Source organism: Lygodium microphyllum, chromosome 14 (genome assembly GCF_053477565.2).
Source record: "Lygodium microphyllum isolate KBCC chromosome 14, Lygodium_microphyllum_v1.1.10, whole genome shotgun sequence".
NCBI classification, from domain to species: Eukaryota; Viridiplantae; Streptophyta; class Polypodiopsida; order Schizaeales; family Lygodiaceae; genus Lygodium; species Lygodium microphyllum.
This window is the reverse complement of record NC_141148.1, coordinates 104,511,422-104,655,600: the sequence shown is the minus strand read 5'-3', so window position 1 is coordinate 104,655,600 and position 144,179 is coordinate 104,511,422. Positions and strand designations below refer to the sequence as shown.

The window sequence follows — 144,179 nt, the reverse complement described above, 5'->3', positions numbered from 1 at the left end:
TCAAGGCATAACCATTAATGTATAGGTTTCCTCTTTTCACTTGGTTCAAACAGCTTTGACTTGACCTACAACTTTCTAACCTTTGTCTTCACTTTAAACAACCTTAGCAAATTTTTTCATGCAATAGTGGAAGTTTTCAATTCTTGCAAATAGCCCATCATGCCATCCTTGACACTATGGACAACTAATAGATGACTTTACTCTGTGTGTGCTCCCAATCTTTCTTAGCCTTTACATGTTCTACAGTAGCATTTCGTTGAGGAACTCCAAGTGCTACTACCATGTCTCCTTCAATGTAATTCCAAACACCTTTTTCCTTCAAGAAATTTGTCACTTTAAACTTCCATGCAACAAAATTGTTCTTATCAAACTTCTTGCTAACAATTTGGTTGAAGCTATTAGACATTTTAAAAACCTTACAAAAGACTGTAATCTATAAGCAAGCAAATACCATATGGATAGCAAATAAACACATCGATTGCACAATATTATATGCAATCTATATACATATGACTTTTGTGCCTACAATGTAGCCCTAATATAGCAAACACCTATAATCCTAAAGATTTAGGATTTGTAACTAGTGCACTTGTAAATGGCCGACCTAGCCGAAATTGCAATATACCTAAAAATTGTTATTAAGACCACTTGTAGATCCAAGAAGAAGACTAAAATTATCTTAGATGCCAAAAAATCACAAGGGACAACCCTAAAGGGCTAGTATGTAATACATATATTATTTTTCCTGCTCACCAAGTTTTACTACAATAAAAAACTGTAGCCTTGCAAGACTCAAGAGCCGCCTATGGCTATAAGCCAATGAAAATCAAGCAAGATGGAAGAGCTTCTTACATGTTACTTGGTTTCTTACTTTTGTGATCTAATGCCTCCACCTTAGTGTCGATTGAGCCGGATCTAGGACATGGCAGTTAGTTATGGTGGATGGAAGGAGAAGAGTAAACTCATGATGGAGAAGACAAATATACTATTTGTTACATAAGTGAATTAGGTTCCAAGATTGAGACTTGGACTCATAAACACAATCTTGTGTATGTGGACAATGACACTGACACTTTACTGATAAGAAAAGAGTACTATCATTGCATAAGAAAAAGTAGCAAGTACAATGCTTTATAGGAAAGTAGGAAACTACAGTAGGCACCACTGTGCATATGGGATAGGTAAGCTTGCATGTCCTTGGCCCTGAAGCTCCATACAAAGAGGCTGTTAGTGAGTGCGATTGCTGAATCTCAACACCCCTCCTCAATCTCAACTAGAAAGGCACAAAGTGTGTAGAGGCTGTAATGAGAACCACCTGCAAAGTGTGGGCACACCACAAACATGGTAGACACCAGAGGCTGTCGCAGAAAAGGCTAAGTGTGGGCACCAAAACATGATGGACATCCAGAGGCTGTAACAGGGGCCTCACAAAGTGTACAGGGACTATAGTGCCAAGTTACATGAGGAGTTTACAAAGCTTATGGCAAGAAGCATTAGGACAAGGAAATACAAGGCTTTTAAAACAGTCTATCAGAGTAATGAGAGTAGAAGGACTGATGAGTCTTGTGAACAAATAGAAACATGGAGATAAATTTACCATTGCCCAAGAGCCACTCTAGTTGTGCAAAAGATAGAGCAAATAAGCAAATATCCAATTGTAACTGCAACTCCTACACTAAAAGATGATATGATGGAGGAGTTAGTGAAAAGGATGAGAGATTTGTAGTTAAAGTTTGCAAGGTCATAATGTAAAAGCCATTCTTTATGAGCTTCTAGATCTAAACCTTCAACGTGTGAAGGATTTGTGTATAGATTATTTGGTGAGATAGTTCAAAGTATACACAACAAGATTGTGAACACTTATAAGGATGCTTACAGAAAATAAGTGATTTTTTTCAAAGATGGAGAAATTCACTTACAAAAAATAAGTTTGCCTCTTGGCACCAAATTTGGAAAAGTTGGCATGAAAAAGCTTGTAGAGGATATGTCTTTTCAACATGCTTTTGTAGCAATTGAAGTTGTGACTTATGGCGGCTTACAATCTAAAATTTCATAAAAATTGATGTAGAAAGTGAAGGTATGGCTGGTGGTAAGAAGAATGAGCTTTGGCCTCATGCTATATAGATGGCTCAAAAAGGAAATATTACCAAGTCCGTATTGAGCAATGCAAGTAGCTACATTAGAAGAATGAATAGTTGGAAGAATCATGTAGATTCTTTTTCTATCTACACATATACTTTCAAATGCTAAAATATTGAGTTTGTTGTTGAGAAAAAATGAATAACTTGATTATGATAATGAAGGGGCATTAACAAAGATAGCCAAAGGAGCTATAAAGCCTGATTCCAAATAGTGTATGCCTTTAACAAGTGACTCACTTGATGTAACCATGGAGGGACAACACAACAAAGGGAAGAAGAAAGATTAAAGCAAAGTTAAAGCCAAGCACCCAATTTATATGCTATAATTTGACATTGAGAAAATTGTATCAATTCAAAGGAAGTCTTTGAAGAGAGGATTCTAAATGCCAAAGTAGAATTTACCTTGGGTGAAATTCTCAGAATTGTAAAGAAAGAATTCCATGATCAAGAGAAAGCACCAAATTCTGGGTCAATGTCACATTGTAACATGAAGAAGAAGAACTATTTTCATACTGCACACATTGTATTTAGAATTTTGAGATGCCTAAAATTGGGATGCAAAACCAAGCAGAAAGAATATGCTAAAAATTAGTTGTATGCAGCCAAATGTTCCAAGAGGTAAATTTGGTTCACGGAAGAAAAAAAACCAAAGCTTATTCCAAGATCTCATTATACAAGGAATCATTTAGCTAGAGCTACAACTAAAACTTTGGTTATGTAACATCCCCCCCCCCCCCCCCCCCCCCCCGTGTGCCCCCATGCCTTTCCCCCCCATAGGAACTCTCCCCCCCCCCCCCCCCCCTTTAATTGAATTTTTTTTAAAAGTTAGTTCAAATTTTTTTAACCCCCCTCTCTCTCCCCGCCAACAACACGTCGGGGAGAGAGAGAGAGGGAGTGATGTGGTAGTTATAGGGGGCATGCAGCCCCCAGATGGGAGGGGTGGCGGCCATGCCCACCTCCTCCCCCTCCTATAAAGGGAGCAAACTCCTCCCTCCCTCTGCTATGGAGAGCGCCCCCCTGGACGTCAGACGGCCCCTCCCTTCGTGCTTGTCACCTCCTCCTTGCGGTACCAGTCCTCAGCAAACGGCCCTGGGCTTCCACCAGTATGCCTCCCCTCTGTCGTGAGCAAGCGCCACCCCTACCTCTCCGTGACATCATCAACCCCCCTTTTTTCATCAACTGCAACAAAACCCCCCTGACCAATGTGAAGGAGAGGAGAGAGAGAAGGAGAAGAAGAAGGATAGGAAGAGGGAGAAGAGAAAGAGAAGAAGAAGGAGAAGAGGGAGAGAGAGAAGGAGAAGAATAAGAAGAGGGAGAGGAAGAGAGAGGAGAAGAAGAAGAAGGAGAAGAGGGAGAGAGAGGAGAAGAAGAAGAAGGAGAAGAAGAGGGAGAGAGAGGAGGTGAAGAAGAAGAGGGAGAGGGAGAGAGAGGAGAAGAAGAAGAAGGAGAAGAGGGAGAGAGAGAAGGAGAAGAAGAGGGAGAGAGAGAAGAAGAAGAAGAAGAAGGAGAAGAGGGAGAAAGAGAAGGTTCTAGAACTTTTCCAACCTTCCCCCCCTAAGCCCAATTCACGCACGGGCTCCCTTTTTGTGCCTTTGGGAGTATATCTTCATCATCAAGATATGCTCAGGTGGCATTGGAGTGCTAGATTTCTGCAATCCCTGCACAAGAAGATGCATCCCATTAAAGTTCTCTACCAAAGTTCATGTATGAGATACACGGCTCCCAATAGGCGCTCCCTATTCATACATTGTCTATTGGCCAAGGTTCTTACGGACTTTCTCTCCACGACTCAGAGAGTCTCATAATTGAGGATGGCCCCAAAGCGGAGATCTTTCCAAGTGAATGGGAATCCCACAACCATGGATGGAGATTCGGGTCAAGATGCCACCACCCATGCAAACACACTGCCAAGGGTAAACACTAAAGTTTCTTCCCACAATCAGGTACTACTTCGATGTCTTGCTTATCTCATGAGGATAGGGGATCATAATAAAATTCACATTGCATGCTTTGATAGGTAAAGAAGCTAGGCATGAATCTAGTTACAATAGTTGTAATAATCATAAGATATTTCATGTTTATGGTCAATGAAATGATAGGTAAAATTGATTAAGGAAAACGCATTATAAGATGTCGGAATGCCTGACACAAACACTTGCATGAAGAACATTCTACTGATTAATAATAGAAGATATTTTTGGTGGTATACGCTGAATGGATTACCTTAGTTTGCATTATTTTCATGAAAAGGATTGGAGCCTCGCATCAAAAGAGATAAAAATGCTCCCTTATCAAAAAAATGCAATAGCATCCTAAGATTGCAAACCAGTTTTTCATGTGCAAGGATGATAGGGTACATTAAAGTAACAATTAGATCATGCACATGTTGATATATGTTAACTTGCACACACAATGGGATTACACGATAAACATTGTTAGAACAGTGATTCTAAAAGAAATTCCGTTTAGAGATCCTTTTCCAAACTCTAGCCGATAGATGAAGATTGGATAACCTATGGCTAATCAGGTTGGAATCTCATTAATGTACTCTTGGTGATGTACTAGCAATATGGGTTAGCACTTGGTGACCTGTGATATTAGATAGCTACTCTAGGAATTGGGTTGATCTTCTACCCTAAATAGGTGGTCATGATTAATAAGGGTCAGTGTGAAATCACTTAGATCATTTAAAGGATCTAGACGGAATTTGTTAAATTGACCTTGCGAAGCCCTAATCCAAGGGAGAGAGCGAGCATTAGGGTAATTGATTTATGCTAAGCATGTTGCTTGGAACTATAGAAATGGTTTCTAAGGAAGGTTGATCTTGCTAAAGATGGATTGTTGACCCAAGTTATGCTTGGTTGTTTGAAAAGGTTGTAAAAGTATTTTGATACATCAAAGTTAAATTCTGGTTGTGCATGCAATGGGATTGCGATGCCTTGAAGCAAGAGGTTGTGCATTCAACTGTTTGTTAATGTGGTTTCGGATGTTAACCCAAGTGGGGTGTGGTTGATGACTTCATGGCCGGGTCTGTGATGATTGATTGCCATGGGAACAAAAGGGATGTTTTCCCTAATAAATGTTATTAAGCTTGTTGCTTCAGCTGTGGTTGATTTCCTAAAGGGATAACTAAGGAAGGATGGCACTAGCTACCCCCTGCGAACCGCCAAACCCTAACCAAGGGGGTTATGAATCCGCGCCGGGAATGTGGACCGAACCCACTGTGAGAGGTCTCTCCATGGAAATTACTTGGTGTAGGAGGACACTTGGGTGCCAGTGGGGGCTCTGGCCATAAATCCCAATGCCTCCGGACCCTACACAAGTGTTCTACGTGACTCGAGATGGGATCTCGAGGCATTGATACTAGTTACAAGGTGGAATCTTGGTAGGATAAACCTTTGGGTTTATTGCCATGAGACGAAAGGATTTTTCTACAGAGGCAAAAAGGAACACTTAATTCTCTTATATGGGCGGGAGACAAACATTAATCTGAAGATAAGTTAAGGAAGTGTTTGATCTTGTTTTATCTTGTCTTCATGTTTGTGCCCTAAATTACGTAAAGGAACCTGTGATTAATGGGTTAATTAAGGAAGCTGCTTTTGTGTGTCAAACATAATGTGGTAGATAATTAGATAACTAAAACAACCCCCAAGGGAAGCATGGTGGATGTGACCAATGGGTCTATCCTACGGAAGGGTGGTCTCAGTTAGCCGAGAGCTTTCCTCAAAGGAAATGTTAACGAGAAATGTTAGGAAAGGTCGGACGATGACCTTAGACAATGTTGGTTAGAATCCTAATTCATTCCGTTTTAGGGGACTGGAATGGGACTATGCCCTATGGGCAGAGAGGTCGAGCGATGCATCCCTCTCGTTTCCCATTCTCTTTGAACCAAGTGTGATATGAGTCTGCTTTGACCCAGTTGTGTCTGCGCAAAGTGGAGCAGTTGTAGACCGACGATAGAAGGCTGTTAGGAAGACCCGATTACAAGGAACCCGGACTTCAGGTCGATCCTAGTGGGAATGGCCGGATAAGTTCCGTTGCGAGGCAGACTCGAGAGACCCTAGTTGGCAAACCCCGTGTCATTCCTTGGGAGTACTGGGCGGCGTCTTCTAGATATATCTCTCGATAGACTGCTAAGACGTGTCCCGCAATTTGAGGAGCAGACACGTTATAGTTGGTATCAGAGCAAAACTTGATAATAATACATGATTGATTAATGTTCGGTTCATAGACATATCCTAAATAGAAATAACCTAAGTGGTATGGCTTGATTGTCAAGCACCTTCTGCACCCACGAATGCTGACATGCAAGAGAATAAATTTCTTCTCAAGCAAATTAAGCCATCTAAGTTTGATGGCAAGGGAAGGACTGTTCAAGCCGATGCCGAGATCTTGATTGAGTCCATGGAGAACTATTTTGAGGCAGTAGGAACTGCACCTGCTAACCAAGCCATGCTCGCCAAACTTAATCTTACAGGTGAAGCGAGACTTTGGTGGAAATAGTGGTGCAGAGACCAAGCGATCTCGAAGGGGATAGTCACTTGGGATAAACTTAAGGAAGTTGTGCGAGGGAGGTATCTGCCACCTGCCTAGCGCACACAAAAGATGAATGAATTCTATGGCTTGAAAGCAGCTAGGATTATCCCTTCAAGCACATTATTTGAAGTTCATTTCTCTCCTAAAGTATGCACCCCCACTGGATATGACACAACAGGTGTCAAAATTCTGTGTTGGGTTGAATCCACCCCTAAACACTCGATTGGAATTGATGCGCCCAATGGACTTGCAAGATGCATTACTCCGAGCAAATTCAATTGTCCAAGAACTTAAATCAGGCAACTATGATAAAGATGACTCACGAGATCAAGACAAGAGGTGCCACAAGTGCGAAGAGTATAAAATATTACACGGCGCAGCGAACAGAATCTGAGAAAGAGATAGAGAGTACACAATAGATAAGAGGAGAATCAGTAAATTCTTTAACTCCAAACAACTAATACAAAGATGGCTCTGTCCACCCATGCGCTTCCACTGTGTGAAGCTTAGATGGCGATCTAGACAGAAGATAGGTGAAGAGCTTAAGGCTAGCTGGAATAACAACTCTAACTGGGTGAAAGATGAGTGATAGATGGCTGTGAAGGGGTTTAGCTTTTATAGCCTGCGAAGGCTACTAGGTCGGCCTGATCGACCTACCATATGAGCCTCCACTAGTCGACCAGGGAATATTCCAAGGAATATTCCCTTTACCGGCCCCTCTTAACTCCCTTACACCGCAACTTGATGCAATGCGCCTCGAGTTGCTACCAACTTAAGCACTCCGTCTAACCCAAATATTAGACCCACAACGGTCACGTTTTGCCATCCGGTCACATAGACCTCATCTGATATACAAGTCAGGACTCAACCAATGTCCGGGCTCACATTTGTCTTCTCCTCATAATGAGAGCCTTACAACTTTGAGCACCATGGATCATTGGTGGCACCTAATGAGGGTGGGGCATTGATCATATCTAACACCCCCCCTCAATGTCCATCCATAAGTGAACTATCTCCTCGGCCCAATGCCGAGTCTCTGAAGATGAACTTGAAGCAGATCCTTCGTAAGTGCTTTGGTGAAGATATCTGCTCCATTCTCCTCTGTTGGACAATAGACTAGTTCCACTATCCCATCCTCCATTAAATCATGCACATAGTGCTACTGGATCTCTATATGTTTGGTGCGTGCATGAAACACTGGATTTTTGGCAATGGCGATGCCACTCTGATTGTCACATCTTAGCACAGTTGGTTCTTCATCCTGCACTCCCATATGCCATAGAATCCTTCTCAACCATACGGCTTCACATGCAGCAAAACAAGCTGCCTTGTACTCTACTTCAGTAGAAGACAATGCCACTGATGGCTGCTTCTTACTAATCCAAGAGAAATTTCCTGAACCCAAAGAGAAACAATAACCAGAAACTGACTTCCTAGAATCATTGTCTCCTGCCCAATCTAAGTCACAATTCCCCACAATAGAAGTTCCGAAACTGTATGTGATACCATAGTCAAGAGTTTTCTTCAAGTATCTGAGTACCCACATCCCAGCCTTCCAATGACTCTCATGAGGTTTGTTTGAGAACCTTCTCAAAACACCAACAGCAAAACTGATATCTAGTCTGGTGTTACACAAGTAGATCAGGCTGCCGACCAACCTCCTATACCTCCCAATGTCTGCTAGTGATGATGTATCCTCAATGGATAACTTTGCATTCACCTCCATAGGTGTAGCTATCTCCTTGCACTCGGTCATGCCAAATGCCTTCAAGATCTCCCATGCGTACTTCTTCTGAGAGATGAAGATCTTTCCTGGCTCTTGCCAGACTTCAATCCCCAAACAATAGTGCAGCAAGCCCAAGTCTGTCATTTCAAACTCAGAACTCAAAGCCTTTCGAGTTTGGTTGATCATATCTTCATAGTCACCTGTAATAAGAAGGTCATCCACATATAGGACAATCACTACAGACTTTTTACCATCCCTGTAAACATACAAGTTAGCATCTGAGGCATATCTTTTGAAGTTTAGGTTTAAAAAGAACTTATCTATCCGTTGGTACCATGCTCTGGGGGCTTGTTTCAGCCCATATAATGTCTTTTTCAGCTTACACACTTTGTTCTCAGAATGGGGGGCCTCAAACCCTGGTGGCCTGAGCCACGTACACCTCCTCCTTGAGGTCACCATTTAAGAACGCTGACTTACCATCCATTTGGTACACTGGCCACTTCTTGTGGACAGCCACTACAAGTACCGTGCGAATAGTGGTCATTCTGGCAGTTGGGGCAAATGACTCTTGAAAATCAAACCCTTCAACTTGTGAAAATCCTTGGGCAACCAGTCTAGCTTTGTACTTTTCTAAGGTACCATCAGCCTTGTACTTTACCTTCCAGATCCGCTTGGTGCCAATAACCTTCCGCTTTGCTGGTCGATCCACTAGCTCCCAAGTGTCATTCTTCAGTATGTTGTCATACTCCGCCTGCATAGCAGCCTTCCATGATGGATCTGCAAGTGCTTCTTCTAAGTCAGTTGGCTCCTTTACTTCTCTCATAATCTCAACCATCAAGGCCATATTGACTACGTGAGCAGAAGCCCTCCTTTGCTCCTCTATTCTCTGAGAGCTCCTTGGTCCATCTGCCTTCTCCTCAACAGATGCAGGCATAGGATTATTGTGGTCATAGAGCTGCTTCACCCAGCGTGGCAATGGCTTTTCTGGTGGGGTGATGTCAGGTTGGTGAACTTTTTCCTCATCATCTGAAGATGATGCTTCCTCCTCCTTAAGGATAGGGATAGCTCTCGGGACAGGTTCATAGTGGACTACTTCTTCGCTTGATGATAAAGTGGAAGAACTTGCATTCTCCTCCTCCACTGTATGCGGCTCCTCCTTGAACACCACATCACAGATCGCAATGATCTTCTTTGCCTCTTGGTCATATAATTTGTAAGCCTTCTGCTCATCACTATAACCCAAGAAGATACATTTTCTGCTTTTTGGTTTTAACTTGTTTCTCTTCTCATCTGGAACATGTGCATAACATTCACAACCAAAAATTTTGAAATGTGAGACAGATGGTTTCTTATCAATGTAAGCCTCATGAGGTGTTTTTCCCTTGAGAGCCTTTGTGTAGCTCCGATTTAGAATGTAGACTGCAGTATTAACAGCTTCAGCCCAAAAACAGTTAGGCAATCCCTTGCCCTTTAGCATGCATCTTGCCATCTCCACAATGGTGCGATTCATGCATTCCACAACACCGTTCTGCTGAGGTGTGTGAGGCATCGTCAATTGACGCTTGATCACTTTGCTCTTGCAAAAGCCTTCAAACTCCTTTGAGTTGAACTCACCACCACCATCCGTTCTAAATTTCTTCACACTTTTCCATGTTTCATTCTCAACAAGTTTAAGCAATTCTTTAAACTTACCAAAAGCTTGAGCCTTATCACGAAGGAAGTACACCCACATCTTTCTACTGTAGTCGTCATCAATCAACATAAAATAAGAACATCCCCCCAAGGCCTGTGTAGGCATCTTACCACACAAGTCAGCATACACCAACTCTAGAGGAGCCTGTGCTCTATTCTTGCTTTCTTATGAAAATTTCTTTCTCTGTTGCTTGCCCATCATACAAGCTTCACATGGTTCCTTCAATTCAGTTATTGTAGGTAGGTGAGTAACCATACCCTGCTTTTGCATCTCCTTCAACACTGCAAATCCGATGTGTCCAAACCTTTCATACCAAAGCTTGCTTGTGCCCACTCCAGCGGTGGCTGTAAGAGCACTTAGCTCATACAGGTTGTTCCTTCTTTCTCCTTTGCCAACAATTGTGCCAGCACTATCAAGAATTTCTGCACCTGTCTTCTTGAACCTCACTTCATGACCAAGATCAGTTATGGCAACAACTGATAAGAGATTTCTCCTGATTTCGGGAACATACAACACATTTGAAAGCTTTTTGACTTCACCATTTGCAGCAACAAAAGAAATAGTACATGTGCCCGTAGCAGGGCATTTAGCATCATTTCCAACCGTCACAATGATGGATTCTTATAGAGGCTACATAGAACTGTATAGACCTTTCTTGTTGCTCATGTGACGGGAGGCCCCACTATCCAACACCCATGAGTAAGTGGTAGATTCTTCTTGCACCGAGGAGCACACTTCCTCAATGGTCGCCATGAATAATTCCAGCTCTACTTCAGCTGTATTGGCTGTCTCTTTCCCTTTACTTTTAAGGGTACCATTCTTTTCATCTGCCTTCTTGACACAACAATCTGCAATTGCATGTCCTTTCTTCTTGCAGTAGAAGCACTCTCCTTGAAACTTCTTTCTGCCCTTCTTCTTTTTGTCACCATCATTTTTTGTGGAGGAACCACCTTTGCCTTTTGCATTGGCAGAGAATGCAGCATCTCCATTGTTGCTTCCTTCTCGGGCTTTCAGCCTCAACTCCTCCTCCATTAATAATGCACAAAACTCCTCAAAAGTCAAAGCTTGAGGTCTCACCTGAGTATTAAGGGCAGTTACTAGTTCATCAAACTTGTGTGGACAAATCCGAAGACATCTCCGAGCTAGCTCTTCGCTAGTCTTTTTTATCCCAGCGCCAGCCATCTGGTCACGCAGATTCTTAATCCGAGTGATGAATGCTTCAACCGTCTCTCATTCAGCAAACTTCTCCGCTGCTAGTTGATTCTCCAAGTTTTGAATCCTTATTTGGTTTCATGTTTCATACTGACTCCTTAGTACATTCCAAGCTTCTGATGCTTTGGTTGTATGCTGAATCAAAGTCAGAACACTGTCAAAACAGCTTGTAACTAAGGCACACAATGCATCTGCATTCCTTCGTTTCCAAGCTCATAGAAGATCTGCATTCGAAGGAATCATCACACTAGGATTTGATGGGTCGGCGGTAGGCTGTGATTCTGTGTCAATCCCCAGCACAGTCTCCAAAAGCTCATAAGAATCAAGGATAGTTGTAAATTTGAACTTCCACAAGGTGTAGTTTGTACCATCTAACTTGCCTTTGCTGAAGGTTGGTGGACGAATCCTCAGTGTTTGAATAGCCGATACAGCAACATCACCTCCTGGACCGCTTCCTGATGCGCCAGAACCGCTTCCGGAAGTCGACATAGTTTCTCTTTACTGTTGAAGCCTTTGCCTCTTGCACACTCTCCGATCTCTAGGGCCCCTCTTAACTCCCTTACACCACAACTCGATGCAATGCGCCTCGAGTTACTACCAACTTAACCACTCCGTCTAACCCAAAGATTAGACCCACAACGGTCACCTTTTGGCCATCTGGTCACATAGACCTAATCTGATATACAAGTCAGGACTCACCGAGCTCACATTTGGCTTCTTCTCATAATGGGGGCCTTACAACTTTGAGCACCATGGATCATTGGTGGCACCTAATGAGGGTGGGGCATTGATCATATCTAACAGAGAGATAGGACACATCTGTAAGAGATGCCCCAACTGCCGATGTTCCCACTGCAATGAACTAGGACACATCCAAACAGATTGTCGTGAGTTGGACCCTGGGAATCAGGAACGTGTGGTCAAACAAAGCCGTCTAAACTCTACTTTTGGCTCATATTATGAACCATATGGTGATGAAGGCTTGGAGGCCGTTGTAACCTTTGAGGATGACTAGTTATCCTATTGAATCCTATGAGTTGTGACAAGCTATTATTTTAAGTTGAGAATTTGAGTAATCAAAGTAGCAAAGTGAAAGCATGATGGGCCCTAACCCACAGGCTCTAAGCTCCAGTAGTGCTGGTCTTCCCCAGTTTCTTCTCAATATGAGGACATCTCAATTCCTCTAAGGGGGAGAGGATATAACATCCCCCCCCCCTGTGTGCCCCCGTGCCTTTCCCCCCCATAGGAACTCTCCCCCCCCCCCCCTTTAATTGATTTTTTTTTTCAAATAGTTCAAATTTTTTAAACCCCCCCTCTCTCCTCGCCAACAACACATCGGGGAGAGAGAGAGAGAGAGGGAGTGATGTGGTAGTTATGGGGGGCATAAAGCCCCCAGGTGGGAGGGCTGGCAGCCATTCTCACCTCCTCCCCCTCCTATAAAGGGAGCCTCAGTGCCCTCCCTGGATGTTAAACGGTCCCCTCCGTGCTCGTCACCTCCTCCTTGCGGTACCAGTCAGCAGCGGCTATGGGCTTCTACCAGTACGCCTCCCCTCTGTCGTGAGCAAGCGCCACCCCCTGCATCTCCGTGACGTCAGTATCACCCCCCTTTTTTCATCGACTGCAACGAAACCCCCACTCTAACTAGTGTGAAGGAGAGGAGAGAGAGAAGGAGAAGAAGAAGGAGAGAAAGAGGGAGAAGAGGAAGAGAAGAAAAAGGAGAAGAGGGAGAGAGAGAAGGAGAAGGAGAAGAAGAGGGAGAGGGAGAGAGAGGAGAAGAAGAAGAAGGAGAAGAGGGAGAGAGAGGAGAAGGAGCAGAAGAAAAGAAGGAGAGAGGAGGTGAAGAAGAAGAGGAAGAGGGAGAGAGAGGAGAAGAAGAAAAAGGAGAAGAGGGAGAGAGAGAAGGTTCTAGAACTTTTCCAACCTTCCCTTCCCTAAGCCCAATTCATGCACGGGCTCCCTTTTTGTGCCTTTGAGATTATATCTTCATCATCAAGATATGCTCAGGTGGCATTGGAGTGCTAGAGTTCTGCATTCCCTGCACAAGAAGACACATCCCATTAAATCTCTCTACCGAAGTTCATGTATGAGATACACAGCTCCCAATAGGCGCTCCCTATTCGTACATTATCTCTTGGCCAAGGTTCTTACGGACTTTCTCTCCACGACTCAGAGATTCTCATAATTGAGGATAGCCCCAAAGCGGAGATCTTCCCAAGTGAATGGGAATCCCACAACCATGGACAGAGATTCGTGTCAAGATGCCACCACCCATGCAAACACACTGCCAAGGGTAAACACTAAAGTTTCTCCTCACAATTAGGTACTGCTTCGATGTCTTGCTTATCTCATGAGGATAGGGGATCATAATAAAATTCATATTGCATGCTTTGATAGGTAAAGAAGCTAGGCATGAATCTAGTTACAATAGTTGTAATAATCATAAGATATTTCATGTTTATGGTCAATGAAATGATAGGTAAAATTGATTAAGGAAAACACATTATAAGATGCCAGAATGCCTGACACAAACACTTGCATGAAGAACATTCTACTGATTAATAATAGAAGATAGTTTTAGTATTATACACTGAATGGATTACCTTAGTTTGCATTATTTTCATGAAAAGGATTGGAGCCTCGCATCAAAAGAGATAAAAATACTCCCTTATCAAAAAAATGCAATAGCATCCTAAGATTGCAAACCAGTTTTTCATGTGCAAGGATGATAGGGTACATTAAAGTAACATTTAGATCATGCACATATCGATATATGTTAACTTGCACACACAATGGGATTACACGATAAACATTGTTAGAACAATGGTTCTAAAAGAAATTCTGTTTAGAGATCCTCGTCCGAACTCTAGCTGATAGATGAAGATTGGATAACCTATGGCTAATCAGGTTGGAATCTCGTTAATGTACTCTTGGTGATGTACTCGCAATATGGGTCAGCACTTGGTGACCTGTGATATTAGATAGCTACTCTAGGAGTTGGGTCGATCTTCTACCCTAAATAGGTGGTCATAATTAATAAGGGTCAGGGTGAAATCAGTTAGATCATTTAAAGGATCTAGACGGAATTTGTTAAATTGACCTTGCGAAGCCCTAATCCAAGGGAGAGAGCGAACATTAGGGTAATTGATTTATGCTAAGCATGTTTCTTGGAACTATTGAAATGGTTTCTAAGGAAGGTTGATCTTATTAAAGATGGATTGTTGACCCAAGTTATTCTTGGTTGTTTGAAAAGGTTGTAAAAGTGTTTTGATACATCCAAGTTAAATTCTGGTTGTGCATGCAATGGGATTGCGATGCCTTCAAGCAAGAGGTTGTGCATTCAAGTGTTTGTTAATGTGGTTTTGGATGTTAACCCAAGTGGCGTGTGGTTGATGACTTCATGGTCGGGTTTGTGATGATTGATTGCCATGGGAACAAAAGGGATGTTTTTCCTAGTAAATGTTATTAAGATGGTTGCTTCAGCTGTGGTTGATTTCCTAAAGGGATAATTAAGGAAGGATGGCGCTAGCTACCCCCCGCAAACCGCCAAACCCTAACCAAGGGGGTTATGAATCCGTGCCGAGAATGTGGACCGAACCCACCATGAGAGGTCTCTCCGTGGAAATTACTTGGCTTAGGAGGACACTTGGGTGCTAGTGGGGGCTCTGGCCGAAAATCCCAATGTCTTCGGACCCTACACAAGTGTTCTACATGACTCGAGATGGGATCTCGAGGCCTTGATACTAGTTACAAGTCGAAATCTTGGTAGGATAAACCTTTGGGTTTATTGCTGGGAGATGGAATGATTTTTCTGCGGAGGCAGAAAGGAACACTTAATTCTCCTATATGGGCGGGAGACAAACATTAATCTGAAGATAAGTTAAGGAAGTGTTTGATCTTGTTTTATCTTGTCTTCGTGTCTGTGCCCTAAATTACGTAAATGAACCTGTGATTAATGTGTTAAGCTTCTTTTGTGTGTCAAACATAATGTGGTAGGTAATTAGATAACTAAAACAACCCCCAGGGGAAGCGTGGTGGATGTGACCAATGGGTCTATCCTACGGAAGGGTGGTCTTGATTAGCCGAGAGCTTTCCTCAAAGGAAATGTTAACGAGGAATGTTAGAAAAGGTCGGACGATGACCTTAGACAATGTTGGTGAGAACCCTAATTCATACCTTTTTAGGGGACCGGAATGGGACTATGCCCTACGGGCAGAGAGGTCGTGCGATGCATCCCTCTCGTTTCCCATTCTCTTTGAACCAAGTGCGGTAGGAGTCTGCTTTGGCCCAGTTGTGTCTGCGCAAAGTGGAGCAGTTGTAGACCGATGCTAGAAGGCTGTTAGGAAGACCCATTTACAAGGAACCTGGACTTCAGGTCGATCCTAGTGGGAACGGCCGGATAAGTTCCGTTGCGGGCCAGACTCGAGAGACCCTAGTTGGCAAACCCCATGTTATTCTTTGGGAGTACCGGGCGGCGTCTTCTAGATATATCTCTCGATGGATTACTAAGACATTTCGCGCAATTTGAGGAGCGCATTACAGGTTAAATTTGGAGATCTTGAGGAGACATGCATTGCATTGATCAATCATGGTTCTAAGATAAATATTCTAACAAGAAGTCTTTATCACTATGGGAGATGACCAATTAATGTGGATCATGAATGGAGGATGCGGACTGTCAATAATGCACCAGGGGATTTATATGATACATGTCTAAATGTTAAAATCCCTATTAGAGATGTATAATATGAGCAATACTTCTTTGTCCATGATGTATCTATATATCACCTTGGGTAGCCATATATCACTACACTTCTCATCGAAACAAAGGTACTTGATGATGGATCTACTGATGTTAGGATAAGAAGTTGTGATGGTAAATGGTATGTTGAGTTTCTTATAGTATGTATGAGAGACATCAAGATAGTCTTTGAGATTATTGTTTGCCCCTAAATTCTAAATAATTTAAAGAATATCATGACAAAATTGGTTTTCAATGGGTGCCATTATAAAGCAGGGCTATGATGGTGCTACACTGAAAACATTCTCACCTTTTTTTGTAAGCCAAAATGCTTTTTTTGCAAATTTTGTAACATTTTCAGCAACAAATGCTTCAATTTGCTTTTAGAAACTTAAAAATATGCATAGACATGTACGGCAATATGTTCATAAGGCTCAAGAAAAGCTAAGGTAGAATGGATTCATTGAGTCTGATGAATGCATTTTTAGAAATTTTATGAGTTGTCTTATATCAATAATGTGGCAGATCTCACTAGTATGATGAGCACTCACATGTGAAGGATACCCAAGGGCTTCATGGAGGATATCTTATCAGATCACATACTTAATTAGGATTTGAATAAGTTTTGGTTGGATCAAGTTTATGAGTCTCATGCCAAGGCACATGAAACTCTTCCCAAAACTCCTAAAGAGATGCTTACTAGCGTTGAGACCAAGCTATGCATGATCAACTATGGTGATGCTCTAAGTAAGGCCATCACTATAGCCTTAAGACTCTCATAGCCATTGCAATTATCCCCAGCAATAGCAAATCCCCAGCAATAGCAAATGTGGGACTAATGAAGGATAAAATACTGCAAGAGGAACATGAGCCAGAGGTACTAAGTAGTCACACAAGAAGATGAGCTAGAAAGGGAGTAAGAAAAAAAGATACTAAAAAGAGTTCCACACATCCATCTAGAAGTCTTTGAAGGGTGCACAACACATGAAGGAAGCTCTCCAAAAGGAGAAGAAGGGCATAGCCACAACCATGCACAAATCACTTGAAGAAGATATGAGAAGAAAGGAAGCCTCAAATTCATAGAGAATTGATGAAGAAATTGGTAGGAGCACAAGAGACTCTGACATGGGAGAAAGGGGGAAGCCATGGAAGAACAATTACTAATCGGTTCAAGATATTTCCACACAACATCAAGCCAAGATCAATGAGTTGTAAAGGGTAAATACAATGAAGATATTATACTAACTTCTAGTTCATAAAAGCAATAGTTTGTTGTTGTTGAGACTTCAACTAGCTCAAAATAACTCACAATAAGAACAATAGTAAGTGTCTGGGTGGTCTTGATGCATTAGAGCTCGTGTGAGGAGTTTAAAGATGACAAGGAGTGAGAAATTCAAGAGAGGATAGAAATGCAAAAGAATTATGAAAAAGAGAGAACATCTTGTCATGAATTTTTAAGGCACTTTTCCCAACAACTACATGACTTACAGACCTACATTATAGAGAAATGCAAAATAATTATGAAAAAGAGAGAACATCTCGTCATGAATTTTTTAGGCACTTTTCCCAACAACTACATGACTTACAGACCTACATTATAGAGAAAAACAAGGGGATAGAGGGGAAAAGAGATAGGTTGCAAGAAGTTGAAAATATGAGGAAAAGGGAAGAGATTAATCATGACCAAATTTTAGATCTCATGGTGTGCCTAGAGCAAGAAAATGCAAGGATGTTAGTTCTCACTAGAGAGTTGGTAGAAGCTCATCAAACTCAAGCACAAATGAAGGTATCCTTCACGGGACTACAAGGAGACAATTGCGATGAGATTGACTACTACAATCAATCATGTTGAGGAGAGAGCTAGCAGATCTTATGATGAAATGTTGTCAGAACTACTTATAGATTTGACAAATTGCCTTCACAAAGAACACCAATTCATACTTCATGCAACTATCTATAAACATGTACTATCATTACAACAGGGGCTCTATTAGCATGCCATTTGCACTACATTCTCTAGAAGCATAGATAGTGTAGAGTAACTCAAATCTCAATTGAGACCTACTTCAAGCACCTTGGCCAATCTGGACCATAGAAGGGAGCTCACACTATTGACCTCAGACCCAACCATATCTGAAATAATTGATCATTTACATGACATGGGCTATGGCAACTAGGAACTCACAGATGTAGGAATGGTGTTCCCAAAATCCTTGGATGCAAGTGATATGTAGCATGAGTCATTTTCTAACACATCCATTGCCATAGAGCCACTTGAAGTCATGGCACCTCTTTTTGATTATATGGACCCTCAAGATGTTGATAAACTAGAGGAGGGAGTTGAGGGAGAGTCTCAAGAACCACCACCAATAATTGACCTTGCACTTGAGGCCCAAGAGAACTTTGATAGAATCCTTTAGGTTCTTTGGGCTTCCACTCAAAATGTGCCACATTATCAATTGACTTGCATGGATTAGAAGCACAAAGAGAAGATTGTTTAGAAACATGGTATCTGAGCCGTGGTAAGCTCAATTTAACTCAATTGATTGTTTCTCCAAATCCCCATAACTTTATCTCAACTCAGTTTCAATAGAAGTCTTCATCTCCTCACTCCATCTTCACTCTACACCTCTTAACCTCCATAGCCAGGAGTACCTACCTATCTTGGAGTGCCTAGATCTCTCCATACAAAGCATATCTCAACAAGCTTCCTTATAGAGATCTTTGCCTTTGACTTCTTGCACAACTCCTTATCACATCACATCATAACATTGTCTTCTCTCCTACTCAACATTTTGCTTTTTTAGCTCAATGTTAGATCTGTGCTATCCACCTATCATAGAGCATGTATCATTTACATGCTCTACAATTCATCCTATGAGCATATGGCAATGGAATCCTACTACCTAAGCTACCTTCTCACTAGAGGGTTCATCAAATAATTGCCTCTTTAAGTTGTTGCTAGAATCAAAGATTGAGATGGGTACAAAAACCCTAAAGTGGGCAGCCATAACCACTATCTTCAAGCTCATAAATTTCTTTATTTTCTGGCTTCGTTGACCTCAACCAAGTCACTACCACTTTTATCTAATGCTCCACTTAGTTCCCAAAAAGTCAAATCAACAAGGAGGGGAAGTTCAATATCAAGCTCAACAAGTATAGTAACTTTTGATACTCATTTAGTGCTTTTTGGTACCAGTACTTCTCATGTCCCCTTTTCTCACTGTGCCTATGGGATTCAAGTAGCTTCTCCTAACATGTTGCATATCCCTTGTCCTATTTCTCCATACAAAGAGGCTATCTAAGGAATGTGATTTCATAAATCTCAACACCTCTCCTCAATCACAACCATAAAAACATTGAGTATACACAGAGGCTATCATGAGTAGAAGTTTGCTAAGTGCAGACATGGAAAAACCAACGATATAAATCTAGAGTCTATCACAAGGCCTCACTAAGTGTTTACAGGTTGTAGTGCATAGGTTACATGAGGATTACAAGGCTTATGATTGGAGCATTAATGCAAGTATATACAAGGCTTAAAAAAGTATGTCTGAGTAGTGGAAATAGGAGGACTGATGAGGCTTGTCCTTTGGCACTTAAGTGTCTTCTTATTCTTCTTCTTCATGGTCTTATTATTCTTTCAGAGTATCAAGGTAGGCCTTTTACGATCTTTTCCTGGCATGAACAAATTTTCCAATGTGCCTAGTTCTTTTACAAAAGTCACAAACAATGTCTTTCTTCCCTTTGTAATTGTTAACATAGGGCGGATGGAGCAAGAACAAGAAAGAAACTCCAAATGTGGGCACTCCAACAGACACAATGTGTGAACCACCTTCCCTTTATTCAAAATTTTACTAAAATAATAAAGAATGAAGTGACAGTGATGTACAAATAAGATATTGTCAAAACCTAAAAAGGGCATGACACTAGCTCTAAGGCTCTAGCAGGTCAACTATCATCATTAAACCACTTCACAAGCTTGTGGCTAGGAGCATTTGGAGATTATACACTACTCTAAGAAATAATATGTTTGTATCGATTGCAATCCAATGGTTTTTCCTTTCCCAAATCCATAGAGGGAGTACCCAAATATATAGATGGCTAGCACCTTGATTCATGCATATAAAGAGCTCCCCCTAGTAGAATGTTGTGGCTCCTATTCGACTCTCTTACACCTCGGGGATTGGACCCAGGATGTACCATCTTACACATAGAACATGAACGTGACAAAGTACTCTCAATATATAATATAATGATCTAGGGGACTATATATATTCCTCACTTGATTGACTTTCCCCAAAGAAACCACACTACAATATTACCTAGGAAAATCTTACACTCTCAATGTTGGTCATCACCCAAACATACAAGAATTTATCTTATGACACCATATTTTAATTCCATATGTAAAGTGTATGCCGTTTTGTGCTCAAATGACTTAACTAAAAAGCTAGCCAATGTAAAGTATACAAACAATCCTTTTATGATTTCTTTCTAATCACGTGGTGCAACATTGCTGAGGTACAACATCGGACTAATCCATGCTACTGAACCTCTTAAACCTTATATAAACCATATCCTATATATTAAGAGACACAAAGAAATCAACAACTTATCAAATATATTTACATTTTAGGCCCACGCGCCCTACCGTTTATATTTAGATCGATTGCGTAAATGTAGGAAGATTTGTGATAATTTTTCATAGAAGCAAGCTCTAAATCACACACTTTAACACATAAAAAAATGTAAACTAAGGCAAGCCTCATATTTTACCTTTATTATACAGTCACAAACATTCTCTTAATTTTTCATGCATAAAACCCTTTTTTTAATTATCTCCCTTCTATTGACTATTTTTCATGAATTTTTCTATTTATTTCAACATAAATTACTATTTTTTTTATTTTAATGTCTTAAGAGAAGTGTAATCCATCAGGATATCCGATTTCATACCATATAAACATCATTTAAACTCCCAAAACCCAAAACTGGCTCCATTTTTCATTAAATCCCATGTTTTGGGTTTTGCAATTTTATTGACTTTAATATACAAAATGAAAAATGAATAATTTTTTGGCATTACAAATATCAATAAATACTTTTAATCATTTTCTCATCACGTCTACTAATGATTCATCATTAAAATTAAATAACAATCACTTACTCAAAAATTTACATAGACACGCATTGTATTTCAAAAATAGGAAGCCACTGATTCTCATTTATAGCCATTGACTCTTCCTTGGCACTTTCTTGATCTATTCCTTGCATTCTGTCTGTGAATCAGTATCCATTCTTCCTCATCCTCTCAACCCATATAAATCAAGTTTATGGTGAGAGAGAAAGACTGGAATTTGATCTTGTTGAATACTACATCATTTTTTGCACATATTGGAGTGTTGAAGAGTGAAATTTTGAAGTATTTAAGGCCCCAGAGCATGGACAAAATGGTTTCAAATTGAAAAATGCCATTTTTGGGGGGATGGAGGAGGCATCGAAAAAAAGGTGCCCCTCCTTCCTCCCCCCCCCCCCCCCCCCCCCCCCTTCATCATTAAAATTAAATAACAATCACTTACTCAAAAATTTACATAGACACGCATTGTATTTCAAAAATAGGAAGCCACTGATTCTCATTTATAGCCATTGACTCTTCCTTGGCACTTTCTTGATCTATTCCTTGCATTCTGTCTGTGAATCAGTATCCATTCTTCCTCATCCTCTCAACCCATATAAATCACGTTTATGGTGAGAGAGAAAGACTGGAATTTGATCTTGTTGAATACTACATCATTTTTTGCACATATTGGAGTGTTGAAGAGTGAAATTTTGAAGTATTTAAGGCCCCAGAGCATGGACAAAATGGTTTCAAATTGAAAAATGCCATTTTTGGGGGGATGGAGGAGGCATCGAAAAAAAGGTGCCCCTCCTTCCTCCCCCCCCCCCCCCTCCCCCATGTCATTTGATTTCTCATTAGTTAGCCCCTTGTTACTCAAGTTTAATACAAAGCTACAACTTATCTAGTTCATTTTGGCCTTTTTATACTTGACCCAAAGTGGTTCTAGCTGAATTGAGCGATCTTGGAATTACAATCCAACTGGACGTGCGTCTTTTTGGCATCAAAGTCTATCACCTTGGCCTTTGTCATGTGCTTTCCGGCTCTTTAGAATCTAATAGCTGCTTCATAATTCTAAAGATTGTGGCCATTAAATGGGGGATCAAACAAACTCCAATTGATGAATGGACACTTGTGTTGGATTCTTAGCGATGAAATCCCTCTAGAAAAATTCCATCTCCTTGATCTGCAACCATTTTCTTTTGCACCAAAAAAGTCTCTTTTTTTACCTCTTAGGATCTTTCTACATTTAAATCTCAACTTTAAAATCCACTTCATTGTTTGGCAACCACAAGATAGGATGACTTAGCCCGTTGTCGTGCCACTATGCACACACCATGTAAAAAAAATCTAGAGTGTGGCTTTCTTTTAGATTTAGAGAGCCAATACCATTTTAGACATTAGTGTTAGTATCCATGGTTCAAAAATATTAGATTTTAGTCAATTTTTTATATTCTAGATATTATCTCTTGTAAAAAATCCATAAAACTATAGACAACTTCTAGATTAGGATGACATGTAAAAGAAAGCATGTAGCTTTTAGCTAATTTAAGAGGATTTTATGTAAAAAGAGAGATTAGCGAAATCGCATGATGCACGATCGCTATTTTCAGGCAGTGAACAACACTCCGAAAGTGGAAGATGAAGAAGGAGTGATCTGGCACAATTCTAGCCAGGTGTCCTGGTATTTAACCCCCCTTTTGGAGAAATTGGAAGCATCAGACTGGCGATCTGAGCAGCATAGAGGAAGGTATTATTTTGTACACGTTTTTGTCTATAAGAGTTATATTTTCTCATAATGCTAAAAGAAACTGACAAGCTTCATCTCTATTAGTATTCTTCTACATTTTCTAATTCTTTTTTGGAGTATTCTTCTGTATCTTCAATCTCTTCGAACCCATTCTCTTCCGTCTACTCCTCTCCTTGAATCTACATACACCCTGCTGTCTCTTATCTTCAAGAACTTGGCTTGAAACCTTCAACCCTTCTCTTATCTCTACCATCTTCGAAGTCTAAGCTCTTAAAACCCCATACATTCTTCTCTTGCTAAACCCCTGTGGTGACCTTCAACCCTACGCATTGCGACATTGGTGAACCCGACGTGAAGGTCGGTGTAAGAGAACTCCAAGATGGGGGATTCTTCAGGAGATACTCTATAACAATTGGTGCGCATACTACAATAGACTCATCAACAACAAATCCAAATGTTACAACAACAACAACAACGAAGGCAAGACGAAGAGAAGATTGATTCCATAGCTATCAAGGTCCTAGAGGAAGTTGGGTGTGAATTAAAACAATTTAATGGTGAAAATATCTATGTTTTTATTCGCTTATATGTTGAAAAAATGCTCTTCTTTGGTGTACCACAACATGCATGGAGCTGTTATTTTGCCAGACTAGACAAGCATGGTCTTCAAGAAAGAATCCATGGTCTTTTTCAACAAGATGTGAATTGGGCTGCATTCAAAAAAGCCCTACGCGAAGAATTCTTCTTAGAAAACTCTGGCCTTAGTGACGAAGAAAATTTTCATTGAATGGGTTGAAAAACCCAACAAAGGTTTAGCTGCAACAGCTCCATACCATGAGTTTGAAAGTAAATTTGGACAACTTGATGCTGAAGACCAACAAAGTATGGAAGGTCAGAAGATTGAATTATTACTTAAGGCTACAGATCCCATTCCATAAGAGAAGCTTGCAGATCGCCTAGAAGATGCTACCTCCGAATCAGGAGTCAAGACTGCATGGACAGATGTTACTAATGTAGTTAACTTTATTGCTCGAAGAGAGCGGATACAACTAACATTGGGATCTACTTCAACTTCAACAACTCCATTGATGGAGCTTGTTCCACCTTCAAAATCCCCTATTCCTTTGACTAATCAACCAACTCTTTCTTCTTCTGTTCCTTCTAAAAATGATGTAATGGATGAACTCATTAAAAGCATGTGTGACCTTCATCTGAATCTTACAGAAATTAGTTTCAAAGTAAAGAAGCTATATGTCAAAGTCGAAGAGTGAGGAGGAGCATCAACTCAAAGACCCATGAGAGAAGGCTTTAAGAGGCGTTGTATTTAGTGTGACAGCCAACAATATGACAAAAGGGAGTGTTCTGCCTTCCGTGAGGCAGAAGCACAAAAGCTCGTCTTTTGGAAAGACGGAAAAATTCATGCGGCTGAAACTGGTCTTCCACTGGAGCCAAATTTTGGCAATGGTGGAATGAAGAAAATATTAGAAAATTTAGTTGTAAAGAATGCCTATGCAACAATTGATGCAACTACCTATGGGTTGAAAATTGAGCCAATTAAATCAAGTTTAAAAGCATGTAAAGCTAGTGTGCAATCTAAAGTATGGATGTAGACACTAGATCAAATGGAATGTGGTAAAGCAATCAAAGAAGATTTGGCTAACGCCAGTCAGTATATTTAAGGAATAACTAGTTGGAAAGAACCGGTAGATTCTTTTTCTGCCTTTGCACATTTGGCTGACGTCAATCATAAAGAAGACTTGATTGAAGAAAAGAGAAGAAAAGAAAATGAACCAGGGCCTTCCTCTTCTAGTCCTCCGAAACGGGTAACTAGAAGAATGCCTGAACAACCAAAGCTTACTGAAAATATAACCCCAGATCAAGAGATGGAAGATGTGCCACAAACAAAGAAGACCGAAGGAAAGAAGAAAGGCAACCAGCCAGGCTACAAATTGCAGTCTGACATAGAATATGCATGAGTCCTAGAAGAACAAATTCTAGGAAGCAAAATTAAATTCACCTTCCGCGAAATTCTTGGAATTTCCAAATGTAAATTCCATGATGTAATTATTAATGTAAATAAAAGGAAAAGACAATATGTTGGTGATGAAGCTGAAGAAACAGTGCATGCTTTTTTGCAAGTTCTTCGAGTCTTTGTGCAAGATAAAGAGAAGTTAACTTCACAAGGAATTCAACTTGAAGCAATTAAAGAATTAATTGCAGCAATTGAAGATGAAGATAAAAAAAACATGAATGCAAAAATTAAAGAAGTGAAAGCTGAAAATGTAATGGTTGGTTGGTCCAAACCAGTTGGACAGCCCACCTCTCAAAAAGAAAGCCATCTATAGCACATGCATGAGGAAGAAGATGCTCGGTTCATTCCAAGCAGTCACTACTCCCGTACGCATTGGGCAAGGGCAACAACGGAAACAGTCGTCAAAATTGGAGAAAAAGAAACACCATGTATTGCACTCTTAGACCATGGCTTGGAGATAAACCTCATGGCAAGGAATCTCTATGAAAGTGACGAATGGCCCATAGATGTTGATCCAGGATGGCGAATGAGAGCTGCAAACAACTCTTTGGGAGAGTTATATGCTACATGTCCTAATGTACAAGTAACTATTGGAGACATAAAAGACAATTTTCACCTTTTTTTTCAAGACTCTTGTAGTTACCCTATCATTCTTGGGCAACCTTACATTTCTAAAGCCCACTTGGAAACAAAATCTCTTGATGATGGTTCTTCCTATGCTTGAATCCGAAGTAAGGATAATGAACGAGCTGTCCAATTTCTTATTGTGTGTTAACCATCATCGAAACAAAGATCGACTATGTGATTATCATGTGCCTCCTAATGCCCAAGAATTCAAGGGTTTTCGGGCTGCACTACTATAAAGGGAGGCTATGGTAGTGCATCATGTAAAAAGATTGAACCTCCTTATGCTACAGAAACTGTGCCTCTAGCAAATTTGTATGTATGTACAGCTAATAGTATGGGATGTTATAAGTCTCTTCCAACCATGACTAAGGCTGAAAGAAAATATTTATGTCTTGTAAAAAGGGAGCTAAAAACTTATGACATGATGGCTGAAAATGAAGATATTTTGGGCATTTTTTTGGACTGATTACTACTAACACATTGGCTGAAATATATGCAGCTGCTCATGCAGAAAATCAGGCTAAAAATCAGTCCATAGAAGTATGTACATTGGATTTTTATCAAATAATTCAAGAATTTATTGAACAGGAAAACAATGGTTTACTCAACAAGGCTAAAGCACAAGTGGAGACAAAATACAAGACAATGGATAAGAAAGTCAAACCAGTGGCAGTCCCACTGCCTCCTGAAAGTGAAGGGCTGGCTAATAGGGCTGCAAATCATCCAAGTCTTTGTGATCCTTCCAACATTGGTTACCAGTTCACATCTGAAAGTATAAAAGAGCTCAAAATATGTGAAAATTATTTTCTTTCGCTGGCTAAAAAACACTCTTTTATGCAAATGCTAATGAAACGTGGAAAAGATTTTGCATTTCAACCAAGTGAAATAGGTTGTGTGGATCCAAATATTGTGGCTCCTATGGTCATTTTTGCAATCCCACATGTGCCTTGGAACCTCAAGCCCATTCCCATTCCAAGGGTGCATCTGCCCAAATTATTGGAACTTCTAAATGAGAAGATCAGAATGAAGATTTTAGAACCTTCTTCAACGCCTTACTCAAACGGATGGTTTACTGTACCTAATAAAAATGGATCGTTATGATTCATTCAAGATCTACAGCTTGTCAATCACGTCACAATCCGAAATGTTGGTTCGGGTCCAATTGTTGATGAGTTTGCTGAAGCTTTTGCAAGTAGAGCAATTTATTCTATGGGTGACCTATATTCAAGATATGACCAATTTCAACTTTCATTAGAAAGATGAGACATTACCACAATGAAGACACCTCTTGGATTGGTCCGTTTGTGCACTCTACCACAAGGTGCAACAAAATCCGTAGCCCATATTATGAATGCCATGCACAAAGTCTTAAGGGCCTTTATTCCACAACTTACTCTTCCATTTCTTGATGATGTACCTATCAAGGGATGTGAAGTCAATGAAAAGAATGAGGAGTTTGACAAAGATGGCTGTAGGACATTTATAGTTAACAATATTCATGATTGTGACAGGATTTTGACAAGGCTAGAAGAGGTACATCTTACTCTTTCTAGAGCTAAGTCGATTTTTGGAGTAGAAGAAGTCCTAGTGGTCGGTCATCTATGTGGCCCCTATGGATGCAAACCTTCTCTAATCAAGATAGATGCCATCAGGCAGAATGCAAGAAAAATGCATAAATGTTTCACAGGTGAGAATATTTCTTGGCGCATATGTATTCTATCTCATGTGGATACCACATTTTGCTCATGTCGCCAAAAATCTTTATCAATTATTAAGAAAAGGCCAAAGATTCTCTTGGAATAAAGAGCATACTCTCACTATGCGCAAATTAAAGAAGTTGTTAATTTCAGCCCCCACTCTCAAAAGGGCTGACTATTCAAATGGTCAACCCATCATGCTTACTATGGATATAAGTCCCATTGGGATAGGATAGGCTATTGGACAAGAGGATCTTGAAGGTAACAAGTATGCAATTTGTTTTGGAGCAAAAGTTCTCAATGAATGTCAAAGAAGGTATGCACAAGTAAAAAGGGAATTGTGGGGAGTTGTAACAGCATTAAAGTGTGATCGTGAATACTTTATAGGTGGATCCATAGTGGTAGAAACTTATTGTCTTCCACTCTTGGGCATGATTGCCAACTGCTCTACACCTGATATTGCTATGCTAAGATGGATTGCATATATTAAGTCTCTCAACCCCAAATTAAAGCATATTGCAGGAAAGGCAAATCCAGTTGCTGACATGCTATCATGTGCAAGATATAACAATGAAGAAGAGTTGATGGAAGAAGATGAATCTAAAGAATCTATACTTGCTGAATTTCATTCCATAGCTACTGAAAATACATTTTCAGTTACTGCATATATTGGTCCAAAGCTAAAAACAATAGGATGGTCAACTAGAAGCCAGCATACTCATTGCATTGCTCAAGTTCTAGTTCATTTCCTTGAAGAAGATTGGCTAAATATCAGCCAATATTTGAGCACAATGAAGAAGAAGGATACTTGGATTGATGAGGAGTTCAAGCATATCAAGAGGAAAGCTTATGGCTTTTTTCTTAAAGAAAGACATCTATGCAAGTACGCAAAGAAGAAGAAAGGAGCACCTGTCCGAGTTTTAGGTAACAAAAGATTGCAACAATAGGTAATGAAGGAATTTCATCAAAGAAAAATATTGGTGACAAAACATGTATCGGGACATAGCACATTTTGTTGAAACCTATTATGTGTGTCAAATGTATTCTATGGTCAAGCATCGAGATGGGTTACAACCAACTTATCCTTTGTCTATACATTATAGATGGGTTATTGATCTTATAACAATGCCTACAGGAATATGGAATATGCGGTATTTAGTGCTTGCAAGAGAGGATCTAACCAATCAAGTTGAAGGAAAAGCCTTAACAACCAAATCCACTTAAGTTGTTTTTTATTTTTTGCTTGAAGAAGTGTTTTGTAGATATGGTTGTGTGGATAAAGTAACTGCAAATAGAGGAGAGTTGGATGATGATGAGACACACAGCTTCTTTGCTCAATTGGGTATTAAGTTGGCTTTAACATCATCCTACAAGCTTGAAGGCAATGGAAAGAGTGAGAGAGGTCATCAACCTATTCTCAAAGCTCTAGCAAAGTCTTGTAGAGGAAAGATCAAAGAATGGCCTAAAATGCTACCTTCTGCATTATGGGCTGACTGGACTACTCACAGTTTAGTGACTGGCTATATGCCAACTGAACTTATGCATGGACAACAACCAATTATGCCAATTGAAGAATCTATTCTCACATGGATTCTTCTACCTTTGGGAGGAAGGCATCACTAGAGAAGAGTTGCTAACTTTGCACATATGCCAGCTAGAAAGAAGGCTTGAAGATGTTCAAGCAACTATTGAGAAGCTAAAGACAAAAAGACTAAAGAACAAAAGAAGATTTGATAAGCGACATCGACTTCGGCCAAGAGCAATTCAACAAAATGACTAGATGCTTGTCTATGACAGCAACCTAGACAATCAATACAGTGCTCCTAGGAAGATGGTAAACCGTTGGTTTGGCCCATATGTGGTAAAGGTCATTCATGACAATGCCACATACTCATTGGCTGAATTGGATGGAACAAGCATGAAGATACCCATACTTGGAAAAAGAATCAAGCTCTTCAAATGAAGAGAAAATTCAACATATGAGCTAGAAAACTTGAATATAATTCAAGAGCATGAAGACAAAGAGGAGGAAGAAGAGGCAAAAGATGAAGACATTGACATGGCAGAAGATACTTCTTCTGACATTGCAAATGCGTAAGACTTTAGCACATGCCAGAGGATGTGCAGGTTAGGAGGGGGTGGATGTTGTGCCACTACGCACATATTGTGTAAAAAAAATCTAGAGTGTGGCTTCCTTTCAGATTTAGAGAGCCAATGCCATTTTAGACATTAGTGTTAGTGTCCATGGTTCAAAAATATTAGATTTTAGTCAATTTTTTATATTCTAGGTATTATCTCTTGCAAAAAATCCATAAAACTATAAACAACTTCTAGATTATGATGACATGTAAAGGAAAGCATGTAGCTTTCAGCTAATTTGAGAGGATTTTATGTAAAAAGAGAGATTAGCCAAATCGCACATCACGTGATCGTTGTTTTCAGGCAGTGAACAGCACTCCGAAAGTGGGAGATGAAGAAGGAGTGATCTGGCACGATTCTGGCCAAGTGTCCTAGTATTTAACCCCCCTTTCGGAGCCATTGGAAGCATCATATTGGCGATCTGAGCATAGAGGAAGGTATTATTTTGTGCAAGTTTTTGTTTATAAGAGTTATATTTTCTCATAATGCTGAAAGAAACTGGCAAGCTTCATCTCTCTTAGTATTCTTCTATATTTTCTAATTCTTTTTTGGAATATTCTTCTGCATCTTCAATCTCTTCGAACCCCTTCTCTTCCGTCTACTCCTCTCCTTGAATCTACCTACACACTACTGTCTCTTATCTTCAAGAACTTGGCTTGAAACCTTCAACCCTTCTCTTCTCTCTACCATCTCCGAAGTCTAACCTCTTGAACCCCCATACATTCTTCTCTTGCTAAACCCCTGTGGTGACCTTCAACCCTACGCGCTGCGACACCGTCAAATCCACGAATTGATCTGCACAAATTGAAATCATAAATAGCATCAAGTTGCTATAAGAAAAATACATAGCAAAATACAAACACAGCTCTCATCCTATCCCCTGACAAAATCAAAGCATGAAGTCCACAAGGGATAGGCTAAGTATCATTGAGCAAAGATTCAAAGTTAGTTGCTAACCAACTACTCCAACACAGATTGACTTGTAACGTTGTCAAAGAGTTTTTTGTTCATAATATAAATTATAGAGTTCTTATGTTTGCAGAAGAACTTCCTTAGGATTCACATGAGGAACTTTCACACATAATTCAGTCATTGTTACCCAACATCCGACTTAGATATCACTTAATTTCATAAGTTTTTTTATAACTGTCATACAATTTTCAGTTGTACCATGTATATTGACAAGAATTAAGTCTATGGGAACCCACAACTTAATCAACTGGAGGTAATTGATAGTCTGCAGGCTAAGTCACATTGGTTCAAGATGAAAATTTGGCTAGAAATCAAGAGAAGTGCCAAAAGTCCACTAGGTCTGTATGGGACCTGGAGTAATGGACTTATATGACTTATAAGTGACCTAAATGGTCAAAACTGAAGAGTGGGAGCTCAAGAGAATGCAGCCCGCATTTTTCAGCGCAAAAAATAGGCCTGCATACCTGTGGCAGATGGAGGGTGAGCTGAAGGCTATGGTGCATGCTCCCAAAGTATGCAAACTCAATACAAACTGAAGCAAAAGAAGGAGATACAAACAAAGAAGGTGAGAGCTCTTCTTGCCCATCTATGAGTGGTATGACAGTCCATAAAAGGGGGGAAACCTAAGAAAAAGTATTTAGCCTGCTCTTAAAGTATTTAGCCTGCTCTTATGTACATCTTCTTTCATGCTTTTACCATATTCATGGTCCAATGAAGCCCGTCTTGTACCCAAGTACTTCAGTGACTTTGGGGGTAAGCAAAGGGGAGGATTTTGAAGGTGTATAGGCTATTTTGGACTGAAAAAAAACCAGTCATAAATAGGGCAACCCACTGTTCATGTCCATTTTGAAGAGAAAACAAGTGATGTATGTGGTTAAAAGAGAAGGAATTGACCTCTTATCATCAAGGCTTCATATGTGAATGATTAGATAAGCTTATTCTTGGGATTATGCACACTTTTGAAGCTTAATTATGGGCTGAAAATTACTATTTTAAAATAGGGCTGAAGTAAATTTTATGCTTTGTCAATGCATTTCATGAGTTTTTTATCTATGTCTTGGATGTAGTAGAGTCTACCATCAAAATACTTGTATCTTGGAGTTGTTGTCCATTAATGTTCATGAAATAGAAACCGTTTGAGCTTGCATTTGGAGTATGTATTCGGATTAAATCTGAGATAATCCCTAAATGTATTGACTTATTATCCGCATATGCATTTGATGTAATCAAGACAAAGTCTTTCATTCCATTCATGTATGCTAAGTAAAAGAAAAAGCTTGAGGTCTTCTTCTTCAACTAAGTCATCTCAAAAACCCAAATATTATCAAACCCCAATCTTTTCTCCCTCTCCTAACCTTGAATCCCACACTCCTCTTCTTCTCTAAACCTCGGTGAAAGACCTTCAACCCCCAACACGATGACAGTGGTGAACCCAACGTGAAGGTCAGTCATCTCGCTGAAGAGTAAGTACAATGGGAGAGTCATCAAGTTTGGGAGGAGATGCCTTGCAGCAGTTGGTTCGTCTGATGCAAGAGAGCCAATAACAGCAATTGCAATTTTAGCAGTAGTTGCAATTGCAACAACAGTGGAGACAAGATGAAGAGTGGAATGATGCCGCTGCCATTAAGGTTTTAGAAGTAGTTGGGCAGGAGCTCAAGCAATTTAATGTGCAAAATGTGTCCTCTTTTATCCGCCTCTATATTGACAATATGGTATTCTTTGGAGTTCCTCATCATGCTTGGAGCCGATATTTTTCCCATTTGGCCGTGCATGGCCTCCAGGACCGGATTCATGGTCTTTTTCAAAAAGATGCAGAATGGTCTGCATTCAAGAAGGCTCTTCGAGAAGATTTTTTTCTTGAAGATTCTGGCCTCATGACAAAGAAAGTCTTCACTGAATGGGTTGAAAGGCCCAATAAGGGACTAACCACCACTGCTCTTTACCGCGAATTTGAAAGCAAATTTGCTCAACTAGATCCTGACGATCAGCAGGGTATGGAAAGCCAGAAGATCGAATTGTTTCTGAAGGCTGCGGATCCTTTTCTTCAAGAGAAGCTAACTGATCGACTTGAAGATCCTAACTCTGAGACGGGATTGAAGACTACTTGGAGTGATGTCATTGAAGTAGTTAATATGATTGCTCGAAGAGAGTGGATGCACCTAAGGTGGGGGTCTACCTCTGCACCAATTGAATCCATAAAAGAGCTTGTTCTTGTATCTCAACCTCATGTCTCTATGGCCGAGCAACCAAGAAATCCTATTGTTCCACCTCCAGAGAAGGATGTTATGGATGAGCTGATCGAGAGCATGCGGGATCTCCATCTTAATCTAACGAAGATTAATTCCAAGGTGGAAAGGCTTGAGGTGAAAGTAGAAAGAGGACGGACAACTACCCAAAGCCTCGTACGAGAAGGCTTCAAAAGACATTGTATCTGGTGTGATAGCCTACAACATGATAAGAGGGAGTGCAATGAAACCAAGCTTCCTCTTGAGCCAAATTTCGGTAACGGTGGCATGAAGAAAAAACTAGAGGATTTGGCAATATAAGAACAGCCTATGCAACTGTTGATGCAGCTACCTATGGGCTACAAATTGAGCCAACTAATGAAATTGTTAAAGCATGTAAAGCTGATGCAAAATCTAAATTGTGCATACAGGCCTTAGATCGCATGGAACGAGGAAAGGCATCCAAAGATGATTTAACTACTGCCAGTCAATCCATCCGAGGAAGAATCGGATGAACCGAGCCAGTTGATTCATTTTCAGCTTTCACTCGGTTGTTTGAAATTAATAATCATGAAGCTATGATAGAAGAAAAGAGAAGAAGAGATGAAGATTTTGCCGCTCCCTCTTCTTCGAGGCCAACCAAACGTGTGACAAGAAGTAAACCAGATCAGCAGAAGGCTACTAAAAATCCACCACCACCACCAAAGCATGATATGGAAAATGTCCCACAAGCAAAGAAGATGGAAGGAAAGAGAAAAGATAAACATCCCGGCTACAAGCTGCAGTCTGACATAGAGATTGCGACGGATCTCAAGCGGATCCTAGAAGAAAGGATTCTTGGAAGCAGAATTGAATTTACATTGGGTGAAATTCTCGGAATTGTAAAACGAGGATTTCATGATGTAATAATTGATGTAATTAAATGGAAAAGACAATATATTGGTGAGGAAACTGAAGAATCTGTGCATGCTTTTTTGCAAGCACTTCATGTGTATTTGCAAGATGAAGAGAAGCTAAATACTCAAGGGATTCGATTGGAGGCAATCAAAGAATTGACTGCAACCATAGAAGCCAAAGATGAAGACATGTATGAAGTAGAAATTGAAGAAGCTATTGTAGAGAATGTTATGGCGGGGTCTTCTCAATCCAAAGATCAGCCCATGCACACGAAAGAAGCTCGTCTTCACAACATGCAAGAAGAGAATGATGCTCATTTTATTCCCAGTAGTCACTACTCCCGTACCCATTGGGCAAGGGCGACCACCGAAACCGTTGTCAAGATTGGAGAAAGAGAGACTCCATGCATTGCTCTTATAGACCATGGCTTGGAGATCAATGCCATGTCAAGAAGTCTCTATGAGAATGGTGGATGGCCCATAGATGTGGACCCGGGATGGTACATGAAAGCAGCCAATAATTCCTTTGGCAATCTCTATGCGGCATGTCCTTATGTACAAGTTACTATTGGTAATGTAAAAGATGAATTTCATTCCTTTGTTCAAGACTCCTACAGCTATCCTATCATTCTTGGTCAACCTTTTATTTCTGAGTCTCGTTTGGAGACAAAGGCCCTTGATGATTGTTCATCATATGCTCGGATAAGAAGTAAGGATAATGACAAAGCTGTCCAATTTTTGACTGTATGTGTAAATCATCACCGGAATAGAGATCGATTGAGAGATCATCCTGTACCTCCTAATGCCCAAGAATTTAAGGGTTTTCGGGTAGCACTGTTGTAAGTGGAGGCTATGGCGGTGCTTCATGTCATAAAAATTTGCCTCCACATATAAAGGGGGCTATGCCAAAAGCTGACTTATAGGTTTTTACGGCCAACAGTGTGGGCTATTATAAATAGTTTTTAGCCATGAATAAGGCTAAAAGAAAGCATTTATTTCATGTGGAACGAGAGCTGAAGCAAGTTGATGTTTTGGTTGAAAATGAAAAAATTTCAGGGCTATTTCATGGGCTGATTTATAATGATACATTGGCTGAATACATGCAGTTGTTCATGCAGAAAATCAGGCTGGAAATCAGTCCATACAGGTATGCACATTGGTTATTTATGACATAATTTAGGAATTTGCAGATCAAGAAGCTTTTGGATAGCCAAACAAGGATGAGGTAAGAGTAGAGACAAAGTATAAGACAGTTGACAAGAAGGTCAAGCTAGTGGCAACTCCACTACCTCCCAAAAGTGAAGGACTGGCAGAAAGGGCATCCAAACATCCAAGCCTTCGTGAACCCAAAGATATTGGTCACCAATTTAGAGCTGAAAGTTTATTGGTGAAGACTCTTTTCTCTTGCCAGTTGAAAAGTAAGTCTTCATGCAGATATTAAAGAAACATGGAAAAGCTTTCTCATTTCAGCCTCATGAAATTGGTTGTGTGGATCCAAGTGTTGTGGCACCAATGGTGATTTTCACGGTCCCACACATTCCTTGGAATCTTAAACCAATTTTGATACCAAGGGCTCATTTGCCTAAGTTATTGGAGCTTTTAAATGAAAAGATAAAGATGCGAATATGGAGCCATCTTCAGCTTCGTATTCCAACCGATGGTTTATCGTGCCTAAGAAGAATGGATCTTTGCGATTCATTCAAGATTTACAGCCTGTCAATAAAGTCACTATTAGAAATGTTGGTTTAGGGCCAATTGTTGATGAATTTGCTGAGACTTTTGTAGGTAGAGCAATTTATTCCATGGGTGATTTATATTCGGGTTATGACCAATTTCAACTTACTTTGGAGAGCCGAGACATTACCACAATGAAGACGCCTCTTGGTTTAGTCCGCATGTGTACTCTACCTCAAGGAGCTACAAATTCAGTAGCTCACATGATGAATGCCATGCATAAAGTATTGAGAGATTATATTCCCCAACTAACTCTTCCTTTCCTTGATGATGTATCGATCAAAGGATGTGAAATTCATTAGAAGAATGAAGAACTCAATGAGCTTGGATGCCGCAAGTTTGTTTCTGAACATATTAATGATTGTGCTCAAATCTTGTCTAAATTGGAAGAAGTTCATCTTACTCTTTCAGGTGCTAAATCTGTTTTTGGAGTCGAAAAAGTTCTTATGGTTGGGCATATGTGTGATCCATATGGCCGAAAGCCTTCTCCAATCAAGATTGATGCTATTAGTAAAATGCGGGAAATATGCACAAATGTTTCGGAGGTGAGAAGATTTCTTAGAGCATGTGTTTTCTATCTTATTTGGATCCCACACTTTGCTCATGTTGCTGAAAATATTTACCAACTGTTAAGAAAAGACCAAAGGTTTATATGGGAAAAAGAGCATACACAAGCTATTCGAAAATTGAAGAAATTGTTGATTTCTGCCCCCACCTTAAAGAGGGCTAATTACTCTAATGGACAGCCTATCATACTTACAGTAGACACAAATCCTATTGGGATAGGATGGGCAGTCGGTCAATATGATCTTGAGAGCAACAGATATGTAATCCGCTTTGGAGCAAAGGTTCTCAATGAACGTCAAAGAAGGTATGCTCAATTTAAAAGAGAACTTTGGGGAGTTGTAACTACATTGAAATGTGACCGGAAGTACTTCATGGGCACACATGTAATAGTTGAAACAAATTGTCTTCCACTCTTGGGCATGATTGTCAACTGCTCCACTCCCGACATAGCTATGCTAAGATGGATTGCCTATATTAAATTCTTAAATCCTGATTTGAAACATATTGCAAGAAGAGATAATCTAGTTGCTGACATACTTTCGTATGCTAGATGTAAGGATGAAGAAGAGATGATGGATGAGGAAAAAACAGAGTCTATTTTTGCTAAAAATGATACTGTAATTGTAGGTTCATATCTGAAAATAGCAAGTACAGTTGTACATAATGAAGGTTTAGCCGATAAAAATGTAGGTACATCATTGATTACAACAAGTACAACAGGTTCAGCTGCTGTAACAAGATTTACAACAGCAAAGAAAGAAGAAACAACCATTGATGGAACCTAGAACGGGCCGGCACTGGCTCGTGCACTAGCCGGACCTCTATCTCACGCGCTCAACAATCCCATGGCCTCGCGGCCAGGAGCGTTGATGACACATACATTGCCTTCCTAAATGTCTTGCGTTTGTATTACGTCATTTATAGTCCACTATTCTCTCACCCACTACTCCTCAGAGGGAGTCCCTTACACATTGCCTAATGGCACGAAGCACAGACATAAGGGGTCCTCCAACGGCTGAATGCCGCCACCCCTCTACGACTCTCCTACACCTTGGGGATTGGCCCCTCGATGCGTCGCTCAACATATAAACATGTCGCACAAATTCTCTTTTCCCTAGACCCCACGACTAGCATATGGCTTAGGGTGTCCTGTCTCTCACTCAACGTGGATCAAGGTCCTAATGAAAGCAATTGCTGTGCATCCAGGATTTCTAATACCTTTAAATACTTTCCATGATTTATGCATATTGTGGATGCCAAGTTCTCAAACAATTATGAAATCAATATTGTGCACATGTGCAAAACATCCTTTCAATGATTTTCAACTACCGTTCTTATGCGGCGTTGCACGAACCTAGCACCGAGGAATCCCTCGTGCTACTAGGCCCTTATTTTATAATTATTCACCGACCTATATGGCATGCAAACAAAATCCAACAATCTTTTCATCATTTTACTCCACATTGAGACACATTTTAACTACTCTACCCTCCCATCGATCAAATGTTGCATTGTTATATAGATTTATAAGGCATTTGCCATCATTTTATGTGTAAAAAGTGAAAAAAGACGCACTAGAACAAAAAGGTGGGGCTGAACTGAGGCAAATCCTCATGCTTCAGTCCCCACAAACATTCACGAACATTGTTCTTAATTTTCATTAATTTTCCGCATCCAAAATGCATTTTTTTCATATTTTTAGTAGTTTTTCTCTATTTTTCTTGTATTTTTTCTTATTTTTTACATTATTTTATTACTGAAAATTCAAAATAGGTTATGGGTTGTGGCCCTTAGTTCCTTCTTGCAGCAAAAATGAAAATTTAGTTGGTATTCCTATTTATTCTTCCATTTTTATGCCCAAAACATCATTTTCCCTTGATTTTCCACATTTTACGTGTTTTAGTGTATTATTTTGAGTCATAAGATACATGTTTTTCTGATTTTCTGATTATGATCAAGTACTCATGGAAAACAGCAACATAAACGATTTTTAGCTCACATGAACAACATTTTATCAATCAAAAGCCATGTAATCTCAAATTTCCTTTGAAATTTTTGAATTACCACTTATTTACGTGTTTCGGGTTTCATGTCCATGGCTGCAAATCTGAAAATCAGCAGCACTTCATGCTCATGACGATCACAAGTCACCATTTCCAGCCCGTAGAGCAATCCGATCGATGCCGGACAAGCCTCCACCATTCTTTCTTCTTCTTTTCTCTTCCCACATGAATTCCCCCTTAGAAGAGAGAGAGGGAGGAGAGAGAAATACTAAATTTCTATCTCAGCATTCAGGCCATCAATTAAGGAGCGAAGGACGGCGATAGAGTCCACAGACAGAAGGGAATGAAGCCCCATAATCCATTAGGCAGGGTATTTGTAACAGCCATGATGCCCTCTCTCCATCCATGGCGCATTTTTCGGCGCCCTCTGTTGGCCATGTTTTTCAATCTCTCTCATGCCCACGATTCTTCATATTGCATGTTTTTTGGTTGGGGGGTTAAATTTTCCCCAAAGGGCACCCCCCCTTTGGTCCATGTTGTGGCCACCCTTTCAAATCTTGACCAATTCTTGGCCATTTCCCCGTCCGGACTCGGAATCGAGCTCTGAAAAATCCTGGGCGTCCGGCTTGGCATCACGCATTGGCCAGTAGCTCGTGTCAACCCGCACGACTGTCTGAAAAATTATGAAAAATCAACAAGTGTCGCTCAGGCGCCTTTAAAGCACTTTGACACTTAAAATCGTCCTAGATCGAGCCGCCGCCTTTGACAGTGAATTTTTTTCCCTTGATATTCATAATTTTTAGCTATTTTTAAGCACTTTTCGATACCAAAATTCCGCTCTCAACCATGGAAGGACGGTGGACAGCTGAAAGACAGCATGCTCAATGTTTTGTTTTGGTTTGTTTGCACTTTAAAAAAAATCATTATGTAGGTGATTGGCTAAAAATTGGCCAAGGAAGAATGGACTAATGAAAAATTCAAGAGAATCAGGAGAAAAGCTTATGGCTTTTTTCTCAAAGATGGCTACCGTTGGAGGCATGTGAAAAAGAAAGGAAGAGAGTCTGTTCGTGTCTTAGGAGATAAGAAGACTCAAAAATAGGTCATGCAAGAATTTCATGAAAGCCTATTAGCTGGCCATAGAGGCATATGGGACACTTTTGCCAAAATAAAAGAGAAATTTTGGTGGCAAAACTTGTATAAAGACATTGAGCATTTTGTCGAGACTTGTCATGTTTGTCAAATGTACTCTATGGTTAAGCATAGAGATGGGCTTCAGCCTACCTTTCCTTTATCTATTCATTACAAATGGGTTGTTGATTTAGTAACCATGCCTACAGGAATTTGAAACATGAGATATCTAGTGCTTGCTAGAGAAGATCTCACAAATCAGGTGGAAGGAAAAGCCTTGACAACAAAGTCCACTCAAGCTGTTTGTAGATTTTTACTTGAAGAAGTATTTTACAGGTATGGCTGTGTTGCCAAAGTAACTGCCGATAGAGGAGAATTGGATGCCGATGAGGCTCGCCATTTCTTTACTCAATTGGGAATCAAGCTATCTCTTACATCAGCCTACAATCCTGAAGGCAATGGTAAGAGTGAAAGAGGTCATCAACCAATTCTCAAAGCATTGGCAAAATCTTGCAGAGGAAAGATGAGAGAATGGCCTAGAATGCTTCCATTTGCGTTATGGGCTGATAGAACTACCCATAGTGCATTAATAGGTTATATGCCGACTGAACAAATATATGGGCAGCCACCTATTATGCCAATTGAGGAGTCTATTATCACATGGAGTATCTTGCCTTGGGATGCAGGTATAAATAGAGAAGAGCTGTTGATTTTGCGCATAATAAGGCAGCTTGAAAGAAGGCCAGAAGATGTCAAGACAGCCATTGAAAGGCTAAAGGCAGCAAGATTGAAGAATAAAAAGAGGTTCGACAAGCATCATCGACTCCGTCCAAGAGCTATTCAAGAGAATGACTGGGTACTTGTCTATGACAGCAGCCTGGAAAATCAATATAGTGCTCATAGGAAGTTAGCCAAGCGCTGGTTTGGACCATATGTGGTGAAAGTAGTACATGATAATGCTACTTATACTTTGGCTGAAATGGATGGGACCATGGTCATGGTACCAATAGCCGGTAAACGAATCAAGCTCTTCAAATGAAGAGAGTCTTGTACTTATGAGCTTGATGACTTGGATGTGAGCCATCTACTTGAAGACAAGAAAGATGAAGAAAACTTAGAGGATGAAGATGAAGATATGTCAGAAGAAGAGCCTCCTTAACCCGCAATTTTGTGAAATGGCACATGCCGGAGAATGTGCAGGTTAGGAGGGGGAGAATGTCAAAGAGTTTTTTGTTCATAATATAAATTATAGAGTTCTTATGTTTGCAAAAGAACTTCATTAGGATTCACATGAGGAACTTTCATACATAATTCAGTCATTGTTACCCAACATCCGACTTAGATATCACTTAATTTCATAAGTTCTTTTGTAACTGTCATACAATTTTCAGTTGTACCATGTATATTGACAAAAATTAAGTCTATGGGAACCCACAACTTAATCGACTGGAGGTAATTGACAGTCTGCAGGCTAAGTCACATTGGTTCAAGAGAAAAATTTGCCTGGAAATCAAGAGAAGTGCCAAAAGTCCACTAGGTTTGTATGGGACCTGGAATAATGGACTTATATGACTTATAAGTGACCTAAATGGTCAAAACTGAAGAGTGGGAGCTCAAGAGAATGTAGCCCGCATTTTTCGGCGCAAAAAACGGGCCTGCATACCTATGGCAGATGGAGGGTGAGCTGAAGGCTATGGTGCATACTCCCAAAGCATGCAAACTCAAGACAAACTGAAGCAAAAGAAGGAGATACAAACAAAGAAGGTGAGAGCTCTTCTTGCCCATCTATCAGTGGTATGACAGTCCATAAAAGGAGGGAAACCTGAGAAAAAGTATTGAGCCTGCTCTTATGTACGTCTTCTTTCATTCTTTTACCATATTCATGGTCCAATGAAGCCCGTCTTGTACCCAAGTACTTGAGTGACTTTGGGGGCAAGAAAAGGAGAGGATTTTGAAGGTGTATGGGCTGTTTTGGACTGAAAAAAAAACACTCATAAACAAGGCAGCCCACTGTTCATGTCCATTTTGAAGAGAGAACAAGTAATCTATGTGGTTGTAAGAGAAGGAATTGGCCTCTTATCATCATGGCTTCATATGTGAATGATTAGAGAAGCTTATTCTTGGGATTATGCGCACTTTTGGAGCTTCATTATGGGCTGAAAATTACTGTTTTAAAATAGGGCTGAAGTAAATTTTATGCTTTGTCAATGCATTTCATGAGTTTTTTATCTATGTCTTGGATGTAGTAGAGTCTACCATCAAAATACTTGTATCTTGGATTTGTTGTCCAGTAAAGTTCATGAAATAGAAATTGTTTGAGCTTGCATTTGGAGTATGCATTTGGATTAAATCTGAGATAATCCCTCAATATATTGGCTTATTATCCGCATATGCATTTGATGTAATCAAGAAAAAGTCTCTCATTCCATTCATGTATGCTAAGTAAAAGAAAAAGCTTGAGGTCTTCTTCTTCAACTAAGTCATCTCAAAAACCCAAATCTTATCAAACCCCAATCTTTTCTCCCTCTCCTAACCTTGAATCCCACACTCCTCTTCTCCTCTAAACCCCGGTGGAAGACCTTCAACCCCCAACACGACGATAATGTGTCCGCTCATCCACTTGTGGAACACGTCTTAGCAGCCCATTAGGAAGAGAGTCTAGAAAGCACCACCTGGCACTCGCAAGGAATGTCACACCGTTTGCGATCTAGGTCTTCCCGAGTCTGCCTCGAGCGGAAGTATCCAGCCATTCCCACTTAGGACCAACCTGAATTCAGGGTTTCTTTCCCATCAGCAAAGTCTCTAGGAAGTAGCTAGCATCGAGCTCCAAATGAACCACTTTGCATAGGAACAACAGAGTCGAAGCAGATTTATGTTGCACTTGGTTCATGGAGAATGGAAAACGAGAGGGATGGGAAGCTCAGCCTCTCTGCCCATAAGGCATAATCCCACTCCGCTCCCCTAAAACATCATAAATCTGGACTCTTAACTCTACCAACTCTAGGTCTTCACAGTTTTGTTATCACATCTTTTGAGAAAAGTTCCCAACTAACTGGGACCACCCTTCCGTAGGACGGACCCAAGTCACATCCACCGCACTTTCCTTGGTTTGCTTAGTTATCTAATTACCTACCACATTATGTTTGACATGCAAAAGCAGCTTCCTTAATTAATCAATTTAAACACATGTTCCTTCACGTAACTTAGGCACTGACACAAAAACAATGTCAAGCACGCTTTTTTTCCAAATATCTGATATTTATTTATCATAGTCTTAGAATACATCAAGTATCATGTCCGAAGGCTAACCCAGCAATCAACTGGATTGCTGCTCCAAGTTTCGCCTGTAGACTAGTACACGGGCCTCGAGATCCCATCTCGAGTCATGTCAGCCTCTTGTGTGGGATCCGGAGGCAAGGAATTTACATCCAGAGCCTCCCCTAGCACCCAAGCGTCCTCCCGCTCCAAGGAACACCCACGGAGAGACCTCTCGCAGCGAGTTCTGTCCATATACCCGGTGCAGCTAACAACCCCCTTGGATAGGGCCAGGCAGGTAGTCGGAGGTAACTGAACCTGCCTCTCCCTCTAGGCTTTTAACTTGAAGCATTAAGTGTTTTTCCTTGAATAAGTTCCTTGAGCAAAGAAGTTCAAACAGTGTACCTAACTGTACAATCATGATCATTACGGTGGTCGTTCGTACGACCAACTGCTAAGGTGTGATTCCTTTTTCCCGAATGCTCCCAACATTCGATCCTGGATCATTTGCAACTTAGTGAGATTCCAAGGGCTTGGCAAGCTAGGTTGCTTGTTTTCTCTTTTTCTTTGGATTAGGGTTTGTACCCTACCGACCCTAATTATCCTTACCTTAGCTCTCCTTGTAAGATAGATCATGGACAACCCTGTCGTCTTCGGTTGGTCAACTTGTTGGTTGTCTCCTAGATCCCTTGAAGTACATATGTACCTTTATCTTTGATCTTAATTGATCAAGATTGTCTATCCCCTTGACCATGGTTGGTCAAGATGGTTCTGTTTAGAACAGTTCCTACTCCATCTTAAGTATAATCTTCTTAAGCCCTCTCAATAATGCTTACATGCACTAAGCTTTTACCTATCCCTCTTGAAGTTACCAAGGACTTTGGCATGGGACTCATGGATCTCAATCCCATTTGGTAAATTACAAACGTTGAATTTTTCCAATAACTTTAATACATGCGACGTAATGCCATGCCTTCATTTCAATGCTTACAATTTTGATATAATCCATACGATGTTTTATGCCACACATGCAAAGGTACTCTCTATGCATGCAATCTTAACATTATCCTCTATGTAATTATTTACACGATCTATAACCTTCTTGAATTATCTGATCTTTATAACTTTATGTGATCATTGTATGAGTCTAGCTGCACTTTAATCTTTTCTGCAATTTATTACATGTACCTTAGAATCCATCATCTGATATGGAGTTGCACTTTGCTTCCTTTGATGTCCTTTGAAATGTATTTTGCAAGAACTTGGGCAAGGAGCAATACACTTTATGCAAGAATTCATGCAAGAATTTTTTTTGGGTAATTTACGATACAATTATCTAATCAATTTCACCTATTATGATGTCATCTTACAATGAAATTTATCTTGTTTGTTACATACATCACAACTAAGTTCACACCTAGGAAATTATCAAACACGCAATTAATGTGATGCATGTGAATATGATTTTTCACCGTGATAATTATAATCTATGATTTAATAATAGAGCAACCTGGGTTTGGAGTGATGTCTTGATTCCAATGGTATTCACGCCTGATAAACCATTCGCGGTTGCTTTGCCGTCTTGATTCGAACCACCGTCCACACTTGTAGGGTTTCCGGCCATCCTTATGAAACTACGTGTCGGGGCTATACTCGAAGACGCGTGTATGAGAGATAGATTTCTCGCACTCTCCTATGAAAAATTATCGCTGCCTCTCCTTGAGTGGAGAAAAGATAATGAAGGGGAGGGGTGTATTTTCGGAAATGTTGAGGGGTGTGTGACCTCCCTTTAAGAGGGGAAAAGAAGAATCTTCCAGAAACTTCCCCCCCTCTCTCTCTCTCTCTCTCTCTCTCTCTCTCTCTCTCTCTCTCTCTCTCTTGTGATGATGATGAGGAGGGGGGCTACGTTGTCTAATGACCGGGGGGCACTGCCTCCTAACGACGACCAGGGGGTGGGGGGCATTCTTATGCAAAAGATACCGGGGGGGAGGGCAGATGTCTCATCTCGAGAAGACCTGGGGGTATTGTTGGTTGAGAGTATTTTCGTCCATCCGTGTGGCATCCTCTTCTAGATAATCTTTCCACTGGATGAGGTATTCTCTCAAGGTCCTTGATCTCAAATGCCTCTCCCTAACATCTAGGATTCTATCAGGCCATAGCTCAAGGACTCCTTGGCTAGGCATTACAATTTGTTGATCATCAAGTACATGATTCAAATTAGGTAGATACTTTTTCAATAGGCTAACGTGGAATACATTATGAATCTTTAGAGTTGCGGGAAACTATAGTCTATAAGCATTAGGCCCTAGGCACTTGGTGATCTTATAAGGTCCACAATACCTCAGACTTAGCTTCTTGTACTCTCCCAAGGACAGTGAACTCTTTTTAGAAAGTACACGGATGAAGACCATATCACCTTCGACGAAGGATCTATCCTGTCGTTTCAAGTCAGCGTAAGCCTTCTGTCTATCCTTGTCAACTTGAATGTCTTGTCTTATTGATTTGATATGATCATCCATGTCTTCCAGCATCTTTCTAGAAGCTTCTACCCTCAAGGTTGGATTTGAGAAGTTCAAAGGGGTACGACAATCATGCCCATACAATGCTTGGAAAGGGGTCATCCGAATACTCTGTTGGTAAGAAGCATTGTAAGCAAACTCAACCAGTGGTAAGTATTGAATCCACTTCTTGGGTTCGCAACAGCAGTATGCCCTAAGTATATCTTAAATGACTTGATTGACTCGTTCTATTTGACCATCAGTTTGGGGATGGTAAGTTGTACTGAAACAAAGTTGAGTTCCAATAGCCTCAAAGATAGCCCTCCAGAAGTGTGATGTGAAAAGAGAGTCACGATCACTAATGATTCTTCTGGGTAACCCATGAAGTTTGAATATTTCCTTGATGAATAATCTTGTGATGTCTGGAGCTTTATAGTTCATCTTCCTCACAGGGATGAGATGTGTGACCTTGGTGAGCGTTTCTACTACAACCATAATAGAGTTATATCCTCCTTGAACTTGGGGTAGGCCAACAATAAATTCCATACTAATGAACTCCCATTTCATTTGTGGAATGTCAAGTGGTTGCAATTTCCCAGGCATTTTAACATGTTCTGCCTTAATGCGTTGACAAGACAAACATTCCATGACATATTTGAGTACGTCTCCCTTGATCCTTTCCCAATAATAGCTCTTCCTGACCGTGTTAAGGGTCTTGGCATAACCAAGATGCCTTGAGAAAGGGGAGTCATGGGGTTCCCAAAGTATCTTCTGCTTGAGAGTTTGCCTTGCAGGGATACATAATCTTGTCCTAAAGTAGACAAGTCCACTATTGATGGAGAATTCTTGATACTTCATCTTTAGCTTTGGGTCTTGATCCTTGATGGGGATTTCCCTTAGCATTTTCTGATAGACTAGGTCATGATATGCCCCTTCTTTTTCTAGCTCAAGAATCGGGTTGTTTGGCTTTGATACCTTTGTGGCTAGAGACCTTGCTGTTGATGGATCTTGCAAAATAAGAGAATTTAGAAATGCTTTGCAACTGAGTGCATTGGCAACTACATTCTCTTTTCCAGGCCTATATTTGATTTCAAAATCATATTCTTCCAACACTTCGATCCATCGACGTTGCCTCATATTGAGCTCATTCTGGGTGAAAATCCATTTGAGACTCTTCTGGTCCGTTACTAAGGAAAATTTGTTACCTAGCAAGTAATGCCTCCAAAGTTTGAGACTATGGATGACAACCAATAGCTCCAGGTCATGGGTAGCATAATTCCTTTCATGGCTCTTCAATTTTCTTGAAGAATATGCTACATGATGACCTTCTTGTATAAGTACACATCCTAAAGCAAGTGCGCTAGCGTCAGTTACCACTTCAAACTCCTTACTAAGATCAGGACGTTTCAGGATGGGTGCTGATACTAAGCTTTGCTTTAGTTTGTCAAAGCCCGTCTGCTCAGCAGGTGACCATACAATTGCTACTTGCTTCTTTAGTAGATTAGTTAGAGGTACTGCAATCAAAGCATAATCTTTTATGAAAATCCTGTACCACCCTGTCAACCCAAGAAAACTATGTATTTCTTTGACAGAAGTTAGTGTTGGCCATTCCAGAACGTCTCTGACCTTAGCTGGATCTGCTGAAATTCCTTCTACTGATACAATGAATCCTAGATATTTAATATGTCGCTTGAAAAATGCATACTTCTTCTTCTTGGCATAAAGCTTGTGTGCTCTCATTGTCTCAAGAACAATGCAAAGCTGGGGTTCATGATCTTTTCCCTGTTTTGAGTAGACTAGGGTATCGTCAAAAAAGACGAGTAGAAAGTCATCAAGATAGGGCCTAAAAATATCATGCATTAACCTATTGAAGGTAGCAGGAGCATTCGTCAGCCCAAATGACATCACTAGGAATTCGAAATGTCCATACCTTGTACTGAATGTAGTCTTCGGGATATCTTCTTCTTTAATCCTTATCTGGTAATATCCTGATCTGAGATCTATCTTTGCCCCTTAAAGACAGTCAAGTAATTCATCTATTCTTGGAATGGGGTATTTATTTTTTATGGTTTCTTGATTCAACCCTCTGTAGTCAATGTACAGGCGAAGCGTTCCATCTTTCTTCTTTTGGAACAACATTGGAGCTCCCCATGGTGAACTGCTAGGATGGATGTAGCCTTGATCTAATAGTTGCTTGAGTTGCTCTTTCAGTTTGATAGCTTCCGGGATGGACATCTTATATGGCCTCTTTGCAACCGGTGCAGCTCCTGGAACAAGTTTGATTTCATGGTCGACTTCCCTTTGGAGAGGAAGTTCCGTCAGATCTTCAGGAAATACGTCTATGTATTCCTTTAACCATGAAGATTCTTCTCCAGATTCCTGATTCTGATCTAGCTTATTTAGTTTATTTAGATAGACAGGTAAGCCCTTTTGAAAACCTTTTATTATACGTGTTGCTTTTGCCAACTATATTTTTGGCTTACCAGCCTCACCTTGAGTCGTGACTAGTTCCCCTTCAGAATTTCGAAAGGAGGCTTGGCCCTTCCCACAGTGGATATGGGCATCATTGGGTATTAGCCAATCCATTCCGAGTAAACATTCATGGACACCTAGGTTCATTACCCTAAATCTCACAGAAGTTGGCTTCCCACCCAGTAGGAATTTCACCTTAGCAGTTTGCCTAGTACAAGTGACTTCACGACCATTTGCTAATTCCACAAGTAAAGTAGGTGTATCTATTGTGGTTATCCCTAATCTTTTTTCACAGATTGGTGAAATGAAGGAATGTGTACTGCCACAGTCAATCAAGGTTTTGAAGCTTCTACCTTGATATTCTAATGGAGTTTGAATCACCAAGAATTGGTGATTTGGACCCTTCTTGTGAAGAGTGGCGTGAACCGTTGCCCTCTCCATGTTAGCATCCATGGATGGATCTTCTTCATTGTCCAGCTCCTTGGTGGAAACACTGGAGGTTCTCCCTCTGGTCATAACGATGGTTCCTCGGCCATGAGCGGCTCTATTTTGACCTTGGAATTGCCCCTGGAGCCTCAAAATAGTCCTCCATGGACTCAATCCAGATCTTGGTGTTGGCTTGAATAGTCCTTCCCTTGCCATCAAACTCGAGTGGCTTAATTTTTTTGAGAAGGAATTTCTTCTCTTGAGCCATAGCTGGACTTAGTGCAGGAGTCGGATTTGGAACCTGCGCTTGGGGTTGCGTCTGGACAATAAGATTCTTTATGTTAACATCCTATCATATGTTCCCATATTACGTTAATATGAATAGCACAACTTTTTAGCTAAGTGATTTAATCACTTAACACATTAGCTAACATTTGTGCTCAAGATAGACAATTGTAAAAAGTCTTATTTATTCATGAGGGCATAATCCTTTGAGTACATTTATTTTGGATAAGTAGGACAGGCTGATTGATACATCAGTTTGGGGAGAATAGGATTGTGTTACAATCGGCTACAGGGACGGAATAATAATATGGAGTAGGGTGATGGATTTTCAGGAAACGATAAGTCATAGGAAGCTTTGGGTATCCCTTCCTTTGATACCCGTTCTTCTCACAACGGCCTAACACTTTGATTCTGTCAGCAGAGATTACCCGAGTCACTTCTTCATAGACATACTTGTTCTGCTTGACTTGTCGACTAATGTGCAAAGTTGTGTTTACAGAGCTTCGACAAAGATGAACAGCTTCACGATCTTTAAATCCTCCATCCACTTGATTCTCTTCAAGTTGGTTTGAAGGCACGCCAGTCGGTGGGCTGCTATGTAATATATTCCTGAGTCTCCCGTCCATCTCCGCTCTGCAATCTAGAATATTCATCATGCCAAGCCTCTGACGATAATTCGAAGCATGCATTGCAGTCATGAACATGACCTGGAACACCAAGAACTTTCTCCATGCTTCCTAACTCTACAACCCAGCATCCATAAGTGAGTAAAGAAATATTTTCAACAGAAAACATTGCTCTATTCTACTCATCTTCCCCTGTTTATCTCCTTATTCCCTTTATTTTCCTCCATTAAGTTCTCTTGTAATCTTTAGATTTCATTGGTTTGCTATGATAACAACTATAACGTGTCTGCTCATCCACTTGTGGGACACGTCTTAGCAACCCATTGGGAAGAGAGTCTAGAAAGCGCCACCTGGCACTCGCAAGGAATGTCACAGGGTTTGCGATCTAGGTATTCCCAAGTCTGCCCCGTGTGGAAGTATCTGCTCGTTCCCACTTAGGACCGACCTGAAGTCAAGGTTTCTTTCCTATCAGCAAAGTCTCTAGGAAGTAGCTAGCGTCGAGCTCCAAATGAACCACTTTGCATAGGAACAATAGAGTCGAAGCTGCTGCACTTGGTTCATGGAGAATGGGAAATGAGAGAGATGCAAAGCTCAACCTCTCTATCCATAAGGCATAGTCCCACTCCGCTCCCTTAAAACAGCATAAATTGGGACTCTAACTCTATCGACTCTAGGTCTTCACAGTTTTGTTATCACGTCTTTTGAGAAAAGTTACTAGCTAATCGGGACCACCCTTACGTAGGACGGACCCAAGTCACGTCCACTGTACTTTCCTCGGTTTGCTTAGTTATCTAATTACCTACCACATTATGTTTGACATGCAAAAGTAGATTCCTTAATTAATCAATTTAAACACAGGTTCCTTCACGTAACTTAGGCACTGACACAAAAACAATGTCAAGCAAGCTCCTTTTTCAAATATCTGATCTTTATTTATCATAGTCTTAGAATACATCAAGTATCATGTCCGAAGGCTAACCCAGCAATCAACTGGATTGCTGCTCCAAGTTTCGCCTGTAGACTAGTACACGGGCCTCGAGATCCCATCTCGAGTCATGTCAGCCTCTTGTGTGCGATCCGGAGGCAAGGAATTTACAGTTACAGCCTCCCCTGGCACCCAAGCATCCTCCCGCTCCAAGCAACACCCATAGAGAGACCTCTCACGGCGGGTTTGGTCCATATACCCGGCGCGGCTAACAACCCCCTTAGATAGGGCTAGGCAGGTAGTCGGAGGTAACTGAACATGCCTCTCCCTCCAGGCTTTTAACCTGAAGCATTAAGTGTTTTGCCTTGAATTAGTTCCTTAAGCAAAGAAGTTCAAATAGTGTACCTAACTGTACAATCACGATCATTACGGTGGTCTTTCATTCAACCAACTGCTAAGGTGTGATTCATTTTTCTCGAATGCTCCCAGCATTCGATCCTGGACTGTTCGTGACTTGATGAGATTCCAAAGGCTTGGCAAGCTAGGTTTCTTGTTTTCCCTTTTTCTTTGGGTTAGGGTTTGTACCCTACCGACCCTAATTATCCTTACCTTAAGTCTCCTTGTAAGATAGATCATGGACAACCCCGTCCTCCTCGGTTTGGTCAACTTGCTGGTTGTCTCCTAAATCCCTTGAAGTACATATGTACCTTTATCTTTGATCTTAATTGATCAAGATTGTCTATCCCCTTGACCATGGTTGGTCAAGATGGTTCTGTTTAGAACAGTTCCTACTCCATCTTAAGTATAATCTTCTTAAGCCCTCTCAATAATACTTACATGCACTAAGCTTTTACCTATCCCTCTTGAAGTTACCAAGGACTTTGGCATGGGACTCATGGATCTCAATCCCATTTGGTAAATTACAAACAACGTTGAATTTTCCCAACAACTTTAATACATGCGACGTAATGCCATGCCTTCATTTCAATGCTTACAATTTTGATATAATCCATACGATATTTTATGCCACACATGCGAAGGTACTCTCTATGCATGCAATCTTAACATTATCCTCTATGTAATTATTTACACGATCTATAACCTTCTTGAATTATCTGATCTTTATAACTTTATGTGATCATTGTATGAGTCTAGCTGCACTTTAATCTTTTCTGCAATTTATTACATGTACCTTAGAATCCATCATCTGATATGGAGTTGCACTTTGCTTCCTTTGATGTCCTTTGAAATGTATTTTGCAAGAACTTGGACAAGGAGCAATACACTTTATGCAAGAATTCATGCAAGAATTTTTTTTGGGTAATTTACGATACAATTATCTAATCAATTTCACCTATTATGATGTCATCTTACAATGAAATTTATCTTGTTTGTTACATACATCACAACTAAGTTCACACCTAGGAAATTATCAAACACGCAATTAATGTGATGCATGTGAATATGATTTTTCACCGTGATAATTATAATCTATGATTTAATAATAGAGAAACCTGGGTTTGGAGTGATGTCTTGATTCCAATGGTATTCACGCCTGATAAACCATTCGCGGTTGCTGTGCCGTCTTGATTCGAACCACCATCCACACTTGCAGGGTTTCCGGCCATCCTTGTGAAACTACGTGTCGGGGCTATACTCGAAGACGCGTGTATGAGAGATAGATTTCTCGCACTCTCATATGCAAAATTCTTGCCGCCTCTCCTTGAGTGTAGAAAAGATAATGAAGGGGAGGGGTGTATTTTCGGAAATGTTGAGGGGTGTGTGACCTCCCTTTAAGAGGGGGAAAGAAGAATCTTCCGGAAACTTCGCTCTCTCTCTCTCTCTATCTCTCTCTCCTGATGATGATGAGGAGAGGGGGCTATGCTGTCTGACGACAAGGGGGGGTGCTACCTCCTAATGACAACCAAGGGGGGTAGGGAGCATTCTTATACGGAAGGTACGAGGGGGGTATATTACACGACTAAAAAGAACTATCAAAGGAGTCATCCTAAGTGGTGGTCTGGCCGGCCTATCAAACCTAGGACAGTTGGATCATGAACTCCTACTAGGCGAGGACTCTTATAGCCCGGTCGATATATTTATCCATATTTGACCATATACCCATTTAGTATTTTATACTCGAACATGCAAAAAGAAGAGATCTAAGCATATTGTGACCCCAAGGAGAACAAGACATCGGTCTCACGTCTTATTTCGGTACCCAAGGACCTATCAAGCCCTTGCAAAAGGGGACACCAAATCCTTCTCTTCTCCTCACTTTTATTTTCTCTTCACCCATCCTTATTTTATTTTTGACTAGATGTCACTTCCAAAAAGACAAGGCGTCGTTGACACATTTCCAAGAACCTACAATGCATTCACAAGGCAACGATCATTTGCTCTTGGAATTTTTCATTTCTTATTTGGGATTAGAACCTCTTTTTACACACCTCTATATCCTACATATATTTCAAATATATTCATTTCTTGTTCTCTTTCTTTTATTGGGTAGGCTTCTCTAACTTCCTCACAAATAGTAGAAATTCCTAGAAATAGCTGTCTAGCAAGCTAGCAGAATATGGTTACTAGGACTACTTGCAAAAATAGCTCTTAGAGTGCTCAAACCTCCCCAAACATAGCTAACCAAACCCTAGGTCTTCATGCCTTGAATACCGGTCCCCAACAAAAATAGGAAAAAAATTTCCATATACATATACATATATAGCATAAAGGGAAAGCCCTCATAAAGGAAGAACAACACCTAGACTTGGCCACAAGAAGCTTTCACAACAAGAGTCTCCTTCTAGGTACTCCATTGAATCTTTTTAGTGTAGCATTAAGACAAAACCCATTAATTGCACCCACACTAAACAAATAAATAGCCCTCTCTTGGCCTAATAAGATAAACCAATTCATTATAGAATAAACAATGCTCTTGGCTTAATGAAATTTACCAATAAAGCATACCATTCAACAATCTACTGTTGAAAATAAACACTTGGTCTCCCATATAAACCATATTGAAGCAGGCCATTAGACTAAGGGAGTGGACTCCTCGAGCCCTACATTAAATGCATCAAATTGTTAGCTAACCCCCCTTTATAAATGGTAAGGGATGTCCTATGAATATGCCATTGAACAATCCTATGTGTCCATGAAAAAATGGAAAGATTATCAATCATTATCCGGCTGCCTCATAATCCACACTAATTATCGATGGCCAAAATAGAACATGTCAATAAAAACTCCCCATAGTAGCCCTATACTAACATCAAGAGCCAATTATAAAATCCCCTTACAACCATAGTTAAGAAAGACATCTTCAATGAAGACATAATTAGCTAAGTAATCTGCAAAGCGATTCCATTGTCAGGGAATCAATGGCCAAGTCATTTCCTCAAAGATCTCAAGGGCATCCAAGGTTTTATGATGATACATCCTTAGAATGGGATCCATGATCACACTATAGGTCCTATTCAATTGGTTAATCACTAACTAAGAGTTGCCTTTCACCAATAACTAGCAAATACCACCATGTATGGCTAGATTCAGTCCCATAATCAAGGCCTTGTATTCCACCTTATTGTTCATAAAAGCAGCTGCTAAATATACTCCCATTTTTAAAACTACTCAATGAGGGGATCTTTAATGATAACCCCAATACTCACATACTTAGCATGTCCTCAAGAAGCCCCATCAAAATATAATGTATAAATCTAGACTTCATTGATATAACCTACCATGGCAATCAACCTACTCATACTTATGATAATCAAAGTCTAGTAAGACAGGTATGATCCCTCCTTTCTCTCATTGAACTCAATAGGGAAACTAGTAAGAACCCTATGATAGTGATGGCAATAAACCTTAATATCCCACATAAAAGATCCTTCTTGCCACTCAGTAATGTGATAACCCTTACTCCACCAAATCACTTTTCCTTGGTGGTAAGGATACTCTAAATATGGATGCTTAAGCTAAGAAATGAGTTTTCCCATCCAATAGCCTTGATACCCTCTGTAAGTTTAAGCCAGATCCTAAAAGTCCTACAAAGACATCAAGTTCAATATCAACCCCTATACATAATAGGGCTTTAATTTATTAAATTTGACTTTATTTTTGGATTCTACCCCTTGCAAATCCACTAAAAGGAATGTAGAGCCATTTTTTCCTATACAAATAATCTTATAAGGACCATTCCATTTGGGTTTCAATCGCATGGAAATAACTCCCAGTGGGCAACTCAATCTCCAAGGGTAGCTCAATCTCAAAGGGTAAAACACACTCTTTCACATATATTAATTTAAGAGGGGTGTAGCATGTAGCTCTTTTGAATGTCATATTATAAGCCCAAACAGCCACATAGAACTTCTTATTCCAATCACACTTAGCTTTAGATACAATCTTGGATAAAATTCCCACAAGCTACTTATCGATACTCTCTACTTACCCATCAGCTTGGGGGTTGTAAGGCATGGTCTTATTATGTTTAATCTTCAAAGATTCCATCAAAGCATTAATCACTTTATTCAAAAAAATGTGTTCCATGATCAAACATAAGCTCCTTAGGTGGACCAAACTGGCAAATAATCTGCTCTAAAATGAAACTAACTATTTCCTTAGCATTATCCTTTATCATAGCGCAGGCTTTATACCACTTCATGAAATACTGTATTGACACAATGATATAATTCTTTCATGTAGTTGACGAGGGATGTATAGGTCCAACAAAATCAATGTTCCACTTCTCAAATGGTAGTATAGCCATAATAAGAGTCAGTGGGTGCTTCCTTTTCTCCCTATTATCATGTCTCTAGCATGTACCACATCTCTTAACATATGCAAATGCATCTTGAAATATGGATAGCCACCAATATCTGGCTCTCAAATATTTATGCAAAGTCAACTGTCTAGCAAAGTTTCCTCCACAAGTAAAGTCATGATACTCTTCCAAGATAAATGAAACCTCATCAGGCATAACAAATCAATGATAACTATCATTGACCAATATAGTGTTCTTACAACAATCAAGGAAAATGCTTGATGCCTAATTTTCTTCTTTTCAACCTTCAATAAAGTGGCTCTAGCCTCTCCAATGGATAGATAGTGTGTTATAGTATCATACTAAGATGGAATGGAGATTGTAGGATATTGATTAGACCCTTAAGGTCATTCCCTTTAGCCAAGACTTCCTTCATCTCCCTAAATTCACAAGACATTCAACAATGCCCTATAACTTTGGTAGCTTACTCCTAACTTCATAATCAAACTCCTACAAAATGATCAATCACTTTGCTAGGCAGTCAAGTGACTGTAACTTATTCAACAATAGCCTTAGCCCATCTATCTTTGCATAAAATACTACCTTTTCATATAGGATGTAGTGCCTTAATTTTTTTATTGCAAAGACCATCCCAAGGCACAATTTCTCTATGTAGATATAATTTATCTTGGATACCCCCAATTTGTGAAGAAAATGCAATCAAATGGTACCACCTCCTCCCAAATTTGGGCTAAACAGCATGGAAACTATACACCATAGCTATGGAAAATATATAAAATATCTCATCCCTTTAAAGTGTATTCAAGACTAGTACCTTTGCTAATTTCTGCTTCACATACTCAAAGGATACTTGAAACGGATCACTCCAAACACATAGACAATTAAAGGCTAGTAAATTTCGTTAATAGTAATGTCCTCTTAGCTAGTGCATTAATAAAGCATTGATAATATCCAACTAATACAATAGAAAGTTATGCACTTCTTTAGAAGCACATGATAGACTCATAGTGACGATAACCTTTATCTTTTTAGGATCAGCCACAATCCCAAATAAGCTAACCACATGACCCAACAACAATCCGTAGGGCACTCCAAAGACACATTTCCTTGGGTTAAGAGCAATGCAAAACTACCTACATCGCTCAAAAAATTTTCTTAGAATAATCAACTGTCTCTCCCTTGTAGTGGCTATCCCTAGGTCGTCAATAAAGACTTTTAGCTCCTCTAGGAAAATATCAGCGAAAGCTTTATCAACCATGTGTTGCCAATATTCTGTGCATTGTATAGGCCAAAATCCATACCATGAAATGTTATTTTTAATTTGTCCTCCTATACGATATAGCCATTTGGTTATAACGAGCAAAGTAGTCCATAAATGAGTAAATATCCCTATCTACTAATTGATCTAGAATCTTATCAATATTTAGCAAGGGATAGTAATCTTTAACTATTTTTTTTATTAAGCTCTCTAAAATCTATACAAAGCCAGATTTAGTTATTCTTCTTTTTCCTAATAGCTACTAGTGTGAACACCACTCTGTGTGTTATATAGGGAATATCATGCTAGCTTTACATAATTTTTGTAGCTCCTCAAATAGTCTATTCTTAGCTCAAATCGCATATGCCTCACTTTTTGTCAAATAGGATGACTACCTTCCTTCAAGGGAATAGTATGCACAGCTAGGAGACTAAGAGAAATATCCCTCAGTTCCATGCAAAAATATCATGAAATTATTGGATCAAGAATACCTAGTCCTTTCTCTCTTCCAGACTAAGCATAGTTTCTAATTTAATTGTTTGTGGCTCATCCAATGTGCTAAGATCTATCATCTCAATCACATCCACATCTCTAATTCTAACTTGAGCTCTATCAACTCATTCAGAGCCACTTGGTAGACAACTTCTATAATGGACCTCTCTCTTGATTCATCGCTTGAGGAAGTCCCACTACTAGAAAGATCCTCTAATGCATCTAATTCTATCAAAGATAAAGGTACTCTCTCACTTTGAGGAGATTCAAGGTATGGATCTACTATTACCCGTGTGTTGGTACCTTTGCCAAAAATCAAACAACTACTGGGTATATCAACTTGACAGTTAGATTGCAAGATCCATGGCCTTCCTAATAAGACTTCATAACATGTCCACCCTACAAAGCTAATAATCCTAAAGTCCAAAATGCATTTGACATTACCGATAGTCATGTGGACTTGGTAATGCAACCTTTGGTTGTCTTAAATTTTCATCAGTCATTTGAAGAATTGTAGAGTCATTTATTTCGATTTTCAATCCTAGTCTTTCCATCAATTCTGAATTCATAATATTGACAGAGGATCATATATCCGCAATGGCATGATTCACTAATATGCCATTAACATATGCTATCACCCTCAGACAATACTTTTCAACATGCTCAAATAAATCATCTCTCACAAAAGCTATTTCCAAGGGTTCGATGATATACCCAGTGTGAAGGATCTTCTTAAACTCTTTATGAACTCCTTGAGATAATTTGATCAGCTACAAGAGGTTCACATTAGGCTTTACCTCGCAGAATAAGTAGCTAAGTCAAATTCATGATAATTAGCAATGATTCTCTTTTTTCGATAGGCCATTCCTTCTCTTGATCTCTCTAAACAAGCTTAGGTGCCTCTTTCTTAGCTAAGTCAAATTCATGATAATTAGCAATGATTCTCTTTTATCGATAGGCCATTCCTTCTCTTGATCTCTCTAAACAAGCTTAGGTGCCTCTTTCTTAGCTTTTACCTCCTTTTTTGGCAACTCCTTATTGGAATCAGCTTTGTCACCAGCAGATTTTAGAGGACGAGCTTCCACATTAGGATTAAGGACTTTCGTCCCCTTATCATATTGTTTAGAGTTTGCCTTAATAAGTTTTAGATTATCTCTAATGCCTTATTTAATATTCTATCCTCTTATAATGGCTTCTAAATTGAAATCCTCAATGGTGTTGACATGCACACCCTCGATAAGGCTAACACCACTACCATTGGGCGGCAACTCTTCTACAATAGCTTTTCCTTTCTATAATATTTGCTTTGGTCTCTCATCCTGTTGAAGGTTATTCCCTTGAATACTATATTAGAGAATTTGGGAATCTCCCAAGTTCCACTCTTAAATTATAAATAAAGTTTTTACCATGTGGCTAATTCCTAATCCCTTTTTTGAAGATGGAATTTGGTACTATCATCTATATAGTTTCTAGAAAAAGTTGTACCTTCAAAAAAGGGGATAACAATTTGACCATATGATCAAATATTGACCATTTTATAAATTCTCAAAGTATATGAAAATTCCCAAAATTCCTAATATAGTAGTCTTGTGCTTGATGATTAAGTGGACCTGGTTGCTTACTCCCTTGCTGAAGATAACTAATTTACTCCAACAAGTACTAGCTAGATGGTCAAACTTCCCACATATGTCGCATTTGATCTTAGGGAAGCTTCTCAAAAAGTGTTGACCACCACACCACTTAATCAAGAAAATATCATTTTCTACATCAAGCAATCATTTTGCTTATAAACCACTTGTCCTTAGTAGGATCTCCTCTTACCAAGGCAACCAGCCAATTCACTTAGAAATATCATTTTCAAAACAACCAAGCATAAGCCTTGATCAACATTCCATTTAGAGTCAGCTTACTAGCCTAGCTTAAACTAGGAGGATATCCACTTCCAATAATCTAAGACAAGATAATTAAAAACAACTCACAAGCACGTGTGTTTAATCACTCAACTTCTTTTGAATCTCTCTTCCCCTTGGGTTTTATCCTAGGGTTCCAAGTTGTGAATCCTCGATTCTTTGCATGTCTTTTAACATACCAAGTAATCTTTAAAACACATTAAATATATTGCAAGACTTGTCACACATTCTTTCCATCCTCTCTTAGTGCGATGCTATGCAAAATTTTGCCATCAAACTCATCTCCCGTGCACAAGGGTTGTTTAATAAACTGACACAATCTACAATCCTTAACTCCCTTCACATTTAGTCGATGACTTTTTTAATCCTAATATGCATGTATTTGTGTGGCTTAAGTACATGAAAGCCTAAATTTCCATGCATTTGTGCATTTTCATGCTAAGAACGATAGCTATCATTTCATGTGTTTATTGTAATCACGGGTGCGAACCATGAATCCTAGATAACTGTTCATGTACTAGATTGGGTGGAAGCCTATTATTTTATGTGAAATATTGTAAAAAACCTATCATTTCATGTGCATAAACCTATGCTGAAATCCATTTCTCATTATTTCATGCATGCAAGCTTATCAATATCCTATCATGTAAGTCTACTCTCATGTTTCCTTAAATGAATGTAAGATCTTAAAATACGTAAGCATAGAGCCTAGATCCTTAAAAAAACCTGGTTTTAATTTGGAGACGAAGGGACATTTGGTGCGTTGGCTGCTTCACTTGGACGGTCTTGACCTTCAAATCCTTGAGATGACAATAAGGAGATTGAGATGATACCCAAGATAGGTTCATAATGACAATTACGAAGTGACCAATCGAGAACAGATCAATTAAAAGGTCAAAGTAGATAATAACTCTCTTCTTCTTCTTTCACTAACTCCCTTTCTTCTTCTCTCCTTCTCGTCTACCTCTTCTCCTTCTCTCTCTTCCCTCCCTCTTCACTTCTTCTCTCGTCTCTCCTTCTCCTTCTCTCTTCTCTCCTTCTCTCTCTCATGACTAAGGCTTCAAAGGATGAATGAGCCCTTACTCTCAGATGGAATGACCATGGTCCATTTTAGGCTCCTTAGTGATCCACAATGCATGCCGATGTACACAAAGTGGAAGAGACAAACAACACCAACCCCACAACATTGGAGAACCTTAGAAGCTCCCACTCATGCTACATTCCTAGATGCATCCTCAAAACACAAGTCCTCAAGTGAAGAAATGAGTATCCCACAACTCACATCAATAACAACCATCATACCATTTCAACATCCAAAAGGATCTACAGAGTTGTAGTAGAAAGTAGAGAAAGATGGCTCTAGTGGAGCATCAGAGGAAGAACCTACTCCCTTGAAGGAGTTAGATCTATATCTAGATAAGCATTATGTGGAACCTTCTTCAAAGAGGTAGAAGGTGAAAAGAAATTGACTTTTATTAATGCAGATGGCACAGAAAGACATCTCAAAGTGGGTAGTAGCCTTCCAAAAGAGGAGTTGTTGACCCTTCATAACCTATTGAAGGAGAATTTTCATGTTTTTTCTCGGTCTTACAAAGACTTAGAGGGGATTGATCCCATTGTATATCAACATCACATCAACCTAGAGCCTGATGCTAAGACAATATGGAAATGCCAAATGTGCATGAAACCTAATTAGTTGGACCTAGTCAAGACAAAGTTGCTGAAGCTCTTATAAACTGAAGTCATCTACCCACCAGGGCCAACAATGAATGTGTTTTTTCCATCATGGTCATATCAAAGAAGAATGGGAGGCTCTAAATCTTTTTGGACTTCTGGAAGCTCAATTCCAAGATAAAAAAAAATCACTTCTCTATTCCTTTCACCTTGACCAACTATTAGACACAATGGCAAGTCATGAATTTTATTTATTATTGGTGGATGGTTTTAGTGGATATAATCAAGTGCAAATTGTAGAAGAAAACCAATCCAAAACAATCTTCACCACCATAGAATGGGAACTTATGCCTAGAGGGCGATTCCATTTGGGCTCTGTAATGTCCTTGCTACATTTTAGCAAGTCATGATGGCTAAATTCCAAACCTACCTACATGATTTCATTTAGGTATATTTAGAAAAATTCTATGTCTTCAATTTGTTCTTCAAGTGTTAGGGACATGTGGAGTATTGCTTTAATCGATGCTGGGAGTATGGGATTTCCCTCAACCTTGACAAATACATCTTTGGAGTCTCTTCAAGAATTTTATTAGGCCACATTGTCTCTGGACAAGGAATAGTAACAAACCCTACCAAGATTGAGAAGATTGTAGCCCCAACCACACCAACACTATATTAGGAAATTTGGGAATTCTCATATAGTTTGGAAATTTCCAATATAGTTAATATTTGGTCACATGATCAAATCTTGTCCCCTAACTTGAAAGTGGACTGTACTCTAATTACTATATAGGTTGTCCTTCAAAGTTCCACTTTGAAGCATGGATTAAGATTTAGCCACATGGCCAAATCTTTACCCCTTATTTGAAAGTGGGACTTGGGAGATTCCCAAATTCTCTAATATACTATTCACCAACTAATCTAAAATATTTGAGAGTATTTCTTGGCTAATGTAGTTTACTACTAGAGGTTCATATCACATTTTGCAACAAAGGCAATCCCCCTGCACAAGCTCTTGAGAAACAATATTGAGTTTAACTAGATAAATGATTGTGAAGATGTCTTTAATACCTTGAAGTAGTGCCTAATCAAAGCACCTATCCTACAACCTCTTAATTGGACAAAGAAATTCCATGTGTATAGTGATACATTAGTTGAAGGGCTAGGCAGAGTTCTTTGTTAGCAAGGCTCCTCAAAGCTAGACAAACCCATTTATTATGCAAGTCAATAAGTCATCGATAGAGAGCAGAAGTATAACATGACAGAGCTTGAGTGCAATGGTGTTTGCCTTGGAGAAGTTTCGACATTACCTTCTATCAACACATTTTAAGTTTTATATAGATCATGTGGCTTTATCATTCCTGGATAAACAAGGCCAATGTGAAAGGCAGAATGATGAGATAGCTACTCCTATTCTAAGAGTTTGACTTTTATGAGGTTACCAAGCTCAGTGGCTCTCATACCCTGGCCAATCATCTATCATGAACCCCTCAAAGTAATGAAGAGGAGAAAGATGATACAGACCTCGTAATGCAATTGTGTTTCTAGTAGAGACTATGACCCCATGGTATGTAGGCATTACCAATCTATGGCCACACAACAATATCCCCCTAGTATCTCTAGTAGAGAGAAGGAGAACATTTTGTTGAAATCAAACCCCTACACCTTGCTAGTAGGTGGTGCTCTCTACAAGAAAGGTAAAGAAGAAGTATCATGGAGATGCATAGCAGGAGATGAGATTGAAATCATCCTGAAGGCATGCCATGATGAGCCATGTGGTGGAAAATTTGCGGATGAAGCAACAGCCAGGAAAGCTCTACTTGTAGGATACTGGTGGCCCTATGATTACTATAAGTGTTGTGACACCTATCAATGAATGGAGAAGTTCACAAAACTAGTGTCATTACAGTATATCCTTCCCTTGAGTTCGTTTGAGAAACTGGGCATTAACTTCATGGACCCAATTAACCCTCCAACCAAAAGAAAGATAGAAGAAATACATTCTGGTATATACTAATTATGTGATGAACTAGTGTGAAGCCAAATCTCTCAAGGAAGATGATGGAAATAGCATGGCTCTATTCCAATATGAGAATATTATCACTCACTCTAATAGTCCTTTGGAGCCTATAAGTGACAAAGATACTCATTTTCTAAAATGAACATGTAAGAGCTAATTGAGATCTGCAAGATATACCACCACAAGTCCAGACCCTACTACCTAGAGCCAATGGCCAAGTTGAAGTCACCAATTGCATCCTCTATTTGATCCTCATAAGGACAATTGTTGCACATTACCATGACTAGGATGATCAACTTATAGCAGCCCTCTGGGTTTATAGAACCTCCTGTAAGGCCACAACATGACAAACACCTTTCTAGTTGTTCTATGATATAGAAGTCATCTTTCCTATTGGAATTGCCTTGTCTACATATGGCCATCACACAACAATTAGATTGGGATATGCATAGTCCCTACAATGTTATCTCTTGTACTTAGAATATATGGAGAGACTCAAAGGATGGCCTTATAGTGCATGGAAGCCACACAAGCTCAACACAAAGTTTACCATGATAGCTCCATCAAATAGAAAGAATTAAAAGAAGATGGCCTCATCCTAGCATATGATTTATTTTTGGCAAGATTTTTGGAAAGCTTCAACAACACTAGATGGGCCCTTACAAGGTACTTACAATCAACCCTAACAATTCTATGCATATACAAGCCATAGATGTCTCTGATCATTCTTTTCTCATCAATGGCTATCACTTTAAAGAAGTATTATGATCCTTGGGGATCTTAACAATTATAGTAGATCTCTCATATTCCACTTTGACATTGCTCCTTAATTCTTTTGATGTCGCTTTTGATAGTTATCATCATGTGGATTCTGGTGACAATGTGAATGATTTTTTTCATACCCTTTTTTCTATCTCTTGCTCCTATTCTGTTTTCGTTTATTCTAATCCAAAAAACGTGGCATGGATGGTTCTAAACACATGTATTCTTGCCTTTGAATATATATATTTATATATAAGTTATACAAGAAACAGACTTTGGTCCCTCCCATGCCGACCTACTTTTTTAGAAAATGTAGAAACATCCATGAAGTATTTTTTTAAACTATATATATATATATATATATATATATATATATATATATATATATATATATATATATATATATATATATATATAAACAATCTATTATGGGAGAAAATGAAGAAATTCCCTATCATAATAGGTCTTGCTCCAAGGAAAGGTGTCATACACCCTTCGGCAAGAAGCTGACTATGGAAAAGGTGGTGACACCTTGCAGTCCAAATACATTACTTTTTCTTATGATCTTTACTAATGATATTTCTTGAAGATATCTCCCTTAGTGCACTGTGTCCCTCTTACTTCAACGGATGTCTCTAACTCGTAATAGTAGATAGAATATCTTCATACAACCAAGTTCCTACTTTATAAGCTATCTCTGTGGGGGTACACCTCTTCTTTAACTAATGTTTGACATTATCAACAAGCCAAATTAGTTTATCTTCATCAATAACTATTAAGAGTATGTGAGCTTTCATCCTAACAGAATGCGGATGTGAGTATGGGTTGCCCTCTATATTCATCCACAGAGTGTGAGACAAAGGGTGGAATGAGTGACCGTCTTTATTCCTTCAATTCAAATGAAAGGTGAGTTGTGTGAGTGGAGTGCTGCATATATGGATTGGGCCTCTCAATGCACAAAGCATGATTTGTTATATGTGCATAGTACTATAAGGCTCCGTGGTCTTCCTTCTTGCACTATATGTCAACGCACATGGCAAGATGCATTATTGCACCATCAACTATGCACATGGCATATAACCTTCACACAAGTGACAGTGAGGATTACATTAATGGGTGTTAGGAATTGGACTACCCTCCTATATCTATCAATAAAGCATCAGACAGAGGGAAGACAGAGCAAGTGACTCTAACCTTATATTTCCACCAAAACAAAGAGGTGAGTATTGAGGGTCATTACAATAATTAGTAATCATGCATACTTATTTTTCCTTTTGCACACACGAGATAGGCCTCTACAACCACAATAGGACACATTATTTTGTCATGTGCCCTACACTACAAGGTTTCTTGGCCTTTCTTCTCGCACATATGCTAGATAGGATGGAATACAATAATGCACCATCGATTGTGCATGTTGGTGTACTCTCTCTAAGCCCCTCGCTCTTGTCTATTTCTCAATCAAGTTTGTGTTATGGATTTTTTAACTCCGCCCCAAGTGACTTGAGCCATGGGGGGGTGAGTGTCTAATCTATAATTCCCAATATGAGTGCATGTTAAGCTAAGTGCTATATTCTTTGTCAATGACAAACTAGTGGTCTTTATCAATAATGCTATCTCCATGGATGCTGATGCATAGTCCCTGCCATGATTGGATCATGCTATGCCTAGCTCAAGTACCTCGTTTAGTCAACTTCAACCCCTCAATCTAATTGGAGCATGTTGTGCCCAGTTGTGGTACCTCCTAGAGTCAACTCTAACCCCTTAATGTGTGCCAATGATCATTTTTGAAAACTAGAAAAATAGGCCAAGTGTTTCTAATCCTTATGTTGCACATATGTGTTTATGTCATGTCTTAAGTATGGGACGTCATAGTCCATCCATCTATTAGTGCATAGGTCTTGTTGGCCATCTTCACCTGATCTAGTAAGGTCATAAGTGTGGGGACACCTCTCTACATGTCCATCTTACTTAAACCCATATGAACACCCTTTACAATTAACCAATTGAGAATATTTATTTTCTAAATCCTATTGGGGTCCTTGCCCCACCCATCCATGATGTTACACCCACACCCAAGGATTTCTCCCTTTTCTTTTTTCCCTTTTCTTATTTTTTGTGTCTCCCAAGTGAATGCATCTTAAATTCACCAAAACTAAAATCTAATATCACTGTCTTGTTTGTCCCTTCAACTTGGCTGCTTTTCCCTTTTACATCCCTTTCTTGTTCTGAGCAACAATTCATAAGTTATAAATTTTTAGAAAAATTATGTGAATCATATGTATTTCTATGCAAACATGCCTTTTCACATTGGAACAGAGATTTGACATAACAACCCCAATCTTCTTCTTTCCTTGGACATTTTTCCTTTTGACAACTCATCATTCTGATGAACATATTGATTATTATTACTTTTTGTGCATTTGTGAGAATTTTTCTTGCATGTTTTTGCTCTTTTTCCATGTGAAAATCCTCTTTCCTCCTCAAAACTGTGTTTTGACTTGATAACCCTCTACATCTCATCAACTTGACCTTTTTGTTTTCCTACCCATGTTCTAGCATATAAAATTTTTGTAATTACTTTTTTATTGTGTTTTCTTTTATGTTTTTATTGTTTTTCCATATGAATGCATCCCCTGGCCCATTGGAACCACATTTTGACCCAACCCAATTGAGCACTTCCACCCTGATATTTTTTATTTTCATTGCACTTTGTTTCAACTCATGGATTCCTCCAAATTAATTTCTAATTCCTTTTGTGTGTGCCTTTTTTGACTTTTTCCGTGTAAACCCACCCTTTTCATGACCATTGAAACTTAACAGTCATGTGCAACTCATCACCCTAGCTATTTTTCCTTGTTATTGCACTTTGTTTTGGTAAATTAATCTCTCGATATTAATTTTTACATGCTCATGCATGTGCCTTTTTTACCTATTTTCCATGTGAACAACCCTTTTTTACACCGGCTACCTTGTTCAAGTCATCAACCCTGTTCCGCTCTCTCACCCTACCCACTTTTTCTTTTTCTTTTTTTGTCTTTGTTCCTTAGCCAAAAAAAATTTAATTAATTTTTACATACTTTTACACATTTTGAACTCTCCATATGCCCACGTGAATGCTACCTTTTGCATCATGCCTTGGGTCATTGTGCCCGCAATGCTGTGTGTCTCCATGTCCATGTTCCCATGCCCTGTTTTGGTTCTATGAGTATAAATTTTTTTACCCCACCCCACATGCGTGTTCATGACGTAGGGAGAATGCATCCATTTATCCATTTTTATTTATTTAATCTTCTTTATCCATCTCCCCTTTCCCCACCTTCTTCCTTCCCTTTTATTTTTTAAAACAATATATTTTTTCATTTTTTCCTCCCACCTCTTCCTTCCTCTCTCTTCCCTTATTTATCTATCTCTCTCTTCTCCCTACATACTTTACCCCCTACCCCTCTCTCCCCTTCTCCATCTCCTCCCCTCTTCTCCTCCTCACATTTTCCTCTTCTTCTCCTCCTTCCCCTCCCCTCCTTCTCCTCTTCTCCTCCTTCTTTTGCCCCCTCTTTTTCTCCCTCTCCTCCTTCTCCCTTCCTTTCCCATGCCATTTGTTGCCATTATCTACCTCTTGTGTGCCTCTCTCCTTCCAAGAAGCCCACCCATGCTACCCTCCTGCCACTTACACCGCCACCATCACCACCATTGCAATGCCCACTCCACCACTCCCTCTGCTTTCTCTCCATCTCCTCTTTCCTCCCCTCCATGTCCTTTTTTCTCTCCTCTTCCTAGTCTTTCCCCTCCACCCTGCTCCTCCTACTCTCTTCCTCCCCCTCCCCACCACCTCCTCCTTCCCTTCTCCTCCCCACCTTACTCCTAATACTCTCCTCCTCCCCCTCCCCCCTTCTTCTTCCCACCACCTCCTCCTCCTCTTTCACTCTTCCCCCCCATTAGCCCCTTTTCCTTCCGTTTTACCCTATCACCCACCCCAAACCTATAACCTCTCTAAGGCCCCCTTCCCACCCTTCTCCACTGCACCCCTACACTACGTAAATCTCCTACATGCCCTTGTTCCTCCATGCTCCTTGCCAACCTGCCCCCGCATCTCTGACACCCTCTCCATTGCTTCCCTTTCCCATCCATCATGTCAACTCATGTTTGCATGTTTGTGGTTCATGTGGATTCTTTTCTACATGTTTTTGGGTCATGGTAGTTCATGTGCAGGTTTTTGCATGCATACCAGTGGATTTCTTATGATTACCATTCATGCACAAGTATGCACATCTCATTTTGTCCATGCCTTGGAGCTCAAACTTTCTATTCACATGCAATCATCCGAGTACCCACCTTTTTCCAGTCAATCCCTAATTTCAAGAACACACGATTTTTAATTTCTAGTAAAAACTCAAAAACACATAATAACCTTTAAAAATGCAAAACACTTCTAAAACAAATTCCAAAAAGTCGTTAAAATTTTATTAAAAATAGAGTAATGATCAGTCCATTTTTCTCCCAATTTTGACAACTAAAAATTACATAAAATTTTATAAAATTCTTGAAAAACCAAATACAAAAGCTCAACAATTACCATTAGGACCTTATTAGTTTCATACAACTGCTCAAGGGGCACCAAGACCAAGCAGCAAAAGGCCTTTTGAATTGAGTGATCGGTGGTGCCTAAGACCTAACAAGATCTACCTTTGAAAGGCACATGGCCTTTAAAATTCAAGTTGTCATATGAGGTAGAGGCCTAGGGTTAGGACTAAAGTGCTTTGAAAGTTCAATTCAGCCCACCTTCAAGAGCTGCGATTTTTTTTATCATGAGGTGAGTCTTCCTCGATCATCTAGAAAAAGAGTTAACAAAATAAGCCGATGTGAATCTTGCTAAATAGAACTATCAAGACACTCCATCATATGACATATCAAAGATGCCCTTTTAACTTTTGGCACACTCCAAATTACCAAGAATGCATATTTTAGCACAAGATTTGACTACCCTACTTGCAAGGATATTAACCTTAAGGTTGGGATGTAAAGTATTCTTACCTTCCCTTAACCTTTAGTGATTGCAACTTGACAAGATATTGAAGAAGACTTCATCACAAATCTTGGCTCTTGAGATTTTGAGTATGTCCTATCAAGTCTAAGAGGACCTTCCTCATTTTTGTGGTGGATAACCCATCAGACAATAGCAAATCGTTTAAATACCTTACCCAAGAATTCATCTATGTCTTCTCAACTAGCATCATAGATTAATTACACTTATGCATTGACTTGAAAACCAAAATCATATGGTATTTCTTTTCAAATATCTTATATCACACATGAGAGTAGATACATCTAGTGGACAATAAGCAAGTAAAGTCCTTTGCCACATAGGTAGTTCAAGGATTACTATCGGAAATAACACTTCAAATCAACTATTGAGTAGACCATGGAAGTTTCATAAAGGGATCTCTATCCTTGAGGAGAATTGAACAAGCCCTAAGAGGAAAAAACAAACATGGCATTCGATCTACCTATTCTATAGGATCATGATATTGGACAAAGAGGATAGATCATGCCTGCTTTGTTAGAGCTTCACATCCTCTTGATCAATATGAGCCCTCTATTGATTATGTCATGGTAACTGACTCTATTGAGCTACTTACCTATGGGGAGGCTATGCATAGAGTTGATTCTCATCCTTGAGAGAGGGCTATGTTGTTGTACAAGAACCATACATGGGACTTACTTTCCTTGCTTGATGGAAAGCATGCATTTCCATGCAAGTAGATATACAAGTTTAAGAGTACTCCTAGTCACCTTAAGATAACATATAAGGCCTAATTGGTTACTAACTTTAAGCAGTAAAAGAGAGTTTATTTGAATGAGATTTTCTCTCTTGTGGTCAGGATGACTATCCTATGCTTAGTCTTGGCCTTGGTTTCTTAATTGGATTTGGAACTTTATTGGATGGATATTTAGATGGATTTTCTACATGGGGATCTATATGAGGAGATTTATATGTAATAGCCTAAGGGCTTTGTGGAGAAAGTCAAGGAACGCCTAGTGTGAAGGTTGAAAAAGAGTCTTTATGGGCTTAAGAGGGCACCTAGGAACTAGTACCATGAATTTAATGCTTTCATGCATTTCTAAGGTTATTCATGCAATGATATAGATGTGTGTTTATACACAAAGAATGCCTATGGTGGTAGCCTTATTATCTTGGTACTTTATGTCGATAATATACTTACAATTGGGAGTGTGCATGTTGAGCGCAATGCCTTAAAGACTCAACTCAAGAAGAGCTTTGAGATGAAGAACATGGGACAAGTCTCGCATATACTTTGTATGTACATTATGTGTAATTGCTCTAAGAGACTTCTCTACTTGTCCTAGAAGGAGTACATACACATAGTACTTGTCCTAGAAGGATAGTAAACCTATTGGCTATCCTTTACCTTATCAGGTGAAGGTTAGTTATGCTGATTGTCCATAATTAGATAATGAGAGAACTAAGATGGCCAAGGTTTTGTATGCATCCACAGTGTATAGTTTTGATGTATGCCATGATAGCCACTCTTCTTGACATAGCCTTTATAGCGGGAGTTGTGGCATGTTATATGGCTATACTTGGTGGGCAACATTGGGACATCATGAAGAGTATCATGAGATACCTTATATATAATGTATAGATGTGCATTTATTATGGTAGCCAAAATACAAGAGTCATGTATTACACTAACTCAGGTTATACCAAACATGTAGACAATAGAAAATTCCATCTTTGGGTATGTCTTCACCTATGTTGGAGGTGCATCTCTTGGATGTCTTGGGTGCCAAAATGCATAGCCTTGTCTACTACCAAGGTTGAGTGCATTGCAGCCACACCACTGAGGCTTTCAAGGAGGCCCTATGGTTAAGGCCATTTGATTGCCCTGATCTTAGTATGATATGACTCCTACACTACATTTAGATTCAATAAGTACCATTCTGTTTGCTCACAATCCAGTCTTCCATGTGAAGACAAATCACATTGAGGTGTGCTATCACTTCATCAGAGAGGTGGTAGAGGACAAGTCCATTAAGCTTGTTAAGATCCCTATGGATACAAATCCTATAGATCTACTCACTAAAAGTCTCCCACTAGAATGATATGCCTTCCTTAGGAAGTTGATGGGCATAGGATGAGATGACCTCTTTTCTCATCCTATTTTATATTTCTTCTTTTTTTCTACTCCTCACTTAGGCACATTCACCTTTAAGTGGGAGGTTGTTGGGAGTTAAAGGCTGACTGTGCCTACCCGCCTACACTTACTTGTTTATAGACCCACACATATGTACATTGTAAGTGGTAGATATCCATTAGTATCACTTTATTCTTTATTCTTTAAGTGATAAATGGAATAAGGGAAGACAAGTCACACATTGTGACTATTGGAGTTTCCACACACCAGTCTCTCTCGCAAGGTTAGTAGGGGCTAGGATAATCTTGAAATCGCCATTGGTGCTAACTAAAACCAAGCATTAGTGGAAAAAATAGTGGATGAGGGCCAAAAATGCTAAGTCTAACCCAACTCTTATTGAGTTTCTCCTATATTCTATCATGCTCTCTCAATCACTCTCTCTCTCTCTCTCTCTCTCTCTCTCTCTCTCTCTCTCTAGCATGCAACTAGGTGGAGTTGGACCTTAGTAATGGTGGTGGTCTCAGGAAAGGGATCTCTCTCTCTCTCTCTCTGTCTCCATAATGGGTGCAACAACATAGGCAATGGTTATGAGGGGCATTTGGATGTACTAGCAGTGATGGGAAAATGCCTTAATTGGCTACACGCACAAAGTTAGGTAGTGGAAAAGCAAGTTGCAAGTATGGGTATGGGTGGCAAGTAATGATGAAGGTATGATCATAGCAAGTAGGGGTAGTGTGATGTGGGTACGAGTACCAAAGCATAAAAAACATTGAAGAGAGAGAGAAAGATGTAATGAAGGAGACCTAGGAGAGAGGAGATAAGGAAGAGACTGCAGAGAGGAGAGAGAAAGGGGAAGAAGATAAGAGAAGAAGAGAGAGAAATACTAGTAGAAGAGAGAGAAAGATAGGAAAAGAGAGAGAAAGAGAAGGGAAGCCATGAAAGATGGAAGGAAGGGTAAAAGAGACTTGATTATTCATAAATTGATGCCCTAATTGGGTCTCTCAACACTTTCTATACCCCGTCAGTATAACTAGGTATTCCCATGCTAACCTATGTCCTACTCGTCTATCCCCCACTGTTTTACATTCCATCCCAACCCCAAAGGTTTTTTCCCTTAAAAAAAAAAGAGGACTTATGGCTCATAGCAAAAGGGGAGGTTGCATAGTACTACTCTGTTCAAAATTACAAAGGAGAATATAGATATAGGGAAGTACAATCTCATGTGTAATTGAGGCATACAAATGTGTATATGGTGTATATGACATGTCCAAGTTGATAGCGTATGAGTTTGGCCACCAATTCTTGACAATTAGGGGCTGACAAATAGTGGACAGCACGCTGTCCATAACAGGCCTGCTGGAGAAAACTGGTCATAACTTCCTATGGCCAGCTCTGATTGAGGTGTGGGACATGTCAAAATGAAGCTCATGAAGCGTACTTTCAACCCATATAGGTGACACTTGACTATCATTAATGCAGGGTAATTGTTTTAAAATAGTGTGATGTCTGCAAGTTGTTTGTAGTCCAAACTAGGGAAAATTTAGCTACTCCTTAGTCAAAATTGCACCCTTGAAGTAGGGGGAGGACTGCACTGGTGAAATGCTGATTGAGATAGGGATTTTTTGAACCCATTCCTTCCCCGAGATCAAATGGATAACCTACATGAGAAGCATCAAGAGCATAAGGGTCATCCATACAAGCATGGGTCACCATACTACCACCAGGGTCAAAAGGATAATTGTGATCCAATGCATCCACTGTATCATAGAAGTAATTCATGGCGTCATCATCAATCATTGATGGTGGCACAAGATCCTTACTGACCCATACAGTAGCATGCATTGACTTTTCCATAAACTCATTGGGAACCATTGTGCCATGTGGAAATGGAGTAGATGAGGCGGCAATCACTACTGCATTCACTGCATCAACCCCTAGGCATTGCATGTTCATGATCCCCACATTCATGGCTACTATTGGACATTCAAATTTAAGGGCCTCGGGCTAATGGGGCACCTGCTCATGAGGCTACAGAAGAGAGATGCTCTCATTATGGCATCGTCCATGAGAAGCATCATGTTGCTCATAGTAATGATCAAGTGGCTAATGATATCGAGCACTTCATTACTGATAATGAGGTTGCTCCCCATGTACATAATCGTATACATTTGCATGATGCTTCCCATGTACATAAGGCTATCTAGATGGTTGTCCATGTATGTGACCAGAATGTAGCTCATAAGAATATACATGGTTATCATATGCATGCTGTTGCTCAAAATATGCACAATCATCATATACATGTTGACCATAAGTAGGCACATGATGCTGCCTTTGCTCATCCAAACCATGCCCATGGTCATGAGACTCATAATTTCCATGAGAATGCCCATGCTGTTGTTCATAATCATTTTGAGTCATCCTTTTAATTGCAACCATTTGAGCAACTTGAGTCGTAAGGGCTGCAAGTTTGTCATTGATTGCTTTAGTTTGCATGTTGGTAACTGAGATGGTTGAGATCACTCGGTCCATCTTAGACATGAGCTGACTGTGTTTCTCAATTAGTTGGTTGTGACTTGCAACTCCTCAGAGAGCTTCTTGTCACCATAGAGTAGCATTCAATGCATTCATTTGGGGATGCCAAGAGTGAGAAAAGGAACTCGAACTAGGAGCCATGACTAATTTTGATCAACCTCAAAACTATTGTTGTATGGTCAAACAATGCTTGAAGACAAATCAATCCTGCCATTGTACTCACAATGGTTTGGCCCACCAAAAGTTGATGTTGAGCTATTGGTTTTATAGCTTTAGATTTGAATTGATGACTGATGGTCACAGTGCCTAAAACACATAGGATGTCCTCGTACTCCAACAAGAGAGCAACTTTTAGAGTATGATTCACAAGCTTCTATTTTGCTCCACCAATAGCAACTCCCCTAATATTGCCACCCTTCCAGCCAAGCTCTTCTTCATGTAGTAGGTCAATCTCACCTTATGCATATGCACAACCTGCATGTCTCACAATTTTCATAATAGCTCCAAGCCCATGATCCATAACTTTTAACAAGGATTTAGATGTTGTGATCAACTTTTAACAAGGATGTGCTTCTTAATTCCACCGCTTGTGATCCTTGATGACCAGCTCAATTTGGCAATAGCAAAGATCACCACCAATATGGCCTTGGTTTGAGAATGCACGATGGAGTTGGAACAAATAAATCTCAAATTACAAGTGTCACAAGAAGAAGCTCACGAATCCAACATAATTTTGCTTGCAATCAAATCATATGCCTTGATCTGATAGAAGATGCCTCTAATGGTGTTGGCAGCAACCATGAATCCTTGATCTCAGACTAGCAAATTAGCCATGAACCTCACATCCAGTCTCATCCCCTTTCTTCACCAATCCTCTACTTTATGTCCCCTTCTTGGGGGATTCAAATTTGAAAGATGGATCACCCAGCCACTTTCATTTTACTTCAAGAACAATTCTAATCTGCAATCCTGCAAAGCCTGTGTCAACACAGTGGGAGAAATGTACACATCAATCGATTCAGCACCAGTGCAATTTGGGGAGAACCAATATGTGATGCAAAAGGGAGTGAAGTTGGAGAGGAGGCTAGGAGTGTGCCAATCATGAGCAACAAATATTAGATCTTCCCCATAAGGTCTATCAAAATAGTCACTCAATAGATCCAAAAATTGAGTGGCCTCAAGCATAGCTTGAGCAAGCAAACTGAATCACAACTGGTTTTCCTGATAGTATGCCCCTGTGATGCTTACAGGATATCCATTGCTTGGTCCAAAATTTATCCTATTGCTGGCAATGCTGGTTTGAATGAAGTGGTTGTAGACCACTACCATGAGATAATTAATGATGTCCTGGAGCAAGGATTGGATGCAGTCCCAATCCTTGGTGTTGCCTAAGAAGAAGACCTTGCTGCAAGATCTAGTGCTAATGGCATCAGGAGGTTTATTCAAATAATCCTTGTAATCAAACAAGCCATCCTTCCAGTTCGATTTGGAAGGATGTTGGTAATACCCAACCTCTTGCACTTAGATGCTCCTTGCTCAGCAATTTTGACTATAATGTGCCTCCTACTAAGCTCCACACAGCCAACAGGTTTCCCCCATAACCACGGCACTACTAATAGGTCCAAATGCACCAAAAACTTTCTTTAAGTCTTCATCACAAGTAGATTTTGTGAGTTTTTTTTTTAACATAGACATTGTTGAAGTTAGATCCTGCACTTGCCAAATCTTATTCCTACCGTCGCACGAAGGGGCCAACATAAGCCCATTTATAATTGATAATCATGCCATTCACTTTCTCTATTAGAGTCTGAGTCACCTCCTCATGTTCAAACTGAACAAACCCATAGCCTTTTGAAACCCAAAGGTATGAATTCTGAAGGTGTTTTTCTTGTGGGACTATCAATTACTCCTCTAGGGCTTGCCAACGCTCAACTGAAGGGGTCCTTCTTTTCTGCAATCTTCGCCTAGGGGCCTTTTTGAGCTCCCTCTCTTTCGTCTTGCACTCCTTTGTACCTGGGACAGTAGGGCAGAAGAAGAGTTTCCTCTCTAAACGGGCAAGCTTATCATGATGAAGGTGTAAGCTTATTTGTTTGATGGTGGGTATTGGGAAGACATTGGAACCATTGAAGCATTCTACAATGCTAATCTTGAAATCACCAAGAAACCTCTTTTGGAATTTAGTTTCTATGAGCGATCAGCTCCAGTTTACACACTACCTGGAGCCAGTAAGAATATATTTTGAGAATGTCTCCCACCTGGTTGAACTAAGCCACCTCAAGAGGGTGCTTGAATGATAGAGCAAAGCACAAGGAAGCTTCCCCTCAAGATGTTGTAGATCTTTTGGAGCAAGGAATGAGAGATATAATCAAAACAGAGACCATGGCAGCCTGAAGCAAGCTTGAGGGAAGAAGAGGAAGGTCTTTCTTGAAAAGTGTCAGTAGTTTTACTCTTCTCTAACTCCTGTGAGCCAACTTCAACCAAGAATCCCTAAATTTTTACCTCAAAATTTGTGATGGGCAAATATAAAGATTACCTTCAATCCAATATCCAAGCTAAATTGAATTCTCTTAAATCCACTTCTCTTTACGAAGTTATCTCTTATGCTTATGATACCGAGAAAGAATGTCAATCTATTGTCCAGATGTTTCACGGTCAACAATCCAATATACCTCATTTCTTTAATAACAACCACATCTTCCAATTTTCAACTAAAGGTATAAATCTTCCAATGTTCAACTAAAGACTAGCAATGTATAAAGGTATCCAACCAACAATTTGAATAACAAGGTAAAACTTCAAAGTGCAATTATTAATGTTCAAAATAAAATGGCTAAATTTTCATGGAAAACTTGGTCGTTATCAATTAGATTGTCAAGTCCCATTACCACCCAACAATAATCAAAGTGCATCCCAGTTGCACAATATTGAGGAGGTACCTGACCATGCCCCTGACTAGAACATTGTAGTAAGAAACAACTAATAGAAAATCAAATATGTCTATCTCTTTACATGCTTTATTAAAGATAAAAGGTTCTGTGTATGAATCAGATGTAATTATTTTGCATAACGATGTCAACTATCTCATCTTGTATACTGATATATACTAAGTCTATCCACCTGCAAGTATCTTCTCTCTCAAAAAGTGGTAATGCATCTCAATGTTTTTTATCCTAGAATGGAACACTGGATTCCAAGCTATCTCACCTGCAAGTATCTTCTCTCTCAAAAAGTGGTAATGCATCTCAATGTGTTTTATCCTAGCATGGAACACTGGATTCCGAGCTAGCTATATACTACTCATATTGTCACGGTGAATGACAATAGGACCATCTCCCTGCACATCTAAATCACCCAATAACTTTTACATCAATACCATCTCACATGCTATCATAGTAGTACCTATGTATTCAGCCTCTATACTACTCGATAAAGCAATCATAGGTTGCTTTTTGTTACTCCATGTAATTACTACACTACCAAGGGAAAACATGAATTCCCTAATAGATCTTCTATCAAACATGCTACCAACCCAATCTTCATCTATGTATCCAAACACCTATGTATCCTTATCAATCTCATAAAAATGTGTATAATGCAAAGTGGATTTCACATACCTCAATATGTGTCTAACTATTGAATGAGACTTTCTATGCATTTGTATAAACCAAATAACAAGGCCAATAGCATAACTCAAGTCTAGCCTTATGATAGTCATGTAAATCAAAATCCCTACTATCCTCTTGAGCATAGTAGGTTATTTTATCTCATCCCCAACATCAACACTCAACTTTACATTTTGCTCCAATGGCACTGAAAGAGGCTTCCATGCTGTCGTACCATACTTGGATAACATATCCAAGCCATACTACCATTGGGAAAACCATATATCATCATCACATTCGATCACCTCAATACTAAGAAAGTATATTAGCTCACCCAAATCCTTCATCTCAAACTTCTTCTCTTCAAATGGTTCTTGACTTCTACGATCCCACAATCCAACTGTCACATGTAATGATCAAGTCATCCACATAGATGACTATGATAACTAAACCTACATCTCCCTTTCTCACATAGAGTGAGTGATTAGCATTAGAAACATAAAATCCAATGTTGACAATATACTCTTTGATCTTGTCAGACCATGCTCTAGGTGCTTACTTTCGGCCCATAGAGTACCTTCTTTAACATGCACAAATATGTGGGATTCTCTAAGTCCTCATAACCTATTGGCTCCTCCCTATACACCTCTTCTTGCAATTCACCATGCAAAAAGGTATTCTTTATATCCATTTGTTGCAAACTGTTGAGAAGACAAGCTCAACACATGCAGACATTGATGATGGACCGCCTGGTTAGATGGGTCCACACGTCTACACTTAGCACGTCGGTGGTCATTATGATGTAAAATATTACACGGCGCAGCGAACAGAATCTGAGAAAGAGATAGAGAGTACACAACAGATAAGAGGAGAATCAGTAAATTCTTTAACTCCAAACAACTGATACAAAGATGACTCTGTCCACCCGTGCGCTTCCACTGTGTGAAGCTTAGATGGCGATCTAGACAGAAGATAGGTGAAGAGTTTAAGGCTAGCTGGAACAACAACTCTGACTGGGTGAAAGATGAGTGAGAGATGGCTGCGAAGGGGTTTAGCTTTTATAGCCCGCGAAGGTCGTTAGGTCGGCCTGCTGACCGACCTACCATATGAGCCTCCACTAGTCAGACAGGGAATATTCCAGGGAATATTCCCTTTACCATCGGGCTGGGGACGTTGCCCCCAGACCCCCGCCAGGGGGGTCGCTGGCCCCCCTGGGACCCCCCAGCCAGGGGCCGCTTCCGCGACCCCCGGACCCCACAATAGGGGCCCCTTTTAACTCCCTTACACCGCAACTCGATGCAATGCGCCTTGAGTTGCTACCAGCTTAACCACTCCGTCTAACCCAAAGATTAGACCCACAACAGTCACCTTTTTGCCATCCGATCACATAGACCTCATCTGATATACAAGTCAGGACTCAACCAATGTCCCGGCTCACACTTGGCTTCTCCTCATAATGGGGGCCTTACAACTTTGAGCACCATGGATCATTGGTAGCACCTAATGAGGGTGGGGCATTGATCATATCTAACATATGACTCTCACATGGCCACTAACTCATTACTTATTATATTCAGGTTATTACACCTATTTACAACTGGCATAGTTATAGCGCCAGTCGACTAGTGTAGTCGGTTATGCATTGTTTGACTTAGTAGGCCACTTTCCTTTATGTTGTATCTTATCTATACTTTGTGTACATTGTAAAGTGGGTGGAAGAAGAAGAAAAAAACCAGCAAGAAAACGTTTTGGCATCCATCTCTCTTCTTGTCTCTTGAGTGAGCTTCTCCTTGTGCATTCTACGTGTGTTCGGCACTGTCGTGGAGTTCGTGCAAGAGCTGCTGAACACAGGGTTCAAGATGCTGCAAGGCACGAGGCTAACAAGAAAATCTCTATTTTTTATGCCAAAGATCACTATATTGCTTGCCAAGTGAATTACAACAAAAAAGTTGCCAACTACTCTTGACAAGAAGCTGCAGTTATAGGCATACCGCCTTTGAAAAATAACTTGTTCAGGACTCATTATTCTTGGGCCTTAACCAGCCTCGGGATGTTGTGATAACTGCCACTTTCCTCAATTCTCACTTTAATTTGGCCAGAACTATGATCCGATCAAACGTTCCATCTAGGTAAATTATGTTCCTTACGATTCCAGAATCTTCAAACTGCCACCTTTTTGGCTGTTACAGAGTTGCAAATAGTTGCAAATTCTGGGCCCTTCAGTGAAGCTCCTCCCACGAGGAAACCATCTATGTCTTCTTACTTTGCCAGCTCAACACAGTTTGCTCCATTTATAGAACCGCCATAGATTATATGCACTTGTGAAGCCACATCTGGAGAGATATTTTTACTCATCCAATCACGAACAGCTGCATGCACCTCCTGCGCTTGTATAGGTGTTGCCACTTTGCCAGTACCAATAGCCCAAACAGGCTCATATGCAATAACGATGTCAGACCAACCAAGTACATGATCTGCAAATGCCTTGAGCTGGAGAAAGCAAACATCAAAGGTTTTCCCAGCTTCCCGTTCCTCTAGTTTTTCACCAATGCAAGCAATAACCTTCAACCCTTGTCCTAATGCATATGCAGCTTTTTTCCCTGTGAACTCATTCGTTTCACCAATTATATGTCTGCGCTCAGAATGGCCATGGATCACCCAATCACAACCAACATCCTTCGACTGCTCAACACTGATTTCTCCCGTAAAAGCTCCACCTTTTCCATGGCTTCAAAGCGTCCTGGAGAGAACTGCTCAGCTCATCGTGATCCACTTCCTCTCTCATCACCTTCATAAATCTTGAGAAGCTAGTGGCAACACTACCTTTGAGTTTGGCAAGATCCTTGCCGATGCCGGTGAGAGCATGTTCAGCACTCTGAGGCTGTTTAGGGCCATCCTCGCCGGAACCTTCCCGGGGATGATGTGATCTAGTTGGAATTTCTGGGGGATCATCCAATGATTCCTGCTGCGTTTCTTCCTTGGAGGTCCACAGATCGACTTCGACCAAATCGTTGCTCAAGGGACCTTCCCCGGTATTGAGAGGATCTATCTGCAGGTGGAAGGGGGGCGGCGAAGGCCTTTAAAGTTTGAAGAAGCTAGCAAGGTTTCCGGATGGCCACGGACGAGAGAGTCATAGATCCGATACAAGCAAACAGCCGTGTTTGCTGGATTTCAGTGATAGAGCTTTTCCGGCCTTTTTTTCAACAAGAGTTTTTTATCTTCCCATATAGTGCGTCATCCTCCCATGAATCCTGTGTGGTCTCCCTTCTTGGCGAACTATCCTCCCCAAAAAGCACAGTCTCCCCCATGAATAGAGTTGGATCTTGTTTTCGTGCAACCTTTGCCTTCATAGCTTAAAGCGGCTTCTACATGGCTTCCTTCTCCATCAGCTACATCATCCATATTCTCTACTTCTTTTGCTAGAATTTTTTGACTGCTCTTCTTCTGCCAATGCTTTAAGTGCATACTCTTCATCTTCTCTTCTCTTGAAAATCTTGACTCATTTTCCAGCAATGGGCACCCTCAATACCGTCCCATCCAATTTAGCCAACTCATAGGTAGCATTGTCAAAAACCTGTTTCACTTCATACGGTCCAAACCATCTTTGAACCATTTTTCTCATGCTGCTATGCCGATTCTCTAGGCTACTATCGTAGACTAGAACCCAATCTCCCTCTTTTATGGCTCTAGGCCGCAAGCGATGCCTCAAATCAAACCTGTCCTTGTTTCTGAGTCGAGCTGCCTTCAAATGATCAACTGCTAGCTGCACATCTTCTGCCCTTCTCTCTAGTTGACGAATCCAAAGAGCTAGAAGCTCCTCTCTTGATAAATTCTCATGCCAAGGAAGAGCACTCCACGTGAGAGCACAAATTTCAGTAGGCATGACAGATTTTTGCCCATACATCAACTCTACAGGCATATATCCAGTAGTCACGCTATGTGTAGAGCGGTCTGCTCACAATGCAAAAGGTAGTAATCTCGGCCAATCTCCAATCCGACCTCTACAAGCTTTTGCCAATGCCTTAACTATCGGCGGATGCTCTCTTTCGCTCTTGCCATTCCCCTCTGGATTATAGACAGTAGTAAAAGCCAACTTAATCCCAAGCCGTGAGAAAAATTCTCTAGCTTCATCTGCATCTAGCTCTCCACGATCAGCAGTAATCTTGCCTATATATCCATACCTGCAAAATATTTCTTCCAACAAGAATTTACATACCGTAGTGGTGGTCTTCGTCCGCAAAGATCTGCCTTCAACATAGTTTGTAAGATCCTCCCTGGCCAAGACAAGATATCTCATCTGCCAAAGTCCCACTGGCAAAGTAACCAAGTCAACCACCCACTTCTAATGCATACATAGCGGATAGGTCGGATGCAACTAATCGCGATGCCGCACTAAAGAGTAGAGCTGACAGTCCCTGCAAGTCTCCACAAAGTGGGAAACATCCTTATACATCCCTTTCCACCAGTATCTTTCTTTAATTTTCTCATAGGTAGCCCACACACCTCTGTGTCCAGCCCAAGAACTCTCATGAAACTCTCGCATAATCTGTATCTGCGTCACTGCCTCACAAACTACTCTCAAGGGTAGGCCGCCTCTCTTCTTTGGGTGCTTCCAAAGAAAACCATCTTTCAAGAAATACCCATAAGCCTTTCTTCTGATTTTCTTGAATGCATCATCTGTCCAATCAGCTCTTCGAGTCAATGAACTCAGATATTGACCAATTTGTAGCCACTCGCCAACATAGAGTTCTTCAGTAAAGTCTTCAACAGTAGATACATGACAATCATGAACAAGGATAGAAGCTGCAAACTCTGTCTCATCATCTTTTGCAAGCAACGACTCCTCATCCTCATATCTCGCTCTAGACAGCGTGTCAGCAACTGGATTATCTTTTCCTGCTATGTGTCGAAATTCTGGATTCAATGATTTGATGTAGGCAATCCACCGAAGCATCGCTATATCTGGAGTCGAACAGCTAGTAATCATGCCAAGCAAAGGCAAGCAATCTGTTTCCACAACAACTGGAGCACCAAAAAAATACTCTTTATCACACTTTAGTGCAGTGACTACTCCCCACAACTCTCTTTTAATCTGCGGATATCTTCTCTGCCGCTCATTAAGAACTTTAGCTCCAAAGAGGATTGCATATCTGTTCCCATTAGCATCATCCTGTCCCACTGCCCAACCTATACCAATAGGGCTGGTATCAACTGTCAACATGGTTGGCCATCCACACTGATAATCCGCCTTGCGAAGAGTATGAGCTAACTGCAACAGCTTCTTAAGTTTACACATGGCTTTCGAATGCTTGTCATCCCAATGAAACTTCTGCCTCTTTCGAAGCAGCTGATAGAGAACATCTGCTATGTGAGCAAAATGAGGAATCCAAATCCTGTAAAATAACAAGCTCCCACAAATCTCCACACCTCTGAAGTAGTCGAGCAATACTCTGCAATCCTGCTTATGGCATCCACCTTTGCAGGTGAAGGCTTCCTGCCATAATAACCAACCATATGCCCAACTATGATGACTTCATTAACACCAAAGACAGATTTCTGCCCTGAAAGAGTCAAATTCATCTCCTCTAATCATGTCAATATTTGCTCACAAGCAACTAAGTGTTCAGCCACAAACTATCTACATCCTCGCAAATCGAGACTCTCATTCTTTTCTTCTTCTGCACAACCTTTAATAGGCACATCATCTAAGAAAGGCATGGTATACTGCGGAATATAGTCTCGCAAAACTTTATGCATAGCATTCATCATATGAGCAACTGAGTTGGTGGCACCTTGAGGCAAGGTACACATCCTCACAAGACCAATAGGAGTCCGCATAGTGGTGATATCCCTGCTTTCCAAGGCAAGCTGAAACTGGTCATAACCAGAATACAAGTCACCTAGGGAATAAATGGCTCGTCCTGCAAAAGCCTTGGCAAACTCATCCACAACTGGTCCTGTTCCCACATTCCTGATTGTCACTCTATTCACGAGCTGCATATCCTGAATAAATCTCAAGGTTCCATTCTTCTTTGGAACAGTAAACCACCTGTTAGAATAGGGCGCAGAAGAGGGTTCCAAAATCCCCATCTTAATCTTCTCATTCAGCAACTCTATCAGCTTTGGCAAGTGTGCTCTAGGCACAGGTATAGGACGTATATTCCATGGCACATGAGGAACGGTGAAGATGACCATAGGCACAACCAATTCGAGACTAATGCAGCCAATTTCATGAGGAAAGAAAGCAAATGCCTTACCATGTCGTCCAAGCATCTCTCTGAAACATTCTTTTTCCACAGAAAGCAAGAAATCATCATTTCCAATCTTCAATTCTGCAAGAGTTTTAGTTGTAAATTCATGGCCAATATTTGCAGGATCTCTCAACATAGGCTGCTTCATAGCTTTTTCCATCTGCTCATCACTATCAAGAGGAAGCGGCCCTGCAACCGGCTTAACCTTCTTATCAACTGTTTTATATTTCGTGTCAACCTTGGCATCAGTCAGGCACTCTCTTCTTTGCTGCAATTTCTGCAATTTTTCAACAACTCTCAACTCTGTTGGTGGCTGAAAGATTTCAGCCCTTTGCTCTATGGACTGCATGGTTGCAACCTGAAACTCTGTATGCTGAAATTCTTCAGCATTAAACTCTGTTGGCTGAAAGGTTTCAGCCCTCTGCTCTGTGGACTGCCAAGATGCAGCCTCATACTCTGTATGCTGAACTATTTTAGTATTTAACTCTGCTGGCTGAAAGGTTTCAGCCCTCTACAACTCTGAAAGCTGATCAAGATCAGCCATAGACTCAGTTTGCTGAGTTTTCTCAGCCTCTGACTCTATTTTCAGCATAAAATTAGAAATTTCCTGATACATATCCAAGGTTTGCACTGGTATGATCCTTGAACCCTTACATACATCAGTTTTCAGCATATTTTCCATCTCAAACAAAGTATATGCATAAGACATTCCATCATACAGCCCATCCACATGCTCTTCTGCTTGCAAAATACCTGCAGTCTTCAACTCTTTCTCCTTACGACCAATGTACTGCCTGGCAGCTCTAGACAAATCTGAAATTTTCTGATAACTCACTGAACTATCTGAAGAAAAACCAAAAAAATTAGTGGAGAAAGACTGGCTGCCAGGAGGCGAGATCTCCTCTTTTCTCCGCTCCGTACCACTGGCATCTCGCAAGACAGCGGTACCTAATGAAAATCCAACTCCTTCGCAGGTAGTGGTGCCTCATGCAAGGAGTCCCTATTTCTCGGATGATTTACTCCAACAGTCATAAACTAAACAGCTCGCATACCATTCTTACTACGTATCCATGCATAGGCTGAGCCATCATCCATCACTTTCGTCTCCATTCTTGCTTCTGTAATGAAAGGCTGTCCAAGAATAATCGGATAAGAGCAAAAATCCTGAACAAAGCAATGATAATCCTCTTCAACATTGCCAATAGAAATTTTGATGCTCGGACAAGCAGCATACATATCACCAGAAGTATATTGGCTGCTCTCATGCGCCAGCCATGCTCTGCATCCATAGGCCACTTGCTACTCTCATAAACACCTCGAGCAATAAGATTAATCTCGGAACCATGATCGACTAAAGAGACCAAAGGAATCTGTTTCTCTCCAATCCTTACCACCGTCTCAGTGGTTGCTCTAGCCCAATGACTACGTGAAAAATGGCTACGAGGAATGAGGATAGGGGTATCATTATCCTCATACTGCATAGGCTGAACTATTTTCTCCAACTGCCGGTTGACAGAAGCATTCTCAGCCATCATTGCATCATCTTGCTCTTCCTCAAGAGCTCCATGCCATAATCCCTGTAAAGCAGGTCCTTCCATTGCATGTCGCTTCCTCCGCAAAAGATCCTGCATCTGATCCTGTATTTCTCTTCTAGCAATCCCAAGAGCTTCACCAACAGTAAAAGTGACTTCACTATTTAGAATTCTTTTATGAAAAATCTTACTCATATCCATCTGCATATCAAGGTCTGACAAGAGCTTGAATCCTGCCTCCTTTCTTGGTTGTCTCTTTTCTTTCATCTGTTTGTCTGCCATAGGTTGTTCAGGACCTGATTGTGTTGGAGAACTCGTCATAGGTGGAGCTGTAGCAGGTGGTGAAGCAAAGTCACCCCCTATAGTCTTTTTGGAGGTGCTAAGACCCTCCTCATCTCTTCTTCTCTTTTCCTCAACCATGGCATCTAAACCCTGTGTTTTCACCATATAAGCAAAAATAGAATACCTATCAACAAGAGAATCCCATCCCGTTTCTCCTCCGATGCTGGAGCCCACACGAGTCATAGTGGATGCCTGAACTTTCCCTCTTCTCGCTATCTCTAAGGCAGAGGACCATAAGGCAGAGTCTCCATCTGATTTCTGCTCAAGCTGGACTCCATAAGCTGAAGCATCTCCTCTAGCACTCACATAAGCTAATCGCGCAGCCATATCATCAACGAGCTTCTTCATGACTCCCTTACCAAAGTTCGTGTCAAGAGGAGCACCAGTCTCTCTCAGCCATATCTTCCCATCTTGTCCCCAAAACACTACGTTCTTATGCGCTTCCTGAAAAGCATCACAATCTCTACATCTGTACTATCGCACCAAATACATCGTCTCCCTTTTCTTTGGCCAACTGGGAAAGCAGTCACTGGAGCAGGTGCTACAGCAGGTACTGGCATAAGTTGCTCTTTTAACTTCCCAACTTCAGCTTTGACTGCCTCTATTGTCAAATCTGCCAAGCCTTTAATAACATCATCTACTGAAAAGGGCATTGGAGCAGCAGGAACTGATGGATTTACAACAGGAGGAGTAGGCTTAGGCATAGAACTTGTAGCAGGGGTAGAAGTAGAGGTCTCCAAGGATTTTTCAAAAGCAAATCCAGTATTACAATGCAATCGTACCCTCCTGCGCTGCTTCTTAACAAGCGCATTCACAGCATCAATGACATGTCTCCACTTGGTCTTTAAGCCTGAATCTGTAGCTTGATCCTCCAAAAGATCATCCAACTTTTCCTGTAAATCAGCATCAGCAGCTTGTAAAAAAAAATTCCACCTTCTGCATTTCCAAAGCTTGTTGCTCAGTCCCGTCCAACTGATCATAGCGGCTCTCGAACTCTCGTAGAAGGGCGGTAGCTGAAAGTCCCTTGTTAGGCATAGAAACCCATGCTAAGAAATTCCTGCGGTTCATAAGACCTGTATTCTCCAGGAAATATTCATCTTTTAATGACTTCTTAAACTCTGTCCAACGAGCATGTGTTCCTTGAATTTCTAAAATTCGAACCTCAAGCGCGCGAACCACGATCTGCAAGAAGTAGCGGCTCCAAATGTCTTGAGAAACCCCAAAAAACTTTATCTTTTCTTCATACAGATGCAGGTAAGTTGAAACTTGTTGGCCGTTGAACTGCTTCATCTCCTGTTGGACAGCCTTCAAGGCATCCATGGTATCACTATCGCGTTTCGCGTGTGCTTGCTGCTGCATATAGGATGTAAACAACTGAAACAGATGCTTCATGACATTCTCGTCCATCATCTCTTCTTGCGAGTCTCCCATCTTGCTGGAAATTGACGCAGCGCTTTCACGTCGGGTTCACCAGAAATGTCGTGGAGTTCGTACAAGAGCTGATGAACACAGAGTTCAAGATACTGCAAGGCACAAGGCTAACAAGAAGATCTCAATTTTTTGATGCCAAAGATCACTATATTGCTTGCCAAGTGAATTACAACAAAGAAGCTGCCAACTACTCTTGACAAGAAGCTACAGTTATAGGCATACCGCCTTTGAAAAATAACTTGTTCAGGACTCATTATTCTTGGGCCTTAACCAACCTCGGGATGTTGTGATAACTGCCACTTTCCTCAATTCTCACTGAAAATTGGCCAAAACTATGATCCGATCCAGCATTCCATCTAGGTAAATTCTGTTCCTTACAATTCTAGAATCTTCAGACTGCCACCTTTTTGGCTGTTACAGAGTTGCAAATAGTTGCAAATTCTGGGCCCTTCAATGAAGCTCCTCCCACAAGGAAACCATCTATGTCTTCTTGCTTTGCCAGCTCAACACAGTTTGCTCCATTTATAGAACCGCCATAGATTATGCGCACTTGTGAAGCCACATCTGGAGAGACATTTTTACTCATCCAATCACGAACAGCTGCATGCACCTCCTGTGCTTGTATAGGTATTGCCACTTTGCCAGTACCAATAGCCCAAACAGGCTCATATGCAATAACGATGTCAGACCAACCAAGTACATGATCTGCAAATGCCTTGAGCTGGAGAAAGCAAACATCAAAGGTTTTCCCAGCTTCCCGTTCCTCCAGTTTTTCACTAATGCAAGCAATAACCTTCAACCCTTGTCCTAATGCATATGCATCTTTTTTCCTTGTGAACTCATTCGTTTCACCGATTATATGTCTACGCTCAGAATGGCCATGGATCACCCAATCACAACCAACATCCTTCAACTGCTCAACACTGATTTCTCCCGTAAAAGCTCCACCTTTTCCATGGCTTCAAAGCGTCCTGGAGAGATCTTCTCAGCTCATCGTGATCCACTTCCTCTCTCATCACCTTCATAAATCTCGAGAAGCCAGTGGCAACACTACCTTTGAGTTCGGAAAGATCCTTGCCGATGCCGGTGAGAGCATGTTCAGCACTCTGAGGCTGTTTAGGGGCATCCTCGGCGGAACCTTCCCGGGGATGATGTGATCTAGTTGGAATTTCTAGGGGATCATCCGATGATTCCTGCTGCGTTTCTTCCTTGGAGGTCCGCAGATCGACTTCGACCAAATCGTTGCTCAAGGGACCTTCCCCGGTATTGAGAGGATCTATCTGCAGGTGGAAGGGGGGCGGCGAAGGCCTTTAAAGTTTGAAGAAGCTAGCAAGGTTTCCGGATGGCCACAGACGAGAGAGTCATAGATCCGATACAAGCAAACAGCCGTGTTGGCTAGATTTCAGTGACAAAGCTTTTCCGGCCTTTTTTTCAACAACAGTTTTTGATCCTTCCATATAGCGCGTCGTCCTCCCATTAATCCTGTGTGGTCTCCCTTCTTGGCGAGCTATCCTCCCCAAAAAGCACAGTCTCCCCCATGAATAGAGTTGGATCTTGTTTTCGTGCAACCTTTGCCTTCATAGCTTAAATGTCGGCTTCTACATGGCTTCCTTTGATTCCACGGTTTCCTACACTTTTCTTGGAGTTCTTCATTGAAATTGACAGCATGATAATATTCTTTGGCATCAGTTTTTCATATTTTCTGACACACACACAACACGCACACAAACAGAAACACACGCAAACACAAACACACAAGTGGAGTATGTACATTGGATGCGTGTACAGAAAAGGACGGAAAGATAATGCAGCAATCAAACACAATGAAACACACGTGAAACGATAACACAGATGCACAATAAAAATGGAAGTGTTTACGGCTCGGATGTGCAGCAGCACGACAGCACAGCATCTTGAGCAAGTCCCCCCACCATGCAATTCTTGACATGGTATCAGAGCCGTGCCACTAAGAGAGGCTGATTTCGAAGGCTGAAGTGAAGGAGAAGCAAGGTTCGAGCAAGTAAGCCATGGGTAAGAAGCTCTCCCATCCTTTCACTCTCTCTCTTGGATAGTGCCTGTGGAGGCACCGGAAGCAGGGCAGAGCCAAAATCTCAGATTGCAATGAGATTTGGTGTGCACAAAGAGCGTTGTGTATTCTGCAAGAAAGTCCTTTAGGCCTTATTCCGCAGTTATTTTGGGCATCAGAGGCTATTTCAAGCCCCGTTTTAGAGCCGCAAGGTTGCAGACAGCAATTCGAGATACCCTGCAATTTCAGTTGTCTCTGCCCTATACAAGTGCACAGGTTACAGATTTCAAATCTGTAAGTTCAAAGGTGTTTACCAGCGAATAAACACAAGGTTTATCTGCAAACTGGTTACAGATTGCATGTATTGTTGGAGCAGACAGTGAAAAACTCTGTCTGGTGTATTGCTGTGCACTACAGGTCAAGGGTTGCAGAAGATTTGCTCGCTGTTTGGTATTAGTTTTGTGATAATGGCAAAGAACAGTAGAAACCCCATCATTGAGAAGCTCGACAAGAACAACTACCCTTCATGGAAGTTCCGTGTCACGAACTTTCTTATTGGAAAAGGCCTCTACGAGTTTGTTTCAGGTGAAGAAAAGGAGCCAAAGGTGAGTGATCCTCCAACTGCAGAAGAAACAAAGGCACGAAAGGAATGAAATGCAAAAGACAAAAAGGTCATGTATTGACTGTCTGCAGTAATTGACAATAATATGCTGGGACATATTAGAAATGCAGAGAATTCATATGCAGCTTGGACCACACTTGAAAGTATGTTTTTCGTAAATACAAAGGCACGAAAGATTCAACTCAAGTTGAATACATTGAAGAAAGGGAAGATGCCTATCAATGAGTATGCAGCGAAGATAAGGAGCATTGCAGATGCCTTGGCAGCGATTGATGCAATGCCCGATGATGATGATTTGGTGTTGTCTACCTTGGGTGGACTTAACAATGAAAAGGCTTGGAAGTCTTTTGTAACTTCCGTATATGTCAAAAAGCCATTTCCAGATTTCGATGAGTTGGTCTCCCTTCTGATCATTGAAGAGATCAACATGCAGAGTGAGACATCTGAAAGAAGTGGTGAACAGGTCAAAGCTTTCTACTCTAGTTCAGGAAGGGGACGTGGCAAGTTCTCTTCAAGAGGCCGTGGTACAGGACATGGTAGTAACAACCAGCAAAATAGATTGAATCAGCAATTTGGCGATATGCAGGTTTCAGGAGGTCGTGGTAACTTTAGAGGCAGGGGGAGCTTTAGAGGAAGAGGTGGATGGCAAAACAGAGGTTCTAACAACTCTGGTATTGTGTATTACTACTATGGAAAAACAGGTCATATTGCAGCCCAATGTTATGCTAAGAAAGATGATATTCGCAGTGGTAAGTTGCAGCAAGGAAACTATGCACCGTCTTCACGACAGAATGAAGACAAAAATGAACGTCTGTTTGTTATGCAGCATATGCTGAATGCTGTTACAGGAAAGGAAACACATGATGATGTTTGGTATGTTGATTCAAGTGCATCCAATCATATGACCAACCATGCAGAATGGTTTGGAGAGATACAGGATTTGCAAAATGCAGGTTATGTGCAAACGGGTGATGATTCATGCCACCCAATTTCACACATTGAAAAAGTTCCCTTGTCCTTGCATGATGGTAAGACAGAGTCTTTCAGATGTATTACATGTGCCATCTATTACAAAGAACTTAGTGTCAATCAGTCAAATGGTAGAGCAAGGGCTGCAAGTCAGATTTAATGCAAAGGGCTACTTTGTAGAAGACTTCAATGACAAGTGCAGGTTGGTAGCAAAGGAAAGTAGAGTTGGACGTATGTTTACTCTGGATGCTGGAATTCCTACTATGAATGTTGCTATGTATGCTAAAGGAAAAGTTGTTGTTGCAGATATTGAAATTTGGCACAAACGCATTGGACATGCAAATGTACAAAGGCTGAAATTAATGCAGTCCAAAGGGTTGGTTACAGGTTTGCGTACATTTAGAGTTGCAAAATTTCATAAGGTATGCGAAGCATGTTAGTTTGGTAAGCAGGCAAGACAACCCTTTTCACATGGCAGAGGTGTAAGCAGAAATATTCTTGATATTGTGCATACAGATATTTGGGGGCCTACACAAAATGTATCTCTTGGAGGCAATTCATACTTTGTCACATTCATTGATGATTGTTCTAGAAAGCCGTGGATATATTTTATGAAGGAAAAGAGTGAAGCGTTTGAATACTTTAGAACTTTCAAGGCTGCAGTTGAAAGAGAAACAGGCTTGAAAGTAAAGTGCTTAAGGTCAGATGGAGGGGAAGAGTACCTCTCAAATGAGTTCAATGATTTTCTGAGGTCTCATGGAATAAAGAGACAGTTCACATGCAGATATACCCCACAGCAAAATGGGGTTGTAGAAAGGAAGAACAGGCATATTGCAAAAGTTGCACGTGCCTTGATGGCTGAAAAGAATATGCCTAAGCATTTTTTGTCTGAGGCTATTCATACTGCTGTTTATATTATGAACAAAACTCCCACAACTGCAGTTCATGGAATGACTCCTGAAGAATGCTTTATTGGCAAGAAGCCTGATGTATCGCACTTAAAGGTATTTGGTTGTGTTGCATATGTTCATCTGTTAGATGAGCTATGGAAGAAGCTTGATCCAAAGGCAGAAAAATGTGTCTTTATTGGATACTCTTTAGAGCAGAAAGGGTACCGTTGTTATAACCCTGTCACATGTAAGTTCAGAGTGAGCAGGGATGTCATCTTTGATGAAATGAGCAGTTGGTATGCATCTAGTGGTGATACATTGGATGATGATGATGATCATAACACTCATGTGCAAGCTGAAAAGCAAGAATCACATACTCTTAGTGGACCAGAGACATCATCTGGTAGTCCTTAGTCCGAGTAGCTCTACATCTTCACGTGCATCTAGTAGCACTACAGATAAAGACAAAGAAAAGAATAAAGTGTCAGATGGCATTGATGCAGTTCTTGGTGGAGACTCCAGTGGCTCAGAGAGCTTGGACGATGACCTTGGCATTCCTTCTATAAGGACACCAGGTGTACAAAGAGCTCATAGTAATGTAAAGGCTCCATTGAGTGATCTGGTGATACGCAGATCTAGCAGGGTCAGATACCCTATTAAAAGATTTGGTTTTGAAGGTTATGCAACTCACCATTATGCTTATATGGTGAAACTAGCTGAGGATGTTGAGCCCACTTGTTTTGAGGATACTGTTGGTCATACTCATTGGGATGCAGCAATGGATGAGGAGATGGCTGCATTAGAGGCCAATAAGACTTGGGATCTAGTATCATTGTCGAAGGGCAAGAAAACTATTGGATGTAAGTGGGTTTATAAGATTAAGCACAATGCAGATGGTTATATTAGTAGGTACAAAGATAGGCTGGTTGCAAAAGGCTATGCCCAGACATATGGCACAGATTATGATGAAACCTTTAGTCCAGTTGCTAAGATGGCAATTGTCAGATGTGTGATTGCTTTGGCAGCAGCCAAAGGTTGGAGGTTGTAGCAAATGGATGTGAAAAATGCCTTCTTGCACGGTGATTTGTAGGAAGAAGTGTATATGGATCAGCCAGCAGGTTATGAAGATTTAGAGCATCCAACGTATGTGTGCAGGTTGAAGAAGGCGCTATATAGGCTCAAGCAAGCACCTAGAGCATGGTCTGACAAGATCAGAGAGTATCTTGTCAATATTGGCTTTTATGTTTCTGATGCTGATCACTCACTTTATGTGAGAAAGAGAGATGCAGGTTTGGTCGTCATAGTCATCCATGTGGATGACTTTATTACAGGTGATAGCGATAGTGGGATTGCTAAAGTCAAGGATTTTTTGAAGAAGTTTGAGATGAAGGATTTAGGTGAGCTAAGGTACTTCCTTGGCATTGAGGTGATCAGATATGATGATGGTATATGGCTATCCCAAAGACAGTATGGCTTGGATATGTTGTCCAAGTATGGTATGACAGCATGCAAACCACTTTCAGTCCCGTTGGAGCAGAATGTAAAGTTAAGGGCTGATGTTGGGGGAATGAGATAGAAGACCCTACTATGTTCAGGAGGATAGTGGGGAGTTTGATCTACATGACCATTACAAGGCCAAAATTGAGCTATAATGTTGGTCTTATGAGTCAGTTTATGCAAGTACCTAGAAAGCCACATTTGGATGCAGTCAGATGCATATTGAGATATGTGAAGTCCACATTACATTATGGACTTTTCTATGAGGCAGGTACAGATGTACAGGTGTTTGGATACACAGATGCAGATTGGGCTAGTAGTATGTATGATAGAAGATCTACCATCGGATACATGTTCTCTCTTGGTAGTACAGCAGTTACTTGGAGCAGCAAAAAGCAACCTACACTTGCTTTGTCGAGTATAGAGGCTGAGTATAGAGGTGCTGCTGTAGCAGCATGTGAGGTAGTATGGCTACAAAAGTTATTGGCTGATTTAGATGTGCAGGTGGAAGGTCGAGTTGTCATTTATTGTGACAACATGAGTAGTATGCAGTTGGCTAGTAACCCTGTGTTCCATGCCAGGACAAAACATAGAGGTACACTACCACTTTGTGAGAGAGAAGGTACTAGCAGGTGAGATTGACTTGGTGTATGTCAGCACACAAGATAGCTGACATCTTCACGAAGACATTGGGTACAGAGAAGCTTCAAAAGCTTCGAAGCTTACTTGGAGTTGCAGAGATGCAGTTGAGCTTGAGGGGGAGTGTTGAGATGACAAGCTCAACACATGCAAACATTGATGATGGACCACCTGGTTAGATGGGTCCACACGTCTACACTTAGCACGTCGATGGTCATTATGACTCTCACATGGCCACTGACTCATTACTTATTATATTCAGGTTGTTACACCTATTTACAGCTAGCATAGTTATAGCGCCAGTCGACTAGTGTAGTCAGTTATGCATTGTTTGACTTAGTAAGCCACTTTCCTTTATGTTGTATCTTATCTATACTTTGTGTACATTGTAAAGTGGATGGAAGAAGAAGAAAAAAACCAGCAAGAAAACGTTTTGTCCTCCATCTCTCTTCTTGTCTCTTGAGTGAGCTTCTCCTTGTGCATTCTCTGTGTGTGTTCGACGTAGCATCTTGAGCAAGTCCCCCCACCACGCGATTCTTGACACAAACTCTAACCTCTAGTTAAACCTTTGGCTACTATCAAAGCAATCACACATCTAATAGCTGTAATCCTAGCAGTTCAACTTAATGTCTCTTCATAATCTATGCCACATGTTTGAGCACAGGCTTTTGCAATCAACCTAGCCTTATACATACTCATAGAACCATTTGCATTATACTTAATTTTGTAGAACCACTCACAACCAATAACTTTCTTGCCCTTAGAAAATGGTGCTAGATCCTAAGTCTTATTGGCTTCTAAAATGTAGTGATCTCCTCATCCATTGCTACATCCCAATAAGCATAACCAATAGCATTCTCAAAACAAGTGGACTCTATAACCTTCAAAACCAAATCTTTTAAGAAGGTATCTAACCCTACTAGAACACCTTTACCATATAAGCATATAAGCATAATGGTGAGCTGTATAACTTTCAAAACCAAATCTTTTAATAAGTATCTAACCCTACTAGACCTATGTACCATTAGATCACGTAGTAGAGCCTTTACATTACCATGTGCTCTCTGTATACCTAGTGTCCTTACTAAAGGAATACCAATCTTATCATTCAAACTCTCTAAACCATTGGAATCTCTATCAAACCCAAATGACTAGAAGATTTATCATTACCATCTAATACTTTCTTCTTCTCTTTGTCTTTACCTACAACACTAGTAGATGCACCTAAAGATATGGGACTGCTCCTTAGTCTCCCAAACCAAGGGTAACTATAGATATAGTACCAAATGATATTTATGGTCCACTAAGTCTTTGTGATTTTTTATTTTCTTTCTATATATAACTATCATGATCATCACCATCATCTAATGTATCACCACTAGATGCATACCAACTTCTCATCTCATCCAAAATAACATGTTTGCTCACTCTAAACTCACATGTGAGAAGGTTATAGCAATGGTACCCTTTTTTCTCTACATAGTATCCAATAAAAATACATATTTCTGCCTTTGGATCAAGCTTCTTTTGCATCTCATCTGGCACATGAACATATACAATACAACCAAAAAATTGTGACACATCTTGTTTCTTGTCTGTAAAGCATTGTTCGAGGATGATCCCATGAATTACAACTGTGGGAGTTCTGTTCATAATATAGACAACACTATGAATAGCTTTAGACAAAAAAATATTTTATCATATTCTTTTCAGCCCCATTAATGCCCATGTAACTTCTACAATATGCCTATTTTTCCTTTCTACAATCCCATTTTACTATGGGATATACTTGCACGTAGATTTTCTATTTATCCCATGACCCTCAAGAAGTCATTTAAACTCATTAAAGAGGTAGTATTCCCCTCCATCTAACCTCAAGCACTTAACTTTCAAGCTTGTTTCCGTTTCAACAATAGCACTAAAAGTTTTGAAGTACTCAAATACATCACACTTTTTCTTCATGAAATATACCCATAGATTTCTTGAACAATCATTAATAAATATGATAAAATATTTGGTATCACCAAGAGATATGTTTTGTATGGGCCTCCAAATATTTGTATGCATAACATCAAGTATATTCTTACTCACATCTCTATCATGTGAAAAAGGTTGTCTTGCTTGCTTATCAAACTAATAAACTTCACACACTTTATGAAATTATATAACTTTAAAAGCAAGTAACCTTGTAATCAACCCTTTAGACTACAATTTTAGCCTTTGCACATTTGTATATCTAATACATTTGTGCCATATTTCAATTTCTACAATCACTTCTTTAGCATACATGGCAACATTCATATCACAAATTCTAGTATCTAAAGTAGACATGCGGCCAACTCTATTTTCTTTTGTGACTAACCTACACTTGTCATTAACATCTTTCACAAAGAATCCTTTTGCATTAAATCAAAACTGCAACCCCTGCTCTATCATTTGACCAACAAACACTAAATTCTTTGTGATGGATGGTACATGTAATGTATTTGACAGACTTTTTGTTACTCTTTGTCCAACCAACCATCATACAAGAACAAAGGGACATTTCCAATGTGTAAGATTAGATGGCATGAATCATCACCCATCTGCACATAGCTTGGATTTTGTAAATCTTACATCTCTCAAACCATTTAGTTTGATTGGTCATATGATAAGATGCACCCAAATCAACATACCATACATCAAATCATTTGTCTCCTTTTCTATAACAGTACTCATTGTTTATTGCATAAGAAATAAACATTCATTTTTGTCTTCATTCTATCCTGAAGACAATGCATAGTTTTCTCGCTACAATTTATCATTAAGGATATCATCCTTCTTAGCATAACAATGGGCTGTAATATGACCTATTTTGTCACAATAATGTGAAACAATACTAGAATTGCTAGAATCTATATTCTACCATCCACCTCTTCCTCTAGAGCTCCCCATGTCTCTATACTAGATATACTCAATGCCCCACCCTCATAAGATGCTACCAATGATCCATGGTGCTCTAAGTTATAAGGATCCCATTATAAGGAGAAGTCATGTGTGAGCACAAACATTGGGTGAGTCCTAACTTGTACGTTAGATGAGATATATGTGATTATGTGGCAAAAAGGTAACCTTTGTGGATCTAGCCTTTGGGTTAGATATAGTTATGCTAGTAGCATTTTGAGTCACAATGCATCAAGTTGCAAGGTGTGAGAATTATCAAGGGTCCCTATTTTGGGGTTCGGGGGCCGCAAAAGAGGCCCATAGTTGGGGGGTCTTAGGGGCCAATGGCCCCCTTAATGGGGTCTAGGGCAACACCCTCGACCTGACAGTAAAGAAAATATTCCTTACAAAATTCCTTGGCTAACTAGAGAAGGTTCATAATATGGTCGAACATACAGACTAGAGTACCTTCTCGGGCTATAAAAAGAATACCTCTCTAAAGCCATCATCAATCTATCTTTCACCTAGTCAAAATTCTTCTATAATTACCCTTAAGCTCTTTGCATATCATCTATCTGGATTTCCATCTAAGCTTCACAGTGGAAGTGCATGGGTGGATAGAGCCATCTTTGTATCAGTTCATTTCAAATTAAAGCAATCTTTATTCTTCTCATATTTTCTATGAGTTCTTTACTCCTTAATCAAATTTTTCCTGCTATGCTGTGTAATTTCTGTCTGGATTGCCATCTAAGCTTCATAGCGGAAGTACATGGGTGGATAGAGCCATCTTTGTATCACTTCATTTCAAATTAAAGAAACCTTTATTCTTCTCATATTTTCTATGATTTCTTTACTTAATTAGATTTTTCCTGCTATGCCGTGTAATTTCTAAATGGCATCAGAGCCTAAGGGACTCTAAGGAGTGAAGAGTACAAGAGAGACAAGGGCTTCAACTTTGCAAAGAGGAGAAATGTCATCTGATGCATTCAAGTCGCAATGATGGCACATCTAGTGGTGTGCTACTATACTAGTAATTCAAACACTGAGGATTCATCACCAACCTTCAATGAAGAAAAATTAGATGGTACAAACTATACTTGTGAAAGTTTAAAATCACAACTATCCTTGATTTTTATGAGCTTCTAGAGACTGTGTTGCTAGGGACTAATCTAGAACCACAACCCACCTTCAACCCATTAAATTTGAGTGTTATGATTCCTCCAAATGTAAATCTTTTATGAGCTTGGAAATAAAGGAATGCAAATGCACTGTGTGCTGAGTTATAAGCTATTCTAACAGTGTTTTGGCCTTGATTTAGCATACAACCAAAGGCATCAGAAGCTTGGAACATACTGAGGAGTCAATACAAAATGTGAAATCAAACTAGGATTTAAAACTTAGAAAATCAACTAGTAGTAGAGAAGTTTGTTGAAGAACAGACAATTGAAGCATTCATTACTCGGATCAAGAATCTACATGATCAGATGGTTGGCATTGGGATACAAAAGACTAGTGACGAGCTAGCACAGAGGCGTCTTCAAATTTGTCCACCAAAGTTTGATGGATTAGTAACTATCCTAAACATTGAGGTGGGATACCAAGCTTTGAGGTTTGAGGAATTTTGCACACTACTAATGGAGAAGAAGTTGGGGCTTAAAGCCCGAGAAGGTAGCAGCAATGGAAATGCTACATTTTTTACCAATGCAAAAGGCAAAGGTGGTTCCTCTACCATGGTGACAAAATAAGAAGGGTGGTAATAAAACATTTCAAGGAGAGTTCTTCTATATTGCAAGAAGAAAGGACATGCAATTGCAGATTGTTGTGTCAAGAGAAGGCAAATGAAAAGAATGATTGTTAACGATATTTTGAGATGGCAGCAAAAGTGCAAGTGCCAAACATTATTTTTTTGTGGATTATTATTTTATGGAGCTTTAGCATATTATTTTGGACACTTGTGTATTATTTTGTACTCGTAGACATCATCATATTATCATGGATGTATTATTTTGTGAGAGTTGGGCTCACTCCTATACACATTGTATTTATATCCCATAGTTGTACTTGAGGCACCTTCAAGTATTGCATAGGTTGCACACATGGATTGTGATTAGATTAGCATAGGATTAGTCTATTTAAGGTAAAGTTGAAGCATGCTTCAACGGCCTAGAGCCCACTAAGTGGGTAGGACACCCAAGAGAGGGTGCAAACCCTCCTGCATAGTTGTGAAAACCCTAAATGCAAAAGGGGCACAATTCCTAACCCTAACCCTAATTCTTGGTCTATATAAGGGTGGGAGGTCTCAGTTATATGTTGAGATATCGAGCTCCACTCATGATATGCCAGGGTGACCGTTGTGCATTTATGTCACCGACTTGTCAGTTGCAAATGCGGTTGGTACACCGCCCATGAATAATAGCTAGATGACAGCTATCCTTATCTACTCTAGTTCGTGGCTCAGTTAGTATGCCACCTTAGTTAGTTGAGTTTGGTTTGAGACCCATATATAGGGTTCTTCTATTTCTTTGTATGAGAGTTCTTTTTTGGCTTACACAACTAAGAAGAGGAAAACTGTTTTCAACCTCCACCTTTGTGTGTATTCCCCCATTGTGCAAGCAAGAAAGCTACAAGTGAGACTTCTTCCTTCTCTCCCACAATCTTGACATGGTATCAGAGCCTTGTTTGTGGTAAGGAGCTCAAGAAAGCAAGCCAAGCTCGCGGTGTTCTGGTAAGAGAAGCAGTGTTGCTTTCATTTTCTGTTTTGGGAGCAGATCTCTGCAGGTAGCACAGCCGGAAATTGCAAGAGTGCATTGTCTCAGGTTGAGACGCCCTTCGCGGTGAAGCAAGAGGGCAGTATATGCTGCGGGAAAGGGCATTAGCCCTAGGCAACCCTGTTTTTTTTATTTGAGGCCATTTTGGGGCCTGTTTTGGAGGCGGAAGTTTTCTGCACGCACTCAGGAAAATGCCCAATTTTACGCTGTGCAGCCACTGTTCTACAGGTCGGTGAAAAGTTACTGTAGAAATTACATCATATGCCTGTGCGCAGAGACATTGGGAGTTACAGAATCATCCTTGTTGCATGTTGATTCCAAATCGTCACTAGGAAGTGACTGTGTGGTTAAATACCACTTTCATCAGTTTTGCAGATTTGCCCTTGTGAGGCTGAACCTGTGTTCTCTGCAGTGACAGAATTTTTTGCGGTATTCTGTAACGGCGTCATATTCTCTTTCACAGATTGTAACTGAAAAGCTTGACAAGAACAACTTCCAAGCATGGAAGTTTAGAATGACGAATTTCCTTATGGGAAAAGGATATTGGAAATTTGTTGCAGGAAATGAAGAAGAACCAGTTCTTCCTGATGTTCCCAATCAACAGCAAATGCAGGCATTCAAAGCATGGCATGAGAGAGCCAGGAAAGTTATGTACTGGCTGTCTATTAGTATTTCAGACTCTATGATTGTGCATATTCAGATGCAAGTACGCCAAAGGAGGCATGGGATACTTTGTCAAAAATGTATAGCACAAATACGCAAGCCAGGAAAATGCAGCTCAAGCAAGAGTTGCATAATGTGCAAAGAGAATGTATGAGCATCAATGACTACCACATGAAGGTGAAGAAGATTGCAGATGCACTTGCTTCCATTGGGTCGCCAGTGGAAGATGATGATTTAGTTTTTGTGACCTTGAATGGTCTAGGAAAGGATTATGCACAGTTTCGGACATCCATTTCAGTTCGTGAAAGATTTCCTGATTTTGAGGAGTTGATTGCTCTTCTAATTTCTGAGGAGCAGAGAAATGGTGGTGCATCTTCTTCAGGAGGAACTTCAAAAGAAACTGTCTTCTACTCAAATGCTGGAAGAGGTAGAGGCAGAGGTAGAGGAGGCCGATTTGGAGGCCGTGGTAAAAATCAAAATATGTAGCAAACTCAAGAAAACCAGTCCTATGGAGGAGAACGTGGTAACTCTAGAGGCAAGGGGAGCCAAAGAGGTCATGGTGGATGGTAAAGAGGCCAAAATGCAAACAGCAATGTTGAATGCTACTACTGTGGTAAAATGGATCATATGGCTAAAGACTGCTATAAAAAGCAGAATGACATTATGAATGGGAAATTGCAACAAGGGAATTATGCATCTTCTAGTAGACAGGGTGATGACAAAATTGAGCATTTGTTTATGGTGCAGCACATGAACAATTCTGTGACAAGTGCAGAAGAAAGCAACGATGTGTGGTATGTTGACTCAGGTGCATCAAACCACATGACAGGTCATGCAGAATGGATGGAGGATGCAAGAAAAATGGAAAAACCAGGATTTGTGGAGACTAGTGATGATATTGCACATCCTATTGTGCAGATTGGAAAAATTCATTTAACTATGCAGGATGGGAAAAAGAAATATATGTCCGATGTATTTCATGTCCCGAATATCACCAAGAATCGGGTTTCTGTTGGTCAAATGGTTGAGCAGGGCTTACAGGTCAGATTTAATCCTCATGGATGCTTTGTTGAGGATATGAAAAATAAAGGTCGCTTGATAGCAAAATGAAAGAAGGACAGAATGTTTACATTGGATGCAGACATGCCTGAATTGAGTGCAGCAATGTTTGCACATGGAACCGGTGTAATTGCAGATATTGATATCTGGCATAAACGCATTGGTCATGTTAATGTACAGCGACTTAAATCAATGTAGGCCCAAAATATCGTTGCAGGATTGCCTAAATTCAAGGTTGCAAAAATGCATAAGGATGTGAAGCCTGTCAGTTTGGAAAACAGGCAAGGAAACCATTTTCTAGACATGTTCAAGAGAGTAAGAAGCCATTGGAATTAATCAACTCTGATGTGTGGACTACTAAAGCTGCATCTCTTGGAGGCTATCATTATTTTGTCACTTTTATTGATGACTATAGCAGAAAAGTTTGGGTGTATTTTATAAAAAAGAAAAGTGAAGTTTTTGGGCATTTCAAAACTCTTAAAGCTATGGTTGAAAAAGAAACAAGTCTGCAAATAAAATGCCTAAGGTCAGATGGAGGGGGAGAGTACCTCTCAAATGAGTTTGCAAGGTTCCTGCAGGAGCATGGCATAAAGCAGCAATATTCATGCAGTCATACCCCACAACAAAATGGAATTGCAGAAAGGAAAAACAAGCATATTGGAGAGGTATCTCGTGCCATGCTCAATGAAAAAGACTTGCCAGATTTTTACTGGGCTGAAGCAGTTGCTACAGCAGTCTATATAATGAATAGGACTCCCACTGCAGCAATACATGGCATGACTCCAGAGGAGAGGTACACTGGTAGGAAACCAGATATTTCTCATTTGAAGATTTTTTGTTGCATTGCCTATGTTCATGTACCAGATGAGTCACATTTGTCCCAGAGTGGAAGGATGTCGTGAAGTGGAGGTAGGTGGAAAATACAGTGTTAAAGGGTGGCATTTTCCCTAACGATGCACCGAGAGGTGGAGTGATTGGAGGGTAGGTAGATGGTGGACCTGGAACGTCCTCTAGCAGTGGTTCACATTCTTCGCCATGGACAAGCAGATTGAGATCAAGAGAATCTTCTCAAAGCAATGCAGATAGTGGTATTCATATATCACGAAAAGGAAAAGAGAAGGTAGATCAACCCATGTTTGATGTGAATGCAGGTCACTCTTATGTGGATGGTAAATCCAGTGGCTCAGAACAGAGCATTGATGATGAGTTGGATATTCCTTCTATTGTTACACCTGGAGTAAGGAAGACCAGGGATGTTTTGAGAGCACCTGGGAGTGAACCTACTTTGTGCAGGTCTACCAGAGCTAGGTATCCAGTGGATAGGCTGAAATATGATGGATTTACAGCCATTCACTATGCCTATATGGTCAAAGTGATACAGTAACCAGAACCCACTTCTTTTGAGCAAGCCATGGGAAAAGAAAAATGGAAGAAAGCCATGGATGAAGAAATGGATGCCTTGGAAGCAACTGCTACATGGGAATTGGTACCTTTGCCTAAAGGTAAGAATGCAATTAGTTGTAAGTGGGTTTATAAGGTGAAGCACAATGCAGATGGTTCTGTGAACAGATACAAGGCAAGATTAGTAGTCAAGGGGTATGCACAAACATATGGCATTGATTATGAAAAAACATTCAGTCCGGTTGCAAGGATGGCAACCGTAAGAGCATTCATTGCTATGGCTGCATCAAAGGAATGGTCTTTACATCAGATGGATGTAAAGAATGCTTTCTTGCATGGTGATTTGCAAGAAGAGGTATATATGGAGCAGCCACAAGGTTATGTGCATGCTGTTCATCTTGAGTTTGTTTGCAGGTAGAAGAAAGCATTGTATGGCTTGAAGCAAGCACCTAGAGCATGGTCTGACAAGATAGGACAGTATCTTGTCACTATTGGCTTTCAAATTTCCAAGGCAGATTTCTCACTTTATGTGAGAAAAACAGATAAATGTATTATGCTACTTGTCATTTATGTTGATGATTTAATTATGACAGGTGACAGTGATGAAGATATCCTTCATGTGAAAATGCTATTGAAGCAGAAATTTGAGATGAAAGATTTGGGAGAGCTGTGTTATTTCTTGGGCATTGAGGTGATTAGATCACCAAGTGGGATACGGCTCTTGCAGAGATAGTATGGATTGGATATGCTGTCCAAATATGGGATGACAGGCTATAAGCCTATTTCAGTTCCTTTGGAGCAGAATGTGAAGCTGAGCACAGATGCAGGTGAGCTTCTGGAAGACCCTACTATGTACAGACGCATAGTAGGAAGTTTGATTTATATGACTATTACCAGGCCAGATTTGAGCTATGCTGTTGGATTGGTAAGTCAATTTATGCAGGCTCCAAGGAAACCGCATTTGGATACGGCTAGATGCATACTCAGGTATGTGAAGTCCACATTGCAGTATGGACTACTTTATAAGACTGGGGTTCAGATACAGTTGCATGGATACACTGATGCTGATTGGGCTGGTAGTATTTCTGATAGACGATCTACCAGTGGATATGTGTTCTCTTTTGGGAGTGTTGCAGTCACTTGGAGCAGCAAGAAACAGCCTACAGTTGCCTTGTCGAGCACAGAGGCTGAGTACAGGGGTGCAGCAATGGCTGCATGTGAGGTAGCTTGGTTGCATAAGCTACTTTATGATATGCATCAACCTACAGATGGGCCAGTTGTCATTTATTGTGACAACATGAGTAGTATACACTTGGCAAATAACCCAGTATATCATGCTAGAACAAAGCACATTGAGATGCATTATCACTATGTGCGAGAGAGAGTTTCACTAGGTCTTATTGATCTAGTTTATGTCAACACAGAGGATCAGGTAGCTGACATATTCACGAAGGCATTGGGCGCAGAGAAGTTGCGAAAGTTCAGAGACCTGCTTGGTGTGCAGGAATTGGGATTGAGCTCGAGGGGGAGTGTTGAGATATCGAGCACCACTCGTGATATGCCAGGGTGACCGTTGTGCATTTATGTCACCGACTTGTCAGTTGCAAATGCGGTTGGTATACCGCCCATGAATAATAGCTAGATGACAGCTATCCTTATCTACTCTAGTTCGTGGCTCAGTTAGTATGCCACCTTAGTTAGTTGAGTTTGGTTTGAGACCCATATATAGGGTTCTTCTATTTCTTTGTATGAGAGTTCTTTTTTTGCTTACACAACTAAGAAGAGGAAAACTGTTTTCAGCCTCCACCTTTGTGTGTATTTCCCCATTGTGCAAGCAAGAAAGCTACAAGTGAGACTCCTTTCTTCTCTCCCACAATCTTGACATTATATTCACCCCATTTGGCACATCCATGATGCTAAATCTCTATCAGTGTGACTACTCAAGATTTCTATTCAATATTTCTTATCTATCAACTTGCTTCCATTGTATTGAGAGTGAATAAGAGGGAGAGAGTGAGAGGTGTGTTGAGTGAGGCACTGAGGGAAGGTGGAGATCTTTACTATTGTCTTGTTTTTCTCATATTCTCTACAAGCTCTTTGACTTGTTGGTGTGCTTGCTTAGTTGTGGATGCAAAGGAGTGATAGCATTGAATGGTGTTGATCATGGTCATAGAACCATCTTTGAGAATTTGGGTCATCAAATACAAGAAAAAAAGTTAGGTGAGTTCACTACAACTTGAGCTAGTCTTGTCTTCTTGCTTTCTTGGGTTGGAGAGGAGGATGCTTAGTTAGTTAGAGTGGAGTGTTGAGAGACAAGGTGAGAGATTATCGCCAAAGTGAGTTGCAACTTCTAAAACAATAGAAGTCCGTTGTCCAAAGTCCTGACTGCTAGTGCGTTAGGCTCAACATTTTAGTTCCATTTCTAGGACCTAGGGTGGTGCAACCACCAAGGCTCTCAAACTCCTACTGTGTGGTGGAACAAGAGTCTTGTGCTGCATGGGCGTGGATGGGATCAATGTGGTTCCAATTGTCTATGTTTGTGGCTAGTGTTCCGAAATCCATGCGGCTAGGTTAGAAAGGTCAAATCAGAAGAAACATGTTCATTGGATTGAGATTGTGAAGATAGGCATTGTTAGGGTCGGAAAAAACAAAAAACACAAACTTTTTTATAAAAAAACACACACACAAATCAAAACTCAAATCTCAAACACAAAATGAAAACTCATACTCTCCTTGTTGGATTTCTTGTGTGACAAGGTTACGTATATGCTATTAATTTTTATGCCTTCTTGGAAAGCTTTCAATTCATCTAATGGTGGAAGAAGTATTACAAGGAGGTAGAAAAGAAGGGGTGAAGGGAGATGAGATAGGAGAAGAAGAAGAAGAGATAGAGGTACCATTACTTTGATCATACACCCTACCCATTCATCCCACTCTCACTCACACAAACTCATTCTAGGTAGCACTTGTGCACACACTTTTTGTACTCTAGCACTCACACCATTTGCATGCATTCTTATAGGTAGGCCCTTAGCACATTGCATTGCGCTAAGTTAAGTTGAGTCACTCTTGCATTAGGCATTACGATTCACTATAGCACTAGTGGCACTAGGGTACACTTGCACTAGGCACTAGAGTTTATTCTCACTAGAATTCACTTTCACGAGTTTACTCTATCAATTCACTCTTATGAATTTCACTCTTATGCGAGTTCACTCTCATGGAATTCATTCTTGTGGAGTTTACTCTCGCAGAGCTCACTCTCGTGCAAGTTTGCTCTCATTGAGTTCACTCTCATGAACTCACTCTTGTAGAGCTCATTCTCATAGAGTTTACTCGTGGAGTTCACTTTGTCGACTTCATTCTCATGGAGTCTCCTCTCATGCATTGAGTTCACTCTCAGGAGCGCATTCTCGCTCATGAGTTCACTCTCATGGAGTTCACTCTCACTAGCTCATTTCCATAAGGTCATTCACATGCATTCCACCACCACCCTTGTACCCATAACACTCACATCTCACTTATCCTTCACTAATACTCAGATCTCACTTATCCTTCACTCACATTCACACCTCACTTATCCCTCACTCATACTCACTCACTCACACTAACCAATCACACACACACTATGCCTCAAATCTCACTCATACTTGTCTTACTCACATTCTAAATTTGAACCTCTTGCTTTATGTATTTTCATCAAAGTGCCATCCTTACTTTCCATATTGTTAGCATGACATGGTTGTGTTACTTTGAGGAACTTCTTACACCCATGCACATTGCATTGGAAAGGAAGAAAGTTTGATTTTGCACACCTCACTCTTGCGAGTTTTTGACTGAAGAACTCAACAAGGAGCTTTTTAAACTAAGTAATCACCTCATCATATTGCAATGACCTAGCACACATTGCACTTAGCACCTAAGCAACCTTGGTAACACACATTGTGTTGATATTACCTTAGATCATTTAAGATCATAGTACACAACCACAACAGTCACTTTCACATCTACATATAGGACACATTGCAAGTCATTAGGGGGGAAATCATCCAGCCAAGCCACCATCATCATGTGCTCCATTCCAATCATTACAAGGGCTCGATGAGTAAAATATTGTTGACCAAGCTACCATAAGTCCTAAGCCCCCTTTGAATCATTTTAAAACCCCATTTAAAGAAAGTGCCAAGATTGCAACAATTGAGAGGAGAATCCAACCACTAAGCCCATAATTTCACCACTTGCACTTAGCATAAGATCACAAGACCGATTGACCAATGAGAGAGACAAATTTGAAGGATAAGAACTCCAAGAAACAAAGTTGCAAAATCCAAGAATAACTGACAAGCCTAGAGAGCTGAACGAGAACATCCACACCAAGAACTGCACAAGACCATTGTAAGAAGAGATTGAAGATTTTATCATCTGGCTATTAAGAGCCTTACATTCAGTTGACGTGCCTCATAATAGACTCGACCTTAGGTATCAAAGTCCTAAAACATGATGAGTCAACACAAACAAGTGAGCATTCCCATCCATCTATCCATTCACATATTACGAAAGCTAGCAACACAAGAGCCCAGGCCATAGCTATCAAATCGGATCGTGATAGATAAATTTCCAAGGGCTGACCTTAGATGCATTGGGTGTAGCATCACTCACATGTATCATGACTATCCAATATGCAAGTTTTCATGTAGTGCCCTAACTAGGTCAACCATGCCTAATATCCGAAATGTCCAAGCCACAAACACTAACCCATAAAAAGAAAAGCTAATCTCTCCTACATATCTTAGGGTCAAACTAATTGCCAAGTGAGAGCTCATCATTGACACTCTCATAGACAAAGGTTTGAGATTACAACATCTTGACCTATGAGGTATGGACAACCTAAACTCGTATTGACCAATGCAACTATCAAGTTGTATGGAGCATCAGCCTATTCTCTCCTAGGATGATGCAAAATTCTCTTGATTGTTGAGATTGAAAGAATTCACACAATGTTTTATGTGCTTTCAAATTGATAAGATATGGGAAAGGAAATCTTTCTTGGAAGGCCTTTCAAGTGTGCAACCACATGCATTGTGGACTATAAAGTACATTGCATATACCTAAGCTTACCAAACATGGAGATAGTCACTAATTTTAGCAAAGGGGAGCTTGTCTCTTCTCTCAAGAAGGGCAAGAAGCTTGTCTTAAAGTCAAATCAAAATCTTAGAGAGGACAGCTATAGAGTTATTAATGAACTACTCAAGACACACAAGAACAAGAAAGAACCGCTGAGTAGGAACCCTCCTAGAACCAAAGGAAAGACCACATCTACTAGAAACACTACCATAATTTCTCAAGCTGTTGGGAATAGAACTGCATCTAGAAAGGGAAATATATTTAGGGAAAGTAATCAAAAGCATTGATGGAGAGCTAGCACAAGGCCACGATGTGTATCCAAAACATTGACATGTGCTCAAGGGTTTTATGCATGAAATTGTTGGATTTGGTCACCAAAACCATCCACAAAGCCATGTCTAGTGACCTCAAACTAGATCCCATCAACATCCAAGAAAAAGCAAAAGAGACCCACACACAGATATAGGTCATGGACCAAGATACTTGAGGAGACAACATCAAATAAGCTAGTGACTAACGAGCTAGTTCTTGTGACACTTAAGCCCACAATTCCAAAAGAGCAACCACTTGAAGTTGCTACTACTCCACAAGAGAAACTAGTAGTGTCTAAAAAGTCATCCAAGAAAGGGGGAAAAGCTAGAGCCAAAGTAGCCACTTCCACATGAGGCTACTCAAGCTGAAATGGAAAGTCCAAGGATAGATGAGATAAAGCCCTCAAGTGTTGATACGTAACAACTCCAAATTGTTGTTGGTTCTTCAAAACAACCAAAGTCTCCTTGAAACCAAGAACCTTTGTAACCCAAACCAAAACACAAAATTTAGCAGCATCAACCTAATGTAGCTTATCAATCTAAGGAAAAGGATCCACAAGGGATAGCTATGAAAACATCGAAAGAGCGATGACCTCCGTCTACAAGTGTTGTTACAAACAAATCTCAAAATACCAAGATGACCATGAATACTTCCAATCAGTCCGAGGATCTAAGTGCATATTCATCTTTGACTATCACGATTGACTGCCCCACATTTTGAGATGGAACCCATACAATCACAACCCTTGGCTATGACCAAGACTATCACTTCAGCTGAAGAACAAGCCTCTAGTACTTCAATCTCACACAAAGATATACAATCTAGAGCATAGAGCATAATGAATCCATTGATTCACAAGTCATTTTCTTCTCAACCAAAAGCTCCAATACACTTAAAACAAGCTAAGCAATCAATCATGGGGATGTTAGAAAAGAGGGGGCAGCCCAGAGATTAATCAGGAGCTATGAATTCTCAAGGACTAGATGAAACACTGTTGACTTCACTTGATTGTGTATATGTTCATGTTGACCTTACAATTCAAACTACTAAGCATCAAGAACTCTTAGAATATCCTTTGACATGGTCAAAGCAATCACAAATTTATTGGATTTACCCAATAGTCATGGGAGAAGTTATAAAGTAAATGGCCAAGGTAGAGCAGGAGAAACATTGCTTAAATCATGTGTTCTACACTAGGAAAAGCACATAGAAAGTTGGGAAGATATTGCAACATTGGCCAAGAAAATAGAAGGACAAAGTTAGTTTAAATGAAAATGGTAGAAGTAGCCTAAGGAATATTTTTGAGTGTGGGAGCTTTTGCTCAACTGCCAAGACCCATGAACTGCTTATTAATCAAGTGTTTCAAGCCAAATGCCAATGGCTACCTCTCACATAGTCATATGCACTCTCAAACTATGAGTGTAGTGAGCTTACCTCAATGCCCAATCGAGTACCCTTCTCTTTCTAGCACACCGTTGTCATGCTGCTACGTAGACACAGTGTGAAAAAACCTAGAGTGCATCATCATTTGGCTTTCTTATTAATCTAGAGAGTCAATGCCATACTAGTCATTAGTGTCAGTGTCCATAGTATGGATGGTTCAAAAATACAAGATTCTTGAATATTTTTTGCTTATTTTTAATATTTTGGATATTATTTCCTATAAATATCCTTAAAATTTGTAGAAAATTTCTAGAATAGAGTGACATACAAAAAGCAAGTAGCTTTTTAACCAATTTGGGAGATTTCATGGAAAAAGAAGGATTGGCGAAATCGCGCGGGTCGCAATCACAGTTGACAAGAAGCAAACAACACTTTGAACTGGGAGAAGAAGATGGAGTGATTTGGAAGAATCCTGAACAGGTGTCCTAGAGTTTTACCCCCTTTTCAGAGCCAACAAAACCATCAACTTTGCAATTTGAGCAACAGAGATGAATTTAGTATTTGATACACATTTTTTATCTACAAGGAGGCTCCAGGAGATCTAATGCTTGGAGCTCGGGGGGGGTCACCTTATAGAAGCTCTCTATATAACGTGCGTTCAAAGGATACTTAAAAAACCCCTTTTTAAATTTTTTTCACTATTTTATATACCCCTTTTGTGAATTTTGAAGTCAATAGTTATATCCCCCCTGTAAATCTAAAATTCAAATCGAATGTGCATTTTCATGGCCCCTTCTGTACAATTCAAATTAAAATATAATACTACATTATTTTAGCCATGAAATTCTCACAATGATCCAAGATGGATATCCAAACATGATTTTAATATTATGAAACTTTTACAATAGCATTGTAACATAGAGCTATACACAAAAGACTCCAAGATCCACATGTCCAAAGCATGTCTTATACATTTGGATTGTGTAGTATGATAAAGGTTGTACGCTATAAAAAAGAATAATACATAAGTATGTTGACTTCATTACTTTTACGACTAGCCATCTTTAGAGCTTCCGCACCGTAGTATCAATTTTTCTTCTGATAGCATGATTTAGTGCATCATCACCATGTTCTTCTTGTATTTCTGAGATTCTCTTCTCTCTCAGTGTTTATTGTACACACACTATGTCCGCAAACCCTACTCTCTCTCTGCATCATCACACATCTTGACACTGAATCACATATGGTAGAAGACTGCTCTATACTCCACCTTTCTGAAAGAAAGGGCAACTCTAGGCTACTTTTTGCCACTCCAACAGATAACACTTGGTTGACCTCCATTGATCAACATCTCCAACCCAATTTGAATCCATCCGACCCGTAAGAACCAAAGGTGAATCTTCAATACCCTTTGGATAATGAGTACAAGATCAACGCCCCCCTCAGGAACTACAAAATCCTCATAGCAAGCTTCCAATGAACCACCTTGGGTTCACTGATTAACCTAGCCAACAAACCTACAGGAAAGCATAAATCAACCCAAGTGTTAAGAAGCCAAATCAAGGACCCAATCAACTGCCTATATAGGGAAGCATCCACCATTAGTGAATTTGCATAGGCCATAGCTTTCTAGTTTGGATCCATAGGAGTAGAAATGGCCTTACATCCATCTATCTCAAATGTGGCCAAAAGCTCTTACACATACAACTACTAAGAGATGAAAACCCCCTTGGAGTCTAGTAAATCTTGTGACCTAAAAGAAATGGAGAAGACCGATATCCATCATCTCGAACATCTCATGTAGTGCCTCCTTAGTCTACATGACCTTCTAGACATGCCACCTATCAAGATAAAATCATCGAAGAAACGAGTATATCTTCTCATTCCAAGCACATGGAGCCTATTTGAGGCCGTAAAGGGCCTTCAACCTATACACCTATCCACTTGATGATGGAAGAGTCTAATGACATTTGCTGATGGTCTGGGAAGAATTTGAGATGATGTATCAATAGAATCATCATTCAGTAAGACCTCCATAACATCAGACTTTGCCATATCCTGTAAGAAAAAACCTCCTGAGAGCAATCTTTTGGTTGTTTACTTGGTACATGGCAGCTTTCTGGAGCATCCTCCCAAGAAGGGGCAGGCGATGGCACCCCTATTCCTCCTTCCCCAAGCCCCAAGTGCAAGCACACCACTCTGGACTTGCCTTGGAGACAATTAATGCTACCTTGCCAGTCCTGCAGTAACAATTAACGCTACCTTGCCAATCCTTCAATATCAAACCCCGAGTGTAAGCACACCACTCTGGCCTTGCATTGGAGACAATTAATGCTACCTTGCCAGTCCTGCAGTAACAATTAACGCTACCTTGCCAATCCTGCAATATCAAACCCCAAGTGCAAGCACACCACTCTAGCCTTGCCTTGGAGACATTTAATGCTTCCTTTCCAGTCTGTGCTCAAAACAAACAACACAGAGGTTGTCTTAAATGATTTCATTTATGGCCATAAGCATTCCAATCGAGATGTGAAGCGAAGCAATTTCCTACACTTCCATCTGCAATAGGTTCATCCTCTCCAATACCTACTCATCCATCCTTTACGGCACTCGACGTCTTCTCTTGCCAGAACACTCCCCTTGTTAAGAAGACACAGACTTAGGCTAGCAAAGATGCAAGTTAGTCAAAGAATACATCGTCAGTCCAAATTTCTCCACGTCAAGGCGAGTAAAGATGCAAAGGATGCCTCATTAGTCCCGATTTCTTTGTACGCTTGCAAAGGAAAAGGAACAAGTAGTTGAAGCCAAACACGAATCATCTGGAGAATGGCCGCCCGAATGTGACGTTGAACAGGAAGATCTTATGATCTATCCAGTTATTCAATCTCCTCATCGTATTTGCCATTGCATGCAATTCTAGAATGACTAATCATGAACTCATGATCTCATCAATGTCTGTCTCTCCTATGTGCAGTCTGGAATAAAAGCTAACAGTCAGAAATGGCATCCCAATGATCAAGTGCCTCTTGATTTGATGAGATAGAACATAGTGAAGGGTTTGTTTGCCCCTGAACTCATTAATGTCTGTCTCTCCTGGGTGCAGTTCTGGGATGGAAGCTTAGTGTATGAGATACCTTCTACATGTCCTTCATCAACATTTAAAGCTAGCTCCCTATGAACACCAATTCTTGTGCATTGACACCTTTGAAAGCTCTATAACAAGCAACACAACTGAAGTAAAACCTCCATAAATAGTGCTTGTAGACTTTAAAAGCTCCACAGCAAGCAACACATCTGAAGCAAAACCACCATAAATGGTGCTTTTTGGCAAGCTTAGTTGATGAAGAAGCTTGTTATGGAATGTTTTTGCAAGGTAGAAGTCATAAAATCAAGGTAGGAGTAGAAATTTTCCATGAAATCTAAAAAAAGAAAGTTGGAAGAAAGAGAAGAAACCCTGTCTTTTAAAAAAGTAACTCAAGATTGGTCTCCATTAAAGATTGTAGCTTTCATTTTATCCATCTTACCCTAGATTTTGGTCAAAATTTTAGTCACAACCTGCCAAAATAGCTGAAGCCCGCCATTATCCACTAGTTCATGCCAGGAACCTCCATCTTAGACATAGTTTGTGACAGATCTCCATGTGTGACCACGGTTATGGAAGAACTAACTCCTATGACTAATTTTTAACTATGGTTTTCACTCCCTAGTCACCGTAACTAGATCTAATGCATGAAAATGACTTCTGATAGGATCTAAACTAATGCTCTGATACCAAAGTAATGAAGCTAACCTAGCTTATCCTAAAATAGCCCCCACCTAAGACTTATGCTAGTCCCATTACTCTATAACCATGTGGGTATCACTATGTGGGTGACATTGGTGGGTCATGTAGAGGGTAACTACTAATGATGCTGCAATTCTGGACGTTGATATTTCTTTGCTCCTGGCTGCCTCACATGGTTCTCCAATGCCTGTAGATCAGACCAACAATATCTTCTTCCTCTCTCTTGCAGGCTGAGTGAACTAAATCCATCTCTCAAGCCCCCAAAAATGTCTCTTCAATTTGCATGGGCATTTTTGCCAAGTGGCAGCCTTCTAAACCCATTTTCTAGCATTATCCAGCCACTAATTAATTTTCAAATTTAAATCATTCAAAAAGTCAATTTCAGCCCAAAATTAAATGTGCCCATCCATAATTAGCTTGCCTAGGCCATTTGCAACTTGGAGTACTCCCCAACCTTTATTGAACCTTAGATTTAAATATTAGTGCTTGTCGTACACTCTGTGTTTCTCCCCGCGATCCCTACTATCTCCCTGATATGGTATGAGTGCATGCCATCCCATCATTTTTCTTGACAAGGACAAGACAAGCAAAAGGAAGGGAAGAAGAGGTCCAAGAAATCAAAGTAACCTTGTGACTCTGATACAAATACAAAGGGGAACCACAACGGGTATTCAAAGTATCCACACTATGGGAAGACCTCACACCTTCAAAAGAAGTATTGGAAAAAATACCCTCACCTTCGCCCAACCATCTATCTTCAAGCTCCATTTTGAAAATCCTACATGTTTTCAACTTAGGCTTTCATCTTCTCTCAATCCATGGCCTTACTAGACTAGGTACTTAAGTTGTCTTCACCAAGCAAGCCATACTCACTACAGATTCTTCTTCAAGGGCCATTCTTATGACAAGTTGATAGGATTTATAGTTGTATAGGTTCCATGCCCCTTCTTGTAAAGGGCCCTCTGAGGTAGTTTCCTGTTTCCCCCTTCATTCCCATTTGTGTACCATCCACAACAAATTCTACCCCACCCCCACCATATCTTTTGGTCGTTTCCTCGTACCCCCGTCCCTTTCAAAGGGGAACAATATCAAAGATGCAACTCTAGATTCCCTAGCCTTTGTGTTTTAGAGAGGGATACCCAAGATTGTGAGGAAATTCTTCAAGGATTACAGTCCTCCACAAGCCTTTTCTTCATGTGAATGTCTCTTTCCTTCATCATCGAGATACCATCCCGTACCGCTTGCATGCCTATTTCATGGCCCTTTGTCCCTATTGTTCTTTTACTTCTTGGTTGGCATTCATCATTGATGGGCTTCATCGATAGTGGCACTCCTACCACCCTTGGATCTAGTCCATCTTCTTTGGCCTCCCACCACATCTAGGATCTAAGAGGGGATATTAGCAATCATGTCTCGTCATCTCCTACTTATGAGTCTGAGCTTAAGTCAAACAAGGATATTTGAAGCTCTAGAATTGTGTTTGTCTATCATCTTTTGTGTCCCAAAATCTTTATTGGAAGTTGCACCAATACATTTCATTTCTATCGTGATGGCCACTTAGGTGAATGGGCAAGCTCACCTAGGTGCCAATATTTTGGGCCTAGTCGATTGGTATACTAGTTGAGACTACAACTTTCTCATTTATAGGCAGCTTGCCCCCTCACTCCAATAATCCATCATCCACTCTTCATTCATCCAGCCCTCCTCATTCTATCTCATCCCCCTCTAGCATCCAGACAAATGCTCCGAGCTGCATGTTGGGGCTAACTATTGCAACCTTGTTAGCTATTGCTTCTAACTCTTAAGTTTCTTTCAAGCCTCATCTATTCTCTCCAAGTTCACTTTCCTTTCCATTATGCCCTCTCGCAACAATTTGGCTACCTACATCCTATGATCCTTTTCTACAAAACATGTTGCTCATCATTTCCCTTTTCAAGTGATCCACTACTACACATTCTCAAATGTCACCATTTCTAGCTTGTGCAAGTTGCCCCATCATCATTGTCTAACTATTGCTACTACATTTGGGATTCATCTCAATGCAACATCCTCTTGAAGCTATTTCCAACATCTCTAACTCCATCAACTCACCTCCAATCCTAGCCCTCCAGACATGAAGACCAAAGGCCTCCTTGTACATACTTCAATTTGATACACTCTTCTCTCATTGAGCATTCAATTAGATTGTATTGCCATATGCCTCGTACAAATTGTGCCTTCTCTATTGCCCTAGCATTTCCTTACAAGTGACCCTTCTCACAACAAGATTGATAATCTTTTGAACTTTCTACTCAAGAATCCAAATAGACTTTGCAAGTAAAATATTTAGCATCTAAAAGACCCCAAACATAACAATTGAATTGTGATCCAAGTTAAGGAGATGGTTCTAAGTACAAGTTTGTCTAGATTGCACCAAAATCCTAGCCTTGCACAAGCTAAAATAGGTCAAGCAATGTTCACATCTCAAGCCCAAGACACCACAAAGAGGAAAACAAGTTCAATAATCCACATGAGAATGATGGATGATCACAATACTTTGAGACTCCCCCTTCAACACCCCTTTGAACCTATGATTTCTTGGTGTTCTATAATACCAAACAGCACTATGAAGAATTTGACATTCTCCAATATCCCTTTGACATAATATTTTAACTCTAGAGTCTGTCCAATGGCTACTTTAGTAACCACTCCAGTGAGCAGCCTACTAGACATAGATGCAATAAGTGCAACCACTATAGTAGGTGCATTTTTGCATCTAGAAAAGTGAGCAGCCTATTAGACAACCTCATCTTTTCTAGATGCAAAAAATGCACCTACTAGACATAGATGCACTTGACTAACTAATGCACTGACAACTATCTGCGCGCAGCCTAGCTGTGGTCTTTTGCTGCCCTTAGTTAAGAGGTGGGCCTAATAATTACATATTTGGCAAGTGATGGTGAATACCTCAGTCTCTCATAACTCGTACTGCAACTGCCTTGATCGAATATTGTGGTGATGTTTCTAACCAAGGCCTTACAATAGTAAACTCACATAACCTGCACATGACAGCATCCACCAAATAAGTATATACAATCGAAACATGTAAAGATGGCTTCAATTGTACCACACACTCAGGTCCAATCAAACAGCTCCTTGAAGAAATGCTCCTCTTTGGCTAGATGATTGTACTAATGTGGAGCAAATTATTGCATCAAGAAGGTCTCTGGACTTGAATTGTTGGTATATTTAAGTTCCAAGGAACAATTAAAAGGCATACATTTTGTTTTTCCTTGAACTGTTGTGTTTTCCAATTACGTAACTTGAAATCAATGTAAAGGATAGAAAAGCTCACATTGATCGATTGCTTGTGTTATTGGTTAAGTTATACCATCAAATCTCACTATTGTTCTAACTGAACAGAGAATAGAGAGAGAAACATGGGGCACTTCAGGTCAATCATCCTAAACAACACAAGAATTCAATAGTTAGCTCGCAGTTCAATCTCACACAAACAATAAAAAAAGCACAGATACCAACCCAAATAGTGGAGTAGTGAGGGATCACAACCACAGGCAACAGTGTAATCAGCCTTTGCAAAGCAGTCCCAGCCCTCCACAACAGGTGTAGCAGCAAAAACACAAGCTGCAGCCATCTATAACAGCAGAAAACAAGTTTCATGATTCAGGAATGATGCCATGCAGCTGGAGAAGAAGCTCCATAGTAGAAAATGCAGGTTACATCAGCTCAAATTAGCAGCTAAATAGGTCACCCAACATGAAGCAGGTTGGGAAGCAGCAAATGCAAAGATTGCAGACATGTAATCAATGTAAATACAGCAGCAATAGCAGTCATTTTTTATACCATGTGAGAATGCACAAATGAATATAAGTAATAAAAGACAAATCATGAAAATAGTGAAGAACAAGAACTGAAAAGCGAATGATGAATGGGCAATAAGATCCATAAATGAAAGCATCAGATGTACAATACAGTGCTACAGAAATACCAACATGTGTGATGACCAGCAGTGCATTCAGTCTCCCTCTCTCCAGGTGGATGTAATCAAATACAACAATACTAAGTGAGTGGAAAGGGGCATATAAATAGGCCATAGCATCAGACAGAAGATAAGAATTTGCCATTCTCATCTTGATGAAAAAGCTTATACATACCTTTTCAGAAATAACCAACAACTCTTCTGTTGTGTTCACATTTGCAACCAATGACAAGTTGCTCTTCTTCCTCTCCATGAGCTCAAAACGTCTCTTTGCTATTGCGTTCTGTGCAAGAAGAGCATGCTGGCTATAAGACATCCTGCTCTTAGGAGGATGGGGAACCTGCCTTTGTGCTAGACCTCGCAAGGAAGTATGATTCTCTGCCAAAAACTGCTGCATAGAGGCAGCCACATCTTCATTTAGCTTCCCATGCTACACGAGCACCTCCACCATCTGAGTCAGCTCAAGCACAGCATGAAGCTTCATGCCATTCTGTGCAGGGTTGCACAGTCCCCCCTGTTGTTTGTCAATCAACACAATAGCATCGGTGAGACATTAGTGAGCGGAGTGACATTCTTGAGGACAGAGGCGCCGCTGGTGAGGAGGTCCTCAAGGACTAGCCAAGACTGGCCAGGGCAGAAGACGCCCTCTATGGACTTGCATGTGCCGTAGTCCTTGACCTCCTTCTGGTGCAAGACCATGGGAACAGCCCGGGCGAGGGAGATGGCGGTGGCAATGGGGAGTGCGGTGTAGGGGATGCCACAGATGATGTCGAAGCAGAGGGAGGAGACAGTGCACCAGATGGCCTGTGCAACCTGCACGAGCACGGCAGGGAAGGAGACGATGACACGGAGGTCGATGTATATGGGGAAGGTGATGCCGCTCTTGAGCTTGAAGCTCATGAATTTGATTGCCTCGGCCTCATGAAGAGCTAGGACAAGCTTGTCGAGCTCGGAGAGATGTCCATGGTGGCTAGCTCGCTCTCTCTCTCTCTCTCTCAACGTTAGCTCAACAAACTGATGTCAAACAAGTAGATTTCGATACTTTGAGTATACCCTTGTAGCTCTAAGGTTACGTTATTTGTAACACACAACATTAATGCAACCACATTTTAACTAGCAGAATTATTTAAATTATGAAAGAATGATTGTTGGTTCTATTTATAAAATGTCACAAGTAGAAAAATATCCCGGTCTTAGTGTTCATGAAAAATACTTTTGGTAGCAAATACAAAAACCTTTAACTTATAACTTTGGAAGGATTCTTGAATCAAATTACATGTATTTTTTCATTTTTATAACTAAAAATTTTCAAGGGTTCAAGGTTTAAAACCTTCTTCTTTAAAATTTGAGGGTATTTTTGAAATTTTTGCAATTCACTTTACATTAAATCTTGGATTTCTGGTGAACACTCCTCAAGCCATAGTTTTTTGTCTACTTCTTCTCCCATATGGAAGCCCTAGCATTTGTTTTGAGCAGGGATTCAAGAATTTCCACTGAGAAAAAATTCACAAAAACGATTAATTGCTTTGTTTCTAAACCAGGCCCAATGGATAAAGTTGAGTTGTATTGTATTTGTCTCCTTTTCCTACTTGTCAATTTGGAATGTTCTAGAGAAAGCATGCTTGGGGGAAGATGATGACTGCAAAGAAGAAGATTATGAATTTGATCCTATCTTTAGTTTATATGCTCCACTACAAGATATAGGAAATATACCGATGTCTAAAGCGATGAAAATCCAACTTAGTAGCTGTATTATCTTCCTTAGCATCAATAAGAGAACCAAGAAAATCATGCACAATGACATCTTTATTGCAAAAACCATAATCCTTAAGCCTAGATTCTGCAAATGTGGCTTCTTAACATGAGTGGAAGACAATGATTGGCTGATCTTCTTGCCTTCTATGCAAAGAGGGGGGTGCTATCCATACTAAGATGCGATTTACTACTACACTATTGTACCGCTTCTATTTTGATCACTATCCATGATAGTTTACAAGGTTGAGTGAGTTGAGAAACCTCTTGATTGCCCTCCCCCAACACTTCTAATATGCCTTGATGTAGCCAATGCCTAATTTGAAGGACTCTTTTTTTCCAAGATCCACAACTCATAACTCATAAAGTGGGCCACTTTACTCAAGATAGTGAGCCACTTAACTTGAATAAAGTGTGTCTAATTTTTTTGGAGCCGTGCACTACCTTGCCACACACCATTTTACTAGCATATGCCCTAAAGGGCAATGCTAATAAAATTGCAAGGAGAGGGAACAACTATGAATGCTTTGCCTCACCCGACAAAAGCACCTATGTTCCCTATAATCCTCAAACTTGAAAGTTTTCTGGATTTTAATGTGAACACAACGTAAATTCATATTGATGAAAAGCTATGATAGAATCCACCCCCCCCCCCCTCCCCTCCCACATGCTAGTTGTAAATATTTGTCTCGTGAGAATATATATGCCTTTAAGTATTGATTCCCCTCCCCCCATCTTCCCCCCACCCATCCCCTTACCACCCCACACACCCCCTCCCCCCCCCCCCATCTCCCTAAAAAAGTATGCTTCTGAAATTTTTTTAATAAAAAGACCCCTAATGTAACTTTTACATGAGGTGCATTTATAAACCCCTTCTATTTTTGGAAAACTTTAAGTCAACATAATAAAAATACACTTTCTTTTGAACTCGCGTGGTATATTACATGTTCTATAAGGTGACCCCCCCGAGGCTTGGAGATTGCTTATGAGTAGTATCAGACAAGGAATTTCAGGTTCTATCAGTACATAGTGCTTTGATTCATTGTGCTTTGTCTTTATCGTGTGTACCTCTTGTTGATTCTTTTTATTCTCTTCCATCTCTTATTCTCTACTTTCTTCTATCTCTGATCCCTAGTGGATATGAACTTTTGACTAAAATCCCTTTTGACATTTCCTAAAAAGATATAGAAAACTTCTAGAATAGGGTGACATATAAAAATCAAGTTGCATTTCTAACCAATTTGGGAGATTTCATGGAAAAAGAAGGATTGGCAAAATTGCACGGGTCACAATCGCAATTGACAGAGCACTCCGAACTGGGAGAAGAAGGAGTGATCTGGAAGAATCCTAATCAAGTGTCATGGAGTTTTACCCCCCTTTGAGAGCCAATAGAACCATCTGATTTGTAGTTTGAGTAACAGAGAGGAAGCTAGTGTTTGATGCATGTTTTTGGTCTACAAGGAGGCTCCATGAGATCTAATGCTTGGAGATTGCTTCTAAGTAGTGCCAGACAAGGAATTTCAGTATCTATCAATACATAGTGCTTTGATTCATTGTTCTTTTTCTTTATTGTGTTTACCTCTTGTCTATTCTTTTTCTTCTCTTCCATCTCCTATTCTCTACTTCCTTCTATCTCTGATCCCTGGTGGATACGACCTTTCAACTAAAACCCCTCCTACACCAATAGCTCCACAATTTGAGATACGAGCTTAAGCAACCTTAATCCTCCACCTTCAAGCTCCATGCTCCATAGCTACATGTGCGAGATAAGAGAAGAGAAGAAAAGAGAACAAGAAAGGAGAAGATGGAGATCTTCTCCACCACAGTCCCTCACCCTCACACACTCACTCCCTCACACTCTCACACTCCCTCTCTCAAATATAAGCACAAGTAAGCAAGAAGAATAAGAGAAGATAAGAAGAAGAAAAGGAGAGCCACTTTTGCCACACACCAAGAATAAGCTTCTCTATTCACTTTTTGGCTTTTGTACATGCCCTTATCCCTTTGGGCACCCATCCCCTTTTTTGTATGACTAGCCATCTTGCCAAGGTCCTCTTTTCCTATTCCCTTCTATTTACATTATACCTTCACCTATGTCCATATACTCTTTACAACTTCCACAAGAGGAAGCCTAGCGCTCTTTTACAAAAATTTGGGAGCCCCTTTACATTTTAAAATGCACCTTTGTATTTTCCTTGACTTTTAAGGTTGCCCTTGTGCTTTTAGCCTTTTCTCCTCTTATCCTTTTGTCGATGATCCACATTTTTAATTTTTTTAAAATTTTATTTTCTTTTCTTTTTCTCTATTTTGCACAAGGGTTAACATTACCCCCTCCTAGTCAAGTGCTAGTCCCATGGCACTTGTGGACTTTGTTGATGAGGGCTTGGGTGATTGAAGGGTGGTCCTATGAGTCGATGATGGGGCATTTGTGGGGATTGGACATGGGAGAGAAGTGTGTTAAAATGGTTGAGGTTTTGGAGATCGAGGGTATATTGAGTGGGTGATGGGCATCTCTAAAGTCAATAGTTAGGCGCCGGTTGTCAGATTCACCTGAGAAAGAAAAGAGAGTGCACTATCTGGGGCATGTGCCTACCTCACCATGCAATGCATTGTGTCTTTGTGCCAATGGAAATGGGAGCTAGATCAAGAACTGTAGGCAACCTGAGGTGATGTCCCATACTTGAGGACCCAGTTCGTGTGCATAGGGAAAGTGTGATGGGTGTAGCTTAGGAATTGGCAGAGTTGTCACAAAGAAAGCTTAGTACCGACAATCCCTAAAGTCCCTATTCTCAAAATCGGACGTCTGATTCTAGGACTCAGACGGCCTGGTCCGACGGCGCGGACAACGGCCTGCGAGTTGCACGCGATGCCTCTAGACTGACGTCTACTACACTGAATCGTCCAGTGCCTTCCAGATAGGTGCAGGACACTACAAGGGAATGCCAAACATGCCTGGAACCACTGTGGTGCTCGAATCGAACGGCACTCTAAGGATCTGTGCCCCTATTTCCTTGTTTTAGCCTGTTATACATCAACAGAGAACCCTACTGTTTGTTTTTCTTTTTCTTTGTTTTTTCCTATCCTAACGCATCCAATCACAAAGTAAATTCCTACACTACTTCATTCCACAACATAAATCTCAAGAAAGCAAAACACCTACTTGCCAAGGAGATCGAATACCATCTTCAACCCCCTCGCTTCCTACCTATCTCAAGCACCAGTTCAGGGAAACCCTTACTTTGATGCTCGATTCGAAGCGCGCAAGTGCTCAAGGCTTGGATCCGTTGGTCTCGGCAAACGGAACCAAAATGTGGGAGCTTTCACTCAACCGCCAAGACCCACGGACCGCATATTGTTTCAAGCGTTCCAAGCTGAGCACTAATGGCTATCTCTCATATAGTCGACGCACCATCCATATCTACGGGTGTAGTGAGCTTACCTCCGTGCCGGTTGTGTTACCTCCTCTCCCGCACACTTCGGTAGCTCCACGATCCAAGTGCAAGCTTCAAGCAAGCTCCATCCTCAAGCTCCACACTCCAAGCTCCATTGCCGTGAGCAAGAGAAGAGAAGAGAAGAGAAGAAGAGAGGAGAAGATGGAGAGCTTCTCCTCCTCGGTCCCTCACCCTCACACACTCACTCCCTCACACTCTCACACTCCCTCTCTCAAGCACAAGCTCAAGCAAGCAAGAAGAAGAAGAAGAAGAAGAAGAGGAGAGCTACTTTTGGCCACACACAAGAATGAGCTTCTCATTCACTTTTCAACTTTATATACAAAACCCTAAATCCCTTTTGGGCGGTCATCCCCTTTTCCCCTTTTTACATGGCCGGCCGTAGCCTTGGCCCTTTTTCCCATTGTCCTTCTATCTTCCTGGCTTCCTGTCCACCGCCCGTCCATATTTACAAATTGCACGGGTGAGAGCCCGGCGCTCTTTTACAAGATTTCAGGGTGCGCCTTTTTATTTTAAAATGTGTCTTTCCCCTTTTGCCTTTGCCTTGGACTTTTAAGGTTGCCCTTGCGCTTTTGGCCTTTTCTCCTTTTCTTTCTTCAGTCGGGCTACCTTTTTTCCGCCTTTGCCCTGCGTCTTTTCCACTTCTTTTTTCTTTCTTCGTGTTGGGGTTAACATTACCCCCCTCCTAGACGAGTGCCAGTCCCATGGAACTCACTGTCGTAGGTAGCATGCTGTAGCATGCACCGAAGACATGGGTGACAAGGACGCCTGTGGTTTCCGTGGAGGAGTGTTGGTGGTGGTGTGGCAGAAGGTCCTAAAGGCCTGTTGGTGGCCCAGGTGGTTGGTGGAAGGTTGTTGGAGTTGGTGGTAGGGCTATGCTATGTTGGGGATTGCATTGATGGCCAACACAAGTGTTGGTTTGTTGGGGATTCTGCACATGACGATTCTTCGCGGGCTTGTTGGATGGTAAGGGACAAGTATCAAAGTTGAGCATTGATGAAGAGCAAACAACACCTTATACCTGCAATTGGAAAACCTCACTTGTGATCTCTCCTTAAGGGGTAGTGCTAGGCTTCTCATCGTGCACAAGACATATTTTGATTAGTTTGGGAGACAGGTCGAACGCTAAGCAAGCCTAGAGTATTGTCCTGCACTTGAGGACCCAAACTGTGGATATATTTCGGTGCAAATATTATGTGAGTGCTCGTGCATACTTAGATATTACATAGTTAGAAGACCGCGGGCTAGTTTCTCATAACAATTCGTGGATGAAGCAAAGTTGCCCATGTGGAGAAGGAGTATGCGTGAAGGCATATGAGACGTCCTTTGCATTATGACTGCACGATGTAGCATAATGAAATACAAGGACACCGTACTTTCAGTAGCTGGAAACTATTGGACTTGCTTGATGAGTACAGTGTTTTTTTTTTCGTGGCCAATCGTGCGGTGCTTATCACCACTGATTGCAATGGTACTAAGGCAGAGTGCAAAAGAAAATTGTGCAAGTGGGTCAGGGTGACAGGTCTAACCCTAGGCGAGACAAGCTCCCCAGGTATGTCCTGCCCTTGATGTGCCCTGAACAATTGTGGGTGATTGTAAGGGGCTAGGGGACTAGGGACGAAGCCGGTCGACCAAGGTCACCAGACGTACCTAATTTGAGGACCCCTAGGTGCTGTGCTGTGATCGTGGGTGCTTCTTATTTTTACAGTCATTTCTTTTTTTCTTTTTTCTTTTTTTCTTTCTTTCTTTCTTTTTCTTTTTCTTTTCTTTTCTTTTCTCCTTTTTTTTTTTTTGCCTGAGTACAACCATTACAATATGTTGAGGCTATCAGCCTTTCAATGGGTTGAAAAATGTCAAGCTTCGAAGGCTCAAAAAATGAATAGGACAATGAGGATGGTGCCCTAGCCTCGCTGTTAGAGAAGCAGTTGGCGAAAGGGGGAGATACACTTGAGATATTGCAACCCTCCTTGTGGCACATGCGATGTGGGTACAATTGAGGTAACGACTGCCGTGAGCCAACTATAGAGCCTGACCCAGAAAGGGGGCGTGGCAATGTGGGCGATTGGCAAGGGTGCTTTCGGCAACGTGGCTTTGCCATGGCTCGCTGTGGGGTTGTGGGTGTTGCGATGATTGGCATTGAGCATTTTCGCGCAGGGACCTGTATTATCCTGCATCCACTTGTCGCTTCATGAGAGTATATGCATTGTGTATGCCGCAACTATAAGAAACCAGTGCAATGCAAGGAAACATCACTTATTTGAATTCTATGGTGTTGACTAGACATTTATCACCTGCGCTTGATTAGCTTTTTCTTTTGCTCAAGGCGTAGCATATATTAAACGCAGATATGATGAGTTCATACAAGTCAGGAACATGTCAACACTTAACAAGTCATGAACACTTAACCATTTAAAAACCAAAAGTCCTGGCCAGTTATCATTTGATAAGCCCTTTATGCCTTATGGGCTACTCCATTTGTACGAGGCGGGGCGAGTCTGGATGGCCGGGTGATTGGGGCTCTGCTGGTGTGGGGCTCCCGTGGGGGTGAGCAGGGAACATGTCGGCCGGGACATGAATGGTGTAATCACGGCCCGCTACCGTCTCCAGAATATCTTTAAATAACTCATTAAATTCTTCTCTTTCCCGAGTTGCCCTTTCCGCCTTTGAGTATCCGGGGCCCGAGTGGGAGCTGGGAGTGCGCACCACTAGTGCTGCCACCTGTTGCGCGTTTCGAGTCTCAACTTTCTTGACTCGAGGATTCCTCAGCCTTCGCCCTAGGCAATGTCGCTTAGGGCCTCGCTTCTTGGCATACCTCTTGATGGTGGGCACATAGCGCTCCGGTGGAGGGGCGCGTGCCACATGCTCCTGCCTTCTGCGAAGAGCGTCTTTGCAAGCCAACTCTTCATGATTCTCCATGCGTTCCGCCAAAAAAAGGAAACCTGCAAGGTGCGAACCAAGGGTTTAGACCTTGATACAGGATACAACTGTTTGCATGGAAGGGATTTTAGTGTGGTTTATCAAGCGCATATGACAAGAAGGGGAGGGGTGAGGCATGTAGTGTTTGTTGTAGAGGAATGGCCCCCATGCTGATGTTCACGTAGCCTCCAGTCATTAGCAGATATTAGTTTATGCTAAGTTGCGTGGACTAGTTGTCGTGGAGTGGGACATGACACATCCTCGAAAGGATAGACCAAAAAGGGAAGAAGGTGTATAGAAAGGGACGGTACCCCATCTACACCATCAGAGTTGTTGGTCAAGGCTTCTTATGGCGGTAATGAGGGTTGCATGCCCTTCACTTGGAGGTGGGAATGGTCACACGACTTTTAAAAGTGTGATGAGAGGAGGACCTGAGGAGATTAGCCTGTCAGACCCAACTCTTGTCCCTGCGCTTCACTATCATTGCTTGTGTGTGTTGATATTGTTTATACAAGGTGACACAAAAAGCAGTGTCTATTTATATACATATTTATGAATCCATGTCACCTCACGAGGATAAGAACCAAGTGTAGAACTCGGGGTTGTACCGGAGCGTGGCACACGCATCTAGTATTCGTGGCAACTGATTTAATACTGATAGATATTTTGCCACATCGAGGAGCATGGAACCTTGACCGAGTCTACTAGCAATATGTAACTCCTCCTCGGTGAGAACCTTATCAATCAAAGGGCCCTGTAGCCCAGTCCCAGCCAAGTCTGCACCCCGAATGTCAGTGAGCACTCGAAGGGAAGTTGGTGCCACGTAGGTTGGGTCTCTTTGAGACCGCCATTTGGCCAATCGCTCTTCTGAGACCGTCATGATCTGAGCCCCTAGTTCGGCCATTACAACGCGGCTTTCACACCAACGCTGCTCAAATTGACTCTGGCCTGCTGACAGTCGCTTAAGTAGCTCTATGTCTACGAGATTCGGTCGGCAGAGCACTTCATTGAACGTGACGGTTAAGCGCAGTTCGTCAGCCTCCTCGTCAAGGATGAGTTGCATATATTCATGCAGGAGCCTGTTGTAGTGCCCGTTAAGATGTTCTTGTTCTTCCCATGATAGAGGAAAGGTCAAGTAATCTCCAAGTTGCTCTTTGGGGATCGTGCCCATGTCCGCAAGCACGTAGACACGCGCGACCACTTTGAGCTTAGCCTCCAACTCAGTTAAGCATTCTACGACACTTCTATGTTCAACGAGGGCTTGCTCAGTTACTATCTCATGAAAAGTCCTAAGAGTTTCCTTAGGCTTCAACATGGCTGGGGGCTCAGGTCTAGATGAGCAAGATTGGTCAACGCTAGGATTTCTTATGCTCTTGGGGTTCTCACGGTTCTCCTGAGGTTTTGCTGGTATTTTGTCATGGTTCTCCTCGGATGTGACTGGTACAGATTGGTCACCCTGTTGTGACAGCGTTGTATCCACTCTTGATTGATCAATGTGAGTTTTATTGTCAGTGGATAGAGTGCTGAAAGCAACTATTGATGGTAACATCTGCTTTGATTTTTCAGAACACGCGGATGTGTCTGAGGTTTCACTGCTATTAGGAGAGGCATTCATGGGTTCATTGGTGGATGGACTCGATGCGTTATTCATCGGCTCTCCGGCGCTCTTCATCTCATTGTTCTTGGGGTCCACAACCACCTGTGATTGTTGTTGTCTTTGTTGCTTTCTCCTCTTTTTCTTGGTCAGCACAGGTGCATCTAATGGCTCAGGACCTTGGGCTAGGTCGACCGCTGATGTGCTTGGTTGGGCCTCAGCATTTCCCTTCTCTAGTGTGTCCTCATGGGACATAGTCGTGGCCTGTTGAATTGCTTTACCAAGCTGTGAGGGCACAATTGCCTCCCTTTTCAGGGAGTTTAGCTTTTCAGCCAACTCCCTTGCGTGTAACTCCTCCAGCCTAGGCTTTAGGCACTTTGGAAGTGCTGGAGTTGTCGAGGAAGTAGGTTGCGACACCTACTCCACAGGTAAACTACTAAGGACACGTTCCGCAAGGGGTCTTGTCACGGCCAAGGGCTGTGACTGCTGTGATCTGTGATTTGAAGTAGTAGCAGCTAGTTCAATGGACTTGCTACTATTGGTGGATTGCGGTGTCAAGTCCTTAGAGCAATTGGAAGTGGTCGTGTCTTTTCTTTCCCTTAGAGCATTCACTTGCACAGATCGAGTATCCGTTGATCTAGCCATGGTGGATTGCACAGGCACATTCTTAGGTTGAGAGCTAAGGGTGGTGTCATGTCGTGCCTCTTGGACATTTGGAAGCTTTGATGTAGGTCGAGATTGGGGTTGAGTAATCACACTTGATGAGTGTTGTGCTTCCTGTGTCCGTTTAGGGGAAGAGGGTGTAGGAGGCTTGGAACTCCTAAGTGGCTTTGACACTGGCTGGGAGATTTGCTTGTGGCTGTTAGATGATTGTGCTATTTGCTTTGTTGAGCGTGTAACCTTGCCCTAAGCAATGTTGTGCTTATGATGCTTGCTATCCTCTTGGGGAATCAAAAGCTCATTGGGCACTAGCGGCTTCTGCGTATCCTCAATGATTACATCTGGCATCTTCTTGTCAAGCATACTAGGCCGAGGATCTAATTTTTGATAGGTCCTGTTTGGTTTCTTGACTTGCATCGTGTGGGGCTCAATCACTCCCATATTTTTGGTTCGAGACTTGGATTTTCGTTTAGGTTTCCTCCTACGCCTCTTTGCTTTTGACATAATTTGGGCGTCTGACAGAGGTGGTTTAGTAGGGGGTTTTGGTACCCAAATCCATTGGTTGCCTGCATAATACCCTTGAGTATGAAGCAATGCCTTGGATATCCATCGTGGCGTTGTGCCAGCTCTCCATCGATGCCTTTGCCTATAAGGCTTGGGCTTCTTTCGTGGCCTTCTATGATATTTGTGAGTCCAAACCCTATCCTTGGCCTTGTCTCCTACCCTTTTTGTCTCAAGTATGGCCTCACTCACTGGTTCTCTCCGTTCAACCTGCGCTTGTATCAACTCTTTCAACAACTCCTTGCTCTCATTACTAGGCTTGCTTGGTATGTCAGAATGCTCCTTTCCCTTCCCTCGAGGTTTGGTGAGGTCACCCTTGCTAAAAGTTGTGATTATCCTCACACCTGGTAGTGTTAGGTGTATCCTCTGTGCTATATAGTCGGCTTCACACTTCGTTGCCTTTTTGAAGGGCCTTCCTAGGAGGATTTCCTTTCCACAATCCTCTCTAGTTGGAGGAACATAGAACAAGACTGGCAAGCTTTCTGTTTCAATAGTTACAAGGATTCTACACTTCCCTAGAAGTGCTTGTGGGTGTTCCCCGTAAGGGTTAAGAGTTGCATCAGTCGGTTTGAGCTCTGGTTGACCTAGTAGAGTCCATGCTTCGTAAGTCAAGATATTGAAATCTGCTCCTTCATCAACGAGAGCATCAACACTATGCTCTCTTTCTGCGGTGAGTTTGACCCTAAGATAAGCAGGTGGCACTATATCTTCATCTTCCGGGTCCTGGCTTGTAAATTTAAGCCTTCTGACAGATGCCCTTGAGTCCCCACTTGCATGACCAGATGTGGATTCTCCCCCAATGTCTTGGGTTGTCTGTGCAGTGTTGCTCAAGGCACATCTCTCGTCAAGAGTCTCATGTCTAGTCATCTTGGCATTTGTAGCTTGCTGATGTTGCATTTCGCCTTGACTAGACGTGGTCTGAACACAATGTCTTTGTGTTCTCGTGGTGTGGCCTTTTTGCCCTCAATGGCTAGATTGGCCCATTGATGTTCTAGGGTCTCTGTTTCTTCTGTTTGGGTATGGGCTTTTGGTTACTCTTTTGCAAGTGAGAATCCATGCTCGTATAGAGCCATTACTTCACTAGGGTCCAATTTGGAAGACCTGTCACGGCACGCGTTTTCTCTCCAACCTACTCGGGGGAGGTGCGGAGGGGGCAGAGCCCCCTCTGCGGGGGTCTGGGGGGGGGGGGGGGGGGGCAGTCCCCCCCCGCCCGCAAGGCCGTTACGGTAAAATCCATGCACAATTTGGAGGACTGTTTATAGCCAAATTTTGAACTATGTGCTCTAAATTTTAGCCCGATGATGGATCTGTGATGTGCCTTTAGCTCTACGTAGCCTTCAGGGTCAATCTCGAGGTTTAGATGTGTCAAAATTTGTGTTCTAGATACCTGTCCGATTTTGACAGTTTTTTGTCAGATTCTCAGATGTCCGATTTTCAGGAGTCCGATTATCAGAATCGGACGTCAGATTTTGGGTTGGTCCGATCGGCCCAGTGGTCCAATTTTACTCACGTCCGATTCTGGGAATCGGATGGAAAAAGTGGTCCGATTCTGGGAATCGGATCGAACAAGGTGGTCCGATTCTGGCTGGTCCGATTTTGGACTGGTCTGATTCTGGGTGGTCTGAGTGTCCGAGTGTCCGAGTCGGACGGGTTGGTCCGATCGGACGGGGTTGGTCCGAGTGGTCCGATTTCCAAGATCGGACGAGTTGGTCCGATCCGATGATTGTTCGAACGTCCGATTCTCAAAATCGGACGTCCGATTCTAGGACTTAGACGGCCTGGTCCGACGGCGCGGACGACGGCCTGCGAGTTGCACGCGATGCCTCTAGACTGACGTCTACTACATTGAATCGTCCAGTGCCTTCCAGATATGTACAGGACACTACAAGGGAATGCCAGACATGCCTGGAACCACTGTGGTGCTCGAATCGAACGGCACTCTAAGGATCTGTGCCCCTATTTCCTTGTTTTAGCCTGTTATACAGCAACAGAGAACCCTACTGTTTGTTTTTCTTTTTCTTTGTTTTTTCCTATCCTAACGCATCCAATCACAAAGTAAATTCCTACACTACTTCATTCCACAACATAAATCTCAAGAAAGCAAAACACCTACTTGTCAAGGAGATCGAATACCATCTTCAACCCCCTCGCTTCCTACCTATCTCAAGCACCAGTTCAGGGAAACCCTTACTTTGATGCTCGATTCGAAGCGCGCAAGTGCTCAAGGCTTGGATCCGTTGGTCTCGGCAAACGGAACCAAAATGTGGGAGCTTTCACTCAACCGCCAAGACCCACGGACCGCTTATTGTTTCAAGCGTTCCAAGCTGAGCACTAATGGCTACCTCTCATATAGTCGACGCGCCATCCATATCTACGGGTGTAGTGAGCTTACCTTCGTGCCGGTTGTGTTACCTCCTCTCCCGCACACTCCGGTAGCTCCACGATCCAAGTGCAAGCTTCAAGCAAGCTCCATCCTCAAGCTCCACGCTCCAAGCTCCATTGCCGTGAGCAAGAGAAGAGAAGAGAAGAGAAGAGAAGAGAAGAAGAGAGGAGAAGATGGAGAGCTTCTCCTCCTCGGTCCCTCACCCTCACACACTCACTCCCTCACACTCTCACACTCCCTCTCTCAAGCACAAGCTCAAGCAAGCAAGAACAAGAAGAAGAAGAAGAAGAGGAGAGCTACTTTTGGCCACACACAAGAATGAGCTTCTCATTCACTTTTCAACTTTATATACAAAACCCTAAATCCCTTTTGGGCGGTCATCCCCTTTTCCCCTTTTTACATGGCCGGCCGTAGCCTTGGCCCTTTTTCCCATTGTCCTTCTATCTTCCTGGCTTCCTGTCCACTGCCCGTCCATATTTACAAATTGCACGGGTGAGAGCCCGGCGCTCTTTTACAAGATTTCAGGGTGTGCCTTTTTATTTTAAAATGCGGCTTTCCCCTTTTGCCTTTGCCTTGGACTTTTAAGGTTGCCCTTGCGCTTTTTGCCTTTTCTCCTTTTCTTTCTTCAGTCGGGCTACCTTTTTTCCACCTTTGCCCTGCGTCTTTTCCACTTCTTTTTGCTTTCTTCGTGTTGGGGTTAACACATAGACTACCCTCAACCTCTCCGATCCATACCATCCACCAGTGCCATTGGACTGGCACTCAACTAAGAGAGGGTAATGTTAACCCTCAGAAGAATAACACAAGACAAAAAGAAGACTTTAGAAGGAGCATAAGAAGACAACCCAATGGAAAAATAAGACCAAGAAGCGTGGGAAAATTTTTAGGGCACACAAGAGATAAAGCACATTTTAGCCCTTTGTAAAAGAGTGCCATAGGCTCCCTTCTATGCAAGTTGTAAATGAAAGGCATATGTAAAGGAGCCATGAGAATACAAAAGAATAGGAAAAGAGTGGAAAAGAGGAACAAGGCCAAATGACCAGCCATGGAAATGGGCTGGATACTCAAGGGGAGAATGGCATGTATAAAAGCTAAAAAGTGAATGGATAAGCTCATTCTTGGTGTGTGTGCAAATAAGTTGTCTTCTTGTTCTTGTTTTTGCTTCCTTCTTGTGCATGAGAGAGGAAGAGAGGGAGTGTTAGTGTATGAGAATGAGGGACCATGAAGAAGCTCTTCTTCTCCTCTTCTCCTTCTTCTCTCCTCTTTTCTTGCGAATGGTTGTAGAGCTTGGAGCTTGGAGCATGAAGATGAAGTTTTCTTGAGAAAGTGCCTTGAATCATGGAGCCATTGAAGTATTCAAGGAAGAGGACTACAATTATCAGATTGAATGCTAAGTTCACTATATCCTTGTGTGAGGGTGTGCACATCTATGTGAGAGGCATCCATTGCCACTCCCTTGAAATGCTTGACTTGATAAGCGGTCTATAGAATCTCAATGGTTACTAGTGATAGTAACAAAGCTCTTCATGACTTGAGTCCTTAAAGCATCTAGCTCATTTTAAGCACTCCTAGAAATCAATGTGCCATCAACATACTTAAGTCCATAAAAAATATTCCTTAACTTGCACATTAGGCATTCATTACCCTTTTCCACAAAGCCCTTAAGTTGTTGCATATTCTCATGTAGGTCTCCATGTCAAAAATTCATTTTCACATCCATTTAGTATAAGTCTAAATCCATCTAAAAAACTAAGGCCAAAATTATGTAGAGGTGTCATCTTGACTATATGGGAGAATATATCATCAAAATCAATCCCATTCCCCTATTTAAGACCCTTTGTAACCAAACGGGTCTTATAGACTAGCTTAGGGCAACTAGGAGTGCTCTTCAACTTATACACCCAATTGCATGGCAATACATGTTTTCCACTAGGCAATAGAACCAAATCCCATGTATGATTTTTTTACAATGACTCAAACTCAAACTGCATGGCTCTCTCCCAAGAGTAACTCTTACCTCTATGTACCCTCCTCATAAGTAAAATGCTCACCAAAATGTATCACCATGACATAATGCATAGAGGGCTTATAAAAATTAGGAGGATGCAAGGCTCTAGTAGAGCAACTCAATACAGCTAGGGGGCTTGTACTTCTCGTCCTCTCTATCTAATATCACGATTCTACCAAAATGAGTGGATCTAGGGCTATTATATCGTCAGTAAGTTGTCTAACTAGGGTTGGTTGTATAATACTAGGAGGCTCCTCCTGAAAGATCACCTTGCATTCCTCAATCATTGGCTCTAGTTGCTTATATATCTTGCCCTCATCAAGAAATACAACATCATGGATATGGATAACCTTTTGATCCTATAGATACCAAAGGCAATAGTCCATCTCAGTAAATCACCATATCCAATAAATATGCATTTGACATACTTCAGATCTAGCTTGTTACATTTGTCTTTAGAAATATGGTAGAATGTCTCACATCAAAATCTCTCAAATGAGCATATGAGGGAGGTTTACCAAACCATACTTGCTCTCTAACTCTATCACGAAGAGTAGTACACATGGATTTGTTAATAAAGTGAACTACAATAGTACTTTCCTCAACCTAAAATGTATGCGATAAGGCTATTTGACTAAGCATACTATAGATTCTTTCCTAAACATTTCTATTCATGCGCTCTACAATACCATTCTATGATGGGGTATAATGGGCAATAAACTAACACTTAATATTCCTCTCATCACAAAACTACCCAAAAGCACATAAAACATATTTACCTCCATTGTCAAACCTCAAGTATTTCAATCTATGCCTACTGACTAGTTCTTAACCATAGCAATAAAGCATTTTAAAGTAATTAAAATTTCTTTTTCTTTATGGGCTAGTCCCAGAATTTATATGAATAATTACTCATGAATGTATCAAAATGTGTAGCATAAGCTAGGGATCAACAGAGCATGGGACCACAAACATTTAAGTGAACAAGAGCCAAAGGCTCAACCATGTGCGTAGAGCCATAATTTTTATTTATACTACAAGTCTAGTGCCTACCATATAAACAATGATTATATGAATCAAAACATGGAAATTCCAAAGGGTGGGAGATAGTGCAAACACATCAAGACTTTTATTCCTTTGAGGAACATATATCCAAGATGATGATGCCAAAGAGATACATGTGGACGATCAATCACATCCAAAACATGATCAGTAGTACCATATACAAATTGGAGATAAAGATTGCAAATCTTTGCACCTCATAGCAAGGGTAAGCCAATTTGCATGAATGATAGAGTTTAGGATTTTCATTTGACGAGTCAATTTATTAAAGTATTATTTTGTTGTCTTTATATTGCGTAGGTAATATAAGTGAATCAAATGAGGTTGGTACAACAAAGGGAAGGTCTAAACACAGAGAAAGTTGTTTCATTGGATGAAGAATTAGAAGGTGAATCAAGTATCATTTTTTGGATTATTGGAGTCATGTTAAAAGTACATTTTTATATTTTTTTGAAGATAATATAAAATCTAAACATTAAATACTAAATAATTTGCTTTCCTTCCTATTTTTCTTTACAACTTTAGGCAAAAAAGATGGTTTTGACATGCATAGCATTTGGAAAGAAAATGAAAAAAGTAAGGGTCACTTTGAGGGATCTTTGCAACATACTACACCTTCTCGGGCTGTGTCGTTCATGACTCAATTATAAGAGCCTATACAAGAGTCTTGTAGACGTCCCGCTATACGCAAGACAGGTATGTAGATTTCTAGCTTTACATTATGAGTCTTAACATTTAGCCAACATCAACATTTGTAAGTAAACTTTATTTTGATGATAGGATTTCAATACCAAACTATCGTAGATGCTCTGTTGGTAGACGTGACATCGATCGATGATTTTGCATTGGATGGGTATATTTTATCACCATTCTCTATATACACATCTATTGTAATGGTTACTTATGCTTTGTTATTGTGTTTTCAATTTTAGCATTAAGCGCTTCATGGAGGGAAATACCATCAACTCTTACCAGTGTAATGGTGTCCCATCATATGAGGTTGCTAAGTTGTTGTTTGCAGATTTTCCTACATCTTTGCTTGTTGTTGGCCTTGAGGCAGAAGGTATATGTGCTTGCATTAGTTTAGTTTATAAACTCATGTGATATTGCATGGTCTTATACATCTTTACATTTGAAAGGGATTCCTGAATGGAATACATTTTCTAGTGCACTTGTCAAAGGTGTCGTGGACCTAGCCCATAGATTCTTGGCAGATGAGGGGTTCTTGGTGACTTTGGGACTTGCACAACACTTTGGAAAAGTGCTTAGAGGAGCTCATGCCATTGGATTGAAGCTCCATCGCACATGGACTCTCGTGTGTGAGGGTGGATATAGACACCCTGATACTCGAGAGGAGGTGAGTGTGTTGAAGACAAACTTGTAACTTTTTAAAATAAAAGTTTAAGTAGCTAACAAGATGATTCTGCATTGCTAGGTCATGGACCTTACTATTGGCTTGTTTTATCGAGGGATGCATGTCCCTTCATATGATAGAGAGGCTGGTGAGAGGGTTAGCTCATACAGGTTTCTTGCCTCTCGTAGCTTCCTCTTCGAGACAGACCTCCAAGGCACATCATTTGAGCACACTTATGTGGATGGTGTAGAGGTTCGAGGGGGTGCAGAAAGATCACTAGTTTTTTATAGGTGCGTTATACACTCTTAGACTGGTTTATACTTTGCATTGAGATATGTCATGCTTTGGTTATGGATGTTACTAAATGGTTTCTTTTGTAGGTGGCTCCTTGCTACGTTCACAGAGGATCTTGACTATGTGCTGGATATTTTTTCAGGTTGTGGCAGCCTTGGTAGAGCATGCACAGAGATGCATCGTTTTTGCATGTGCCTTGAGGGTGATTTTAGCCTCTACAACCAGTGCTTGGTTGATGTGGCATGCGGACCGCCATCTTTTCATCCTAGTGACGATGATGATTTCACATGATTTGTAGTTGTATTATTTTTAATATGATGCCTTGTATTGGTAGTGCATGCCATGGGGCTTGATGATGCTCGGGAATTATGTATGACTCTATGGATTTTGGATCTCACTTAAATTGGGATTACTTCATAAACTTATAAAATTATGCTAAAACTTCATGCTTTAGAAGTAGTTGCATACCTATTTTTTGTTAGAGATCAAAGCATTCAATAGTTTGCGATTAGTTTGCAATTCAACATCCTAATATAATTGATCTAATTAGTTTGCAATTGCAAAATAATTAAATTCAAAGCGATAACATAATCAAACAAAAAGCTCCATAAAATAACCAAAAAAATCCAAGTGATGACCAAAAAGCTTCAAGAAGCACTTAAAAAGCTCCAAATGAAGAGCTTGCTAAATAATAGCACTCTCCGACAGAGTGTTAGTGATACAAGTATGCTTACAAAGGAAAATGCGTTGATCTCATCTAGGATGAGCTCGTCATCCTTTAGATGCTCTTGGGCTTCTCTATTGAGAATCTAGCAATCACACCCACTTGTATGCCTCTTTGTATGGAGCAGTGGGCAAGGAAATCACTAGCAATCTAGGAAGAGGTCTTGAATCCCATAATCACAGTGGTGCAAAATGCTACCTATGGAGCTTCTATATAGCATTGTACTTGACTATCACTTTCACAATGAGTAATACAATATCATGATGCTTTCCTCTTTCAGTTAGTGTCATTGTCATTGTCAATCTCATACACAAGATTGTCTTTATGAGTCCAAGCTTCCATCTTGGAACCTAATTCACTTGTGTAACAGTTGTCTACTAGTCTATGTCGACATGAATCTAGCCTTCATTCTCCATCCACCATAGCTCCTACCATGCTCTAGATCTGACATTTTAACATGGTATCAGAACTCACCTGAGCATGGCCTAGCTCTCCTTTAACTCCTGTCAGCTCCTTTTCATCTCAGTCCTTGAGTGTATGATCCCCATTCCTCACTTGAATCTCACAGTCACCTTGTGGTAGCCATAGCCATCAGATTGTACCTACCTCCATTAGAGCTCTTAGATCTCCCTCCACAAGCCATATCTCCACAAGGTTCCTTCTAGGCATATCTTCCTCAACTTCCTACGCTCCTCTTTGGCACCTCAATTGGTAACATTGCTGCTTCCTGCCTTCATTATTGCTGAAATTCATCATGCTATTCAGAATTACACCTCTAAGTGGTCATACAAATCCTATTGCAGGTAGAGGCTGCCATTTGTCCTGCAATGATAGGGCTTTTTAAGCTCCATATCTAAGCTCCCTTCTTATGTAATATCTTGCCAAATGATGTACTCTGTGCCCTACTATGATTGAAAAACCAATCCACCTATTCCTAAAACCCTAACTCCATACGTACTTTAACTCAACCTCTTTTTTCACTTCAAGATCTTGCATTTCTTAGCTCAACTAGGTCACTGACTGTCAGATTTGAAGCCTTTACCAAGTATAGAACTTCAAGAAGAAGATTTGGAGTAGTCCTGAAGATCAAGCAGCCTACCTAACATCAAGTATCATCAAGCTTTACATCAAGTACTTCAAGCTCGTCTTTTACCTTACTTCCTTCAGCTCAAGCTTGTTAGTGCCACTCAGTATCCAGCAAGGAAACCATAACAAATCAGCAAGAAAGTGCTCCAATATCAAGATTTAGCTTGGAAGATTTAAGAATAAGCTACTATCTCTTGATACTAAATAGTGTTGTTTAACACTAAAGTTTATTGTGCCCTTTGACACAATCTTTTCCAACTCATTTACTAATTTATCGCAGTTGATTCTTAGCCATGGAAATGCTAAACACAAAGAATTATAAATAAATACTTCTCTTGAAGAGTAACATGGCTCATGTTGCTCACTTACACTACATGCAAGACTTGGTTGGCCCACTTGTAGGAAGACATGAAGTTGCCTACATCAAAGAGCAATCAATGATCTTATTTGAAGACCTTGAAGACATTTCTGTTGACTCAAAAATGATGATATCTTTTCCTAAGGGGGACATGGACATGAAGAATAATGCAAGAAAAGTAAATAAAGAAGAAGACCAAGAAAAAGAGGACCATGAAGAAGAGGACCAAAAGATGAAAGCTGCAAACAAAGTGGAGAAGAAGAATATTCATAATGACATATCTAAAAATGCTAAAAACCACAAGGTCCTGTCGGTCCTTGACCCAAATTTTTACTAGATTTTTTTATTGTATGTACTTTCCATTAATGCTCCCTTCATAAGTAATGTAAACTCCTCATGTAGCCTATGCATAATAGCCTCTACACACTTAGTGAGGCCTTGTAACAGCCCCTTGACACCAGTCATGTTTGTGGTACCCACATTTAGCATTTTTTGCGATAGCCTCTAGATGATTACCATGTTTATGGTATACCCACACTTAGCAAGGTTCCACTCACAATAGCCTCTGTAAACTTAGTGCTTTCCCACGATTGTGATTGACGAAGGGTGTTGAGAATATGGCAATCACACCTGCTTGTATGCCTCTTTGTATGGAGTAGTGGACAAGGAAATCACTAGCAATCTAGGAAGAGGTTCTGAATCCCATAAGCACAGTGGTGTAGAATGCTACCTATGGAGCTTCTATAAAGCATTGCGCTTGACTATCACATTCACAATGAGTAATGCAATATCATGATGATTTCCTCTTTCAGTTATTGTCATTGTCATTTTTAGTCTCATACACAAGATTGTCTAAATTATGAGTCCAAGCTTCCATCTTGGAACCTAATTCACTTGTGTAACAATTGTCTACTCTTCATCTACGTCAACATGAATCTAGCCTTCATCTTCCATCCACCATAGCTCCTGCCATGCTATAGATTTGACATTTTAACATTCTCTCACCCACTCCTTAACCTTGTCAATTATTTCCAATTGGCGCTTTGGATTAGCAACCTTGGCACTCCCCTTTGCCATTATTTTAGGTGCTAACATCTCAGCCTCTATGTTTGCCACTTGCCTCCCTCTCATTAGGGTGCTTGCTTTGTCTGCTTTTAGTGTCACTCTAAAGTCTCAGCCTCTATGTCTGCCACTTGCCTCCCTCTCGCTAGGCTATTTGCGTTGTCTACTTTTAGTGTCACTTTAACATCAACCCTATTTTTCTTCCTTCGGTGAGTCTTCTTTCCTATTGAGACTGCATCTAGATTGTTAGGTCGTGGCAATGAAATACCTCATGACTTGCTTGCTTCATTTGTGCTCTAGTCATGACATTCAACAAGATGGAAGTGGCCTCACCATCAAGTGTTTTGACTCCAAACAACCTCGAAGGTAAAAAAGGTATGATAGCCGAGCTAGTAGATGGTTTTTGCTTGGGACATTCAGCATATAACTAAGTGATTCCACACTTGCGGCATCTCAAGTTGGCCTTTTCTTGGTTATCTTGCTCTCATTTGGGGCAACAAGATGAGATATGCCATGGGTGGCTGCAATAGGCCTCTATCCCTTCCCTAACCTAATGCCATCGTTGGTAGTGGTCTAAAGTCCATTAAGATGGGATTGCCCTCTTTATCATGTGAGATGTAAGGGTTTACATATGTCTCATCCTCATTTGGAACCTCCACATAATGTATTGGAGGGCCACTTGGTGGATGGGTCACGAAGGGTCCACGTGGTCTAGGTATACCTGTAGGGTTATGTTCATTCTCGGGATAGCTATTTTGGCATCATTAGGTACTGGGAGAGCTAATGGAGCTCCTTACCCAAATTTTGGTTGTCTATTCCCCAAGTAGTATGGCTGGTTGTAAAGCTACAGATATGGTAACCGCATCACTAATTGGCAATGCATAGCATCATGACCAAACCTACCGCAATTGGCACAAGGTCTTGATCTAGGATCCCCGTTCACTCAGTCAAGAGGTGGTTTTCTCCACAATGGACACATTGTATGTGAGGTTGCGCATGTCTTCCAATCATTTCCTCAAGCTTGGCCAGCTCAACATTACATCCTCCAATTCTTGGCTCGGGTCAACACTCTTCCCTTTCTCTTAGTTACCCCCTAACTAGATCTCTCGCTAGCGGTGGTAGCTCTCTTTGAGGATCTAGAGGCTGCACTATCTCGACTTATGGATCTTGAGCTTCTCTCCTTGAGCAAATCATCTACATGTATGGATTTTTCAAAGACCCTAGCTAGAGCCATGTGCGCGAGAGAAGAGAAGAGAAGAGAGAGAAGAGAAGAGAAGAAGAGGGGAGAAGATGGAGATATTCTCCAACACAGTGCCTCACCCTCACACACTCACTCCCTCATACTCTCACACTCCCTCTCTCAAACACAAGCACAAGCAAGCAAGAAGAAGAAGAGGAGAGCCACTTGTGCCACACACCAAGAATGAGCTCCTCTATTCACTTTTTGGCTTTTATACATGCCCTTATCCCTTTGGGCACCCATCCCCTTTTTTGTATGACCAGCCATCTTGCCAAGGTCTTGTTTTCCTATTCCCTTCTATTTACATTATGCCATCACCTATGCCTATCTACTCTTTACAACTTGCATAGGAGGGAGCCTAGTGCTCTTTTATAAAAATTTGGGGGCGCCTTTACATTTTGAAATACACCTTTGCCTTTGCCTTGAATTTTAAGGTTACCCTTGTGCTTTTGGCCTTTTCTCCTCTTATCCTTCTGTTGACACTCCATATTTTTAAATTTTCTTTCGCTTTCTTTTTCTCTGTCTTGTACTAGGGTTAACACTGAGTGAAGAAATACCCTTTGAACTTCAATCCATGATACTACATATGTTGCTCCTACATCTCTCCAAGTACTTACACTTGTCCATGGTGTCAACATTTCTAAATTGGCTAAACTTGATCCCTTGTGTGACAAACTTGAGAGCTGAGTTTTGAGGCCCGAGATGTGCCAAAAAATTGCTAAAAAACCCGAATTTCAAGGGAAAAATAAACTCCATCGAAGGCGGCAGCTACAGTCAGTTTGATTTTAAGCAGCAAGTCAGAGATGGGTTTTGGAAGTGCTTCAAGATGCACCAATTGACTGTTGTGGATTTTTTATAAATTTTTCAACTGCCGGATTGGATCCCGGGAGGTGCCCCGCAGTGGGGGACTTCGAGACGGACACATAGGATTTTCTAGAGTGCGAATCGAATGCTGTCGGATGCGGGAGATAGGCCGGAAAAGAGGGCCAAGACCAAAAGGCCAAGTCTAAAAAGACTTATGGGTAAGGGTGGTGACACTTAGGGTCTCCCACCCCCCAATTTTCACACCGGGGGGGGGGGGGGGGGTGTTTTTAGGATGGCATGAAGAATAAAAATGGCATGTGCTGCATGACGACGAGTTTTGGCTGCCTAGTTACTGAGTGCCAGTTTTAGTCTTTCTCTCTCCTCCCTCTTTTTCCCCTTAGAGGAAATTCATGTGGAAAAAGCTCGATTGATGAATGCTCATCCAACGTGGTACCGGATTGCTTTCAAATTGAGTGGGATTGAAGATGGATGATTGGAGATGGACTGAGCATTAATGATGGATTGTTTTGCTATCCTAAATCAGATTTTAAAAAACCCGCAACAAGAGGAAAAACTGGTAACTCTCTTTTATGAAGAAAAATGGCTATTTTTTGAGATTTTATTGGTCAAATGATGTTCATATTGGATGAAAATTGGTAGGAATATTGTTTGCTATATGTTTGATGATTCTATGTCAGAAAAATCAGAATATATAATGTGGCAAGGCTGAAAATAATTTCGTGAAACCTGAAAACCTCATTTTACAAAGGAAAGATGGAATTTTGGGTGTTTTGTGTGGGGAAAAAAATGTCCACATGGGCTGTAAATTTGTTTGAGCCTTGCTTGCATCATGTTTGAGGGCTACACATGGGAAAATACAGAACCCATAATAATTGATGGTCATAACTAATTACTTAAAACCCGAAAAACACGCATTCTACAAATAAAATGGATTTTTTTGTCATTTCGGGTTTGATAAAAATGATGCATGAGGGATGAAATGGGAGAAATGAGTGATTCTTAGTTTTCAAAAATTAGAAAAACTAGTAAATGCTCTATTTTCTTGATAAATAAATAGTGAAAAATAGTAAAAAAAGAGGAAAATGGGTTTTTATGCTTCGATAAATAGGGAAAAATATGGATAATGTGTGTGCATGTTTGGCAAGGTTGAGGCATGAGGTATAGACTTAGTTCACCATTTTTTATATGTTTTAGTGTGTTTTTATTGCTTTATACATAAAAAATGACAAAAAAAACCCTACACCTATGCAACGAGGCAACACAAAAGTGTTAGAGGGAAAGAGTGATGTTAAGAGATTAAGAAGGCTGAGAAGGTGTGAATCTTTGAAATATTTGACTGTGCATTTCATTTAGAATTGCAACGTTTCAGTTTAAGGGGCTAGTAGCACGAGAAATCGGTGCTAGTCTCCAGACATTGAAGCATACGTTTAGTGAAGATCATGAAAGGGTTATTTTTCCACATCATAAAATGCTGATTTGATAAATATTGGTTGTACATTAGGATCATATGCACTATGCATGACGCATGACATGGTATCAGTCCTGGATTGCATAGCAATTGTCTTCCTAGGACATGACTTATACGTAGACTGAAAATGAGCCTAAGTTGTAGGTTAGTTGTGCGATTTCCTTGGGACTATTTGGTGAGGATTTATATATTCCTGGATTGTACAAAATAAGAAAAGAGTGGAGTTTGTGTGCTATGTTTCATATGTTAGGCACATTGCATCTTGGGGCCAATTCCCTTGATGTAGGAGAGCTGTAGAGCAGAGCCGCGACAGTCAACCAAGAGGTGCTTCCATATGTTTGTGATACAAGGTGTTATACCTATATGCTATGGGATCTCCCTCTGAGGAGAAGGGAAGGTGAACGTTGGACTGTGTCCTGTTACAAAACAAAAATTGATATTAGCAGTTAGTGTAGTGTGAGTCTTGGATGCTCCTGATCGCGAGGCTGTGGGGGGTGTCTTGTGTGTCTTAGAGGTCCGCGGCTAGTACTAGAGAGCCAGTGTCGGGCCCATTTTAGGTCCTGACAGGTGGTGTGTTTGCTGGGAGCCACCTACAAGTGTCGGTATCCAAATCTTGGTCTTATAAGGGACATGTTAGCTTTATTCTATAGTTGACAGTTGTCGCCTTTTGAAGCAGTGGATGCTAAAATAGGCTAATTAAAGTTTCAGCCATGAGCATGATGATGAAACCAAGGAACCCATGTAACCCTAAAGATACTTTGTCAATTTTAAATGGCTTAGTGGGATCTTTGGCTAGAAATTTGGCTGATTACTTTACCCTTTGCCCTGAAAGTGACACCATGCTAGAGTTTGGGTCACTATGGGGAAATACCCATGGAGTAATCATGAGAAATAGTCCATGGGAGTTACAAGAAGGATTAGAAAGTAAAAGTGAGACTGGGAAGGCACATGTGTCTACGATCCTCAGTGGTGATAAGGTTTTAGAGAGAAAGACCGTGATGCCACTAGTCAAAGTAATATATGTCTATGAGCAGGAGATACCTTTGATGCTAGGGCCTGATGCAATTGGGTTCCAAAGCGCAATTTTGCAGATCCATAAAGCATTGGATGATATCTACATATGTGGAAAACCCTTATCAGAGAGGAATGTTCTATTAGGACCTACCTCCGATTCTAGGAAAACGGTAGAAAACAAGGATAGAATTATTAAAACACCATTAGCAGGCAATGGAGTAGACTTCTTATTATGTAGCATAGGACTCCCTAGATCACTCTGTGAGTTTGTAGAAAGGGATGGCAAGGATAACATTAACCTTCCTACACCAAAAAAGGTGGAAACAGAAGAGGCTAGATACCCTAAAAGGTTGGAGCCAGGTCATGTTGAATATGAAGATTTTAAAGACCCAGTGCTAATCCCAAAGGAGAGAACTAAATGCCATCCTCCTTATAGGGATCTCCCAGTATTTCATGGGCTAGTAAATGAGGACCCAATGTTGCACTTGAAAGAATATGGCCTAACTTGCCTTGCAAGTGGGTTCAATGATACACATCGGATTCTTGTGTTCTCTAGCACCCTAAAGGGAGAGGCTAGGAAATGGTACTGGAGCCTCCCAAGAGGGTTGATTAAATCCTTCGATGAGCTATGTGATAAAATTTTAGACGAATATGAAAAAAAAATGCCTATGACCTAGGTCTTAGGGCTGCTTATGCAGATAAGACAAGAGTCTTACCCTTCTACTAAAGAATACACTAGATCCTTTGATGATATCATGATACTTTGGCCGAGAAGAGCTACTACATTGCCAGGTGATGTGCTATGTGAGCTCTTTATGAGTGGCTTAGAGATTAGTACACAAATCCAAGTGAGGACGCGAGATCCTAAGTCATTAAATGAGGCCAAGAGGCATGCAATTGACTATGAGCAGCATATTCGAAGATGTTGAGAAAACTTTTGGAGTTTCCCTCGCTTGTTGTAAGTGCATCCAAATATCTAGCCAAGTTTGCAAAGACAGAATCCTTTCGTTAATACCAAGATAACCTTAGCGAGAGATCTTGGTGGTCAAACTCTTCAAGTAGGAAGTGGCAATCCTATGAACAGTGATAAGATGCCTCTTGGGGATAAAAAGATTCCATGCCCGGCAAGTCCCATCAAGGCTTACAATAGTTCCATGAGAGGTAGTTGCGACAGTGGAATTGATAGAACCCTTAGATCTACAAGCTTAGATGAGCTTTCTATGAGTGGTTCTAGTTGTGCTCCTAGTAAGGCTATTGAGAGACCTTTTCAATTTATAGATGAATCATGCTTTCGAGTAGATGCTATTTCTTTTAGTAAAAGCATGGTTCTTATGACTAAGTAGTTGTAGAATGGACAAAGGAAAGGGAAGACATCTCATATGACGAAGATGTACCATGCCCAAGGTCCACCTATAAAGTAGAAGCCCTAAGGATGTGAGGTCATCTGGCTATAGCAATAAGTACGCTTTGAGTCCATTAGACCAATGTGGCAAAATGAGGTAGTCTAATAATATAAAAAGGAATATGAGATGAGTTTGGAGACCCAAAATTTCTAAATGTATGGTTGATGTGTTAGTTGAGGAGCCAGGAATTCCATGTGGATATGCCTTGATGATATCCCAAGTGGATGAGATCACCGGCCATAATGACACATCTAACAATATGCATAGCCCTAAGTTGCATCTAGGTGATGGGCCTAGGGTTGAAGCTCTACCTAGTTTGGGTTGCAACATTTGGACATATGCCAAAATCCAAACCGGGAAGGTTCAAATGAGGACAAAGCTATGATTCATGAGCCTAATGAGATCATTCATTTAGCTCATAGTACCCAAGAAGAGATGGCCATTATTATTGAAATATTAGTGGAAAGGCTTGGGCTAGTGGATATACAAAAGGCCAAGATCAAGCTTTGAGCTGACTTGCATAAGTAGTATGTGGTTAGCCCTCACATCTCATGATGTCTTTGGTCTTAGCTAGCCAGATAAGATATAGTACATATGCTAAAAAGACCATCCATTAGATGCAGCCAAATGAGCTATTTTCGTGAGGCATAGAGGGCCAATTATTTTGCAGTGAAATGTTCTATTTCATTAGGCCAAGAGGGCCATTTGTTTGTTTAGTGTAGGTGCGGTTAACATTTTTTGTTTTAGTGTTGTGCTAGACAGATTACATGGAACCTAGGGGAGCCTTTGTTGCGCTGAAGTGTCTTGTGGCTTGATCCAGGTGATATCTTTCCTTTTACAAGTACCATTCTTTTATGCTATATATGTCTGTGTGCTTGTGCGGGATTTCTTTTCTTATTGGAGATGAGCAATCAAGGTATGAAGTCCCAAGTTTAGTTTAGGTATGTCTGTGGGAAGTCTGAATAGTTGTTGCCTCGTAAAGGCATTGCCAGGGCTCACTTTGACATATTGTACATACATTTGAGTGTCTTTAAGTCACTAGCTATGTGCCACTCAATTTTATAGTTCCCAAATCTTTCAACAAATAGCTATTCTCTTGCATGATGTCTCTTAATAATATCAAGTATTAGTGTTTGATGAAAAACCCAATACAATATATCAATATCCTATGTATCTACTTTGAATGCTCCTAGCCACTAGATGTTGTGTTCAGATTGAATATTAAATGTCATTGAGTGATTGCAATGACCTGAAAAAAGTGCTCTATTCATCAAGGTAATAGAGACCCTCTCTAATTTTATGCATTTTAGAATCTCACTTTCTTCAAGCTTAACCACAAATCTAGCCACTCCTTTTGCCTCTTCTGGTGCTAACAAATCATAGAATATGATCATTAAACATTGTAGGGGAAACTCAACGAAAATATTATTAAATTCATTGAATACAACTTCTTTTTTCTTGCCCTTGAAGATAGTCTTGATATGGAAAGACTCACCTAGAATCTCCATCGCTTTGTTCTTCACTCTTTGTCGTCTAATAGTTCTAACCACAGATGGCCTTGGAGATATGCAATTACGTACCTAATCCTTACTTCATATTTGATTGTAAAAGCTAAAAAAGTGGCATTTAAGAATCTTGACCAATACCAATACTATCTAATGTCTTTTGCACTAACTTAGTATCCAAAGAATAATCATGTATAAATAACTCCAAGCATTTTTTCTTTGCCTTTTTAAATTTCTTCTTCTCCAAAATATCTT

The 144,179-nt window shown here is 40.7% G+C and overlaps 3 pseudogenes across 1 annotated transcript; all 3 read right to left on the bottom strand.

Annotated features, from left to right (window-relative positions):
• Positions 1 to 66,823: 66,823 nt before the first annotated feature.
• On the bottom strand, positions 66,824 to 118,056 carry LOC148025929 (uridine 5'-monophosphate synthase-like; annotated as a pseudogene). Its single transcript, XR_015693005.1, has 6 exons — positions 118,027 to 118,056; positions 115,382 to 116,220; positions 114,777 to 114,861; positions 114,562 to 114,670; positions 114,174 to 114,265; positions 66,824 to 67,150 (listed from the first exon to the last, which is right to left on the bottom strand). The product of XR_015693005.1 is annotated as a uridine 5'-monophosphate synthase-like (transcript).
• Positions 77,668 to 85,422, bottom strand: LOC148025931 (triosephosphate isomerase, chloroplastic-like; annotated as a pseudogene).
• On the bottom strand, positions 85,506 to 86,294 carry LOC148025930 (triosephosphate isomerase, chloroplastic pseudogene; annotated as a pseudogene).
• Positions 118,057 to 144,179: the final 26,123 nt, after the last annotated feature.